The sequence below is a fragment of the Aquila chrysaetos genome, chromosome 5, assembly GCF_900496995.4.
Source record: "Aquila chrysaetos chrysaetos chromosome 5, bAquChr1.4, whole genome shotgun sequence".
NCBI lineage: Eukaryota > Metazoa > Chordata > Aves > Accipitriformes > Accipitridae > Aquila > Aquila chrysaetos.
In genome coordinates, this window is record NC_044008.1 from 59,747,330 (window position 1) to 59,869,225 (window position 121,896).

General features: G+C 42.7%; 1 protein-coding gene across 1 annotated transcript; it reads left to right on the forward strand.

The window, feature by feature from the left end:
• The first annotated feature begins 39,658 nt into the window (after positions 1–39,658).
• SMAD3 (SMAD family member 3) lies at positions 39,659–119,207 on the forward strand. The gene is made up of 9 exons (XM_030015347.2): positions 39,659–40,249; positions 96,412–96,605; positions 97,484–97,618; positions 98,328–98,402; positions 100,221–100,271; positions 106,649–106,861; positions 108,220–108,357; positions 110,700–110,844; positions 114,272–119,207. Exons 1-9 carry the CDS (start codon positions 40,044–40,046, stop codon positions 114,393–114,395), a joined length of 1,281 nt encoding a protein of 426 aa, XP_029871207.1. The 5' UTR covers positions 39,659–40,043; the 3' UTR covers positions 114,396–119,207.
• The last annotated feature ends 2,689 nt before the right edge of the window (positions 119,208–121,896 follow it).

Genomic DNA, 121,896 nt, shown 5'->3' on the forward strand with positions numbered 1-121,896 from the left:
TTCTTTTCATTGCCATTAATTGTTTTGCAGACAACCCAAAGAGATAATCATCACATGCTGACAATCACTTGCCATCAATTATCCACACGCCACTGCTGTCAATGAATCACAGCCCCTACCTGGTGGGAGAGTCACTGCTGGTGCCACTGAGGCATTTCACCAATAATGTATAACGGGGGAGGATATTAGACGCTATTTTCAGACAGGCTGAGAGATTGATATGCAAGCCAAAGGGAAATGCATTAAACTATTTAACTGCCTGGAAATCCAGCATAATGAACATCCAAAGGTATCTTATTACTAGTTCACTGTAGCTTGCCTTTATTTATTTGTTAGCATTTAAATTTTGTTCAAATTAGTTCTTCTGTTGGAAACACCCTTGCTGCTAGGGTAGGACCTGCTCTTGCTCTGCTGAAGGCCACGGCTGAAGTTTGTATTTGCTCAAGTCACTGCAACAGGGAGGGGAGAGGGAGGGGAAGGTAGGGTGGCAGACCCTGGGCACAGGCAGGTCGAGGATCATGACAGCACTTGCGTGGACCCGGCGTCATGGCATTTGGGCGGGCAGGGGTGCGGCATGTCCCTGCTTCTGAGCGTGGTTGCCCCGTGAAGTCACACTGCCCAAGATGCTGCACTTTGATGCTGGGCCAGCATCCGCAGCGCTGCGGCTCAGGGCTTACAGAGGAGACTCACCGTGATCCTAGTGCCCGGGTAATATTTCTTTTTGCTGCCTGGGGTTGGGGGGAGGAAAGCAAGTGTCCTGTTTCTCCGTCCCATCATATCCCCATCAAAGGCCTCGTGACCCAGGCTAGGGCTCGTCACCCCCTCCATTCCCCTTTCCCAAGTCAACACTGAATTTGTTTTGCTGATGCCGCCCACCGGCACCTCTGGCATCTTGCCTGTTAGATGTTTTAGAAAGAAAACCAAAAACTTCCTCCCACAGCCAGCCAGGGCTGCAAATCACCCCGGCCGGGCGAGGGGACGCTGGGGACGTGCGGTGGCTCCCTGCACTCCCTGAACCTCCCACAGCTGGGAAGAGCAAGGCACCCGGGGAGCAAAGTTTTTGTGAAACCGGACCAATGTGCTCAGCGATGTCTGAGCTTCTTAAACATGCCAGAAGGACATTAAATTGAATGTATTCAGTGCTAAGAATTATGGTATATCTTTAGAACCTAAAGTGTATAATTAAATTATAGCATCTGAGATTGGAATTGCTTTTTCACTTGTAGGGGAAAAAAATAAGACATTTTAATAACATGTCATAAGTTTTACAGTTATTGGATTTTCAAATTGTTTACAAAAGCAATATTGTTAAATTGCATAGTTGGTTTTTTTTCTTAAGTCTTTTGATAAAAAGAATAAACTAACAATAATGTTCCCAGGAGGTAAAACAAAATTGCATTTCACTTTTGTTATTTGTTTAATTATCCATTCAGCCAGTCAGTATATAAAACTCATTTTCAGCAGATTCGTTCTGAAAGTCTCCGGCTCCAGCTGTAACTGCAAAGAGCATTCAACTTTTATTTAACATTAATAAGCCAAGGAAAAGCCTGGCGGTTAAGGTACTGCCAGCACCTTGTCTGCAATTCCAGCAGCCTTTAAAAGGGACACGGATAGGAGGGGACATCAGGCTGGTAATTCCCAATGTTTAGGACTGGGGAGGGGGGAACTATGGATCATAGTGTCCCATTTGTTTTAAATAGGGAACCACTGGGGACCCCTTCCTAAAAATCAACAGTCTCCAACAGCCTAATATCAGCAGGGTTTTACAAACCATAACGTCAATTAAAGCCGGGTAAATCTTGAGGAGTTTGAGAGGGTTTGTGAACTCTTCAGCTATTGTTGTTTGTTGGGATTTTTTTCCTGGCTGTTTCTCCCCAGTTTTGGTAGGAGAAGGGAGCCTGGGCTTCAGGAGGTGGATTCCCTGTGCCATAACGTGGGCGAGGTTCACATCTGAAAGGTGACTTGGCTCAATATAAAGACAGGAGCTGTTCCCATGGTTGGTTTGGTTGGTTTTGTCTTGGTTTTGAGGAGATTTAATCAATGGATTTTATTGATAGATTTCTGCCTCCATCAAAATTCTGGTATTTCTATGCAGCCACCCCTAGTTAAGTGTGTATTTTTAGCAAACGTAGTTTCAATAGCCTTTAAAACCATGATTTGCTTGACTAGGAGAACTTTTGCATAGCTGGAAACCTACCAAAGCACTCAGTAATCGCTCTCTGTGTAGATGCTACAGGATTAGTACGCACGGCATGATACTTCCATAGATGGTTTCTCTCTTCTTTTAGCATCTTATTCCAGAGGCTGATTTCTGCCGTGCTTGAAGCAACAATGCTGATAGGCAGGATCATACCATACCAGAGAGCTGTTTTCAGGCAGCAGCAGGACCCTACGCATTCGTGGTAGCTTTGCAGGACACCCTGTTGAAATGAGCTTGCTCTTTTGGACTTAGTGCCACATCACCCCCCAAGAGCAGGACCTGAGGGGGGCAAAAAGCAGAAACAGGTTATAAAGAGGCATAAAACTGAGCCACCTTCTTTCACTGCCTGCAGCCAGTGGGATGAAATGAAAGAACAACATATTTCATCCTTCTGGATGACCAGCCTGCTCCTCCTGACAAAGTGTATCGGCTGTTAAATGCTTACCCAACAGTGGGAGGGAGGTTATTAAGAACAGTGAATTCCTTCAATAAGTTCTCAAGTCATAAAGATGTTTGATTCCTCATTTGCACGTTGCTCTTGGAATCAATCAAAGCAGAAAAGCTTGAGGATAAAAATCAATAAGGAAAAACAAGTCTGTGCAAGGCATGGGAAGACATATAGATACAGATGTGTAAGGTGCAGGGCAATCATTTAGTGTGCTAATAGATGGGAAGATGATAACTCAGAATTGATCAGATGCTGCCTAAGCTGATGCGATTCAGCGGCTCCAGAAGTCTTGGTCAAGAAGATGTCGCAAAGGGATGCTTGGATTAGCTGCACAGTTCCCAACCCACTCAGCTGCAGGTATTGGCAGCTATATTTATAGCACAGAGGAAAAGCAAAATGAGACTTGCTCTGGGTTAAATACCTAATAAAGCAGGACTTCACTAATAAGTGCTCTCACTACTCCAGTAGATATTCATTGCCCACTCCATCTTACATGGTATGGATTCAGAGGCTGTCACTGCACCCGCACGTGACCCACAGCCTGCTCCTCCTCTGAAAACTGCGCTACCAGCTTATAGCAAGCTTTGCCTCCCACCAAAGCATCACAGGACATTGGGGGATTAATTATTCCTCCTGACACCCTTGTGGGCTGGAACTGGCTCTGTCCAAAAGTCCCAGTGGGGAAACTGAGGCACAGCATCTCAGTCTCATTAAGAGGGTGGAGAAGACCTGGCTGCTCTTGAGACTCTCCATGGGAGGAGATCAGAAATGTTCACCATAGCTGTTCCCTGTAGGTTGCAGATTTTTTTGCAGGGTGGTGCCAGGCACAAGGCACTGCTGCTGTAGGAGGAGACAGGAGTCTTCCTGGCCAAGGCTGCCCTTGAGGGCACAGATTTGACATTCCCAATAAGTATTTCTGGATGAAACTTAGCTTGAACACAGGAGGGAAGTCTATGGACCCATTTTTTTGGAAGGCATGCGATAAGATAAACCAGATACATACCACCTGCGTGTACCCTCTGGGGGGAATTTCATGGCAGGGCTGTGGGCCAAACTGTGCTCTGATTCCCCTCTGGGTAACTCTGTTGTTGGATGGCACCATCCATGCAGTTCCTTGAAATAAATTATGCTTTGGGGATAATTTCTTGAAGATCTGCCCTTAACCCGAATGGGAAGAAGGTTTTAGCACCCAGAAGCCCATGGAAAACCCACCTCCACTGCTTGGCTCCAGCAGTGACCCCACAACCACAGCATTGGTACCAGCCGGCTTCCACTGCTGGAAATTTTGAAGACCAGGTCAAGAAAACATATCCAGGAGAGTTTCGATGGAGCTGAGCCCTGGGGCAAGGAGGTGGCAGGTGACCAGGCACGGTCCTCCTGCGCCTGTGACCCTTCCTCGGCTGCAGGGTGCTGCCCAGAAAGGGGCTTTGAAGGTGCCCAGGTACCTTGAGCTTTTTCTCTGCCCTGCAGCCAAAAAAAGGAAAGGAAAAACAAATGTCTTGGTAACAGCTGTGTTTCCTTGACAAACAAATGTTCCCTTAAAACATCCAGGATGACGAGTTGACAGTAATGAAGTAACATCTGTCCAATCAGTGCACTTTTTGGCAGCTCCGGAGCCTCCGAGTGAATGTTCCCTAATGTTCACCAGATACTTGCAGCACCTGCTCTTCACCCCCAGCCTCGTACCGTTGCCTCCAAATGCAGAACAGATGTGAGGGCTGAGATAAAAAGCTTCCCCAAACAATCTATCAGTTTAATAGCATTGATCAAACAAAACAATCTCAGAACATCACTTGTTTTGCTCAGGGCACCTTCCGCCTTGCTGGGGCATGAACCCTGCCATTAACCCTTGCAGGGATGTGAGGAGGGAGGACTGGGGCTCTCAGGGATGTAGCAGGGTGCTTGAATGGTGCCTATTATGGACTATTGCTAGTGCTGGGACTGCAGCACTTAGGGACGTGTAAGAGCTGCTGCTGGGAGTAATACTGGGACAGAAAGATCATCCATGTAGGCATCAGCTCCAAGGTGGCTCTGAGCCTGCCTGTGGCTGAGAAAATGCAAAGCAAGGACACATCAAGAGAGGTATTTTCCATGGAGGCAGGGGAATGTTGTCAGCATTGCACATGGCGCTGCGGAAAGCTGGCATATCCAGTGCAATTCTGGTTGCTCATGCCCAAGACCAATGAAACCAGCATGGAAGGGCAGCTTGGACACTTGGGCAGCTGCAAGCTGTGGAGTTCATCTCCTGAGAGGCACCTTGTCCTGTCTGGCCCACTGCGGGTAAGAGAAGTGGTGCAAGGCTGGGCTCTGCAGATCTGGAGGCGGGGGCTACTTACGGTGTACGACTGCTACCGTCTTGCTGTCTGCATCACCCCTGGCTTCCCAGTGCCGCACGAGGTGCTGTAAGGGCAGAGCAAAGCGATCTCCCTGGCTCCCTGTGTTAGGCTTCTTGGCTCACGCCTGCTCCACTTAACTCTGCAACAATGGTGTTTTGCACCCAGATTCAATCAGTGAGCATACACTGAGAGTGTACAAGCCGTGAAGCCGCAGCCTGGGGGGCTATCTTCCCCAACCCCATGTCTCCTGCTGTCCGGTCCCATTTTTCAGCACACAAGGCAGTGGAGGCTATTCTCCGTGAGGGCAGCCAGCCTGCCCAGGCAAGTGGCACTTCAGGACTGTTTATTTTCTATTTAATTAGCTCAGTCCCAGTCTGCAGCTCAGGGGTCAGCGGGTCCCAGCCCTGAAAGGTGCTGCCATTGCTGGTTTGTTGCTATTCATTTCTCGACAGCCTTTTTCATCCCCTTGGCTCGGCACACTAAACCCGCCTGAGTGGGCTCCCTCCAGGCTGTCCTCCTCTCTAATGGGGGCATGTTTATAGGCTGGCAGAGTGACAAAAAGAGCAGCTAGTCTCCTTGCTTCTTCCTCTGGTCTTGTCTTGAAAGGAAAGAGCAAACCTCTGCACTCCTTTTGAATGGGGGACATGTGAAAGAGCCTTGAGCGTGCTGCTGAGACGGTCCCAGGGACACCCCGTGGGACACCCCATACCTGGAATGGAGCTGCTCCGGCATGCCCAAACCCCACGGCATGGCACAGCACCACCAACGTGGAGCATCAGGGAGAAGGACTGAGCAGGGCATGGCCAGCGCTGGTATAAAAACATGTCCCACGCTGATTGCAGCGCAGGTTAAGTAAATGGAAGCCTTATTAGTCATAAAAGATGTGATATGGAAACACTTAAGGCGACCACTCAGATAGAAAGAGCCAATTTAGAAATCTATTAGGTGCAAAAAGCACAGCATATGTGGTGCAATAAGGGAGAGCAATGCAATCACCAAAGCATATGGACACCTTCCCGTGTCTAAACATATCTATTAGCTTGGCGTATCAGTTCCTGCGAGCACTGTCACTCAGGATTATTAATGTGCTGTCTGAGCACTTGCAGGGAACAGCCACCGGCTCTTCTCTGGGGCACAGCCACAGCTTGCATCTGTAATCAGCCTGTCCCCAAAATCCAGAGGGGTGGCTGAGGTCAGAGAGCTCTCGGGTGCTGCTTGCTGCTGGCTGGCACAGGGTGATTTTTCCTGCCACGTGTGCAGAGAGTGACCCAGCCACAAGTATATACTACATGGCATCTGCTTGCTTCAGGAGCCGTGCCCTAGGCAGCTGCAGGTGGGGAAGGCTGAGTTGCTCTGCATGGTTTTCCGGAGATTTGCCTGCAAAATAGTAACGGCAGCTGTAGACAGTAGGTCATTGTACCCACCAACCGGTCACACTGTGTTATTAGGCCTCTTTTATTTGCTGGCCTGTGAGAAGTAGAGATTGACATAGATACCTGGAGATACCCGCTCTGTTTGGCAATTAGATGTGATCCTTTCCTGCGGTCCCGGTGCCGGGAGGCAGCAGGACGGTGCTGTCTTTGGGGGGGCCATGTGTTCCAAGGTCTTTCCAATACCATAATCTCCTGCCCGCGGTCAGACTTGGCGCGCAGCAGAAGGCAAAACCACCCAAGAACATGAAAATAGCCGAGACTACAGCCGCAGCGCATCACGCCACAACATCATTTTGTGCAGTTAATGGCCCCGGCTGCCTAGAAGGGCGCTAATCTGGAAAGAAACCGCAGCTGCCCACTGCAGCAGACGCTGGGAAGTGCTGTAAGCAAGAATTCATCCACACTAGGGCCAGAAGCCCCACACCTCTACCCTGCCCGAGGGCTGCATCCGCAGCAGCATCTCAGCCTCTCTTGCTTGCGTGGCAAGTGGGGCTGTGCGTGCTGCCCGAGAGGTACCCAGCTGCAGGGGCCCCGCCATGGGTCAGCATTGCCCCTTGCCCACCCCTCCCCAGGCCACCAAGCAATGCTCCTGATCGTGCTGCCCCACGGCTCTGTGCGGGATCAGTGAACGGCATCAGCTGTGGGTTCTGGAGATGCACCCAACCTGATGCCCAGCCGGGAGGGACAGGAGCCCCCGTTGAAGGGGGGAGCAGGAACAGGCTGTCTTTCGTCTTACGGGCGCTCATGCCCAGGCAGCTGCATGGCAAAAGCAGCAAAACAGGAGGCACTGAAGCATGCACAGACCTGTCAGAGACCCCACATCATGGTCTTGGGGTCAGGGACACGCCCAGAAAGGCTGGGCACCATGTGCTGCTGGGCACCATGTGCTGCTGTGCGCTGTGCAAGCGCGCAGCGAGCACCGTGCGCTGCCTACAGACAGCCACAAGAGAGAGCCCGTACACCGAGAACGGTCCTGCAAGGGCAGAAACCATCCCGGCTGCTGCAGGCTCTGAAGCACTACCAGCTGCATTTACTGTGCTGGTTTTGTTGTGCTTTGGGGGCTCAGGAATTTTTTGGCTGTTACCATAAAGGCGATCTGAGTATATGGAGCGATGCGGTGACTTGAAAGCATTTGGGTGTGAGCTTGTGTTGTCATTTCACAAAGTTCATAGAGTTCCTGACTTCCCATTCTCTGGTGCAGAGGTTGGTTTTAGAGCAGAAGTTGTCCTGTTATGTTGGCTCCTCTCTAACTATCATCTTCCTGCTCACAGTTCCTTGTAATAAACATAACAAGTTATTTAAACCTGGGCCACCCGTAGAGGTGAAATACATGAATTAGTAAGAGGCCAGAGCATTAATGAATACAACTGTCCTTTAAAAGTTGTTGGAACCACACTGATATATTCCAGCTAAGGGTCTGGCTCAGAGCACATGTGTGGAGATACTACTGTATCTTTTGAGCTGGAAGGAAATTTAATATCAAAGTAAAATATCCTGCCAAAACCTTCTCAGCTTTTAGGGTAGAGATTGTCGTCCCGGGCTGACTGTAGAGCATGGCGGGGTGCTGTGCCTCTCCCATGCCTGCAATGATTAGTTCTATTCTGGGGACAGAAAGCTGAATTTGTTGTCCCATTAACACAAAGCAAAGATGAATTAGCAAAGGTGGAAGGTGAAAGGTCTGTCTGCAGGCTTGCCTGGAGTCAAACAGAGGGGTCTCAGCTCATTTTGCATGAAGTGCAGCAAACTAAAGCCTCAGCCTTGGGGCTTATGGCCATTGAGTTTATGTATATTGATTTCACACCTTCACTCATTTGCTTCAGCTTTCCATAGTGCTTTCATGCGGACAAATTTAAAGCCCAGCAGAGAAGGAACATCCTTAGCTGGAAAAATCAACTGTGGCAAATTCGCGATAAAAGTCAATCTTCCATGCACCTTTGTTTTACTATGTGTTGTAAGAGATTAGACATTTATTTTATCCAGCTGGATTTTCAGCCTGAGCACACTGAGCTTTCCTTGGTATGGATCAAACGGGAGGGAGGTTGGTTGCTGTGCTTTGCTCTCCTGAGAGCCCAGCCCAGCTGGCAGCAGCCTGAGAGCACTCCAGTTACCTGAAAATACAGACCCCTTATAACAAGATGCTGGGAAGGGGTGGTATTTCTTTTTAGGTAAATTCCAAGTAGCTCTGCTTTCCAATTTACTTTAATTTTAGGAAAATCTAATTAGCCATGTAGGCACATTTTGCTGAAGTGCGTGATATCGGCACAATGTTGCAGCAATGAGGGGCTCACCTCCCCCGCCCAGTTTCTGGTGCTGTTTCTGGAGCTGTGGCCCCTTTCCTTTCTGGTTCGGTTTGATCCGAGCGTCCCTGCAGCTCTCCGCTGCAAACACTGGCTTACAGCTAGTTCACTCTCTCTTCCTGCCTTATGCTGCAACCTGAAACAAGTCGTTGCTCTTAACACAGGACAAAATAAAGTCTGTATTGTTTCCTGCATCCTCTGCAGTCGCCATCCTCTTTCTCCACTCCAAAGCAGCTAAATCCAGCTTATAAATTTGGCAAATGCAACTTCAGGGCACTTCTAACCTCAAAACCAAGATGGTTTTATTGGCAGCAGTGCGATCCTGGGCATGTTTTGCAAGAAGCATCTTTCAGCGCTGAAAGCTGAGGGTCCAAAGGTGGGTACTGCTGGCGTGAACTGGGTCCTGTCCTTGGGGAAGAGCCTTACCTGCCCTTGCAGAGGGACCCTCTGCTTCCCTCTCCTTCTGCAGGAGAGCTATGGGCCACCCTTGGATTTGCTAAGTATTTATCCCACCAAATGAGTGCAGCTCCGGCTTGCAAGGCATGAAGCTCGAGCTGGCTAAGGCAACTCCATCTAGCGCTGCTTTGTTTGGATTAAGCAGCACAGCTCCCAGCTGCAGCGTGTTTGATCTTTCCCCAGGACTGAGGAGATAAGAGCAAGATCATCGTGGAGATAGGAAATCCTCCCTGCTCGCTGGAGCTGGGGGTGAGGTGAGGACTGCTTGCAGGGCTGTGACCCCCTGAAGGACTGGATGGCTTTCTTACAGTCCCATAAATCAGGACTACAGGCCACTCTGTCACCGGTGCAAAGCAGGGGAGGGTCAGCGGAGCAGGTTTTAATCCTGGATCTCCTCCGAGAACCATGAGTGTGCACCGGAGAGGCAGAGCTCAGTCCTTGTCTGGGGCTGTGTGTGCCAGCGTGGGAGCTGGGCTGCTCTGCTGTGCGCGTTCATTTATAATTGGCAATTAAGAACTGAGAAGGTCAAGGAAAAATGCCTACAAAGTCATCATGCCTTCATCCAGAAGAAATACAGCTGGATAGAAAGGGAGAAGAAAGAGGAGGAAGAGCTGACTAAGTAGGGGGAAGGAGGTCAGCTAATCTGGAGTAAGGAATGACCAGGTTGGCCCCACTGCGAGCCCCATAGGGGATGCACTGGAGCATCCTCCTCATTCACAAGCATCAGTGTTGGGGACAGCTATAGGAAAACAGTGACCAAAACTCCTTCTCCAGACATTACATGGGCTTTGTTATATGTCTCCCACAAAAATGTGCTTTAATCCTGGAGTAACAGGGGAGAAAGTCTGTGGTTTCATCCCTAGCATCTAAGCAAGGGAGAAAAAAAATCCCTATCTCTGCATACCCATAAATGGCTAATTTTATTAGGCAGGGCTGTGGGAACAGGGTGACCTGGTTAGGGGTGATTCATGCATGCTGGGGCAGTAGGCATTCCTTGTTAAAGGTGTCTTTCCTTCAATCTGCTTTGTCGCTGTGTGAATAACAGGGAACCTTGGCTCTTTGTTATTAATATGCCATTGGACCATATGTTCTCAGCTTCAGCCCATATGTATTTTTGAAAAGAACCACCTGTGAGTAATTCTGCCTCCTCAGAGTAGTGAGTAAAATGTGCTTCGGTGTGTGTGTGCTGTGCAGGGAAGGGGGGCTTCAGGCTTTTACAGAATTTGTTGGAATGCCACTGTCTTTTGGTTCTCTCTGTTGCGGCTCAGGGGTTACTTCGGTCCCCGTGCCATCAGCCGTGCTACCTCTACCACCTCACTTCTGCAGGAAACCAGCCCTGAACAAGAGGCTGTTGTTATTTTTCAGGCAATTGATGGGTCTGTTCATCTCAGGTTATTTTAACAGCTGTCATGAGCGGTTCAGTTAGGAGCTGGTATTTCAGCCAGTACTGAGGCACGGCCAGTGAGTCACCTCCGCTGCCAAGGACAAAACACAGACCTGCTCAGGGATGCCAAGGATGAAAGGCTGACCTGCCTGGGGATGCTGACGGTGCTCAGTTACCCCAAAGAGGCAGAGGTGTGTGCCTGACCCTGGCCATAGGCTGCCTTTTATTTTCCTCTATTTCATTTTAAAAGCAGCCTGGATGGCCCAAGACCCTTTCCAGAGCTCTCGGAGGCTCTCATCCGCTGCAGCCCTGGGATGCACTGCTGAAGGATGTCCCAAAGACAGCTGTGACTTTCCCATTTTCTGAGGGCATCAGGACAGAGGGTTAAATCTCAGCCCCTCCAAGCTGGTGGGGATAGCTGGGAAGCAGGCAAAAGGCTGAGCTGTTCAGAGGGGTGGCTGTCACTCAGAAAGAAACATCGCCTTTTTGGTTTCAGGGAGGCTAACACATTTAGCAGCAGTGATCATGGGCCAGTGAAAGTCTGGAAGTAGCTATTGTTTGCAGATGCAGGAGAAAATGTTTGCTAAACACGTTATGAATCAGTGTTTTAATGGATTGAAACCACATGCTTGTGTGGCTGATGTGTATATTTTTTCACGGTAAAATGTTAATGAAAAACTTTTGGGCAAGCCAGTTCCAGTAAGCCATATAGCCCATGTCTGTGCAATGCTGGGAATGCATGAGAAAGAGGGGCAGATCTACTGCTCCATCAGAGTCAAAAAAAAAAATGCTGTATAGGAAGGGGTGAATACAACAGAAGAGTTTTTTCGCATCCCCTCCGTGCCCTGCCCGTGCTATCCTCACTTGCCCGGCATACACGTGGTGAAGGGCAGCTCCCCACCTGGGATAATTCATGTTGCTTTCAGGGTATTGCGGAGGGAAGTCTGCATGTGGAAAGCCAGTACTTTGGATCACTCCCCTCCATCTCAGCAGGCTGGCTGGAACTCTCAGAGACTTTTTTCCCTTGCAGATGGAAAATATTCCTCAGTGGAGCCCCAGTATTTGACTGACAACATAACAATATTCCTTTCAAGCTTGTCAGGCAGCCAAGTAAACAGAGGCTTTGCTGGCATCACCAAGGATGCTCTGACACCAACTCCTGGCCCCGACTAAGGGCTTCGAAGCACAGCACAAAGTTTTCTAACACGAGGCTTTAGCAAGCAGGGTTGCACATGAAGATCTACACCTTGCCCAGACTGGAGGGGGTGAGCAGGACGACAGTGCCTTGCTGAAACTGCACTGCAGCCAGTGCCCAGGTACTTTTCCATCACAGTGTGCCTGGGAGGCAGCTAAAATGACCTGAACTTTGCACCCCAGCTTTTACCAGTGCTGGAAATTTGGGTCTAGGAAAAAAACCCATGCTCTTGGGCAAGTTGTTAGATTTCAACGCTCACTGCAGCTGGTCAATGGAGTCATTCAGAAATGCCTGCTGCAGCGCCCCATGCCTTGGGAGAGAGGGAGCCCAGATCTGCCCCTCTGCTCCAGGCAAGCAGTCCCGGTTTGATGGCAGAACGCGTTCCCAAGGAGGTCCCCCTCGGTGTATGGATGGATGGCACCATCACCAGCAGGCAGCGAGCTCCCAGGCACCCACCAAATGCCATTTTGGGTAGGAATAAGGCCAATTGCTGCTTCCTTGTGTCATCCAGGGCACTGACTCAGCAAAGTCCTTCAGCGTATGTTTAATGTCAAGCCCATTCAAGATTCAGTTAAGCACATTTACTTATTTTAGTGACTAGATGTGGCTCAGATACCAGATACATTTGCTGTATGTGCTTATTTCCTTTCCGGACTGCTTTCCTTTCTGTATCATTTGGGCAGCAAGTGCTTGCTCATCCCCATTCTGCTCCGACGGTGGAGTTTCACTCTTGCTTTTAAGAAAAATTAGGAAGTTGTAAATTCTGCAAATGGAGTGTGCATGTATGGTGCAAGAGGTTTGTTTGTTTAAAAGAAAGAAAGAAAAAGCAAAAGAGCCCAGTGCAACTCAGAAAACAGAAGATGCATTTCAGGCCCACTGGTGATACGTATTGTGTGCCAGGGTCTGGAAGGAGAATGGGTTTATCAGCTCCTTCACCTTTCTTTTATCTCCCTGCATTGCAGTGGCATGTGCTCACAAGGGAGCTCACTGCACCAGCTAGTAGCACCTTTTTCCACTCCTGGTATTATACTTCTGGTCTCAAACAAAGCTTCAAACTCACTGAGGTCTTGTCCTCACTAGCAGTGGCTCTCAGTGTGTAGTACCAGCAAACTGTCCTGTGATGGAAAGAGTTTGTACTGGTGAAATAAATGTTTCCTTATACGAGAATACCATAAGGTATGGCAGCAAAAGTCTTTCTTGGCCTGGTGGCAAGTGTACAGTGTGGGGCATTGACTGGTCCATAAACATGGTTAAAATCCGTACTCCTAAGCAGGGAAGCTGTGCAAGGGAAAGTTTCCAGAGCAGACCTGGCCTTTGTTTATGAATCATTTGAATCATCCATTTAATGTAATGCAGAAGGATTAACCCACTACAGATTTTTGAAAGGAAGCTTTAGGAAGATCACTCTTGTAGATTGTGGAGGGGGTTTAGAGCAATGCCTCAATTTAATCTTTCTGGAAGTTATTGTTTAAGCCTGTTAAATTCCATAGGATTTCTCATGGGATTGAGGATGAGCGAGAGGTAGACAGACAGCTGATGACCAATACTGACTATTCCAGCTGCTGTTTTGTGTTCAAGGACTCTCTTTAGTAGGGGTAATCTTAAATGTCATGCCTCGAACAAGAAACAGAGATATTTCAAGGTCCCCTTTCCTGGTGATCTCATGTCTACACCAGGGAAACCTTAATTATAAATCATAGTAACACCAACAGGGATGTATCATACCCATCCCTGCAGCCCCTCCTTGCAGCAGGAGCTCCACTCCCAGCTTATCCTCCCTATCTGCTCCCTCCTCAGACAGTGTTTACAGCAGCCTCCCAGCACTGGCGGTCGGAGCAAAGGGAGGAGCGGGGTTTTGGCTTTAGGGATTAGGACCAAAAATAAAACTCTCTGCTGAAAGCCACGCGGCACTGGGAATCTTGAGAAATGCTCCCGTCCAAACACACAGACGGGCTTCCTTGGCTGGAAAATTAGAGATGGGTATTGGAGCAGGCGTGGGCGGCAGGTCGCTTACATAGAATTTGCAGAAACCGATGCTGCCTTGACATAGACATGTCCAGCGCTAAAATAACCAGTGACTTACACTGGTGTAAGCAAGAGCAGATCCTGATGGGCTGTCCAAGCCCAGGTAGTTCAAGAGGAAGCTCTGAAGTCACCAGGGATAACCATGTGGGTGAGGAAGCTGGGCCAGTGCTGCTCAGTTTAAGATTCCCACCTGCATTTGATTTTCAAACTAAGTTAGCTCAGATGTCTTCAAAGCAAAAGCTTTGATTCTGCTCTTTCTTGAACTGGTCTAAGAAAAGGAGTCCCCTGAAGTTAATGATTAGCTCGTGCAAATCATGCCTCCTTGGTGGTCCTACCTGGTGCACTCACCATTTCCAAGATAAGCCCTGAGCCACGGCCCCCACCTCAGCAAAGGGCCAATTTTGTAAAAAGGTTTAAAATGCCAGATAGCTGCCAAGCACTGACCAGGCTGGTTAGTCACAACTTTGTCCTGGCACCATCACAACAAAGCGCGTGACACAACAGCCCTTCAGCAGTACCACTTCTTATCACCCCAGAGCACATGTGTTTAACAGGGCTGGTCTAAGTCAGAGGAGGTTCAGCTGATGGTAACTGGGGTTTGCTAAGAGCAAGACAGCAAGCAGTTCTGGGCAGTTATCTGTTTACTCTCTCTCACAGTGTGACTTAAAACATCCTGTCTTGATAGTTTTGCATAAAATGAATCCGATTTCATTCCATACTGCTGAATACATTGGATTAATTTTTAACCTTAATTATTAATCCTAGTTCATTGACCTGTTCCTATACAAAATGCAGCTGGAGTTTTAGAGGACTGAGTGGGAGATCAAGGAGCAAACTAGAGGTGTGTTTGTATAGATTAAGATTGAAACATAAGAAGGACATGGACCTGTTGGACCAAGTCCAGAGGAGGGCCACGAAGATGAGCAGAGGGGTGGAGCACCTCCCCTATGAGGACAGGCTGAGAGAGTCGGGGTTGTTCAGCCTGGAGAAGAGAAGGCTCTGGGGAGACCTTATTGCAGCCTTTCAGTACTTAAAGGGGGCCTACAGGAAAGCTGGAGAGGGACTTTTTACAAGGGCATGTAGTGATAGGACAAGGGGTAACAGCTTTAAATGGAAAGAGGGTAGATTTAGATGAGATGTGAGAAATAAGTTCTTTACGATGAGGGTGATGAGGCACTGGAACAGGTTGCCCGGAGAAGTTGTGGATGCCCCATCTCTAGCAGTGTTCAAGGCCAGGTGGGATGGGGCTTTGAGCAACCTGGTCTAGTGGAAGGTGTCCCTGTCCATTGCAGGGGGGTTGGAACTAGGTGATCTTTAAGGTCCCTTCCAACCCAAACCGTTCTATGATTCTATGAAACCATGGAAGAAAGGCCGTGCACGAGCAGCACAGCAATTCCCCTGATCGGGGCAGCTCCAGCACAGTTTCTGGTTTTTCCACCCCTGATTCGGTAACACAACTGCGACACAGGTGGGTGTACCATGCACTGAACTACTGTGTCTCTGGGCAGGTACTGACCCCACGGCCACCGCCACTGTGTTGGCCAATCTGCTTTTTAATATTTTGAGGTCTTTCCTAGAGACACTCTTCTGGCAGCTAGGAAGCCCCATGCTGCCTGCTGGACAAAACATCTCGCATAGCCTCAGGTAGGCACGTGCAGTGTGTAGTCTAAGTAGGGCCAAACTCTTTTCTTCAAAGATAGTTTTCACATTATTGATATTGACACATATTAGTTTGGCTTTGGCTTCTGGCCTGTGTCGCCTATGCTTGAAAATGTCTGGTGCTACAAGACCATTTTGTGTCACCAGTTGTAATAGGTAATGCCAGGCTCTGGAGTGTCTTTCTGTTCAGATGTGTCCTCAAGACTTTGCCCCTCCATCTGCCTCTTCTGATGCACCAAAACATACCTATGGCTTTTGAAAGCCCATAGAATCAATCTCCAAATTCATATTTGCAGAAAAACATTAATGTTTGCATGTGGTGTCAGAACAAGATAAGTGTCTATGCAATTAAGAAACAGCTGTTGCTGGCGGTCTGCCCCTACCAGTCTCAACAAGGAGCAAGACAGGTAGCCTGGTTTCATCAGACCCTGGAATCCCTTTCAAACCACCCCAGCATATTCACATCAAGAAAATAAAATAAGCATTTTTATTAGCCTGTAGGAATGGCACATTGGTTTGGGTCCAAAACACAAGATTAAGTTGTTCTAAGACATAATGCACTGTGGCGAGAACAGCATGTTTCCACAAACAACACCTGGCAGAAGGAATTAAAAACAATGCTGAAATCATGCCAATCTAAAGATTTTCTGAAGTTGATAGCGATGCGAAACGAGGACAGGTGTGGCCATATTTTCAAAATCGCCAAGAGCCAGTGTTTCAGGAACTTGGCAGCAACTGGCAGGGCCAGATTTTCTAAGGAGGTCAGCATCCAAGATGTGGAGCTTGCTTGAAAACCTGTCCCATCATATCTAGCAGAGAAATACATACCTTGAGGGTGTCGCAAATGTTTCCCCACTGCACCAAACGCGAGGAGACCTAAGACCCTTCTCCAGACCCCTGGACACAGCCTGGCAGTGCTAACTGCCTCTCCTACTGCTGGAGTTATCTGGCAACTTGTGGCTTGAAAGCAGCTACTGCCATTTCTCAAATAAAATCTGTGCAATTCCCTTCCTTTTGCTTTCTCTCCTTACCTCTTCTCTTTTCTTTCACTCTTAATTTTTTCTGTAGTTGGCTTGCATTTCCAAAGCATTATGATTTGCAATTGTGATTCATTAATTGTATTATAGTGGTGAGCGTTCCCAGCATGATGCTGGGAGCTGTACAGACACCTCTGTCTGTCCAGGGCTCAGGCAGGGTGGAAGCAAGACAGCTCCTCTGAGCCAGAGCAGGATGCTCACCCTGCCTGCCAGGGCTGATGCTCTATATGAAGAGGTGCCTCCAAACCATCTCTGTCCAGCTTTGGGAGAGGTGGGGTCAGATCTCAGCTTTTGGCATGCTTCATACTGGGCTGAACCAAACCCAGACAGGGACACCCATAAATTCTGGGAAAGTCTGGTTCTGAACTCTGTGGCTTGGACTCCTCTTTAATTACAGGTCACTAGTAAAGCTGGTTGGAAAATGTTATATATATTCTCTGCAAAAATGGTTGTTCAGTTAAAAATTTTTCACAGATTTCGTTCCTTGATTATTGTATCTTTTTACTGCAGCTTCAGATATATTTAGTTGTCCATTTTTTCACTTATCTTCCATTTTTCCAACAGAGGAGCAGATTAAGTGACAGAAAATCAAAACCCTCGTGTGCATTTTTGTCCAAAAACTTGGAAAATTCCAACCAAAACAAAGAAATACTTTAGCCAAGAGCCATTTTTGTCAATGAAGTGCTCTGTGAAAAACAAAATTGAAACCAGCCCTGGTCACAAAGCTAAACTGGCTGCCACCACATACACAAAGTGCTGTTGGAAGAAGTTACCCCAGCACTCGCCCACACACTGCTCCCTAGCCCTATACCCCAGGCTGTTGTCCTCTGCTGAGAAACCCCACTGCAGCTTGGAGGTAGTGCAGGCTCTGCCAACCTCCTGCCAGCTTGTGCCCCTGGGTGGTATCTCCATTTCCTTGTTTTTAGGGCTGGAGAAAGTCGTAGCCGCTGCAAATGCAGTGCCTGTGCACAGCATGCAAGTGGTGCCATGCTCGGGAGGGTGATCCAAGCAGGCAGATGTTCCTGGGGAGTGAAGGGTGTGGAAAGAGAATTTCTGCAGCACGTCAGTGGGAAAAAAAAAAAAGAAAAAATGAAGGCCAAGTGTCTTAAGCAATGGTGCTTCCTGCAGAGCCAAACAACAGTGAGGACAACCACCTTTGGGAATTGATGATGTAGAAGTGCTCTCCTGCCGGAGGAGGAAGCAAGAAAGTGGGAGGAAGCAAGTCAGCAAGAAAGGCCAACGCTTCTGAGCAGCTTGACCCACATCCCATTGAAGTCTGCATTTTATTATTAGAATCATTATTATTTGTATTGTGGTAGCATCAAGTGGTCCTGACTGGAAGAGAGCCTCATTGTACTAGGCACTAAACAAACACAGAATAAGAGACACTCCCTTCCCCACGGGATTTGCTGGCAGAGAAGACACACAGAGGGCTGCAGAGGACAGGAAATTATCATTTACTGGCATTCACTGTAAGTGTAACAGCACTTCTGTGCTAATGAGACTGTCTCCCACTACCCTTATTCCCATCTAGGGCCTGATCCAAAACCTGGTGGAGTCAGTGGAAACGTGGACTTGAGCACAGCACAAACCAACGCATTTATTAAGCTCCCTTCCTGCATGTCTGTCCACACAGCTCCTAAATATGCAAGAATTCTGGTTTCCAACCACCACTGGCTGAATAAAGATGCAGCCTGGAGACAGAGGAGAGATGGGGAGATACGCTCACACTCCTCCCAGAGCTCGTAAATCTAATTTTAGGTTTATCAGCCTTGATTAAGTCCTTTTAAAGACTGACCCAGGAGGGAAAAGCTAACTATGCAGCTGTGCAGAGGCCACGCACAAGGATCACAATTCTCTCTGATTCCCCCAGCCTTCAGCTTTATAAGCTGGAGATTACTACAGCAGCCTCAGAAGGGAAACTTGAGATAGATCCAAGGTTGACAGGTCTCCCTGGTTGAAGGTCACTTATTTCCACATTCAACATTTTGTGTCTAAGTGGCTGGGAGTCACTGCGTGCATCTTCAGGAAGGGAAAGTGGAGCATATTCTCCAGGGACCCGAACCCCAAAAGACAGCCTTTGCTGCCAGGTATGTGACAAATAATAGTTCCAATTTATGCAATTTTTCATCCTCCTGTTTTATTCAGCTGACTAGTACCAGAAGTCCAAGTCTGGCAGATGATGAGTACTTTGAAATCCACACGAAATTATGGGAGCTGCAGAAGAAACTTAGCATCACAGAGTTGCAGTGGATGGTGCTCTAAGGGAGGCATCACTCTGCTTCAAAGGCAAGGTCCAAAACCTTTTAGTGCATCATAGTAGGAGATCCCTTGCATACCCATAAGCAGTCTGCTCATGGACTGACATATAAGCCTGTATATTCCCAATGCTCCTGCTGAGCCTGACAAAAAGTCTCTGCACAACCCAGCTGAAAAAAAAGCTAGTGCTCCAGCACTGCTCCCTCTGCAACCTGTGGGAGTTTTGCCATTTGCCGTGGGCATGACCAAGGCTGTTGTTGATGGAGGTGAAACAGAGCAACTCAAATCTCAAGCAGAAAAAATCGAATGTGCTGCTAGTGAACTCCAACCTGTGCCGCTGCATTGCTGATCAAGAAGCCATGGGCCTTTTCTCTCACTCATATGTCTGGCATACGTCTGGTGGGCAGCGTTGTGCTACTTGGGGCTGGCTGGCATGGTAGAGTAAGGGCTCCAGCCTTACCCTGTGGTCAAAGGCAATCTTAGGGTTATGCTGAGTGCGGATGCACATTCGCACTGTCCTTGCAGGGCTGCTATTTGTCTCCAGCTTGTGAACCTTGTACCAGACACAACCAACACACCACCTGCTCTGCTCAGCATACAGGACCAGGGCACAGAAGAAAAATCCTACCACCACACTGCAAAGCCTGAACCACGGCTATGGGGTTTGTGATGGAAGAGATCAGTGAACAGTATTTAGCAGGTCGCTGGGAGAGCTGCATCATCTGGCAAATGCTCCACTAAGACTTTAGGGATGTTCTAGCGAGGGCTGAGATGGGGCAGCTCCCCGCAACCTTCCCTGGAGCACCACAGGGCTCTGCCTGCCGGTGTCCCAGGAAAGGTGACACGAGTGCAAGCAAACACAGCAGCTTCTGCCCAGATTTGTGGCAGCTCTGAGAACAGGAAACTCTCTAGACAATTGTTCAGAGAGGTGTGGGCAGGGAACTCTTTGTGGGCAGAGACCGAAAAGCAAGAAATCTTTTCCAGCCCAAAGTGACCCCTAACCCTTTTCATTGCCCACAAGGTATCTACCTTCTTGACTACCTACCTGACTTGAACGATGCTTCTTTTTCACAGAAAGACTTATTTTGGTACTCAAGTGTCAAAATCAAGCGCTCAAATGGTGACGAAGTCAAGTACTCAAAAGGTGGGAAGTGCCACTAAGAAAGAAGGATGCTCACTGAGTCTATTTGAACGTATATGTGCCCTTGCGTTACGATGTTATCTTCTACTATATGACTATGCACAATTTTCTTCTTAGGGCTCCTGTCCCTTTCCCTGTACCAACTTGCATAGTGAACCATTATTCAACCTCTTGTTCTTCCTTGTTGTGCAATGTGTGGCCCCATGCCTTATTTACTGCACACTATTCAAATCCTGCTATGAAGACAGAATTATTCATTTCCTTATGAGCTCTCTTAGGGCACTGATGACAAGCATTAGCGAATTTATTTTTCACCGTTCCCCTGTGAGCTGTGGGGGTGGTATTATGCTTGGTTTATAGATGACATTTGAGGCAAAGAGAAATCAAGTTCAAAAGTATTCACCAATTCTGGTTTTGGACATGATGCTTCTGCAATTGTAGTCCCATGCAGTGCTGCAGCTTCTCGAAGCCCGGCTGTCTTCAGATCTAGTTGGGAGTCAGAAACTCAGCGAATGAAGAATGTATATTTAGTGACCATCTGGGAATATTTTATTTAAGTGACTTGCCTAATTCTGCTCAACAATTCTGTGGCAGAGGCAAGGACTTTACAGACATTTTTTCCAGGTCAGTTTTCAGCTGCATTAACTGGTTCTCTTTCTGATTTCCTCCTTAATTCACTACATGCTTCCCACCTCCTGCAACAAATGGAGTAGGGGCCCATTGGATTGTAGCCTCCATCACCTTGCAGCCCTAATTCACCCCTTAATAGGGTCTTGCCTGTATGCTGGTAGAAACTGAAGGGAAAACAAGGACATAGTAATATAATTTGTAATAAATGGTTTTGTGGGGGCCACAGTAGGATGGCACAGACAGATCATCAGGTCCGTGTCTTCTCTGGTTCCTTCCACAACTCCTACTCATTTCCAGTTCTGCCTTTCTCCCCCCTCCCCTTCTGCACATATCTCCTCTTCCATCCTCTAACACTTAGCCAAGATTTCTGTCCTCTCTTCTCTCCTGCACTGGCATCCATTCCCAGTTTCATTGCCCAAACTTTATTCTGCAAGATTGCCACACCTTCCAGCTCCTCTCCATGTGTAGTAAATGAGGCTGTTGGATCCACAGTGCCTGCAGCACCTACGAGCTGTGGTGACAAAGCTAGCTCTGCTCAGCCTCCCCGGGCACTCAGCTAACACCTGCTCTGCTGTACCAGGCCAGCCATGGAGCATAAGTTCTTCATGGGTTTGTAACTTGGGCAAAGTTTAGTGGTTTTTTTTTTTCCAAAAATACTCCCCACTCCCCTTCCCTTGCCAAATTTCAGGTTTGTCTTCTGGAGAGTAAGGATGTTTCTCAGAGGAAAAGTCAACAGAGTTACTGTAAAAAAGGCAAAATAACCTATTTTACTCTGTCCTCATTTCAGAAATGGCTGAATGGTTTCACTTGATTTAATTTGAATCAAGAGAGCAAATAAAACTTCAAGGCAAACCAGACGATGTCAGGCCTTTGACACAAAATTTTCAACTCAAGTGATGAAAGTTTGGCAAAGATTTCAGCGAGCTTTAGCATCGAGGCAGAGCTATAGCATCAACTGTAATAGCTGCATTTTACCCAAGGAGACTGTAGTGACCTCATACTGTTTTGCAACTAAAGAAAGTGAGGCGAGACAGTGATATTAAAGGTATTAAATCATTAAAAATTGCAGAGGTGGTAATCTTTGGTTCAAAGAGTTTGCACGCTCTTGTGCTGCCAGGCAGAGATGGCTGAAGATAGGGCTGAGCACTGCATCCATCAGCAGGGACACCACCATGCCTGGAGCTCTGTCCTGTACAGTGGCTGTGCTGAGATTCACAGACAGAAAGCTAGACCAAGTCTTTGTAGCTCTTTCCTTTCATTTCTTATGGTGGATTTCTGGGTGTGGAAGTAGCTTATAACAAAAACTGAATCCCTCCATTGTATCTTTAAAAAAGAAACAGGCTTTAGAGGGGAATGCTCTTCTTTTGCAAAAGCAGGGCTGACTGGAGTCAGGGACCCATGTGATGTCATCACTGAAGTGAGGGGTTGGTTAGTAAAGGAAATGTAGGACAAGTTCTGCCTTGAAAAACACAATGGAAGTCAGGGAAGAGGTTACAAGATATCTGAAGTTCTAACCTGGTGGATGGAGCCATGGCAAGGGGAGCATTCCAATAATGTAGGATCTGCCTGGCTTATCCAGGAGACCCTTTCTGAAACGAGCCTCAGATGTCAGGAGGGGAGGGGTGCTTGCCTTCCTTAAAAATCTCATAGTGACCTACTTACTGTTTAACAGACGGCTGGCGATGCACTTTGGCTGTGCATAAACCAGAGATCAATTGGGACACAAAATTCAGATGTGATAAGCAGGCAAACGGTCTCTAGCTTCAGGATTTATCAGTGTGGGTCTAAATTCATTACCAAGGCCTAAAGCAACGGCTCTCTTTCTAGTGGCAGATACTAATCACAAAAGTCCTTGATCCTGCAGATTCAAAAAAAAAAAAAAATGGAACAAACCCTTCAAGGCTATTCTGTACTCTCCTCTTGATGTCAATACACGTTGCTTAGTTCAGCTTTGCATCAGCACAACTCTTCCCACATGCACGTGCTTTGGGACAGGTAGCATTAGTACCGAGCAGTTCTTTTTAATTGCTGTGCAGTTAAGGAAATTTTCACAAGCAGATATATATTGCTCATAAACTTTTCCTCTAAAAAGTCTTCTGTTTAGAGAACACAGTAACAACCATCCCCTAATACAATACATTTAAACATCATGATAAAAATCCTCTCTGAAGAATCTGACAACACACTATTCCACCAACATTATAATGGATGGTTTTCTTCTTTTAAATGCCTTGCCATTAAAGTTTAACGAGCAATACTTACTTTCGTTCTAAACTTATTTTTCTCCTTGACAGATTGGATACTTAGTTTGGATTTGTTAACATAGCTAGTCATAAAAATGTCTGCTTCAAAGAAACTGATAGATACTGTCTTTAGGAAATTGGGCTTTGATGCCTTATTTGATTTCCATGGCAAAATAAGTTCATATTTTCTTGTTTGGAAGAAATGAACATGAAGTGCTATACTGAGCAAGATAATAAGCTCATGCCCCTTTTTATTTGCCTGGAATTTAAGTTTATATCAAGCATAACAGATTGTGTAGCTCAGAAATGTCCTAACTCAGGACTGTAGTTTTTAACAACGGAGGGTTCATTTGTGGAATTTCTGATCTAGCTTCAGATGTTTGCAGGACTTTCCACCTTCTAATCCTTTACTTTAAAAATATGTAGTGGTACAAGGAGTAACCAGAAATGAAATTGCGACTAAGGCTCACATCTTTACATAGAGGTTATTTATGGCATCACACATCTTAACCAAGTGTCTGGCAAATGTCCTTTGTAGTGTTCCCAGTTCTCACGGTTTTACTTTGAACCTCACAATATTACTATTTCTCTTACTATTTTGGTTAAGTTTCCTTTTGGAAGTTTCCTTCCAAAAATGATTTCTATCCTTAAATTTGGAAAGGGAAGACTCAACTTGTGAATTCTCATGCTTCAAGACAAGTATACATTTATTTTGAGCCATAAAATAGCACAAGCTGCAAGGAAGGAGGGATGAGCCTGACTCATGATTTTTCTTACATTCAATTTGTCCTTCCTCTGATACACTCAGACTCTCTTAGAATAGTCTCTGTGATCTTGCCAAGCTTTGTGCTTCAAGAACAAACATTCAAGGAAAATATCCTTGACCCCCTTAGTGCTGTGGTGCCTAATGGGTTAGTATGTTGTTAAGAGTTACAGTACAGAAACAAAGCAAGCAATTCAAAGACTTGTGAGAAATATTCACAAGGGGAAAAAAAAAACCGCTGAGTGAGGACATTCAGAATTTCTTTAGCATCATTTCCTTACAACAGCTGCCGTCATTACCCTCTTCTCCAAAGCTGAGCTACAGCACCTACTGATGAGCCTTTTCCTAGCTCAGATGAGGGCAACAGGCAACTGCTTGGTATTTGAAGACACTAAGATCCCCTGGAAAAGGAAAAAGCAGACCACAAATAGACGGCAGAAACCCGTACAACATCGCAGCAAACATTTCCTAATTTACTGCAATGCCAGAAGATGATTCACCCCAGTGTTCCTGTTGCATAATCTTCCCCACAGCTCAGGAGAGTGAAACTAGAAAACCAAAGGTCTCACTGGGCTTTCAGTGACATTTATGTTTAGACTGAACTTTCAGTTAGGAAAGTGTGAGTTTTTCTCTGACAAAGGAGGGGGAACTGATATAGTAAGGTGTTGTTTCAGAAATGATAAACTACTGAGCATACCAGATTGTCACCTCCCTTGGCCCAGCGTAAACCCCAAGCCAGACCACAGGCTTCATTCGCCCTTCTTGACTTTCACACAGGTCTCTTTGCAATGACATTCTGGTCCATTCAGCCTGCTTGGTCACTGGGAGACCACAGCTGGACCCTGAGAGCTGTAAAGCCCCTCCAGATAAACCGCGCCAGGATCCCTCAAGGCTTGGTTATCGGAGTGGAAGGTATCCTGGGGGCTTCCCCCTGCCCCGACCTTTCAGCAGCAGCAGCAGGAGGTCTGGAAACTCCAGGCACATGTTTGCTCTGCCTGAGCATCGTGCACATGGTAGGTCCAACACTTTTCAAAAGCACCAGGCTTGCTGTGTGCCTGCAGCATCTCCCAGGCGTGCAGGCAGCCCTGGGCGTAAGCATAGCCGCCAAACTGCCTGTGTAGTGATTGGGGAAATTCCACCCTGGCAGCCACTTGCCAGAGAGAGCGGGGAGAAGGGAGTAAGAAAGCAGCAAGCAGCAAGGATCACTACTTCAGAGCCTCTGAGAGGTGTCATATATATATAGCTATGTGTTTTAGGGGCCCAATCTACTCTTTTATTCCTTAAAATCAAGTCGAGTGAACCAGTGAATGCTGCACATCTTCAAAAGAACATCAGGCTGAAGACTACATTCTTGTTAGGCTATGTTATCTTGGGTTATCTGGGTGCCAGGCATTTTTCTGTGCTGATTTGGTGAATCCTGTTTCAGAAGAGCCAGTGTGAGCAGCACACGAGTCCTTCACACCTCAGTAACTTTCTGCTCTGTGTTACACCAGAGTGAACCAGGTTAGTTCCTCCTTCAGGGCAGCATTACTGCAGGCAATGTAATTTCTTCCCCTCTCTGTTGAGAGTAGAAAAATTTCCTTTATTCAGAGAATTTTAAAAAAACCTAAGTATTCTGAGGGTGGCTTTGTTTTTCTCAGCATCTCTGTTTCTGTGGGATTTCCAGTGTTGCTGTATTTCACATCCCCTCCCTGCAGCTGATACACGGCATGGTCTAAATGAGCTGCTGCTTGCCAGTTTGTGGGGCAGGTAAGACATTTGCTGAGCACTTGTCTTGAACACATGCCCTTTTTGGTAGGGATGGGTGCTCTTCAGCACAGCTTTGGCTCTGCAGGTGCATGGCCCTGACTCACAAGGCAGAGCCGTCTCTTTCCTGCAGCAGGGAAATTCTCCTGCTGGCTCTCTGCCCCATGCTCTGCCCTCTCGCCAGGTCTGGACGCGCCGTCTGCATCTGAGGCTGGCTGTATCTAAAGCATCCATGGGCCTGGCCTTGAGGAGGAAAGTGGGTGATCCCCAGGTGATCAGCAACAGCTGCTGTCAAAAGCTATGGTGAATCCCGAAACTAAAGAGGCTTTAGGGTTTGAAAACAAAAGGACGGACTGAGGGCAACCTCAGTCAAATGGAGAACACTGTAAGCCTTGTGTTAAGGTTAGTGAAATGAAGGTTCCTCGCATTTTGCCAGCAGAGACCACAAACCCAACAGGCAGCTGCCTGTGGGTGAGAAAGGGCTGCCTGACTCACCACCTCTGAACACTTCTTCATGCCACCATGGGATGAGAACGCAGAGCTGAAGTAGAGCTTTATCCCTACAAGCTAGGGTGAAGCTGAAGTAGGAGCATATGCCAAAAAGGGAACCAAAACTCATCAACTCAACCACAGCTGTGGCTAGAGAAGGGAAGATGGGGTTTCACAGCCTCTCTCCTCTCACATCAGCACCGCATACCATAGGGAAGGAGGGGTAACCCACATTGTTCCCACCCAGGCATTACCATGGCTTGGAGAGGGAGTCCTGCAGCACGATTCCCCCATCCCGCTACAATCTCTGCCCTCAGCAGCAATGTAGCCAAACAGTTCTGTCATTTGGATGAGGATGGGGATGAAGAGGCCTGCCAGCAGGCAAGGACATCAAGGTGTAGGTGCCTCCTACATCCCTAAAACTGTTACATTAAATGGAAAGTCATCCACAAGTGGTAAGCAGAAAAAGAACAAACTGGGTGCATTAGTGGAAATATAGGTCTTAGCTGATAGTCTGAACAGAGAGACAAAAAGCCAGGCCTGTGTTGGTAAAGATGATGCTAAGAGAGCACACAGGGCTTACAGATCACTCTGAGGCCCTCAGTTGCACAACATAGCAAAAGGGAAAACACAAATATGGGTGTATTTAGAAGCTACCTGAGAGGCCATAATTCATACCATATATGATTTGTATGTCATGATCTGTACACTGAAGATTTCAACTGAAGAGTGCAGCTTTCCCTTGCATTGATGAGCAGGATGGTGTCACAGTTCATTCAGAGAGATGAAGTTGTTTTGAAATGATTGGAATACCTACCCAAAAGGAAACTTTATAAATCATAGATATTCTGCACTAAAATACTTGTGGAATATTCAAGACTTGGGAGGAGGGAAATGTCTTCAGAATTGCTGAAGGACTGATAATTTTCGATGCCAAGTCTCAGCTTGAAGCAAGTATTTATGGCCAAGTTATTAAATGGTGCCTATAATGTTTCTAATGGAAAAGCTGGCACCACCTTAACTCTGGCAGTGGCTGCCATGACTCTGATACTAACATCAGCTGTGGCTGCAGAAATAGGAAACAGCCTCTTGTTTGTTCCTCATTCTGAAGCAGGGAGGGCATATGTGCCTCCCGTGGAGAACCCCTTCTTCCTCTTGTATCCTCTAATTTGTAATCTTTAATATCTTGTTTTAACTGGAAGTTAAGATTTTAGCTTCATAATGCTGCCCACATACTAGGAGTATGAAACTGAAACATGGCATTGACTGCACATTAGGTTCAAAGTCCTGCAAAACAAATACATGTTTAAGTATTCACTAAAATCCATTCTAAATCAGGAAAAAAATATAAAAACGTTTCAGTGTTTTGATGAACAAAGGCAGATTTAAGTATACACTTAATTTATTTGCAAACTTTGGGCCCAGGGCCTGCTCCAGAAGTGTTAGGAGGTGTTCCCTTTTACAGAAGATCTTTTAGAGAATTCTCTTTCCAGAGAATATCTTAATTCGTTACAAGCTAGACTTTGCCATTTCCATTAGTGCAAAACCATCCCTTCACATTGAGCTGAAAATAGCTAAAAGTAAAAATCTAATTTAACTCTTAAAATGAAAAGAATGTTTGGAAGGATATGTTACCAGAGTGTAGGCTCTGCAGTGCTTGTTTTCTATTTTATCTGTGTTAACTGCTGTAGCATTCAGGCCTTTGACGTGCATTGTTCACTGGAAGTGAAATTGCACACTGTCATAACAGTCTATTAACAGCACTGAATTTCTGCAGAACTTTACCTCTTTTCTAGAAGATAACATCTCTCTTTCCTTCCAAGGATAAAATAGCTTCCTTTTTGCAGCAGTGCTATTGCTTGACAGGGATGTCAAGTTCCCTTGACTATTAAGGAGAAGGGAAATGTGTTTGTTACACATTTTTGTTCTCCTTTCATCCTCTTCAGAGAGGCCCCCAGCTCAATTTAAACAAAATAAAGCCAGGGTATCATTTAAAAACAAAACCATTTTGAAAACACTTTGATCTCCCTGACTTCCTGTTAAATATACAATCGACTGTTTCTCTACATCCTCGACCACTACAGATCTGATTTTCTCTACGGTTTATATTGTCTTTGGCACTACAGAAAATTAACATAGCATTTGCTATAAAATCTCTTAAAGGCAAAGAAATCCAACCCCTCCTCAGCTTCACCTTTGCCTTTCTGTGTCCTCTTCTTTTCAGCCCTGCCACCCACCTTTCTGTTTACGTACAAGGACCCCGAGGCTGGTCTGTCTGTTTTGTTGAACTCCTGTTTTCCAACACTTCTGTCAGTCCATCTTCCCCTTTCCCCAGTCCAGTGAAGATCCCGTATACACATTAGCCCTGCAAAAACCTCAAGGCCTCTTCACTCAGCATCTCTTTTCCTTTTGTATCTAGACACTGTTTTGGTGTTTTTTCCTGGAGAAGCTTCTCCTGCCCTGCTCCATCAGCACTGCTACCAGGTCACTCTGTTGACTTTGGTCATCTCCTCCAGCATGGTGACTTTCTCCTCCACTTCTGCCCGAGGCTTGCACCATCCTCTGGGTGGGGAAGAGCATCGTTTACCCCTCCCCGTGCCTCACCACCTGCCCTGTGTGGTCGGGCCCTGACTTCCCTTGTCCTTCCCTTTCTCCTCACATCTGACTCTTCCTGTAGCTCAGCACTCAGCTGCATCTCAGCCCTGACCTTATCCCTTTTCAGAATTTAAACTTTTCCAGTCTATTCATAATGCCATTTCTTCTCTTTCAAATTGCTTTATGCCTTCATCCTCACTCCATTGCAATCTAAACAATTGATTGCCTTTTTTTTCTTTTCTTTTTTTTTTTTTTTTTTTGAGGGGGTGAGAATGAGTAGATGGGAATGAGACAGTTTGCTGTCAACTTTCTACTCCTTAAGCTTATCTCTTAACTACCCAATGTTCATCAGTTCTGGTGCGTTAATGACTCAGGCAACATATATTAATTATTTAGGGTGAGAAGGGAGTTATATCTGATATAGATGAATAGATGGTAAGGTATTTAGGTCTTACTGTATTTGTGCAAAGCACTGCACATAATCTATTGAGCTATACAAGTAGCAACAGGAAGTCTAATCCTCTATACTGGCAAACTGTTGACTTGGTGTCTTCCAGATTTAATTACACTGAAGAAAAACAAAACATTGTAGCTTTAAGGACTAACTGCTCCATTAAGTGTAACATTTTAAGCAAGAGAAATGTTCACACACAATGGAAAGACACATAATGTTGCTTCATGCACAAATCAGATAAATTGTTCTCTAGCTTTAGTGACAGCAGAGACAAAAGGCTCTGTCTCCCACATTGCAGCAGCAACATCTGGGTGGCTGCCTTCAAATTTCTCCCCCTACTTGAGGCCTCTCTGTGTTCAAATAGCAGGAGAAAGAACATTGTTTCACATATCTCAGGTAGCACCAAAATGGGCCAAGGTCTGAAGCAGGCTGTGAGAGGGTGATGGGTGTAAGTTTTGACATGACAGTGCAAAAGTGGGAATTGAGTTTGCATGCATCATGGGGAGATTTGCTGTCAGAATAATAGATCTCATGGGGCTTTGAGTGGCTGATCAGAGAATTATTTTGCAACTTGCCTGGTTTCCCTTCTTGCCTCAGAGGTATTTTATAGAAAGAAGCCAATATTTCATAAAAGAAAGGGCCCAGAATATGAAAACGAATTGCTATGTAGCACAGTCACTCAGCTTACCAAGTACCAACCCAATGCAGAGCAAAGGCCAAATTCTCAGCTTACCTAAATCTATTCAAATCCTGCCTTGCACTGTAGCAGCTTTGTGTTCATCCTGTCTTACAGAGCTCTCATAACCCCAATAGCAATGGCACTTTTGGTGATTCTCCTCCCATAGAAGCACAAACCAATGATGAAGAAAAGACACTGATATTGGATCTTCTTCCCTGCTCACAGTACCCTTATAGCCTCCTTCCCCTTGCTCCCCAGGTCCCATTTTAATAGCCAGTGGGAACTATTGACAACTGGGCAGTGTGTAAAAGCCACCCTCCACAGGATTCCGGGTTCCAGGCCCAAGAGATCCTCAGTTTACAACTCAATAATGTTTGAGGAAAACTCACAACTCTCAGAATTGTCAGAAGAAATAAAAATTGAGCTGACTAATTTCAAATGTGCTTTAATCTCCACCTCAGCAAGCTTGGTTAAGTTTTTAAAAAACAAGCCAGAAAACACAAGCAAAACCAAAACCAGAAATCAGAGTTGCAAAAGACCATCTTTGTATCCTTTCACTGCAAATTTAGTTTCTAGCCTGGCTTCCTTTCTTTTAGGAATAGTGCATCTCTTTGGAAACAGTCAGTTCTGTGAACCTTTGTACCTCTGGTTTGTCATTACCACAACTGGTCAGAAAAAGTCATGGTACAGGAGACGAGTTAACCATTTCTCTTTTACTAAGTCAGCTTCACTAAAAGAAGGGTCAGCCAGGAGTTCATCCCCTATACACCAGAGCAGAGATATGGGCCCATTTACTAAATGTATGCTTTATCTAACAGCATGTTCAATATCCTGTAAGTATATACCATAGTGAACTTTCTGCCTAAAGTGAATGTTACTGACATTTTCTGTACCCTTTCGTTGTACAAATATTCTTACTTTCAGCAGTTTGTCTACATGACTAAAAGTCAGGTGTTCTGGGCTTAGGCCATAACAATTTATGCAATATTACAAGTGATACTGAAATGCATATGCATTTTTTTCATGTAAATGTATATCAGAAAGCAAGAAATCAATGGACATTTAATAGCTGAGTTATAGCATTCTGTCATTTTTAACCTAGGGGTCTTCAAACTCTTTACAAACCCTGATTTCTTGTCTGTAATGAGTTTTGGATCAGGCCCCCTAAAATAAAGGAGCCAGTTCTCTTTTACCCAGCTCCTTCTTTACACTGTAGGCGTAAATTACATTTTACTTTCTCTAAGTTGGGAGCTGCAAACAACTCTGGTACCTTTGGGGTAGGCGGGGAAAAGAAGTATGGCTGATTCTAAATAGAAGTTACTTGTCAGATCAACCTTGATAGCAGAGATAATGAGGGTGATCACATGGGAATATAGATTCAGGGTTTAGTTTAATCATCGTTCCGTATCAGCTGCACTGTTCCAGTTCTGTGTGACTAAGTCAAATAAATGTTAGGTAACTGAAATTATCTCTAGCCTCCATACTTTTCACTCCCCCCGCCAGTACCCACAGCATTGTTTCAGTGACTTTAAAATAGGTAAATCTATAAAGGACATCTGTAAGTGCTAAATAAGTAAACAGAGAAGAGTTTTCATGAAGAGGTATCTGAAGTTAAGCTATGAAAGAGATTTCTAAAGGCAAAAAATAATAGTAAGGTCATAAAAATCACATGTGCCTTTGAAAACCTCTATCAAGGCTGTACTCAGGTGCCTAAATTGGCTTCCATTAACTTTACAGGGATTCTCTGAGTGTTGAAGCATGTGATTTTCAATTCTTCTCCCAACTCCAGGGCAGGGGGGGCGGGAAGAACATCAATATTGAAAAAATTGCTCTTTGATATATTACAAAAAGCCTTATAACTAGTGATGTGGCATTATCATTAAAAAAATTCCCCAAACCTTATATCAAAACCAACAAGCAGCCTTACGTAGGCAGCTCTGAGCTTTGGTTTGGAATCTTGATACAGATCCAAATTTTGCTCGTTAGCTCATCCTAAAAGAAAGAATAAATAGTGTAGGATCTCAATGTATTACAATAAAGCAGTGTTTGAGGTTTCCTTAATTTGTTCAGTATCTGAGGTAAATTTATAATTAATTGCATTTTCTCCACAGCTCTGGTTTCTTTTGCACTGTTCCTACCTCTCACAAGTTTACTGCAAGCCTCACACAGGTGATGTTTCTTAAAGCCCTTAGCTCCTGGAAACATATAATTGCATCAGAACATCAGCCTTGATTTCATTTCATCTTCTATGTGGGCCAAGACAAGGTAGGAAATATGAAACTTTTGAGATTAAAGAAAAAAAAAGCAGGAAAAAAGAAACAATGTTATTATTTTAATTTAATTGCTACAATTTCAAGCCTATTTGATGATATGCTAGGGTCTTTACTCAGGAGTTTTGAATGCTTGAGTTGGTCATTCTGCCTTTAGCCTCCATACCAAGTACTACACTGTGTGCTTAAACTGAATTTGATTTGGGTTTAGTTTTAATTTAGGGCAGTCTGCCCAGATTGCTTTCCCCTCTCCTGACAGACTTGGCAATGCTTTAGCAGGGCCCGGAGAGCATTTCAGCCTCACTAGCAAAAAGCCCTCACATAAATCACTTTATTTCCCCCCCAGAACAAATAAACAAGGAGTAAACATCCCTCCTCTCACACATATGGAGTGGGAGCATTTGTGATTCTCTTCCTGTTCTGTGCCGTTCCTCTAGGTTAACTAGGACTTGAGCTTTATGAAAATTTTATGAAACAGCAAAGCTGTACTTCTGCAATAGTAAGGACCCAGAAGAAGACTTAAAGAAAAAAGTAAACCCAAATTTTTTGTATGTGTACATGCACAGCTTGTGGACTCTCTTCAGTTCAGCTGTGTTTGAGGACCCCCATATTAATGGGACTGTGCTATCTTCAAAGTGTAGCGAAATCCCCAGCAGAAAAGAAGAGCAGGGAAATTGTAGTGATTTGATTTTGCTTTTTTTATGCTGGTTTGTTGGGGTTTTTTTGATCCTGAAGAATGCACTTTCTTGGGTTACACATTAAACTGTCAGGAGGCAAAATCAACACTTGGGATTCTACATGGAGCTTGAAAAGTTGCTCCACAAAGCATGGCCACACAGAGCTTCTCCCTTAAATCTTCAAGTTGTTTTTCTTATCTAAGCAAGCTATGTATAAATATTAACATATTATTAATGGGCAAATATTTCCATGTCACTCCTTACTGCTGCTGAAAAGAGGATTCTTGATTCAGATGAGAATGACAGTCCCTTTGTGGGGCCTCAACTGCAATTCAGGTTAAAGGAATTAAAACAAAAAAGAGGGTAATGGCACTTCTTAATCAAGTAAACCTCAAAAATGAAGAATTAAGCAGCCTTTAACTGTTGGTTTTAATATAGAGGAGCCACCACATAAAAACTACTGGCTAAACTCTATAGTAATTGAAATTAGTAAACTCCCACTTGACTTTGGTGAGGCAGGGCTGAGATCCAAAGCATTTGTTCTCTGGTGTGTGTGTGTGCATGGATGTATGTTACAAGCAGCCTCAAGCTCTGCTCAGGTTCAGCACAAATGTTACAGCAAGCAGATGGTGTCAGAGACACACAGTTTGAATCTGGATCAGGATCTCCCTGTAGTGCTGGGGGGGGGGTCAGTTCCAGCACGTTGTCCAGGGTGGTTTCTGCTACCCAAGACTGCAGCACAATAGTGGGATTTCTCCCTGCAACACGGGTGGATTTTTTTCATTAAAATGTTCTTTGAGAATCTCCCTTGTGCGCAACAAGGAAAAGTGTATTCCTCCAGAAGTGTAATCTTCCTGCAGAGGGTTTCACATGCCAGCAGTTGTGGACAAGAGGCCATTGCAAGTGGAACATGTGAAAACAGGGGCCTATTCATAAAAATAATATATTTATATTTACTTGTTAAAAGCTTTTGCTCAGGATCTTTTTTAAAGTTCAGCTGGATATAAAATGCCCACTTCAAAAGCCAAAATGAAGACTTTAACAGATGTGCCCTGGCAAAGAAAAGGGTGTAGACACAGCAAGGAATTCAGAAGGGACAGACAGTCATATATGGACATAGGAAAAGAACCTCAAATAAAATGCTTGTGGCTGGGAGCTGGAGTTTTTGTGTTACCTGTAACGAGCCTCTGTGTTTGGGGCTTTGGGGCCTGGCCTATTCCTTTCTTTTTTCTGGCTGCAGCTTTTTTACTGGTGCTTTTTGTACCACAAGAGACTATCTGTGTAATTTTACATGGACCTCAGTCACTCTAGCAAGCAGAGGAGGGAAATGTCTTATAAGGAGAAACTTCCCTGTAACTGAGAATTTGGATCTTATTTGAACTGCATGGCATACTTTAAAAAATACAAAATTTCAGGTTGCAAGACTTGAAACAGGCAAGTGTTTGTATGTGTGTGTGCAAGCAGTTTCATTGAGTAACAGCCTGACAGCAGCTACTTGTATGCTAAGTCTCGGCAGTGCTGAGCATTTGCAGGTGCTGCCTCCTCGCAGACCCGGGTGTTGAAAATACTCCACTCCATGCCATCAGGATATCTGCACGGCCTAGTGGATGTCTATACTAGTAGACAGTTTTATCTCCAGGTTAATTGAAAGCATATTAATTTCAGGCTGTTAACACATTTGTAAAGATTAGATCAGGCCTTATCCCAGTGATTGTGGTTCAACCGAGGTCTCAGCCTCAGGAGGCTTTTGTTCCTTGCATGTACCTCTCCTGTCCTCTGAGAGCTGTGCAGGGGAAGATGCCATGGTGTCCCCAGCAAGACGCTTTATTGTCTCTCATGAAACAAAAAAAAAACAGACCAGAGAACTATCCTCCATACTATTGACTGCCATCTCCTGTCACTTACTGGACATACGTAAACCATGTTAAGAGTTTTCATATAAGGTATATGAAGATTTCAAAGCTAAGCCTTCAATGACTAGGGAAAACCAGAATTAGGATTGCCATATTCAAAACTCTGCTAGATGTGTGTTTTTAAGGAGGTCCTTTAGGACCCTGACCACCAGGATGTCCTGCTTTATTGAAGCAGATCTCTCAGCAGCTTCCCCTGCAGCTGTGTGTACCCTGCTGCAGACCTGACCCCAGGGGAGAAGCCAGACCTCCTGAGAGTGAGGTGCACACAATAAACAGGCACCGTTTTGGCTGAAGTTGCCTTGTATCACACAGGAGCATTGTGATAGAGAGGGGAAAGCTCCAGTTTCCCAGGGGAGCACTCACCTGCCCTAACCACAACACTGCCCTTTCTCTTTCTGTATGGTCACCAAGTACTGTCCAGTTTGTAAAATAAGTAATGACAGAATCTTACAGGCAATTTATTTTCATTGGACAACTTCAGTTCATCTTTAGAGTAGCTTTATTCTGTGTCCTGGATGGCACATGGGGGTCTAGTGGAGGCCACTTGTAAACCTAAGTCAGAAGCAGAGAGGTCTTGGAGTGTAGAAATGGCCTATCCATGGCTCTTCGGGGAGGCCAACTTCAGTTCAGGAGTGCCTAGACAAATAATTGCCAAAAATTGGGAGAGTATATTACAAGAAGGATCACTCTGGACATGCTGCTGCCTTGTATTTTTTCCTTAGGCAAGAGGTACTGCCACGGTCACAGACAGGATTCTGGCTTAACTAGATCTTTGGTCAGAGGTGGTTGTGTGATTTCCCCCCCCCACTATTGAGCCTCTTGGAACATGCAGGTGAATTAGCTTGTGTATATTAAGTATTATGAATTTTCAACAAAGCAACTTTTTATTGTGTATGTATAAGTTTTCTCATATGTAGAGAAAAATAATTGCTGTACCCTGAAAGGATTTGTCTGAGCTGTGTTTCAGTGTTGAAGTTAACTCTGAAGGCATTAACTTAGAATGACCTTGCTTTTTTCATGACTCACACCTAAAGTTATTTTCCTGTAGGTTTGTTCTGAGTGATTAAGATAGGTTTGCTTGCATATAAATGCTGTTTTACATATATATATATTACCTTAACCAAGGAAAGCTCCCACACTTTCCCTTGTTTATGCATATTATATGTGACATAGATTCAAAGTTAAATGTCATAGCCCTTATTTACAAGTTAACATATGAATATAACCCAATTTAAAACGTATCTCCTGATTTTCACTGCTGCCTATCTCACCCTTCAGTGTGCCTGCTATTTACGTAACATGGAGCAAACAAAGTTGAGGAGGTCACAGCCCTCTTAGCTGCTCTAGTAAATCCCTATTTGCTGTGAACTTCACAGGCTGTCCACCTGCTTCTCAACTGTCTTGGTCAGTGACATTGTAAAATTCCCTTCCACACACCAGTAATGAGCACGTAGGAAATTATACTTAATAATTCTGTCAGTAAGTGAAAGAGAGAGGGGGGCAGTACATCAGAAGCTGGTTCTCAACCACTCCCTGATTTTCAAACTAGCCACAATTGCATGTTAAGACAGCCTGGGAGCTGTTTCAGCAGGCACTGGGCTCCTCTAAGAACTGTCTGTTAGCTGAGTGTAGCCAGAGAATAGTGTGCTCTGGCCACGCTTCTTCCAGCCTGCCTGTTCCAGCATGCCCCTTCACAAGGGATGTTGGGGAGAGTGGCAGGAGCTCAGGGAACTGCCTTCACGTCTGCCCAAAAATCCCTTGCTCCCTTCTCACTCCTTGAAGGATATAAAGGGAACGTAGAGCGAAGCGCAGAAGATATTCTTCCATCTCTGAAGCTGTTAAAAATATTTCTAATAAAGGTACATATGAGCATGTGTGAACTTCAGAGGCCACCTTCTTGTTTCTCATGCTAATTTTATATTGTTACTGAATCGGAGCACAATTTTTCACTTTGTGAAAGTAAAGTTTAAATTCTGTTCCTATACATCAATTGATCCTACTAATAAACAAGGTATGTAGAGATTGTTTTTTAGTAATTGTTAAGGTGCTAGTGTATTAGTAAAAGGTTAAGAAATGCAAGATAGCTGTAAAGGGTATGGGTTTTTTCTTCAAGTATATGAACCAAGTATATGGTTTTCTCACATTATTGCAGACTATATATAAATCTTTATTTTTTTAGTAAGAGCAAACTGCAATAAGTGAAGTCCCTGAACCTGTACTATGCCACAAACAAGCAAAGATAATGACATTTAAAAAGCAAAGACAAAATTATATCTCAAATTATCCTGCCTAGAGGTGGCTTCCAAGACGTCAGACATTTTGTAAACCACCGAAAGGATCCAGACCATGCAAAATTGGGACGGTCCTGTCTCTTCCTGTCTGTTAATTTTTCCACTATGAGAGTGTCCAAAACTCTCTGAAATAAAGGATTACTGTCTAGGGGTTCAGAAAGTCATATTTTCATGGAACAGTTCATTCTGACAGGTAACCCTAGCAGGCACACAAGCTGTTCCATAAAATGTAATGTCCCTAATCTTAAAAATTTATTCTACATCCCAAAACCAAATGTTTATTTGTTTTTAGTAGTGTTCACAGTGCTGCTGTGGCCCAGAGTTTAGATCAGTGATTTAGCTGCTTACACCTCATTTATGAGACCCAGTTCGGTTTAGTGTTTAGCAAATTTCTATTCACCCTTTTGTCACTAAATCACTGTTCAAGTGTGAGCAAACCACTCAGCTCTCCCCTCCTTTCCCTTATTCAAATTTACCCAGCCGATCACTTGCGATTTGACTGTAACCAAGTGAAGATTAGCCCATGAATATGTACAGAAAATTCTGGAAGCCCTGCTGAACTGAGGTCACATCATGACTTCTAAGTGTAGAGATGAGATTTGAGTATTATTGCAAACTTTCTGGATGAAAAAAGTATGGAACTGTCCCCACAATCTTCTAGCCAGAACACCTAGAAAGAAACGGATACAGTCCCCAGCAGAAATCTGCACTGAGATCACCCTGCCATAGTATTGACTTGCCAGGTCTGAGACAGGTCCTTCAGGCTCAGTCTTCTTCTGGGCTGGTTTTAGTTGCAAAATGTGCTGGATGAAGAATTAGGGAAATAGAAAAAGATTACTTTAAACTTCACCACATTTAAAATTGTAATAAGTAGTTATTTCTACACTAAAAATGTATTTAACTTCACCCTCTGCATTTCACTTGGTTTAAGTATTCAGGTTATTCTCTGAAGTTCTGAAAAAAGATTTTTTTTATTTTTTTTTTTTTTAAATGAAAGTTCAGATTCTTAACTAATCACCAGCTATCAGGAACTAGGCCTTTTCAGGAAAACACAAATATGCAGCAAGTCAATGGCACTAGCAACAGTCAGTAATTTAGGCACCCTGCTTCTGGTGTAATTAGTGTCAAAAATTTTCTGCACTGTTTTAGAGGTATTGAGGAACTATTTCCTCAAATGAAGTTGGGATCATCTACAGGGGTTCCACATCTCTGTACTTCAGGCATCTCAACCGAGGCAGCCAAAAACTGGGTCAGGGCAATGTTCCAAAATTTTAGTGGTGAGCCTCCAAAATTCAAGACACTCAGGGAATGCATGTTGGGGAATAATATAAGAATGCTGGAGAAAAAAAAAAAAATAAAAAGAAGGGAGTATTTGATTTGTACCCAATATTGATATTTCAAAATTTAGTACTGTCAATTTGGACTAAAACACACCGTTTGTTTTAAACCCCTGTGAAAGCCAAGCCAGTTGCCTCTGAGCCTCAGACACTGTCTGAACCCATAGGTTCCTAACTTGCCACAAGGCAATCTGTATGGCTGGCTGCTTCAAATCCGCAGGCACGGGAAGTTTTTGGATGCCGGCTTTCGAGGAGTCTCCCCACTGGGTTGCACTGGAACCTGGAACATGAGAATGTGGGTTGGCAAGAACCTATGTGTCTGGGAGCTGCCAAGCAGCCCCAGAGGCTTCCCAAATTCGGGCTCACCATCATCCCTTCTGATAGGATGGAGAAAACTGGGAAGCATATCTCAGCTCGAAACCTCAGAATTTGGGAGCTGGGTCCCCTGAAACTTTTACCCTTGTTCCTGGGCAGGTGTTGCAAGGAGCCGTGAAGCAGCTGGAGTTCAGAAACACAAACTAGCCTCGGCAGAGGCACCCGGTGACTCTGCAGGTGGCCCCCAGCCTCCTTGCTGCTTGCCAGGCTGCTGTGCTTGCCACTTGGCACCATTTTGGGGTGGTTTATCAGAGAACTGGAGCCCTGAGGAGCTACGGTTTGTTTTTACCTGTTTTTTAGGGCCTGGGCTCCCTTTTGGCATGGAAGGGCCGATGCTAGAGACTGGGGAGTGTGACAGCCCAGCCTGTCCAGCGATGGAAAGTGAGAAACTGGAAATTTACCTGGATGCCACCCTGAGTCAGCCAAAACCGAAGTATCTCTACAAAACACCTAGATCTGAACAAACCGTTGTCCTCTGATAAAAATATTCCGTCTGAGAATTTCTGACCAGGTCTGGTAGTAAACATCTCCAGGGTGTCATTTGTGCCTGATACAGGGTAAAAATTATTCGGGTACCTGGTGCTCGGGGTAGAAAGATGAGGGAATGGAATAGTAAATTAAAGGGGTTGAAACAAAACCTGCTGATTGTCTGAGCACAACTGACCCAAGCTGTGTTCAGCTATCTGTGTGGAAACGCACCTTTCCACAGAGGAAACAGCCGTGGTGGGGGCTGCATCCATTCCACCCTGCCCGAGGACCCTCACCGAGGGGGACTTTGTCGCCATGTGTTTATTTTTGCTGCCTCCCCCTCCGTGGGCTTTCTCCCAGGCACGGCTCCGTAGCTGGCTTGCGGGCTTTTACGGCCGCCGCTGACCCTACCCGTGAGCCCGGCGGCCCCGAGAAAGACGAACCCGCACCGCGGGCCTCCCTCCGGGGCGCCGCCGCCTCGGTGGGTCCCCGCGCTGTGGGGAGGCCGAGGGGACGCGGCTCGGGAGGGCAGAGCCCCCCGCGGGTCTCCCGGCGCGGGCTGAGAACGCTCCTTCCCGCCGCGGCGGCCCTGAGGGGAGCTTCCCGCCTTGCCCTCTGAGGGGGCTCGCGGCGGGAAGGCCGCGGGTGCCCGACGCCACTGAGGGGACGCCGCGCTGGAGCGGGGCTGAGAGAGGGAGAGCCCCGTCCCGCCCGGGGAGCGGGGGCCTTTGCCGGGAGCGCGGGGGCTGCCGCCGGCGGCGGGGGCAGTGGGGGGGGGGGGGGAGCGGAGTTCCCGGCGGGCCGGCCGCCTCCCCGCCCTCCCTCGGCGGCGTGAGTGAGCGTGTTTGGGAGGGAAGGAGGGGGTGGAAGCCGGGCCGGGGCGGCCAGCAGGCAATTTGCATGAGAGACAGACTGGGAATGAGCTGGAGTGGGCGCCTCTCCGCGCACACAGAGCGGGGCAGGAGGGGGAGGAGGGAGCTGCCGCCGCCGCCGCCGCCGCCGGGGAGAGGCGGCGAACTCCGGGCAAAGTTTGGTGCCGCGGGCCCGAGGCGCTGAGGCATCGGCGGGGCGGGCGAGCGGAGCGGCGCGGCGCCGGGCCAAGGCAGGCCACCGCCGCCCGGGGCCCGGGCTTTGTGCTGCCCGCGGCGCGGCGGGGCCTGCGCGGAGCGGCGTGGCGCGGGGGGCGGCGGGGCGAGCGCGGAGCCAGCGGCGGGGCGCTGCCGGCCCTGCCGGGCGAGCCAGCATGTCCTCCATCCTGCCTTTCACTCCTCCCATCGTCAAGCGGCTCCTGGGCTGGAAGAAAGGGGAGCAGAACGGGCAGGAGGAGAAATGGTGCGAGAAGGCGGTGAAGAGCCTGGTGAAGAAGCTGAAGAAGACGGGGCAGCTGGACGAGCTGGAGAAGGCGATCACCACGCAGAACATCAACACCAAGTGCATCACCATCCCCAGGTAGAGGGGGTGCACGGCGGTGGTGGTGGGGAGCACACAAAACAAGGGGCACCCCGCTCGGTTACCCCGGCGGGGTGGGGGCAGCCGCGGGTCCCCCCCTCCGGGGCGGGCACGGGGGTGCTCGGAGGCCCCTTCGGTAGCAGCTTTCTCCCGAGGGACTCGGCACAGCCTGGTAGAGGGCTTGTTTTGCTTTCCAGCCCCGCTGCACTTCGGTGCGGTGTTAGTCCTCTCCTGCATGCTCTATCCTGGCTCTATAGAGAGTTAAAAAAAAAAAATAAATAGCTGGCTACAGAACTGGTTTACTGTCTAGTAACAAGAGGGGAATGTAGGGGAGGAAATATGTCTCCAACCGAGATTAAAAAAAAAAAAAAAAGTTGGAAGTGCTCTGGATTACAGTTATTGTGGGTACTCTCATTGTCAAAAGTTTCAGCGTGTTCTCTAGTACTGTTACATTAAGATTTTCTTTTGATTAATGTATCAGGAAAATGGTTTTGTTTGGGTTGCTTGGTTTCTTCCATATTAGCTAGACAGATATTACTCTGAAGAGGTGATTTAGAGCCCTGCTGTGCATATGTTTTCAAATTACTTTTTAAATCGGGAATGCAAATGGCATAGCTGAAGGGGATTGTTTGGAGTGCAAAAAAAGCATGTGAGGGTGAATAATTTTTTTTTCTTCCATTTTTTGAATTAACATAGATTGTATTTTTAGCCTCCATTCTGAGATTGATCCATACGACCATTATAAATCATAAAGGATGTGTATATAAGTATCCCATCTAAGAAAAAATTTCCAAGTAACTTGCAAATAGCTGGTCACAAGTGGTGTTTTATTGCTGAAGATTTGTTGATTTCTGTGAGCTCAGCCAGATGACTGCTGGTTCTGTTACTGATTGTTGTTTGAGGGTACTTTTTTTTTTTTTAAACAAAGGCCAAAGTTCATCCCAAATATTTGAATGCTGCATAATTGTATGCTTCTGCGTGAGAAGATATCTGTGTGTGTGTGTATTCATGCTTCTCTCTCGCGCAAACAAATGTATGCTTTCTTGGTTGTCAGAATGATTTAATATGCAGTAGCTAATACAAAGCAGCATCTGTTGCATGAAAAAGTGAAGCAAGTAGCTTAGAAATGTGGATATTTGGAACTCCTAAAATTTTCTCCCAACAACTGCAGTGTTTTTTTAAAGGAAAAGTAAAGTCTCCTTATCTTTTTGGTTGTGAATGACTGGCTAAGATTTTGGCCAGTAAAGCAAATAGACCTCTCAGCCTGTTAGAGTTACTCTGGTTCGCCTAGTTGAAGCAGAAATCAAAACCTGTAGAGCTACCACCCAATACAAATGCCTTAAAACATGTATTTTTAAATTCTTGGTAAGCAGTGTGCTTTCCGCATAGATAATACCCTATTTAAACCACTTCCCTGAAACACCGTTTCAAAAGAAGAAAATGACTTGAGCAGCCCTGCTGATGTGACCTGGATATTGTGTCTAGCTGATGCTGACCTGTTGGGGAGCAGAGCGTGAAGCCTCTTGGTGGTACTTTTACTAGTAACAAGGTGGTTTAGGTAAGGGAGGAAGGTTTTGATATTTTATGATTCAAAGGTAGCAAAGAGATGAGTTGGAGTACGATGCTTTAATTTAGAAAAATATTTTTAAAGCTTGAAAATCAGTAACAATACGAGCAGATATCACAAGTCATAAATATTATCACCTCCAGAGACTGTCCTGGCTGCTGCTACTGTGCAGAAGTGAATGTCTGTTTCTCCTAGACCTTGCTCTGTTAAAGGAAATCTCTACAGAAATTAAAACATTTCATGTTCACTTATGACACAGAGCCTGGATCCTGCATATCTTAAACCTTGGTATGGGGGAAGTGTCAGCATATTTCAATGGTAGCTCCTTATGCCTTGGCACTAGTTTTTAAAGATGACACTTCATATGTACTTGTATTATTGTTTAGTATGTATATTACAGAGATTCAAATGAGCACTGTTAGGTTAGTCTGTGCTGGACCCTCTGCACCAGCATACTGAGAGGTCAGTATCTATATATCAGAGATTGGGGGATGGTGTGGAGATCTGAAACAGCTTGTCTAGAAGTGAGTGTCAGAGCTGGAACTATAACCAGGCCTTGTGACTTTAAGAGCTGTGTCTTTTCTGGACTGTGCTGTTTGTCCTAATGTATCTGTGAATCTGATTATCGTGTCATTTGAAATTAGCGTTTGCAAGACAATTTTAGTATGGTTTTAGTTTGTTGTGTGGTTTGTTTTTTTTTTTTTTTTTTAGATAATTCCACATATGTCATTTTATTATTGAGTCAAATAAGTATGTTGGGGGGGAAAAAGGGGTGAAAAACCATCATTAAAGATTAGATCATGTTGTGCATTGTCTGTAATGCATCAGTAGACTGAATTACAGTGGAGCTATGCCAGTGATGACTCTGGCCCAGCAGGAGTAGGGTAAGTCCAAAATTAGCTATTGTATCCATGAGACGAAGCAAGTTTCAGATGTAAAAGTGCTTGAGCTTTGCAGAAACATTGCTCATGGGAATAAGGGCTACGCAGCAAATTCCTGTAGTGATCAGGTGGGATTGTTTTAAGAAAGAATAAGAAAAAAAAAAAATTTTTGTTGTAGGGCTAAGGAATTAGAATACCAAATCTATTCTTGCTGTCATTTTTATCTACTTGAAATTGGAAATACACATACTACATTCTGTCTCCTGATGGATTATTGAACAATGAATAGTTTATTTGCTTGTGTATTTGTTCAGCATGTATTACTTTACAAGTGCTCCATTTGTAAGATGATGTGACAGACACCTCAGGCCCCACATTTTCTGTTGGAAGGACCTGTGGCAGACAGCAAAGGCTGGAGAGACCTTCAAGGATTTCAGTGTAACGCTCTGCTGGCAGGATTTTTCCTTCTTGTTTTTTCTGCTGGAGCAGGACTTAGTTTCCAGCTGAAAAACCTACCAGTCTCAGACCATCCAATTGTTTCTTGTGCCGCCAGTTACTGATGCTCGCTGGAATGGCTCATTTAGAGGACCTTTGTCCCTCCTTTTTCTGGTGCTCTGCTGCCAAAGCCAGTCCTTCTCCAGAAGGGAACTGCCTTTAAACCTCTATGCACTAAGCTGGTGGGCTTTGGTGTCAGGAGCTGCCTAGTGAGTTGTCTGGGTCTGGGTCTGCATGGCAGTAAGACATTTTTTCATACTGTATCAGGTGATTAAGTTGAAAACACACATTCTTTTGTCTGTTAAAATATATCCTTTGTAGTAGTTGCATTGATCTTGAAAGCCCAGCTTTCAAGAGGGGGATTTTTATCACTTTTAAGACAAGCTTGAGGATAGTGTGCATTAGCACATACCTGAGCACAGCCAGGTGTTTGAGTTTGCAGCCTCTCTGCTTTGCCCAGTGAGCAAGCTTAGGTCTACTCCAGCTGCTGTCAGATTTTTTGAATTTTTGATGGCTCTGTTTGCTTCTGAGACCAAAGAATACAGTAAGCATGGAATCTGGAATCTGATGGCAGCAAAGTCTACAGCTGACATTACTACATGCCTGCAGAACCCCATAGACTTCATGCTTGGGAGAAGAGCAATGAGTTTCTAATACTATACCTGACCTGAAGAGAGACCATACTGTGCACCTGACAAACCGTCAGCATTTTGCCTCTGGAAATAAAGGGTGTTAGGCTGAACTGTGATGAGTGTTTAACTCTTAACCTATATAGAGGTCGGAACTGCAAAAGCCAGGAACATGTGATGAGCACTTAGTAATTTCTAAAAGCTGTGCAGTATATATATGTAGTCTTGCTGATATGGGACGAGATAGTAAATGCTTTGTTTCAAGAGCTTTAGTGGTATTACATATATTAAGACATAAATCTCATGACATTTTGTAATATATTTTCATATGCATATTTTTCTTTTGAACCTATTACTGTATTTGTTTGGGGTTTTTGTATCACTAGTGGTTTTAGGGGAGTCAGGATTCTTGTATGTAAGGAACACCTTCTTTTAAGTGGTGTTTTTTTTAATTTAGAAAATAGTTTTGAAGAGAGGTGGGTGTTATTTCTTGTGGAACTCATCTGATAAGGATAGAATGTACCAACTGAAATGGAAACATGGCACATTTGCTTTTTAAAAGCAGCTGAACAAGGTATTCCTTAAAAGATTTGCATTTCAGTGGGGAAAACCCAGGATAATACATAAGTGATTTTAGGAACGTCTTGGGTGTGAGCATGCCTTCTCCTGTGTTGGTAGTTGACCACACCATATTTACAAGAATTGACCATGTTCTTAGGATTGCCTTGATACCAGGAAAATATGAAAACTGTAAATACAGTAAGTGGCAGAGGCTGTCTGCAAGACCGTGAAGTATGTTCTTTTGAGATTGGTGCCCATCTGGTTTCAGTAATAAGCAAAGGGCCAGTCATAGTTTTGTGTGTCCACACACAAATTTGTATATTTTTTTAAATGCCAATTTTAAACTGCCTTGTTTTCAATTTGGCCTGTCCCTGTATGTGAGGAGCTTTAATATTGCATAGACTTGTTTAAGGGTGTCTGCACTTTAGATTGACGTAACGGTGGTGCACTGGAGATGATTACAGTACAGTCCCTGTGTGCAAACACAGTCTAGCTGCCATCATACTTGTTAGCTCCCTGTTGCCGGTAATTTTACTGCTACAAAACTCTGTCCACTAACCTATGTACTGACCTAGCTTTATGGGCAGGTTTTTACAGCCCTATCCTAACCTTTGTGCTGCCACAACTGTGCTGCTAGCAGTACCCACATGAGCTAGTTTAGCTGTGGCAGTGATAGCTGCAGGGTAGACGGCGCTTTACGAATCTGTTTGTAACTAGCTTTTGTGGCATTAGTGTGACTTCACACATCAGGTCTAAAGGTGAAAATACGGTAAGTGTACACAGGCCTTTAGTCAGGTGTACTTTCTGCACGTAGTCCCATTTGTCCATCAGTATCTTTCTCATCATCCTCCTTGTCATCTCCCCAGAGGTCACCCCCCTACTCCGGGCACAGAGGTTTCTGTTCCCTACAGCCCCTCCAACTTCTTTTCCCCACCCTTGCATCAGAGTTACTGCCTCTTATATTAGCTTGGATGATAGCGTGTGTAGTTGACTTCTAGTCCACACTATGCCATTTTAAAAAACAAAATGCTACTGTTAAGCTAAAGCAATAACGTTGATACAACCAGTTAGGGAGCGACTGTGCAAGGAGGGAGGTCAGGGGAGAAAGCTTTGTCCAGCATTGCAGCCCCTTCCCTCAAAGTAGTTGCTGCTGGAATAGCACATCAGACCCAGCCCTTAGTAAGATGTCTTCTCAAATTTGTAATCTCTCTGTCAGCAGCTAACACAATTAAAAACTTTTTGTCAATATATATTTATCTTTTTTTCTGAGATGTGCAGACCAGCTAACATTTTGCATTAAAACCAGTGGTAAAACTCCTCTTGACTTGAAAGGCAACACAGCAATGTTTATATAGAACATTGACGAGCTAAGGGGAAAAAATGTATTTTACCATTTGTTGAGATGTTTTCAAATAGTCATATCTCTGCCTTTTTGTCTTCTCCCTGTTTTGAAGAGACTGAAATATTTAAAATAGCTTCTGCAAGGACTTGTAAGATTCTCATTATATTGTGTATTAAGTGTTGAATCTTTGTGGAAAAAAAATGTTTAAAAAGGTTGCTTAACTTTTATAGTATTAGGAAAAGACCCTGAACATTGCAGTCATTTAAATATAATGAGAAATAAATGCAATAAATTGATGAAACCAAGAAATACACACTGTATAGGATTATCACATCAGGGATCCAATTAAAATGAGTTCTTCTAATAAATATTGGTTTAATAATGTAAACTTGTGATTGCTATATTATTGCAACAAAAATAAAATTAACAAGATTTAATGGACTGAGCAGCCATTAATTTTCACTTGTTAATTTATTAGGAGCTTCTAATGCTGTTAGATGCACAGTAATGCCATTATCCTGCATGAACTACTTTATGAAATAAATAGGGCCAAATAGTGCTTGAATTAAATTGAAATCAGATTTTACTCCCAAATTATCTTTTTCTGTTTTTTAATTTTTTTATTATTATTAATTTTTCTAGCTTTTCTCTATTGAGTGCAATTAAATTTTCAGGGATGGGATGCAGCACTCTCTTCCAGTAAGGCTTATGAATAGTCCTAATTAACTTTTGTCCTTGTCTGTCTTGATGTGCTGTGTAAAAAGCTTTTTCCAGTCCAAAGCTGATTGTGTTGATTGGCAGTGAAGAGAGCAGACAGGAGCGAGGGGAATAAAGACAGGGCAGAGGTTCTTGTCCAGACACTCCAGTTCTAGTACGCTGACTCTACCAAGCTTAGCAAATGTTTGCTAATTACATTTCCTTACATGCAACTTGAGTCCAAACATAAAGACAAGGAAGTTGTTAATAATTGGGCTCTTGTCACTGGTAGCACAACTTTCTGTGTAACTGAAGAGACAATAATGTGTCAATTGTTGCAGTTAATACTGCTTTTAAAGATGTTTTGAAGCCTTTTAGACCTGATCCTCATTTGCTCATGCATCTCTTTACCATCACTGTCAGAATGGTGGGACTTGCCCATAGGCAAGCAGGAAAGTTTGATTGCTACTGGTACTGTGGCTCTGTAGAAAGAGAATAAAAAGCCAGAGCTCGCTCTTTCTGTATTAAAGGCTTGATCCTTCAGAAGCGTAGGTCACAAATGTGAGCAGCAATAAACTACTTGTGCAAAGTAGTAAGAGCCCTATTAAAAAAAAAAAAAAAAAAAAAAAAAGGTAACCCTTATCTTCAAAAGAGCTCAGCCAGGTAAGAAATAACAACACCCTGCTTTTTAGAGTATCACCTAGGAATTGTGTGAGCTCCAGAGTACAAAATCTTTGTTGTCAACTAAGAAGCCTGTTAAACCTAAGCTGCTGTAGCTACACTGTTTCAGGTACCCAAATCTGATCATTTAGTGACAATGTAGATTTCTCTGCCCTACACGGCTGAGCGTGGTGCAGACAGACTTTAGGCTATTCAAAAGGAGTAGGTCAGAAAATCTGTGGGATTGTGTGCCCCAGCAATTGCTCCAGGTATTGAACCGTCATTCCTTTCTCTACAGTGGAGAATCTCCACGATTGCTGATACCGACCTTGCTTACCTCAAGACCGCACTTCTGAAGTAGCAGATGTCAGTGGATAGGAGCACGGGGAAAGGACACGGGAAGCATGGGGAGAAAATGGTAGCTGTTCCTTGTGAGTTTGATTCTTCAACTTGCTGGTATTCAGAATCATGCTATTCCACGAGGAGTCAAGTTGATTGCATTTTTAAAGTATTAGCTGCTGCTGTTGATGTGAAAGACATGATGAAATTATAAATCTTGTTGGTGAGCCTCATGAAAGAACGTGCTTAAAAATCCAGTAAAACCTACCTGTTAGAAATGTAACCTGTGTAAGTCTAGGAAAGGTGAATAGGTGGTCTTGATAAATTTTGTCACTAGAAATACCTTTACAGCTCACTTGCTGTTCAGCACTGAGGTTATCAGGGCAAAGAAGTTGCATGTTTCAGGTAGTCGTGTGACTGGGGTCTGTGTGTGCCTACCTTGTCCTAGGGCACCTGCATACTCATCACAGATGGGCTGTGTGCCCGACCCCATGAACAGGAGCATCTGCTTTTTGATCTCCAGGGAAATATGCATCAGTTTATGAAAAGTGAGGAGTGTGAATCCTAGAGAGAAGATTGCAGGGGACAAGGTGTCAGGAGAGTCAGTCTATCTGCCTGTAGCCCTTGCTTTCTCCAGGCTTCGGGGTCCTCAGGAAGGAAAGTCTCAGGGTCAAGGTATTAGGTGGGCCATCCTTAGCTCACTTTATAATTTCTAGTTATCTAATCTGAAAATTTCATTAAACTTTTGCTCACAAATTGTGTTATAGGAAAGGTCGGAGATTGTCTTTGAATTGGTGACGTTGATCATAACACAATCTTTTTAAAAAAGGAAGTCAAAACAGAAATTTCCTCCTTTGTGGTAAAGTTGCAGCCAGCAATGGTTGAATGATAGATGCGCATACTGACTCTCCTTTTTCACAACAAAAGAGGAATAACGTTGTCCTTCCTGTTCCCATTGCTTGAACGTGAAAAGAGAAATTCTCTTACTCTTCACAGATGTAGAACAGTTAAAGTTCACAAAAATATTGGGCTTAGTAGAAGGCATCTGTGGAACATGAGAATGCCTCTTTGTTTTTGTGTTGAATATGCAACTGTTGTTGCTTTATCTACTTAACAGCTAGAGAACACTTTTTCCCCCAAATTTCCTTTCCTTCCACAACTGGATTTTAAGTGTTGCTGTATGGGAAGACAAAGACCCAACTACAAGCACCTTTAATTTTGTTATACTATGAAAGACCAGATGTGGTTTTTTTCATAGGGATACAAAGTCTGTGGTTTCCATACATGTGGAACTGTACAGAAAGGTCCTTTTCTTCTTAATTGTTGAACAAATTGTTGTTCCCCTTAAGTCAGATGCATAGCTAATTTGTAGCACACATGTAACAGTATCTGAAAAATTATATCAGTGTTTAAAAAGCACACTTTGCCTAAAAGAAAGGCTGTTAAGGAGCTGGAGTCTGAGTCTTTTCCCACTCTTTTTGCATTTGTGTAATTACATGGATTTCAGTAAATTTACTTCTGATTTACATGCAAGTGAAAGGAGAGTCAGACCAGCACAAGAAAGCAGTGAACTGAAAACAGAGGATACGGGTGTTTGTAGGTTGAATATTATCCAGTTTTCTCTTTTAAATTCAGGGCTTTTGAGACTTCTGTGGGTTCTTCTTTGCACAACTTGAAGCCTGCCCAGCAGAGCCTGCAAGACCTGAGGGCTCCAGTCCTACGAAGACTGGACTTGTCAGCCCTGAGCTGGAAATCTGGCATGAAGTCAGGCAGGATTTAGCTGGAAGTTTGTTGAAAATGATACTTCTCTGCAAAGCATTTCATTTTTGGAGGAGTTCTTGGTCATGTTTCATTGAGGGTTTTCTGATGGGCACTAGTGTGGCTTGGCTCCAAATTTTGTAGCTGAGATACCACTGGCAGTGGGTTTGGCATTGACATAGCTCCTTATCCTGTGCCTGTGCAGAAGGTGGCATTTGGCTGTTCTCACTGTGGGATTTTTTTCTTTTTCTTTTTTTTTTTTTTTTTTTTTAACCATTTTTAACCAGCTTGCATACCAATGGTGAAGCCCTTATAATGTGCTTTTCCCCGAGTCCCCTTCCCATCTCCCCTGCTACACAGCTATACAAATACAGGAAGGAGTAGGGTTTCCTCTTGCATGGCTTAGATAAAGCCCACCCACAACTATAGGCCTTGAACTCAGAAGAGCACAAGGTCTGCTAATAACATCTATCCTTTCTTTCTTCCCCCACGTTCAGCAGCCTGTTGGAGGAAAGGTCTAGAATAGTTACTGATGTTGGCCTGGAACCTTCAAGAGAAACTCCAGTGAACTTTGGAGACCCCAGATTAATTACTTTCTAAGAGTTTCATAGGCTTGGAATGGTGAAACTTGGATATGATTTGGCTAATCTTTCTCCATATCTGCTTCTTGGGCCTAAATTTATCTGACTTACTGAATGTATGCTTCACCATAAGTCAAAGCTATGTTATTGGCCTGTTTAATGTTATTGTTTTCTCTCCAAAATTTTGTGGCCTTTTTTTTTTTTTTTTTTTTAATGGCCAGTGGAGGTTTTGCAGAAGATTACAGTTAGAATGGTGGAAAGTGGAAACCAGCTGATTTGAAACCACTGCATTAGAAACAAGCTTTACAAAATAACTAAATGTAAATTTTTAAAAAGATGTAGATAATCACTGTCTGATCATCAGAGCTAATACTCCTTTATAGCTGATTTCTGTCACCAGTAAAAGTCTGCTGGCAGTCTGCAAACTGTTTTGAGCTTTGCTCTGAATTAGATGCCATAAATAACTTCTGTGTTGGTAGACAGCTGATCATTGAAGCTTTTTCCCAAATCTGGTTTTGCTTGTTTGGTAGAGCTATAGGCTGAAAGTTCATGTATAGAGTTGCAGTTGCATATTTGTTTTTCCCAGTCATAACTGAATTAAGATAGGTTTTCAGTTGTGGATTACTGCATAATGAATGTACATTGTGGTTGGGGAAGACTGAAAACATAAGGTTTTGTTCCATACCACTATGTAACATTGAGCAAAATATTGAACCTGCTTGTACCTTGCTCTTAACTACCTGGCAAATACAGTACTTGCCTCACAAGGATGTCAGAGAATATAGTAACAGTTGTGAAAAGCTCTTAAAATCTCAAGAGGTAGACTCTGTTGCAAAACCCAATACCTTGACACTCTAAAGAGCTTTCTGTGGCTGTTCGTCTCATTCATACTAAGAAAGCAGTTTTAATTTTTGTTGGAAACTTTCTTTGAAACTATGTAGGTGTTATGTCAGTGAGAATGTTAGAATTCCATAAATGTTTAGTGGTAAACCTTAACTGGGTTTGCATAATATTTATCTATTCATCTCTATGCTGGTGCCTCCTGTACACATGGAATATTTTGACTGGTTGATACACATCATACCACAGTGTTCTGCTACTGAGCTTAAGTTTGAAGTCTGTTAGCACAAGTCCAGGGGAAACACTATACATGTAGCCTCATGTTTTCATTTAAGTAATATTATATAACCATATGTGAATTTAATGCCATCCAAATACAAAATGTTAAATGAAATAAATGAATGTCTGTCAAGCGATTGTGCTGTTGCTAGTGGGCTTTTACAACCATGACCCACAGCAACACAAGCTGGAAAAATGAAACATTTCTTTACCTATAGTTGTGTCTTTTATGGAACATTTTGGCAATCACATCTGTTTGCTTTAAAACTCCTTTGCATCTGAAGAATTCTGGTGAATTGTTCCAAAAGAGGTGACTGAAAACTAATAGCTGCCCATCTGTCTGGAAACAACATTTTTAATTAAGCTTTCCCTTTTAAATCATTTACAAGTTTGAAATAAATGCTCTTTTCAAAGGTATGGAAGCAAGTTGAATTTGAATTCTTGCTGTGGGAAACAGTGTATTTAGCATATCTCTTTGCTAAAATTAAGGATCAATAAATAATGCTTGATATCATGGTTACTTAGATTTCTTAAGAGCAAAACAACCTCTAGATTAGTCCTTGTGTGTTTTAAGTGGTTACTTTCTGTGAAGGACAACAATTAATCTCAGATGCTGTCAGCTACTCCCATTTAAAAATAAAGAAAATCTTTGCTATGCAATATTCATCGAGTCCTTTTAAAGACCTTTTCATTATGGTCATTCTACAACCTGTTGAAGGGGCCATGCCCTGTTGAAAGGGGAGCATTTGTGCCTTCTTATTTTATACTATAGATCTTAAAGTCCTTTATAGCAGTAGAATTTTTACCCCCTTTTGCTGATGGGGAGAGTGAAGTCCTGAGAACTTGGTTTAATTACTTGATGTTCATGGGGGGCAGAGGCAAAGCAACATTTAGGGTGCAGACATCCTAAGGCCTGCTACAGTGTTCCATATACAAGATAGAAGTGACATCACTCTTGAGAGTGCGTCTGCCCATGCTATGGATGGAAAACTGGAGTCAGTTTAAAAGCTGCTCTTTCTTCATTATACCAATAATTTATAACATATTTGTAATGTAGCATTGATAATTATATTAATAAAACTAGTTTTCAGTTAAATACAGGAAGGGGTCTAACATTTTAGAATCACAGAATCATGGAATGGTTTGGGTTGGGAGGGACCTTCTAAGATCATCTAGTCCAGCTGCCTGCCATGGTCAGGGACATCTTTCACTAGATCAGGTTACTCAAAGCTCCATCCAACCTGACTTTGAACACCCCTCCAATGATGGGGCATTCACAACTTCTCTGGGCGACCTACACACAAAGAAACTATGAAAGTGCTGAGGATACACCTCCTTGAATACTCCAGAGATGGTATTTCATTATGCATGCATATTTTCCAGACTTAAGATGGGTACAGCTCCCTATTGTCTGGATTTTTCAGTACCTTAAGTGTACCTAGCAATTCTTATTGATATGTTGGAGGGCCAGAAGAACAAGCTTTAATTAAAAGCTATCTGTAAGTATTGCAGGTCCTGATGATTGCACTTGGAGAATATGTGTCTTAGGATAGCTAAAGAACTGTATAGCCATTTAGGTACATGGAATGGTGTACAGTCATGAAGGGAGAACCCTTAAATAGTGTTCTGGGTTAAAAGAGTAGTTTCATGTAAACATCTCCTCAGTTTCCTCCCTTTAGTTCACCGTTTCTTGCTAATGGTGTCTGTGCTGTAAAATATTGGTGTGCCAGACACAAATGAACCCATATAAGCAAGTGAAGGCCTTGGAAATTATGGCTTGAAATTGAGTTTTGTAAGTCACTGCTTTGCATGCCAGGCTCTACTGGTTTGAAAGCCCCGTTGAGATAGCTGCTTCTAAACAGGAATAAATATAGACATTTGAGTGTTCTGATTTTAGAAAAAAAAAAAAAAAGGCATTTATTGGATTATGATTGGCTGATGACTTTGAAGCTGGAGACAGTTTTATATTACAGAGCTTCTCACTCTGCTTATTCTCTCAGTTCCCATTCTCCCCCTCTTTTTTTTTTTTTTGTTTTCTTGCTTTCTATTTTTAGGATGGTATTTCAGAGTTTCTGCTGTACTGGCAGGCCAGCTATTCCAGAAGAAAAAGAAAGAGGAAAGGTGGGAGGTAGAGCTAATGAGCACTAATAGTCTGTTATTAATTTGGCTTTTGAGTGGTTATGTTCAAAGTTTATATGTTTCCAATTTATCTGATAGTTGATTAAAATTCCACTTGTACTTGAAGCCATTGATTACATGCATCGGTAGAAAAGAGGAAAAGTAGGAAGTTTAGGACTGAGGAGAGGCCATTAGAAGTTTTAGGACAATTCTCTGTGCATTTTATATTTTTTTATATGTGTGTACATATATTATTTTTTAAATATGTGTATATAAATAAATAAAAACTTGTGTCCAGTACAATTAGGTTCAAGTAGAAACTGGTATTTTAATTAACCATTCTATGGAGGGGAAAAAAAAGAAAGTATTGTAACTTCATTTAAAAAAAAGTTAATGGTCTATTAACATTTGAACAAAATATGAATAGCCCTTGTTTAGTATGTACGTGTGCCTACATAAATGAAATAATGGGATAATGGTTTCCCAGTCAGCTCTAATGCCGATCAGAGATTTTAGCTGCTTCAAGGACCTAAAAGCAGGGAGAGGGAATTCCACAGGGATGGAGTAGTTAGTGCATATGGATGTGAAATTCCTCCATCCCTCCTGGTGAAGAAGCTGTGATGCTGTGTGGCCATGCTCAAACTGTTTCGTGAGATGCAGCTGACCACAGACTCTTTGCTAATTCGTGCCTTTGTGACTTGCATTCTCCTGTATGTGTGTGTTTTGCTTTGTTTGTTTCTTTAGGGGTTGGGGTGGGGGTTTTTTGTTTAAATATTATTTTTCTTCTTGTGCTGTGTCTGAGAACCTTAAACAGTGGGGAAAGATGCTTATTTGGAAGGCAAGAAAATGAACAAAAATGTTCTTTGTTATGAAAGCAAAAGGCATTACTTAGTATGACAACGTGTAAAACAATCCAGGCATAGGTGTTCTTGTTTTTGAAGCCTGAGTGGGCTTGATTTTTGTTATTTGTTCAGTAAGTCACATATTTTTTCACCTGTGCAACTTCAGGGCTGTCATTTTTGCACGTGCAGAGCAGCTCTGAATTTACATCACTGTGAGAGAGTAACTGCGGAAGCGTAAAAGACTTTGTCGCACTTTTGCTTTAGAATCACGTCTTGATTTTACAAATCATATCATATTTCATCCTTAATTTTGGTTTGCAGTCACTGTGCTACTTGGAGCTATGAAGAATATTTTTCTAGGTTCATTTGAGGGTTGAGTGTTGTCAAAAAGCTGGCCGAAAGTTGGTCTAGTGTGACAGCGTATATAATGTATTGCTATAAATTAAATCACTGAAGAATTATTTTTAGAAGACAAGGGTTATTTCAAAACACAGGGCCATAGCTTCTCTAACAGTGATTCAGTAACTTATTCCTGTCGGTTAAAAATTGCACCTCATGTTGAGTTAGATCCAATGCTAGCTTGCAGGGTTTTTTTTTTTTTGTTGTTTTTTTGTTTTTTTGGTTTTTTTTTTTACAGCAAGTGAGGTTGTAACTCAAAGGTACTTAGTCTCTTTAGAATAAACATGTCTCTAGAATAAACGGGAGACAAACATGTCTCTTGGTTCACAAAAACTGATACGCGTAGTTTGTTTTGTAGCTATCTTGGGGACTGAGGTCTGCTGCTTAATCTGAAGTTGGCAGTCCTTTGGGAATGCAGTGTACAGGCTTGCTCATAGGATAACCTTTCTCCAGTTTTGTTTTCTGGTGTTATCTCCTGGCATAAAAGACTGGAGGAGGAGTAAGTCAGTCAAGTGTTAAAAATTTGCATATGTTTATATCTGCTGCAGTAGTTTTCAGGGACTGAAGAAGAGGTGACTAAGGAAACTATGTTTGTGTGTGTTGTGCAGTGGTCTACATGGATGAGACTGCTCATGCAGTCTTTTGGGAAATTTTAAATAACTTTTCCACAGGCTGAAGAAGTTGAAAGCCACTGTGAATGCATGCTGTTGGCTGGCAGATGCATCCAAGCCAGCTTGTTGTAGCAAGTGGCATTATGTTGGTGGAAGTTGAGATAGCAATAGCCTCCACTTTTATTTGTCAATAATTTTTTGTCTTGTACTTTAACCCCAAATATTTTCTTAATATGCCAATAAATGGCAGAGTGGATTTGGACAGAGTAGACATCTCAGGCTGTGCTTCTGTGTGTCATTAACATTGTTTGGAAGCCAAGTTAATTTTAACAGAAATGATAACTCCAAATTATCTCATTTCCATGCACTTTTATGCTGTCGTATCTCTACATATTATGATAATGATACATCAGTAACATAATTTTATTTATGGTTTCCACTTCTACAAGCATAGTTCTTGTTACCTACAAACCACTGCAGGAATATTACTCACTGGGTGAACCGCTTGACTTTGAAGAATGTGACTATGATGAAGTGTTTTGTTTTCTCACATCCTACGCCAGTGACTGGTAGTTTCTTGTCACGATTGCTAACAGGGTCTGTTCAATACAAGTTTGTGGCTTTACTAGCAAATAGGTATGTCATGATTCCTCAGTGAACAAGCATCTAACCACATGCAAAACCATTATAGTTGGCCATTTGGTAACTGTCCTTACAAGGTGCCTCTGAAGTGACTAGCACTGAAGATGCAGACTCCCTTATGCCTTTTGATGTCCCCTTCAAAGAAAAGACTAAATGATGTCTCATTGTGTAAGGTAAGGAGCCTGTTAGTGGTCACGTCCTCTAATGAAGAGCTTGAGCTCTTGAGATATCCTTAGTTTAGCACTTTTCATGAGGGTTGAAAGCATTTTGCATGCTGGAGCAAGGTGTTACAACAAAGCAAAACGTGGGTGCAAAACTGTCTGGGCGTTGCTGAACTGTTCTTCGTGTGGAACGTGAGTAGCCGTGTGACCCTTGTGCAACAAGGAAATGAGCAGCCGTTGAAATACTCCTCCATCTTCTTAACCTAGTCTGGCACTCTGCAGTTTGAACGTTTGTTAGCACACAGATAAGCTAATTGTACAAGAGGCAACGTTACCTGGCAATTGCCTAATCTTCCCATGTGCAATAATCTGCTACCCAGATATCTCGGGTAATGCGTATGTGAAGTGTTATAACTTTATGGGACTCTTTTCTTAATTGAAAATTAGCTAGCTCACCACTGTGCATTTTGTCAGAGATGACAGTATTTTAGAACATGGACGTTTAAATGTCAATGACAGGAATTGTGCCTGGAGTGTAGTGGATGAAAAAATGCTTCTTAAAATCTTTTTCCTTTAAGTTACATCAGAAGAATCTTATATAATTTTAACATATTGTTACCATCAGATGGTGGTGTTCATATGCATCTCTAATCAGTGTAGCATTACTTTCCTCATCTTTTTGCTTTACTTGAAGCCCTTCATGTGATTATTTCTGCTAAAACCTCTCATTTTCTGGCATTTGGTCTCTTCCTCTGCAGTGCACTAGCAATACTTAAAGTGATGGATCAGCACCTAATAAAAGTGGGATTATCTCTAAGCTGAAAATAAGTAGAAAAAGCCTACTGTGGAAATTACAGGGTTTGCTTGTCATTACTGATTCATTTCATAATACTTGTAGTAACTTCCAGTGCAATAATCAGCAAGGTGAGGGTCTTCAGAGGACTCTGTCACCGTTTTTTACTACTTGCAGACTATTTAGACTTTGTCTGTTCAGACTGTTCAGATGATCTCTCCCCAGTCATGCAAATATCACAAGCTGTTCAACTTGTTCATTTATTCTGTTGGAAAGGAAGAGGGGAAAAACAGCCTTGACTTGCACCCTGGAGGGTCACTATGCAAAACCAGTCTAAGGTTTCTGGGGCGGGAGCTGTGGAGTTTTCTATTCTTTTGTTTATTATACTTTGCTTTCTGTCATCTCTTAGCATATAATGAATAACAGTAGTAGTATGCTGCGAGACATGAAATCTGGAAGTGTTTATTACAATATGTGTGTGAACCATAGTCATCACCAGAACTTATTTTCTCACGGGCTGGTCTAGTAACTGCCTGGGGGAAGAAGCTTATAGCTATCTTTGTAATAAGGTCTCAGGGACTCTAGTATTTCTGCTTCCCAGGTTCCCTGTGCATAGCAATTACTGTCCATTCTGCAATCAACACCTGTCTCTAATTTCCATTAGTAACAAAGGACTCTGCCTGCTGTATAAAATCCTTTGCTGTTTGTATATAGAGTACTTTGCTTTTACAGTCAAGAGCTAGGAAACACCACAAAAGCAGATAAAAGCAAAATAAAGCAGTTGCTGCAGTAGCCCTAAAACAGACATTAAAATTTGTGAGGTTTTTCCTTCCTTCCCTTCGTGGTTTATTTTTGTCTTTATTTTTTATACGGGGGAGGGGTGTAAGTGGAGAAGATTTATCTCTGAGTGTGAACACTGAAATTTTGTTTGGGTTTGTGCACACTGTTGTTTTTTTGTTTTTTAACCACCTTCCCCTCCTTTAAGAACTGCTTGCTTTAAATTAAGATTTCCATGATGTCAGTCCTGCAGTGAGCATCCCATGATCAGCCCTGTGTCCATGTGGAGCTTCACGAAGCCCTTTTGCCCCGTGAACATTTAGGATGAGTAATAGCAGTCCCACCAAATGCACATGCGCTTGAAGTCAGACACGTTCTGAAGAGTCTTGCCAGATTGAGTCTCATATAAGTCAGTGGAACTAATCGTACATCTAACTCTAACCATACAATGCCCTTCCTAAAAATCTGCAGCTGCTCGTGCATGGCAATGGTATTGCCTGAGGTGTTGTCAGATGCATGTGTTTCTGAGGGAGCTGCTTTGCCTGCAGTAATATTTCTTTAATTTTATTTTTTACTTTTCATAGGAGATCTGTTTAACGGTGGTGTTGCTGCTACTTTGGACTCCAAAAGCATTTTGGAGAGGATTGCTTGTAAAGTGATTTTTCAGCTTGCAGTGACTGCAGTCTGCTTACTAAATATATATTTAGTATTATTCTTTGGGTTTTTAAAGAAAATGGAACATCAGATAATTAGTTTAACTCCTTGTTTCTAGAAATCACATCTCTACTGGCAAGCAAATGTAAAACAAAAGGAAGCGTCCTGGGACTGAATAAGGATGCAGCTTCATGTTACACCTCTTATTTAGTCTAATAGTAGATTGCCATTAAAAGGCATAATCCCATTTCTGTCTGTCTCTGAGTGAGTCTGCTGCTTGCTTGTGCAGATTTTACTGTAGTTCTCAGAGTGTCTTTTTATCTTTATGGCAACAAGATTACCCAGTCTAATATCCTGTAAATTGTGCACTTTTAAATCAGGCTTGTGGGTAGAGTTTTGACCTGTGTATTGACATTAGTAACCTGTACAAGCGTGTCTTCTAGAAATGCATTCTGTCTTCATTTAAAGATACCGAGACAGAGATTCCACTATGTTCTCCGTTTTTTTCCAATGGCTAATAGTCTCCTCACATTAAAAAAAAAAAAAAAAAAAAAGTATTTCAGCTTCAGTTGGCCTGGTGTCAGCTCACAGCATTGCTTCATTGTACCTCTCTTGGCTAGACTGAAGAGTCGTTCAGTATTCACTTTTTCCCCTCCAATAAACATGCTCTTACACTGCTGTGTTTCAGTCGTCACTTGGTCATTGTCTTAATAAAAACAATGGATTGAAATTCTCGTGTTTTTTTTTTTTAAGACATTTTCTTTTGCCCTAAGTAGTTTTTGTGGGTATATTTTTACCAAGCTGTATGCAGCCAATTGCCTTACAAAAGTCTAAACATATTATGTCTAGAAAACTACCTTTTATCAACCAAATTTCTCCTCTTAATAATGGAACGAAACTATATTTGAGAAGACCTTAAAACTAAATTGCCCTGAGTTGTGGTGGTTTTTGATTCTGCTGTGGTCTTCTAATTTTTTTCACTGGAGATAAAATTTACCCTGTACCTGCCTCTAGAAGTCCCCCACCCCTCAGATGATGTTAAATTTTGTCCCATGATGGGTTTTTTTTATGTTTTGTTTTCTGTGCCCTTGTAGCTTGTTCAGTCCTTCAGAGGAGCTTTCTGAAGAGCAGTTGTCCCCAGAAGCACAGCTTTTGGGTCTGCTGGCTTCAAGAGGGTAAAGGCACTTAAGCAGCATACTATATTGCTGACTTAGTCTGCGTTGAAGTCTGTAGTTTGCCTCATGATTTGAGAGGGATGGAAGAGAGCATGTTGGAACATGGTTGTCCCCATGACCTGACACTTCTGATTCTGTGGAAACAAAACTTCAGAAATTCCTTTGTAGAGGCAGTGGGAGGGGAGGCAGCTTGCCACGGACCTGACATCTGACTCAAGAGGATTGATTCTTTCCACCTGGAGAAGTCCTGTGATTATTTTTAGTACTTCTGATTCTGCTTAGAAATAGTTTTGAATAGTATGGGCTATTGTGGGAAAGTGGGCAAATTGTCCAGGAAGGTGTCTGAAAAGGTTTCATTTAAAAAAAATAATAATCCAGTGTATACATCACCTGTGTTGGAGTAGAACAATGCCAGGTCATGAACAAACTCACATGCTCTGCTTACAAGCACCAATGAGCCAAGTCAAAGTTTAGATTTGAGTGTGATTTCCATAATCTTATGAAAAATGGAAATTTAGGATCTCCTATATTCTTTCCAATTTATATTTGTTTTTATTTAAGATGCTAGTACGATTTTTACAGTTTCAAGAGGGGTGTGGGAATATATTAACAATACTTCAAGTATTTCTTTTATGGGTAAACTCAGGACAAAACAGTATCTTGTTGTTTCAAGCTACACTTAGCATTTCTGCCCTGAGGAGAAGAATATGATTACACAGCATACAAGGCTTGCTTGGACAAGTTGTAATGAATGTTAAATAACTGTTTGGTAGCTGTGTGCGTGCTTTTAACTTAATAAATATACATTGTGGTAATGTTAGAGAAGACCTCAGGATTATAATTATTTGAAATATGCTTTACAAGTGCTTAGCAAAGCAAACTAGTTTGTAGTCTCAGTCAGGAGCACACGCTCTAAGGAGATGCAAGGAATATTCATTCACCCCATGTGGTTTAAACCAGCAGAAGACATCTGCCTCTCTTTTGGCAGTCAGCTACTTTGCAAGGGCTGTGTAGTGCTCATTGCAGTAAGACTGAAAGATGTATTTAAATACTTGCCCAAACTGGGACTTGTGATGGCAAACTGATCTTCAGGTGGCCTAGGAATCCAAAGTTGCTGAAGACCAGTTGAGCATTAAGTGACCAGAATGGTGCTGAATTGAGACTGGTGCCCAGAGCTTCCTGCACCTGAAAAAACTGCAATTCCAGGGAATAATCAGGAAGATGCATTTTGACTGATTGATAGGCTGATGGTCTTGCAAAGCTTAGAGACCCGGGGCGGGGGCGGCATGTTTGGCTGTGAGCAAAAAGGATGAGTAATTTAGCATTCACCTGAGCGGTTTTGAGGTCCAAAAGAAGCTTCCTGTGCCTGTTATTTCTTTAGCTTTTGCAATAGCTAAAGAGTCCCTCTCCAGTGTTATCAGTTTGGTTAGAGAAAAAGGGCTCTTACTACTGAGCTGTGTGATGAGAATGATTACCATTTTGTAGAATTTTTTTCTTTGCTTCATTCTTGGTTTTATTGTAGTGCAGAATGAACTTTGACACTTTTGGGGAATTAAAGTAGACAGGATTATAAACTCTCGTGGTGGAAATTGTCAAAAGGTGATTAATACTAGAATCTCTTTTTTTTTTCCTTTTTTTTTTTTTATTGTGTGGACAGTTTCCAGCGTAGAACTGCATTGTTAATTGTTGTGGTGCAAAGTCTGTAGGCAAAGCTTAAGACTGCTCTATTTCTGTTCAGGATTTCTTGGAGAGGAACATGTGTGCATCTGTAGTATTAGACACACAGAGTAAGTTTGCGGTTTTGGAAAGGTGTTAGACCCATTGTATTGGGCTGCCCGGATGGTCTCGCAGTGTGAATTGACTCTACAAAATGTGTGGTAGCTGAGATGCTTCTTCAAAGTGTCAGACTTGCTGTACAGGTTTGCAGTTTGTGCACGTGCAATGAACGTATCTGGACTTTCTGGACCTACCACAACCTGTAGCTTTGGCCAGGCTTCAGTAGGTCTAGAAAGCATGAAGAAATGTAAGAAAATCTTCAAGCTCTGCCTGAAAACTTTTTTTTTTTTTTTGTTTGGATGAAGAAAATGCTGATGGGCCTGGGGAAACCTGGAAACATGTTAGCTGGAGGAAAGCTGTTTAAAATGGCAACGTGATTAATTTCCACTTCATTTCTTCAGCTAGAGTCAATACTTGGACAAGAGTTGCACCCTGGGAACCAAGCATTCAAATGCAGACTGAGAAGAAAGGAGATTGCTTGCATACCTTTTGGCTTGTTTCTGCTCAAAATAGCCCATACAAATGGAAATTGATTCCCAACTTCTGCTAACTGGGCCCTAAGTAGGCCCTGTTTTTTCTCTCAGCGGTGGGGGTACTTTTAAGGCCCGTTCCTAGGTAAACCTGTGGCGGGATGTGCATTTAGTCATCTTTCATTTATCTGGGGAAATTTTGGGATTGTCTTGTTTCTGTTCAGGGTCCCTCAGACAGAAATGAGAGCACATCCAGGGTATATAATACATGGACAAACGCTCAAGTGTTTCCTGAAGCTCTGAATTTCCTGGGTGTGCGCATGCAGTAGCTTGTGATAGCTCCAGTGCTTTGTGGGAGCATATTCCTTACTATTAATTCTGTGTACAGCAGATGAGCCCGTTTCCTGTCGGCAGCCTGTTCCCCGCAGGGAAAAGATGTGGTTTAAAAGCAGCCTGCCATTGCATTCCAGGACAATATGCAGCCAGCTCCCAGCTGCCCTCTTTCCCAGACACTCTTCAGATCTAAGCAGGGGATAGGATGCAAACTGGATGAATTGCCTTTGTGGTAGCAATAGGCCATTTCCAGCCACCATCTTTCCTAGAGAAAGTTTGCCCTCCACCGCATGAAAGGGAAGGAGGGCGGTGAGGATCAAGCCAGTTGGCTCTTGGTTGAGCAGCCCAGGGTGGGCAGCACAATGTGTGTGTTAACCTCCTCCTCGAGAAAATGTCCAGACTCATCATGTTCTGTAGCAAAATTTATGGGATACTCAGATGTACAGGTTTTTTGGTTTTTGAAAGAAGGATCAGCTTGCAAAACATTAGATGTTGATGCCAGATGTATTTGGATGTGGTTTGCTTTGTTCTTAAACAATAGACAGTTTTAAAGAAAGAGGAATATTACTTGTGCCCATATGTCCCATTGTTTCCATCATGGGTATAATCCTGGCTACAGAGTTCAGCATTATCATGCTGATTCTGTTTGTAGCAGCTCATACAGTTGAACATTTGTCATCCAGTTTGTTGAGTTTTTGATCTCTTTGCTGCTTTTCTGATCAAATCTGGAATTTGCATCCTGTGCTGCAGTAACTGCATGGTTTTGTGAAGCAGTTCTGAAGGAGTAAATTCCATCACTGCACACCTACTAGGTGCTTGAACTGTTAGATAAAAGCATTTAGTTAGTTCTGCATATTTCTATCATAGTTTTTCATGGCCATGTGTTTTACCAGCAGTGATTTCAAAGGGAAATAATATGCAGATTTAAAAAAAAATTTCTAATAGCAGACCAGCAGCATACATTTAAAAATAATGTTCTGAATACTCTGTTAAAAAAGAATCAAGAAATCCTCCTGAGTGACACTCGCTTTTAATGTAGGCTAGGCATCTTTTTCTTCCGTAAGGCTTGATAAAATGTACATTGAAAATGACTGGGAGCATTCAGGAGATCATGCAGATGAGGATTATTTAGGGTTTTTTTTATTTGGAATTCTCAGGTCTTAATTAATTTACCTAAGATATCAATTAGTATCTTTCATTTCTCTCTGAAATGCAGGGCTGATAGCTGAATTTAGATAAACAGATACTGTAACACCATTTCTTGGCTGTGTGAACAAAACTTGAAAAACTAAGAGTGATGAAACCATAATGGGATTAGATGTATTCCCTTACACGTTGGGAATATGGATAAAATTTCTGTCTTTCAATAGTTTTGTTTTGACCATGCTAGTTAAAGATCCTAGGCTCATGGCTTGTGTTACAATGGGTTGAATAGCAGATGGCAACTATGGAAGTGTAAATTAGCTAGCAGCTGACATTACTTGGAGAGCTATTGATTGTGTTGATACCATTATATGAGGATAAGTGCTAGATACTAAGTCAATCAATAAAGGGAGAACAGAACTCACTTGGAATCATTTCATTAAGGTAACCCATCAAGAGTTTTTACTGCTGTCCCGTTACACAATGAAACTTTTTTCTGCTTGTTTGTTTTTCCCCCCCCAGAATAGCTTGTTGCTTTGAAACCTGGCCTCTAATTCTTTATGGGCAAAAATTCCTAGGCTTTACAGTAGCAAATATTTTTATTTTTAAATTTTTAAATATTTGTCCTTATTTCCTGGACTGTTCACATTCAGGCACACAAAGGTGAGGGGAGGTAGGAGAGTAGGCCAAACATTCCCATCGGAAGATCCTGGGGGAATCTTTGTTTCTCTCGAGCAATTTCTCGTTGACTTGGGAGTGGTGGTGACGACAGGTTTTGCAGAAAGTAACATCCGGTTTCCTTGGCCAACAGAGTACTGAATGTGATTCAAGGTTTTTCAGGGAAACAATGGTTTTAGCAATACAGGATTATCATATTGGCTCACCAACTTGGGTACCTGCCTTGGATCATAGCTGGTGTGTGATGCATCATAGGAGTTTCCAGTCCTTCCCGTAAAGATCCTGGCAAAGCTAGCAGCAAAAGAAAATAAAGTCTCTGTGCCTTGATACAGCACATGGTATAGGATGATTGACTCCCTTCTACAACAAAAAAAATTACTCATTTCTTACTCAGTTTTACTCAATTACTCAAAATGACAATCTCATTTTTAAATCTGTCTTTAGTATTTGATTTGTTGGCTTTTTTTTTTTGCCTCAAAGAATTACAAAAATCCAATCAAGGTAAGGCATAACGTGAGTGAAGTGAGTAGAGCAGCAAACCCAAAGCATTGGACTCTTTCCCTAGCCTAATAAATAAATAGACATGCAGCTTGTGGTACAGCAGTGTTTGGATGGTGATGCTTTACTCCATGACTGTTCCATAGCATGGAAATGTTACGTTAACGCTGAAAAAAAGGAAAATACAGGACTTAAGTTCAAGAGAGGTATCTGGCTTCCTGTTAAAGATCTTCAAATCCAGCTGTTGCCAGATAGGTGACCAATCTGGGAATTACTGTTGTGTGGTGCAGAACTTCTCTACCAGGTGCTCCCTCTTCAACCCTGGGAAGTGTGAAGGGTAAGCATTGTGCAGAATATTAATATTTAGAGACACCGAGGTGAGGCTTTTGTTACCATCCCTGTTCCATGTCACTGGTTCAACTGTTGCTTAGCTGGCTTGCAGCTCAATGGAGCAAATGGAAGTTGAGAACTGACTCTGAGCTTCATGTTAGGTAAAGAAGTGGTTTTAAACTAAAGCAATTTATCTGCATATTGTTGAGAATTTACTTGTGGCCTGATTTCATCGCTTGGAAATATTTCAGGTTTTACTCTGAGGGGACTGGTTCCTGGGGGGGCCTTTGCTTTCTGTGGTTCCACTGTCCAGAACTGCTTCTGCAGCTGCTGGAGGCTGTGTGAGCCTTCCATGCTCTCCAGCCAGAGACAGCTATTCCTTCCTCAGGATATTTCTCCAGTTCTAGCCCAGAGCAGCTGCATGTGCTGCCCCCATTCCCTAGAGCCATATTATATCCAGCAGCACAAGGAGGCCTCACTGGGGTAGATGGGCAAAGCAGTGAGAAATGGGATCAGTACTGCAAGAAAACCTGCTGTGGACCTGGAGGGCAGGTCCTGTTCCCTCCTGCACAAGCTGGGGACCCAAGCCTGGCACAGCAGACTGAGGTTTCTCCTGGTATGGCAGCCCAAAGCCAGCCTGTCCTAGGGTTTGCACACCCTCTAGAATAACAGGCCTTTTTCCTCCTGAGTGAAGAAATGAGTTCCGGGTAGGTCTATCGCTCTTTGACTGGTTTCACGTTTGGTTTTCATGCCTGTATCAGTGAGGATGCGTGTGGCATCATCTTAGCATCATTTTGGAACAGAATCACCCAGGAGTTGCATCTCAGACCTCTTCTTACTTTTCAGTGATTCTGAGACAGAGCTAGGACACAGCTGAGGGACTTGTTCTTTTATACCTCATTTCTTCTTTTTTTTTTTTTTTTAAACTGACACTGTTTTTTTCTTTTTTTTTTTTTTAAGTAAGAAAAAGAAGTCAGTAAGAAAAAGAAGCATCTTGTTTTTAAGCTACACTTAAAAAGGAGTTAAACTGAATATGTGAGGTGTGACACAAGCTGCCATTCCAGTATTGATTCTGCAATAGAGGAAGGTCTCTCTTAAGGCTTTGAGGAGCAGTAAGAAAGCGCAGCATGGACTCAAAGAGACTCCTGTTATTCAGCGCTCAGGAATGCAGAGGCATGCTCCAGCCGGGGTGTGGGCGGCTGTTTGGTTTGCGGTTCTTGCTAGGGGGTGGGTGATTTTTAAAAGCACTTGCTGAATTCGCATTTGGTTGAATAATGGCTACTTTATATACAAATGATAAATGTTAGTCACAGCGGAGCAAAAGAAGTTTCTTGTGTTGGTCATGGATTTGGCATATCAAAAAAAGGAGGGGGGGGGGAGAGAGCAAGCCTAGGGTTTCACTGCTTCAGAAATTGCAAAGTTAAACAGAGCTGCATTTATGTTATGTGACATCTTTAAGCCTTTGGCTCTCTCAACTTAATGCCAGATATCTAATTTGGAAATATTTATTGTAACTGGCATATCTTTTAGAAGCCTGTCATCGCGGAAAAACTGTCATCAAACCGTCCTTGCTAACTTGTTTCTGTTAAGTGACTTTTTTTCAGTGCTTCAGAGTTAGATGAATCATTTCTGCTTTCCTATGGCAAGTAGTGGCTGTTACAGAAAAGCTTATAGGGTCTAAACTGGATTTATGTGGTGGTTGGTTAGTTTTTTTTTTTTTCATTCAAGAATCAAATATTCTGCAAAATTAGATGCCTGAAGCTGTATTCCTAGATTTTTAAAAGTATCTCTGGCTGAGCACCTTGATATTTATTTATTTTTTTCCCAAGTGCTGGAGGCTCAGCAGCCCCTCTTTGAGTCACGCTTTGCTGACCTGATTTTTTCAGGTTACTTTAGTGCATTAATGTGGAATGAGGATGGAGTTCTACATGAAAAAAGAACAGGTTAGGCATAGAACTTGTTTGAGAATGGAATTTTATTTTCCAGCTGACTTTGGTTTTTCAACACTTTATTCACTTATTGCTTATTTGCTATTATTGCTTATTTTGAAAAAGCAAAGCTCAGTGCTCCACATTTGGCCGAGGTTAATCTCAGTGCCGGGACTGCTGTGATACTTCCTGGGAAATGGCCTTCTGGATCCCATTTTGCACTCCTCTATATTTGCCCTGTTCTCAGCCAGGTGCCCAGAATTTCCAGCTGTAGTGTCTGTCTTAACTTGGTGTCAGATCCGCAAAAGAAGTACCACACGGCAGATCCTAGGATGTAGAATCCAGTAATGGACCTTGCCTTTAGGAAAAAAATAGGCTCCAAACAAACTACATCATGATAGCAACTCCCAGAAGGCTATGAAGTGGTTTAGGTGGGTAGAGATGATGTTGATTTAAAGCAAAATGTTGCAAAGCTTTCCTAGTCTGGTTTGTCACTGCTCTGCTCCTGGGGTTAACATTGAGACTTGTTTAAAACTCTTTGCTTATTTTAAATTACTGCGTGTCAAGCACTGAGACTCAGACCCAAAAGGAACCAATTCAAAACACTCTTGGTGAGGCTGAATGCTGGCTTCTTGCTCTGCTAAACTGCAAAGCCCTTCCTGGGAAGAGTGGATTATAGAAATCCTGGTTCCACTGAAGGAAAAAGGATTTCTCCTTTTGACTTCTGTGCAGCAAAGGCCTTGTGCAGCAACTAAAGAGGGTTGCTGAGGCAAGTTTTTAATTAATGGAGGGGGAAGGAATCCACAAATAATTCCATGCTTTCTGAAAGATGAAAAGGGGACTGCATATCACTTTTAACGTCAATAATGTTAATAATACAAAGCCACAAAAAGGAAATTAAACTTTAAAAACCATGTTAAAATAACACTGAAGATTTGACTATTGCCCACAGAGGCAAGAAAGTTCAAAGGGAAGACTGAACTTTATCTGACCCTGATGTGCCTAGGAATTGCAACACAGTTTCTCTGTAATATTATCCAATTTTTAGAGTCTTTACCAGAGCAGGAAGAGGAAGGTCAGTGGCACCCTATTTAAACTTGAAGTTGTTCCCTGTGTAGTTAGTAGGACACTAAAAAGAAACTCTTTAAAATTGCAATTTAATACATCCAAGCTATCAAATGATTATATACGTGTGTCTATTTACATGATACCTAGCAGAAAAGTAGAAATCTCCTTAAACACACTAGTTTTCTGTTTTGCTTTTTCCCAGAGAAGGTATGTGACCAAAATGTCTTCCCCTTGGGATTAATACTCTGTTGTTCCTCTAAACTTTTAGACTTTTAAGTTGTAAATCACTTCCCTTGATACATGCTTCTTATTAAAAACCATTAAACTTTGCTGCTATATCTCCCTGGTTGGTGTAGTTTTTGGTTTGTTTGTTTGTTTGTTTTCCTTGTTGTGCTACAAATATCTTGGGTTTGGTATGCATATGTGTGGGGAGCCTTTTTTAGTGGGTTTTTTTTTTTTGCTAGTTTGGAGTTTTGTTACAGATGTTGGTATTTTTTGGCCCTGCACTTGAAATACTGTCAAGAAATGTAACACTTAACAAGCTGGGAAATTCTTGAGTTAACTAGTGCTGCCTTTCTTACAGGTGTTACAGCTTTCACTTTTGGCTTCAAGAGGAGTTTTTAATCAGAGTTTTGAGTGTTTGCTTGTGTGGTGGCAACCTACAGAAGAGATGTATGCCAGCTAACTTCTTCACAACATGCTAGTGTAAACTGTTATTGCAAACGAGAGATTAACTTTATGCTGTAACTTCAGTTTTATACCAGTCTAATGAGATGAGGCTGTTTGAACTAATGATAGGAGCTTGCTCTCTGTTCTTTGTTGTATTCACCCTTGAGCCCTGAGCTGAGATAGTGTATCCCCACCAGAACCCATTCTCTGTGCCAGCAGCTCGACACAGGAGGGGGGCTCGATATATCCTTTGTTCTGCCCATCAGGCCAAAAGCCTCATGTTGCCTTCCCTCCTTCCCTACTGTAATGGTTTCCACTCCATCTACCTCTGGAGCTCCCTGCAATTCTCTGTCACCACTTTTCCATTTCCCCTGGATGCTCATGTCCATCATTTTTCTCTCTTGGCTAGATTGGTCCCTCACCAGTGAGTCCACCTCTGATGTCCGTTTCTTGCTGCAGTGTGCCAGACACTTAGTGTGGCATTCCCCCTTGCCCATGACAGAGGCAGTCTGTCTGTTTGCATTTCGCTCTATCTCATTATCTTATGCTTTTTCTTTTCCACTTCACTTTGAGGGTACTGTGTATTGGACCCATAGACAGAGTCAACATGTGTAGATGTTTCACTGTAATGTGGTGGCATGCTGTTAGCTTACAGTGTGGTCTGCAGGTTGTTACAGATCTCCTTTAAGCCGTTGGCAAGATGCCTTCTGCCTTTGCTGTCTCCTGTCACAGTGGGTATTCTGGTTTTCACCAGAACTGATGGGGGGTTTCTTGCTAATGCTCTTAAACGTTACTGTATTACAGCCAAGCGCTTCTTAGAGAAAGGTCAGCAAGTTGCGCATACGGCCTTGTGTGCTTGGCTGACCAAAAAAACCCAAAAACCAGAGTAGCCGAAAAGATGTAGAGGTGTTTGTGGCCTAGGTTGGAATTTGCAAATGAGTAATATGGTGTGCAAAAGTAGCATGAAGCTGCTCTTATGGACCCCTGATGTCATGGTTGGGTAGTTTAAAGTAACTGAATCTGAGAGGAGGGAAGTCCCCAGAAGATCCCCACTTTCACTGTGGAAGCCATGGTGAGAGAAAGCGCAGCACAGAGCCTCACTGTCTGCCAGCTGGTGCCTGCTGTGGGTGCATTCGAAGACTTTGTGCAAGGGACTCTGCTCAGGTGGGGTGAAAAGGTTGGTGAGTAGAGGTTTTTCCCTAGTCTGTCTGTTTTAATGCTGGCTGTGCAGATCTATGAACTCCTCAGTTTCAGTAATGCCATTTGGAGCAGGTTGTCAAACCCCTGTGGTTTTACTGTGTGTGTACTTGACATGTGTATTTTATTGATTCCTTAGAGGGTAAACTTTGCTGTTTGTCAGTGTGAGGGGGAGGGGTTTTGGTGAAGTGTGAAGTCTGCAATGTGGGTACTTGAATTTGGTTTTGTATTTACTTTTCTGGAGAAGCTCCAGTGAAGCTCTTCTCCTCTGAGTAACTCCAGAGGCCTCCTGCACAGACTGAGCGAATGGAATTCCCACAAGAGACACTCCAAAAATTTTTTTTAAAAATAACAGCCAATTAATAAAAGACTGCTGCTGTATATACTCACTCCATACTCATTCAAAATGTATTTGATTATACCAAACCACATAGTACAGATGGGAGAAAGGCATTAATATTTGCAAGGGAGGGGCCAGTATTTAATTTTTACATTGACCTGTGAGAGACCCAGAGAGGGTGACTGGTAAAGGGCAATCCACAGAATTCACTGCTGAAGCAACGTGGGAATGACATGTAAGCCCTGGACTGTGAGAAAAGTTATACTAACCAAATATACACACAGACATGACTGGCCTGATCCAAATCCTGAGCTTTGGATTAAGTCCTAAGTCTCCGAAGAAGAACAAGGGAGTTGCTTATTGGGATTGCATGCATCTGGGCTCTGCCTGATACAGCAGGGGTGACTGTTCTGTAAAGAAGAAGATAGCAAGGAGGGTGTGCATGATAGCAAGGAGGATAGAACAATTGCTTCCCCCCACTATACACACACACTTTTAGAAGTTTTTAGGCAGGAGGACTGTAACAAGTAGGGAAGCTATTAGAAATGTCTATATTATAATAGCATATATGTAGTAAATGTTACTCTTTACTGTTATAAATTATTATGAAGAATTTCCTGTCTTGCCACTGTGAGATAGAAGATAATAAAGATTATTATTTCTTGTTGCATTTACTTTCTGCAAAGAACTTCTACACACATACATGGTATGGAAACAGCATTACACATTAGGCACAACCAACAGGGAGCTGGTAGACTTGCACTTTTGTTCTTGTCATAACTTCATATCTGTTAGTCTCCCTTTGCCTCAGCTTCCTTTCTTTGAAATGGAGCAAATAATTCTTTTGGGCACTGACACAAGTATGCAAAAGTGTATCAGACACTTGGATGCTAAGCTAATGGTGACCATATAATTGCATAATTACATATAAAATGCAGTTTTCAGGTTATTGTAAACACTTTGTTGCATAATGATGTAAGGAGGGAAAACTTAATGCTCTTGAAAACATCATGTAGAATTTCAGTATCATAAGCAATGTTTCTACTTGGGGATAGAGTACGGTGTAAAGGCTGCATTGCAGCATCCTTTTATTAATGAGTAAAGATAATCAGTGCAGCCCTCAGGTTTTGCTCCAGCGCTGCAAGGGAAGACAGATGCTGTGGTAGCAAGCAAGCAACAAAGTGTGACTCTTTGTAACCCTTGCCCGCTATGCGACCACAACCAGGAAGGGAAATGAAGTTGCCTACCAACACTGCCGTGCGTGCAATGTGGCTGACATAGTGTTCAAATATATCCTTTCTGGGGACTTCTGAGCTCTGCAGGGCCGTAGGCACAGTCATCTTCTTTGCTTACCCTTTCTCATAGCTTTGATTTTTTTAGGGTAAGAGAAGACATAGTCATGGGAAGGCCTAACTTCTTATTCAACAGTAGTTCTTGAACTGGATTTCTATGACGATGTAAGGCACTCTTAAAAGTTGCCTTATATATCCCCCCTCTCCTTTCCTGCCTCATTTTGGGGAATAACAAAATGGATCCTTGCCTCAGGCATGACAGGGAGTGGACTAGATAGTTCATTGAGAAAGCTGACATAAAACCTAAACTTGTTCATAAAGTGGCTAGGTTGTTCTGGTGCAAAGTGGTTCCTGATGCCATAAGGAGTTGTAATGGGTCAGCATGTGCCAGGAGGGCTGCTAGCAGTCAGAAAAGCATTAGATACCTTGCAGGTCACATGAGGACGATGGAGCAGGATTTTCAGCTTGAACTTCTAAATTACTTAGATTTTTTTTTTTTTTTTTTTTTAAAAAGAAACTAACCCAAATTTTCGGGAGAAATGGTATCAAAACTTGACTTGCCAAGAGTCGTAAGCAGATTAGTAGGAGGAAAAGAGCAGTAAGTAAACATGTTCATTGGTTAAGGTATTTTTAAGGCAAATAAGTATAGCCAATGAGCTATATTTTGGAATCGTGAATATTTTTTAAATTTTATTGGTGAAACATTTGGTCTCTCAGTGACTTCACTTGGGTAATTTTAGTCAATTATTTTGTATAACTCTGTCTCATGGGAGGGTGCCCTCACAGTACAGAGGATCTTGTATCAGTATGTATCCTGATTTGCCACTAAATTTTCTGAGAGTTTCAACAGAGGCATGTGCAGCAAAGATGTTTTGACTGTCCGTCTCCTGCTAGTGAAGATCTGGCATTTCAGATGGCTTTTTGTCTTGCACATATGGCTAGGACCACATTGTGACAGCAAAAGGCAATGGAATATGGTAGAGCTTAAAAAGGAGGACCCTGCTAAATTTGAGCATTTTGCAGCCCCTCCTGGAGTGTGTTCTTCCTCGAGTTGACAGCGACTGTGATGGAGACTCACAACATCTCTGCCAGCCGCTTACAACTAAGACCATATGCAGCCATACTCAGTGCTGGGCTGATGAAGAAACCAGGGAGAGTGTTCACTCCTTGCAAGCTAGAGGCTCCAGCAGAAGCCTTGCTCTTGATGCCTTTTCCCTGTATCAGAAAGGTGAGTGAGAGAGGAAGGATCCTTAGGGGAGAGCTGACAGGAGAGGAGAGGCTCTTGCTCAGCAACCTGGGAGAAGGAAGCTGGGTATCTGGTCTTGATTGCATTGCTGTTAGCTCTAGGTCTAAGTCCCTACTCAAAAGGAGATTAATGGAAGCAAGGATGTTCCCTACAAAGCTGGCACTTATGTCCTGTATGACTCTTGCTTCTGGGCAACAGCAATCCAACCTGCTTTAAGAATTTAACCAAGGCTGGAAATTTCACAAAAAAAGCTAAGTTTTACTGCAGAGAATTGTGCCTTAGTAATATTCTTGAAGGTAACTAAACGGTCTGTCAGTATAATTTTCTATCAGTTATAAACATTAAATAATTTATAATGGTAAAAAAGACATCTCTTACTGATACTGCTGCATCAACATTAGGGCTTTTGGTGAAAAAATGATTACAAGGATCACACTTTAATTCACATTGCTATGCCAATGAAGATTTCAGGCCTGGCTTGGTGAAAACAGAAGATAAAGGAGCTGAGGTTTCCCCTTCTGAGTTTTCATCCAAGAGTTAGATCTGTGCAAAACCAGGCTGGAGCAAAACAGAACTGCAGAATGATGAGATGTTCTACCACATGCAAGGCTGAAATGTGTCTCTGTGTGTGTGCCTTGTCAGCAGAAATACCTTGCTGGGGGAAAAGGAGAGTCACAAAGTTCTGTATGGGATTACTGCCAATTTGAAATACGGTCTTGTGCTTGCTTGCCTACCAGCATATAACATGAAGCCCATATGTCAGTTAGAGCTGTAGTTAGATCATGGTTAAGAGTGAAAGAACTTGATTGCATAAACAGAAATAAAACGTGGGTAACAACTGGTGGTAGAAGGAATGAGGAGAATAAAAAATGTCTTCTAAATTGTTGTAATTAGTAACACCTCACATGAAGGAGGGCTTGTTCTTTGGGAATGCAGCCCACAAATTTGACAAGGTCAAACCATCAATTTTTAGCAAGGCTTATTCTTTTTTTGCTGTTTTGGGGGCTTGGGGTTTTTTGTTTTTTTGGCAATGCAAGTTGCTTTTACTTTGTGAACTTTGGGCATCATTACTGAGAAGTGTGCATTTTTCATCAATGAAGAACATACACTTTGATATTTTTGGTATTGTGCCACCTATTAGTACCAGTTCAGCTAATGGTGGTACTGACTTTCATTTACAACCCTTCATACTCAATCATTAAGATTTCATTGTCTGGTAATCTATCATGAAATGCCATTAAAAAAGCATTTCATAATGTAAATGAAACAAAGCCCAGCAATAGTTATTTAAAAGTGTGCTATCTTTTTGCATAGTGTATGGAAGATCTTTCCATGAAAGAATGTTAGACATTACCTGGAAAAATAAAGACAAGTATTAAAGAGAACCTACAGACAGAAAATAGGGAGTGGGATGACAGCAGAGTCGAGTGGGACCCAGCTGCCTCCTGCATTTGCAGGCTGATCCTTTCACACATAGTCAGTGCCAAGGTAGGTTTCCCTGTGCCTAACACGTGGCTATCACTGGTAGCTGTACCTTCTCTGGTTAGTCTCTCTCTAGTTAATGGAGCTATTTGTGGATACACTGTTATAAAGTCAGAATTTAGCCTGTGAGTTTTAATTCTGCTTTTCTTTTAAGTGAGTGAAAAATTTGTCATGACCCCACAGTTGTGTAGTTAATTGCATGCTTAGTGACAGAATTGATAATGTATTTAGAAGCCTGAAGAGGAAGGAAGGAAGAGCTTATATATAATGCCAACACAGATTCTCTATAGCATACCCATTAGTGCTTTTGGATTTGTGCTGCAGTTGTTCATACCATAGTAGATGGGTATGTGCCGCAGCAAACCAGCTTTTCATTAAGGGGACTATGTCTGCGAGAGCCCTGGATCAGGGAGAGTGTCTGTTTGCTGTAGAAATAAAGAATATGAAGTATTAAGGTATCTCCTGAAGTGGCACATCCAGATGGAGGCTGATTTCCCATTAGGCACTTTGGTCACTGTGCTGAGAAGGCTCTGTTCTGCTGCCTCAGTTTTCTGAAGCCCACATCCACTACGTTACTAAGGCACCTACATAAAGTTGAGAGTCAATACTCGTAATACAGGCCTATGCAGTAGCTTCCAATTGTTTATTAGTGGCTTGAAAAGTACCTCACTAAACATGGCTTAGAGTTTTTGTTTTAAGGATTAATTATTCAAAAAAAGTTGAGGTTCAAGCTATAACTAACACAAGTGAGGAGGGTGCCAAGCAGTGGTTCGGAGATAAAATTTATTTCCCACACAGCCTGTGTACCCACACAATGCCAGCAGCAACGTAGCTGAGCCCTCCTTCCCATTGCACAGCCAGAGGTGAGCAGCCAGGCCAGCACTCTTTGCTGGGCAGCTTGCTCTCAAGGTAACTCTGATTTAATCATCTCTAAAACTTATGTCTTCACTAGAACCTGCTTCCCTGGCGCTGATGGATGGGTTCATTCCTTCTCACTCCTTTTGTGCTGGTACAAGTGCTTTATCTCCGCCTTTAAAAAGAGCCCTTTAAAAAGAGCCCATTGTGCCTCTCGCCTTCCTGTCTCCGTTTCTTTGTGCCTTTTTCCGTTTCTAGATTTCATATTAGAGGGCTTGTTTGGTTCATTTCAGGGAACTGCATACTCCCTTGGGGTTTAGTTTCTTTTTCTGGGGACAAATTGTGACATGTGGCCATTTTTAATTAAGCTGCTGCCACCAATGACATAGGAAAGCTGTGGCCTCCCTCCCTCCAATGCCTCTGGGGTGCCCTGTGCTGCTGCACCCTTGCTCTCTCCTGGTTGCCCACACAGTTCCTCAGTATCGATTAGTCTCACCTGTTAATGCTCTGTATTGAAAAAGAGGAGCATACTAGAGATGGGAATCTGTGGCTGGACAACAGAGTATTTGGGGTTTTAACTTTGCCTGTGCCATATCATGTCAGTCTTGGCCTAATTAATCTACTAAGAGACAAAAATTGTCATTATCAGCTTCTTGAGAAATATTTCATTCTTTGTAAGTGGAGACTTCCAGGTCTGATCAGAACCTGTTACCTTTTGTGCTCTTGATAGAAACCAAAACACTGATTCAATGGGAATTTTTTTCAGTATAGCAGTGAACATAGCTATTTGATTTATGAGGCCTGATTATTGCTGTATACTGGAAGGTGGATTCTGGACAACCATACAGCTAAAATAAACACACTGCCGAAGGAAATCAGCTTGTGGTTAATTAGCAGCAGAGAGAATGAATATGTATTGGTGTTCAGATGTTTGAATTGGAAGCTCGTTATATGACTTTATAGGCTTGAATGTACTAGCGTTTTTTCAAATGCTAAAGAGCTACCAAAAATGTATTTTTAAAAGCTTCTTTGAAGACAGCTTTCTGTATTAAACTGATTGAACTGAGGGCTGGTGATGTCATTTCCATCAAACTCGCTGCAAAACTCTCCTATAAAAGCATAACATTAGGAAAACCACAGCGAAATGAGAGAAGCAAAGGCATGTGCCCAAGGAATAATGCCATCAAAGGCGGAGTAATAGCACCACTCTTGCACCACCGACTGGAAAGAGCCCAGGCAGCATTTCACTAAGGAGATGTTTGAAAATCTCCCTTCCTTCTTGAAGCCCATTTGTGCAGTGCTGACACTTTTCAGGAAGGGCATCTTGAGGATTCCTGTGATCCTGACAAGAAGAAAACAGCCTTGTTGTAAAACAGTCTTTTAAAACAAAATGTTCCATTGAGAGCAAGTTGGCAGCACCATTGAGTGCTTTCTTTGAAATGTGTACTGACTTAAAGGAAGGCACTTCTGATTTGCATTGTTTGTGAGCTCCTTCAGTATATTCTTTTTCGAGGCTTCCCTTGGTGGTGTTTTCAGGTGTGCCTTCTCCTCAAATAGGACTTGAAGCAATGCAGGGAGCTTAATGCCGTCATCACTCAGATGCATTAAGACCTGCTAGGAATGCCATTCTTAAACAGCACTGCATATGGAAAATCCTGGCATTTTTACTGTGGAAGGAACCTTATGTATAGAGTAACTCAGACTCTGTGTGTGTGTGAAAGTAATCAAGTTTAAAAAATATATATTGCTAAATTTGCCCACTATCCTGTAAACATTCTGTGTAAAATGTAAATGAAAGTGGTTTAATATTGTGACAAATATGAAGTAGAACAAAATAATCTTAAAGAAGAAATGTAATGAATCCTTCAATGTAGCAGTCTCAGTTCTTCTGTTCCCTCCCCAAAATATCAGGCAGACCATTTTTAGAATGATATGATAGAAATAACCTTGCACATTTCCTGCAGTCTGCTATGCTGAATTTTGGGCAGAGTACGCTTTGGGAATTCACTAGTCAAGCTGAAGCATGAATCCAGATGGGTTTGGGAAGCTTGGGCCAGGATTGCTTAAATAAGTGTACAATCAAATTAAGCCTGTTGAAGCATGAGAATAAGTGGCCTGATGGGGGTTTGTTGAGCACCCAGCAACTCCCACAGAGCACAACAAGCCTCATTTTCTCTTATCATAGACCTTTTGTAACGATTTCCACTACCAAGGCAGAAATCTGCATTCACTCAGCAGCAGTGTTTCGTACCCACTCTTGCACTCACTGGCCCAGATCCTCAGGTGTGGAGGAAACAGCAAGAAGCCGTAGTCCTCAGAGCAGTGCTGCAATCCCCACATGGCTGGAGCTCACTGCTGAGAGCTTTCCAGAGCTGCTCCAACCTGGTGACAAGCCTCTTCTAGCTGCCCATGTGCTCAGGTGTGTCCCTTGGGCTGTGGGGAGGGAACTGTCGTAGGGCTGGCTGCCCTTCCTTGGGAAATGCCAGGTGGAGGAATCGTAAAGCAAGTTTAGGAAGGTATAGCTAACATCTTCTGTTGGCTGAGCTGTTCAAAAGCGCAGGATGGGGCTGAGCGTCTCATCTGCTTCATGTGGTGGCTGCCCATGGTGCTGGGCAGTACAAAGCCAAGTGAGCTCTCACTGACTTAAGGTTGTTGGATTTGGCCCCCCAAAAATGAGCCCTTTGGACGAAGGAAAAAGCAGGAGACCTACTGGCTAAGAAATCCTTTATAGAGCACAGTAGACTGGAGTGATGTTAACCCTGTATCACTACAACTAACAGAACTGGTCCTTCGCATAGGCTGGTGTAACTTCATCGCTTAATTTTAGGGGAAAGACTTTTGAAGTTACCTTTTCCATGCAGTGAAGTTTGGCTTTAAGTTTTTTCAACTGTTCCAAGAAAGAAGATGAAATGTTGACTTTAAGCACCTCAGTTAAATACTCCCAAGCTGTGAAAGTGCATATTTCATAGGGGAAAGTTCTGTTTTTAATGCAGTAGTTTGCATTTATAGGAAAGATAAACCTAGTCTGAAGTAACATTTCTCTAAGCCTTTTTTGGTAGAATTTCATCAGTGGTTTAAGCAACTGTAACAGATTCCAGGAACACTTCAAAGCAGGCACTTCTCATTGGCCATTTGCAAAATCACCTTCAGAGACTGAGGCTCTGGAAATGCATTTATTCATAGAATATGTCTTGCATTAGTCCTCAGTTGGCCAACAAAATTATCTAAGGCATGTCTGAGGCAGCTACTAAAAAGAAACTTAAAAGGCATTACTGTTCTAGTGAAGATGATGCAATACACTTGTACTATATTATCAGTCTCAAAGTAAAGTTAAATACATTCAAATTAACTTGTTCTGAAGGGATTTGATTAATATAGAGCTTTAAAGAAAAGTTGCTTTGAGTGAAGGCCCACCCTTCTTAATTTATTGTGCATGAAAGCTTAGGTAAAAGGCAAGCGCCTTTACCTGCCCCCATTGCTTATCCCAGGTTTGCATGTGATGAAAAGGAAGTGACACATGATATTCCATGTTGTTTTTCCTCATCTCACAGGCAAGGCCTGCAATTGTCGAATCTCTACAGCAGGAAACAAAATGCTAAATATGTTGGCTTGTATTCAGATAGGAGTTTAGAACAGAGTGGGGCTGAATATTCTCTTTAAGTAAGCATTCATAGTTGTTGCCTTGAGATACATTAGACAGTATTGCCTGCTGGGGTTGAAATAATAGGTGCTCGCAAAAGAAAATACTGAAGGCCTTTATTTTTATTTTTAAAAAACACTTCATTATCTAAGAGAACAGCAGTGCTTTAAGATTTCAAAGTCTCTTTCATCCTAACTGAGCAAAGCATTTAAGTGCTTCCTCAGTCCATCTCCTTTATGCAGGGGCCTCTAAGTATACGCTTAGATTTAAGCAGTTAATGGAGCTGATGCGCAAAGTCTAGCAAATGCTTAAACATAACATCGACGGGGCATTTCTGGAGTGCCAACTTGGGTAATGAGGAATTGTTCGCTGGGGACCACACTTAGAGCTTTCTAAACACATCAGCAGGTGAGAATGGCAGAGACACAGATGGGAAGCAGGTGGTTGGTTTGCTCTATGCCCCCTCGTGACAAATGGCACACTGTCTTCCAAATATCTGGCTTCACAGCCCTCTGGAGAATGTGTCATGGCTGTCAGAAAACAATTAAGAAGCCATTATGAGGGAATGCTTTTGCCAATGCAGCACCTGATACAGCCACCGGATGCACCTTAGCTTATGAGTCAGGAATGCACCAGCCACAGCCTTGGTCATGTAAAGATTCCCCTGCTGCTGGTATGCACCCTGGCCCTTCTCCAGCCAGGAGATTTTGTATTTGATTATTTTTTTTTTTTAACATCTGAAGGATTTGGCTCAAGAAAATCCAATGCCACTTTTTTTCACGGTTTCCATATTGTTGCTGTTTTTTGAGAAATAAATGCCTTAAAAGTATACGATTACTCATGCATAAACTGTGCTTATTTGCAGTGCCGCTGAGTCTCAGGTGCTGGTCCTGCCCACACAGCCACATGCAGCGCTCCTACTCTTCCCACCTGTGGCAAAGTTACAGAGGTTTTGTATAAGCAAATGTGTGCTGTGTGGTATGCAGGCATACCACTCAGCCCTCAGCGGCTTCTGGGGGCAGGTAATTTGTAAGTTATGTTTTTTGTCTTCTCTGCAGTGTGCATCTGGAAACGTTACAGGGTCTTAGCACCTTGTTGTAGGAGAAAACCTTATCTTGCTTTAAAATAGGAGTAATAATAAAAAACGTTTTAAAAATCTTTAAGAGAGTCATGATTGATAATTTATCAAGAGTGATCTGCGGGGGAAAGCGAACAGGATTGGTGCTCTTTGCTTTACTGATGTACATTATTTCCCCACAGCCTTCCTGATGCCACTCTGTGATTTTCAGAAAAACGTGTATTTTTAGTTTTGTGCATGTCTTTTCCCCTCTTTCCTTCTCCTGCATGTAAAAAGAAGCAAAATCCTTTCCAGATTTGCCCACCTGGACTTTAGCACACATGTTTTGGAAGTAAAATCTGATTCATTGCTGGAAGAAGAATGTGATGTTTTTAATTTCTTTTCCCTGTGAAGCCACTTCACACTTCTGGTATATAACAACTGCTCCTGTGATAACTGCTCCTTCCTGTTTGTCCATTTGTCCTTTTGTAAATGGAAATCACACTCTCTTTGGGTCAGGGGCTTTCTCTTTTATGCTGGTTGTGTATTAGCCTTTATGTTTGATTGGGGTTTACTGGGGATTAGTGGGCACTACCATAAAACAATTAGCATCCTCAAAAGTCAGTGATCTAGAGGTCTGGAATGGAATTCACTGAATTCATTGCATGTGCAAATGAGCGCACACAGTTCACCTGGAGGGCTCTGCTCATTCCCTTCCTGGAAGGTAACTAACCTTTCAGGTTTCGGGAACCTGTTTTTGTTTACCTTTCTGAATACCCTTTTACGCCTTAGAACTTTACATAGCTCTGGGCACATTGGAGGTTCTGAGAAAAGATTAGACTGTCTGAATGATCATGTGTATTGTTATACTCAAGGATTGCTTATGGCTTTTTGTTGTAGGGACTGTTACACATAACTGCATTGAATGCTTTTAAAGTTTGACATCCATTCTTGTGGTATTGAAACTCAGAAGTGTTTCCGGTGTCCTTACATACTTCCACAAGAGGGACCTATCACATGTATTTTATAGAAAAGCATTGAGACCAATGGGAACAATATTGATAAGAATAATAGGCCTAAAAGGAATCCGAAGGTTTTGAGAACTTCGGTCTAATTCACCCAAATCTAGCTAAGCTACACCTACTAGAACAAGAAACGAATCTTACTTTCCTCTGGTGGAGAACTGTGCCCCCAGTGCCTCACTTCTTTTCAATCTGGGATGGCTTTTCACATTCTCTAATTTATGCTAAACAAAGTATTTTCTGCCTCAAGCCCAAATTTTGCGAATGGGAACAAGGAATGCAGCATATAATGTCTTCTAGTTACCCGGAGCACTTTGGTTTTTCTTTTGATTTCTGGGTAGAGAAAGGAGATAGCAACGGCCCTTCACTTGCAGGGAAGAGAAGGAGTGTTTTCAGAAGACCTGAAAAGCACTGCCAACTGCAAGGAACCACGCTGCAGTGAGTCAGCACATTTCAAGGCTGGGTTTCCTGCTGCAGGCAGGACACAGTGCTCCTACAGGTGCTGGCCTTACCAGAAAATGGATGGTAACACCATTTCCTCCTTCCACACCTTCTCCCTGTGCCCTCAGCAGACCTGTGCCCCTGGGCTGTCAGAGGGATGGGCAGCCTGCCCTTGCCGGAGGCTGAGGCAGCCCAGCCATGCTCCCACCAGGTTCCTTGTTCTTCCAATATAGAGCAAGAGATCTGGGATGAGGAGCATAAGGGCTCTGGGATGAAGGCTGCAGTTTATTACAAACTACTGTCTTACTTTTTGTATGGGTGGCCTGATTTGTACAATAGTGCCAATTCACATTGTCGTGTTTACAGAGTAAAGACAGGATGTGCGCTGGCCTGTCTCAGTGCATTATCTGCTTGTGTTATATTTTTAGGCTCTTGCTTCTATGACAAAATATTCAGTGACAGTATATTTGCCTACAAGCCTTTGAAGGTCTGTTTTTGCCTCATGTAAGAGTTCCCATTGTTTGGGATTCAGCCAGCATTTAAGCAGTAATGCTACATTTTACATGTCATCTCCATAACGTTTCTAGAAACAAACTTTGTATTGCTTTCAATAAAGCCACGGGTCCCGCCACAAAAAGGTTGAGTTTGTGGCAAGCTGACTGCTGATCAGTTCTTCATGCCAAACAAATTGTGGCGAGTGTTATGAAAGCAATAGGTTGTATGTGTGGTGCTGTTAATTATAATAAACATAACAGCCTGTGGAGTAGCTGCTCTCAGGGGCTGCTCCTCAAGCTTGTCTTACAAGCAAGCCCATATTCATAGCAGGGGGAAGACCTACCCAGCGATCCTCAGTTCATTCAGCAAAACAGGAGTGAGGATTGTTGTTGCAAGTATTGGAGCTGAAATGTGAGAAGGTAGTGCTTGGAGGAGGAGGATAGATACTTCTGGTGTGAAGAGCTAGGCTAGAACTGTGGAACTTTCCACCAACAGAGAGCTAATTCTCCAAGCTCAGCATATTTAAACCCTGAATGCAAAACTCATATTTTCCTTGAGTATTTTTTTTTTTTCTCACAAGCTCACAATGGATAAAAATAAAATCTTAAGAACTAATCCAGTTAAGCTTTTTCTTGCCGGCTAAGAGAGACAGAAAGAACAATAAACATTTTGTTTCTCTTTTGCAATATCTGGTCAGTGGTCAGATACAACAGAGGTAAAGAGGTCACGTAAACACAGATAATTAGGAGCTGGGTATGCTGCATTACAGGTCTGGGTGGGAGACTGAAATTTTGGCGGGGACGGAACCAGGACAAAGGTGTGTGGGCAAGATGACTTAGATGACTGAAGAAGTCAAATCCTCTCTTTTGGACTCATCTATAAATCAATTACCATTTGTTCCTTATTAATAATTTAGCTGCCAAGAATGTGCTTATTGCTTTAGAAGGGGAGGGGAAATACAGACTGTCCCTGTACTGAATAGCTGGCAGTCTAAAAGATGCAAGACAGTACTCATGGGAATAAGCAGAGAAAACTGTAACTGTGGGCTATATTAATTACTTTAATATTTTTGCACCATCTCCTCCCTGTAAACCTTTTTGTCTGCTTGCATCATGCTGGTAGTGCATGGCACACTCAGTTTAACTGGCCTTTCCAAAGAAATGAGACAGTGAAGGATCATCCTTCCATTTCATCAGGGCTAAAAGGTTTTTCTATGCCCCAGTGTAATGCTGAAAGCTGCACAAGGCGGGGAGAGGGGCCGAGGTGGGGAGGGAAGGTGAAGCCAAGGGGAAGCATGTGGTGGATGTCCAGTCTGGGCAAGGAATTCGGGAGGAGGGGGGAGAAGCTGCAGTTGAGATGAGCTCTCAAATGTGATATAAAGAGGGCTGGATTGCCTTGAGGACAAGGCTCCAGGCTGTTTGAACTTAATACCTCATAGAAGATATGGGACAGATTAAGAGAGGAGTGTGACTGATGGGTCAGAATGATAATTTTAGCAGCTGTGTTTTTTGATGGGTTGGAGGAACAAGATATTTATCTGATGTGCCAGAGAGGAGGAAGAGATTAGCTGGGATGACATAAGGACAGGCAAGTTGTTCATGTTGCTAAAAGGAAAAAGAAGGGGTAGATCTTCATTTGCTTTGGGGGTTTGTTTTTTGTTTGTTTGTTTTTTCTTAAATTTTGTGCAGGAAAATGAATCAAGGTACAAGTAGTGAACAAAATAGAAAATGGCTGAAAAGGCTACTAGAGGTGGTGTGGAGCAGTGGTTCCAAGATGGTGGGTAGATTCCTAGAGTAAGGTTTAATATCATTGTTATGTAGCAGGTCTGTGCCAGGATGGGGATGAAATCTGGGTTTTCTGCCTCCAGTTGCAGGCAGTGTCCTTGCCATTACACCAGCAGTGCTTACCCAGCACAGCAGCAGAGCGTTAAAGGTAAGGCATGGCATAAAGCCTAAGGTAATAAGGTCAGCGGGATGTTGGGAGGCAGAGGCAAGGAGTGCTGCCAGCGCTCTCCCTTACCGAAAGGCAGGAACCTCTGTGGCACAGCTCACTGCTCTCGCTTCCTTGCCATACTTTCAAGTGCCAGTTTGGGATCAATTCTGGTCTCTGGCACACTGGGCACTGCAGTGTCCTTTCCCTGAAAGCAGCTAGGAGTGATTTCAGAAAGTTTATCTGGGCGATGTCTGCAGACTCAGAGGTTTGGGAATGGGATAAGGAAAATAGAGAGGAGTTGGACTTGCTAGTGTTTAATGTCTCATTGAGAGAGGGAGTTGGATCCTGTTACATACAAAGCAGACAGTTGGTGCAGACTCTTAGTAAATAGACTTAGTGCTGTGAGGAGGAGGTGCGATTGGTCATTGCCTGTGTGTATTTTAGAGCAATCAAATTTGTTTCTTGGAGTTGTTTTTTGAGGATGGAGTGGGTGTGTGGACCAAAGGCTTAGTCACGAGGGGAGGGGAAAGAAAACTCTCTTGACTTGTGAAATCAAATATTTGTGACTTATCCCATTGTTTCCCTACCTTCATGTAGCTTGTGCCCATATTCACTTGCTGTAGGAGTGAGCAGTGCTGCTAGATCTGTGTCTGCTTGTATTCCCTTTTGTAGCATTCAGGTATTCAGAGAGGATTGCCTGCTCTTTTGCACCTTTGGTGGCGTGCTTTCTCTCTCACTCTCACTCATGCCTTGGACAGCCCAGTAAGTATTTAGGGAAGGTGTAGGTAGGGAGACATCTCCCAATCAACAAAACCCAGAGGGTGCTTAAAAATGTGTGGATGATTCACTGGACGGCCCTCTGTTCTCTGAGTCACTGCTGACACAGGGACCTAGCAAGTGTATTATGCTGCTAAAGAGGAGACATAAAAAGAAGGCCATAATTGACTGTTACCTCTATATGCCTCATCATGTTGTTTTAGAGAAGCTGGGTGGTGTTCCTGGGTCTCCTGTCTGCATTTCATCTTGAGTAGTTATTGTGGTTTGCTTCTAAAGTTTTCCTCAAGCTTTGATTTGGAGTGAGTGGTGGTGGTCTTCACGTTGACCATGAAAGTGCTGTAGTGTTGCTGTGAGCTGTTAAGCAGCATTTTAGTGTTACTCTCATCTTGGCTATACCACAAAGATGGACAGATCTGTTTGTACACTTGTATGGTTTTGAAATCATTTTAAAATTTGAAGAACTGAAAATTGTTTCGTCTTCTGTGGATTCCCCTTTCAGGTCACAGCAGAGGGATGCTGGTCTACTGCTGCAGGCCAGGTGGAATCTCTCTTGTGGCTTTAAAGAGCTTCCAGTCTTCATCTAGCATTATTGCTCAGGCCAGTACTCATGAAGGTTGCCAGATGGCAAGGTGATAGGAGGCCTGGGAAAGAGAGGCCTGTGTGGTTACAGGATGGGAGCAAAGAGGAGGAGAGTTGTGCTTCCAAACAGCATTCCTTGCCCCTTTTGTGAGTGCCAAAACCACACACGACAGTCCAGCCAGACTCCTCTGTGGCTGGCATTAAAGGCACCAGCCAAGAGGGGCCAAAAAGAAAATGAGGAAGAAAAACATCCCTTGTTTCTGGAATTCTGCTGATAGCTTTCCATAATTTGGCTGATAATGGCTGGCAGTGTCACTGTCACCCTGGACCAGCTGCCAAAGACACCAGCCACTCGTTCCCGCTGCGTCACCCTGCCCTACCAACGTTTGACAGAGGACGATGTGCAGTTGGCATGAAAATCAAAAGCAGCTTTAAAATGTGCTCTGGCTTTTTCAAGTACAAACTAATATTTACCTGTGAGTCTGCTTCCCTCCTTGTTCCCCTCTCCTTGGCAAGCCCTAGGTTTGCTTCTAGTTTCAGCTTAGTGTTTAAGCATTTATCCAGTGAGGTTCCCAGGATGTGAATATTAAATATTCTTTTTAGTTTGGAGAGAGGGAAGGGGGAGATGACAACAGGAAAGCTACCTGAAATGGCTGTCTGTTACTTAAATGTGAGTTTTGATGCAGTTGATATTTTCAGCTGTTCGTTAAGGACACCTCATGGAAAACTTTTGAAAAACATCTCATTTGGGAACAGTTCTGTCTCCTGTGGTGGTTGAAGGGTGACCTGTTACGTGTTGTTTTTTTCTGGACTCTTCTTTAATCACTTCTTGCCTAAGTTTTTATTACTACTGACATTTACATGAAAATAAGGTATTTGTGTTGATTTCAGCTACGTGCTTTTTCCTGCTGCCTTTTATGTCATATCAGCTGGATTTCCATGCAAGCAATAGTAATGATAAAACCTTTACAGGAAAGGTACTGTGCACGCACATGCTTGAGATCCTGTTTGGATGATAAGAATGACTTAGCGTGATACTGATACGTGCTTTATAGAGCTGTTATTCATGCTGCTGTGCTGCTCTCCCACACATCCTGCATTAGTCAGAGTTAAGCATTGAAATGATACATCCTTGCTCCCAGCCATATCACCGGTGCAGAGCTGGTGCAGTTTAGGGCAGGGGAGAGTGAAGGATAGAGGGAAAACATCTGTGCTTGTGTTAGTGCTGCTTTCCTTCAAATAGATAGTGAGTGCTGCAGATCTTGATGGGAAAACGGTGCATCCTGATAGAGCGAGCAACATGTACAAGTGTGATTTTTGGTGAACGAGGGAATTCCTCATGTCTTGCAGCATGGGGAAAATACTCTCCTGCCCTCATTTTCTCCAAGTTTTCTAGTGCGTTTTTTTTTTTTAAACATAATATGTAATTTAGGAAAGCAGAATTGGGCTTCCATGAATAAGATAATTATCTTGACTGGAGGGGATGGTGGAGGGAGTGACTTTCTCTTGCTGCATGGCACGTCTGCTGTGCTATTAGGCTGCGAGAGGTAGCCTGAAAAACAATCTTTCAACTGATCTGTAGATTTACTAGAAGAAAGGAAGCTTTCAGGTAGGCCACATACACGGCTTCCTTTTTTGCTGTTAAGAGTTTTTGGTGGGGGAAAAAAAGATTTCAGCTGAAGCATTTTCCACCTCTCTGGTACAAATAACTCTCTTGTCTTATTGTATAGAAACAGTCCCCCAAATAACAAACCAAAAGCCCTTAACACCACCTCCTCTTTTCCCTCACCCTCCTCAGATGTGTTGTAAAACCTGATTATGACACAGAGAAGTTTACAAAGTTGTTCCTCCAAATACACACAAACTCTTGCAGAGTCTTGAGTCTCTGATTTCACTAGTAATTACAGACATAAGAGACTGTAAAATATTAACTTCTGTGGGCTTTTAATGAGGCATTTCATCTTAAATCTGCAGCATTCCCCTAAGACATCACACTCTTTTAGGTTTACTTTTTAAGCTGGATTTCTCCTGCCTTGCTGGTGACTCATAATTAAGGAAGTCAGAGTTGTAAAATTAACACAGCCTTCTTCCACTACCCTTTTCACCTCTCTCACGCAGCACACACCTTCTCTTAACTCCTTGTGGAAACTTCAAGGCTTGTTTTGGTAGGGGAGGTAGTTCTTTGTCATCAGGTCCAAGGAGGAGAGTCTGTGAGAATCTGCTCTGTGATGAAATACGCAGTCTACACATGGGAAATGATTCATGCAGAACTGATTCATTAACAACTTGCAGGATGCCAGAGTGGGTCGGAGGCTGGGAAACCTCGATTGGAAAAGAGAGGTGGTTAATTGTTTGGGAGAATGGGAGAGACTGAAGGCTAAGGAACCCAGACTAAAGTTTTTGTAAGCAAGCTGCATTTTGTTTAAAGTTGATCAGCCTTAATGAAGAACAGGTCCTCATCACGGAGCCATCTGAGCACATGTGTAGCTCTGCTGTTGAATGGATCCCAAAGGACATCCCTGCAGAGGGGCTCGCGGTGGGGGAGGTTGTTGGATGGAAGTGTGAGCATTTGTGGGATTGGGTCCTCTTGTTTGTGGTATGCTGTTAATTAGTACTGGTTGTGCAAATAATTATATATCGGAGTTGCTGTTAAAGCAACTTGAAAAGCAACATAATGTAGAGCCAGTGGAATTAATGGAAGACTTAAAAGGCCTATGTAATTCAAGGAAAGTATCAATCTATGTCTTTAAGTACCTGAGTTGCTTTTGAAAATGGGAGATGGGCACTCTGGAAAATTTCACCCTGGATCTTGTTATCCATGCGGGGGAGGTACAAACCCAGATGTCAAATCTTGAAATAGCTGCTTTTCAAATTACAGGAAAAGCAGAAGCATTTTCACTATATAATAAAGAAAATAACAGCAACGAACCTCGAGTAGCCTCAAACTATTCCAAAAAAGATAATTGGAGGCTGTAGCACAGTGTATTTTTAGTTATATCTGCTATAAAGTAAACATGTTCTTTGCCCAGGACCACCAAAAATGTTTCCATAAGAAATGTTGGCTTTGTCCCAACTTGATAGAATGCACAAACATTTGTCTGAGAAGTCAGTTCGACTCCTGGTATTTATATGAAGTTTCTGTTGAAGGCACTGGCGATTGTATATATTGTGAAGGAGAGTCCAAGGTCTTAAAACTGTCATTTTTCAACACTCACTATGATAATCACTTTTGCTTTTGTTAGCAGACATATATATTTGGGGCAACAGTTCTTGGTGTGAGACTTCTATCTAAACATTGTGCAGTATATTAGTTTCTTTTCTCTTTCAGCAATTAAGAAGCATCTTCTTTTCTTGGTTCTTTTGCTCTGGTTTTATTTGGGCTATATCAACAGCCAATGCTAATTTGCAAAGCTCTCCTGACTTCAGTGAAAATAGGGCGATTTTTTCCCTACAGTATCAAGAAGGTGCATGTTGAAGCTAGATATTAGATATAAATCAGTGTAAGTACCATGGAAGCTAACAGAATAACTGAGTTTTACAGCAGCTTTGCTTTTCTTCTTCTTTTTTTTTTTTTTTTTTTTTTTGATTGCTAGCAGGACCATGTGCTCCAGTTATTCAGTCTATCTTGAAATACTTTTGTTTTGAATGCACTCTGTGTGGTGGAAGATAATCAGAATCTCTTTGGCATTTCCATCCGTCCATTTTCTCCTTATGAAACTCCTCTGAACATACAAATACACAGACCTATCAGTATGCCTGGAATCTCCTCAGAGAGAGGAAGTTGCTGGTTCGGTTGGATGAAAGTGTGTTGGGTTTTGGATTTCATGATTGGAGTTGAACACAGTATTCTGGGAAGAAATGACAAACTCATGTGATAAATGACTTTTCAAAAATGCACGCTCCTTTTGAGAGGCTGAGCTTCTTACTGTGTCCGTTTCCTCCACCCCCAGTCCCCTTAAGGCTCAAGCACAAATAAATTTAGATGAGTCTGACACAGATTTGGGCAAATAAACTTTGCTGAAATAAATAAAAGGACTAGGACTGCTTAGAAAAACTGTATCTCAAATTTAGAGGAGTTGCAAAAATAATGTAAAAAGTTACATTTGCTCCAGAAAAGGTAACTGGGAAAGGGCTTGTATGCAATACCTTCAGAAACACTTGTGGCCTCAGATTCCACTTACATCCCTTATTCTCTACTAATTTCTATTCATGCTAAATTAGTAGTTGTGAATTACCACTTTCTTACCAAAATAAAGCTTGTCTGATCTGCCTCTTGCAATGAAAGCAACGATAGTTAAGGGTTTTTTACCTTGCTTTGCTGATAGCTGTGGGCTTCCCGAGGGTAGAGGGGTACCATCAGAGACATTTTAACTGCATAATTTCTGCTGCAGTTATTAGAAATGGTGTGTCTTCAGTTTTGTGCCTTGCTGTTGAATTCATTGCTTTCCTTTGAAATGTCAGTAGTAGAAGAGTGTACCTTTTCTGAGAACTGCCATCCACCTTGCAGGTCCAAGTGCAATTGGACAACTGTAGGTGGCAGAAATATTGGGATGTATATTAGGAAGTTTAGAACTGGGTTTATGATTAAGCCTTAATTAAGCATTAGGATATATTATGTCCTTTCTGGGGTAGGAGGGTGAAGGACATGCATGGTTGGGCCTCTGAAGTATCTATCTTCTGTGCTACTGGCTGTCAGAAAAAGGAGGTAGAAGAGATGTAGGGGCATATAATTACAAAACGGCTAAAAATAGAGGAAAAGGAGCTGGGTTTGATAGCCAATAGCCAATATCCTGTAACTGTGGCATAAGCAGAAGTGGTGTAAATAACGGAGATTAGTAAAAAGTACAGAGGAAAAAAATAGTTAGATTGTGATACTACCTGACAGAACAAGATCTATCTGTAGCTTTAAAGAAATCTACATTAAACTAAGTTGTTATTTGCATGCCAGTAGGGAGTAGAAGTGGACACAGAAGAGAGCTGTGGAGTACAGGACAAGCAGAAGGTGGCTTTAGAGAAGCAACAATGGACAGACAGTTTATGGTAAACCAATAAAACGTACTTATGTCTGAATCTGAAATTAGACTCTGAAAAATATGGTCTCAAGGCACCTGCTAAAGAGCTTAGCATTACTGGAATCTTAGTAAGTGACTCATGCTGTCATAATCTGATCCTGACATCAACTCTCCGTGCTGTATTTCTTCAGCTTTTGAGTGTGGGGGAAGGGGAAGTCTGCAAAGCCTTAGTAAAGACTGAGAGATGTAAATAGGCAGTTAGAAGCCCACACAAAGTATATTGGTAATTTCTGTATTGTCAGCTACTTTTCAAACCGAGAACAAACGAGACTTGAGTAGAAGAATTATGCAGCATCAGAAGAAATGGGAATTGCTCTTCACCTTTAAAATCTTTACCTGATACTGCAGGCTGTAGATTCTAGCAGCCTCTGTTCAAGACTTCATGGCCAGCAGATGCGTGGAGCTGTGCCACCCACTGGCTGTGATCCTGTGCTTACCTGTAAGTACACACACAAGGGACTGCCCAAAGGGTGTGATAACCTTTGCATGGGTTCCCAAGCTTTGCCCGTTGCTGCTTCTTTGTGCCTTTGCCGCAGTGCTTATGCTCCTGTTAGCAACTCATTGCAAAGGTCAGAAGCATCTGAAGTCAGCTACCATCTGCAAACATAGAGGAGATGTGTTTTTCTTCTAAATTCAAAGGAGGAATTTAGTGGGAAGAATAAGCAGTGCAGATGAGAGAGTTACCAGCACAAAATAGCGGTGATCTTTGATAGCATTGAGGAGGTGATGAACTCCTTATTCCTGGTGTTGGCTCTGACACAAACTTTTCTTTTGCTTTGGGAGGATCATTTAACTTCATTGCTTTGGGGGCAGTAAAAACTTACCCTCTGCATAGAGATGTGTTGCAAATTAGATGTTTGTTAATTCTTTTAATCTTCTATAAATTTAAGTGCTAAGTAGAAGTATTACTTATTAGCTTCCTCTATGGCAGTGTGATAATGTGCATTGCAAACCTCGGTTTGATGCAGTTACGTCTATTTCTAGAATTTGAATGGCAGTACTGTTAAAACTCCACCAGAAATTGGAAAATTCAGTGATGCTGAGCAAATTGAGGGGAAAGGGATGGCAAGCGATCAGCTTTTGAATTACAAATGTGCTGCATGGGTCATTTTTTTTATTCAGTGTTGTTCATTTGGCCAGTATTCAGGGAAAGTTGAGATTTTATCCAACTTTTCAGTGAAGCCCTGTGGATATTGCAGTACTCTACACACAAAAGTAGATTCTGCTACAAGAATAAATGCTTATTTTCCTGGTGCACCAGACCAGATGCAGGGCCAGTAAGGAACTACTTATGTTTTGTGCTTAAGAGAAAATCACAGCCTGTGGCCATAGTCCTTGGTGCATTTTAAAGCATACTGGCAACTTATTTGTCATGGTTTTAAAAATCAGCTTCTACTCGTGGTTTTTAATAAGAATGCCTTAGAAATGCATAACTTAAACTTTTTCTTCCTGATTGTTTTTCTCTTTTCCTTACCCCTTTTTGCACATGCTGGTGTTACTGGATACTTGAGCTTTCAGGCATTTTGCTCTCTTGGAAGATTAATGACAGGGATATAAAACTGATGGGTTTTGCAAACAGGAGTGTATGTGTGTGAATGGTAAGGGGAGGGAGTGGATCTCTGATGGGGTAAATCTGAAACTTGACAAACCCCCCTTTGTAATATCTTATTGCTTATATCACTGTGCTTAATTTGCACTACTGCATTCCACTGATTTTAACTTCACTTTTAAAGAAGGAGAGTGGGTTCAAGGAAGAGTTTCATTACCCATCTAGAGGAAAGATAGCTGTAAAATGCTCAAAGGGAAAAATAAGAAAAATAAGAAATAACAAGTACATCTTTTAAAGTGTGGGGTTTGTTTTTTTTCTTTCCTGATTTAAGATCTTACAAATTAAATCAGGCTTCAAAACAAAACCAAAAAACCCACACACAATAACAGCAACAAAAACAACAAAAACCCCAACCCCAAACAACAACAACAAAAAACCCCAATCATGCCTGGAAATCAAATTCCTGTTATGCAGTGTAATGTTCTCCTATTTACTCCTCAATCTTTTCAGACAGTTAGAGAAGATTGTTTAAAAAAAAAAAAAAGCTTCAGTGTTTCTGTCATTCTTTTTTCCTCCCTTCTCTGTTTTTGCTATTAAAAGTCACTGTTGCCCTTTGTTCTTTGAGCAACAGTTGTCTGGACAGTTTGGAGTAGTAGTTTCATGTGTTAAACTTTGCTAGCAAATGGCTTGTAACAACATGTAACAATGGATCCTGAGGGGTTTTTTGTTCGTTTCTTATGGACACTGCAATGGTGTCCTGACCATGCCTTATGCTGTTGTGCAAGAAATTAAACTACCTGACTGCATTCCTGGAGTCTTGGTCTCTCTTTCTTCATTCAGTATTTTTTAATCTCTGGTTGTAACTGCCCTAGGTGTGGAGTAACCTCTCCACTGGATACCTCTTGATCATGTTTGAATGCACCATATTGTAACCCTCAAGCTTTTGGCAGACTTCTTGGGCATCTTTTACCAAGCACTGAGTCTTCTGAGCTGTATCCTACCTGCGGGATATGGGTGCACAGTCATTATCTTTATTGCTAACACCCACAACATGGGCTGGGACGAACATGCTGTGAGGCACCAGTCTGCTCTCCTGCCCCAGCACAGCCATCCATCAGGTCTGCTGGCCACACAGTCATCATTCAGGTGGGGAAGTGCTGGTGTCTGCTGTTCTTCTCAATGGGCTGATCCTTGACATCACTGAGCCGCTGTCTTCCTCCTCTCTGCTTCTTCTTTGTCTTGTCTTATCAGGACTTTATTTTTCTGGATCATTGTTGAGTTCATTTCTTTATTATAAACCACTGCTAACTGGTATCAGCTCAGCAATCTTGCTGGGTTCTGGCTTTGTTTTTACTTTATCTTGCAGCCTCTCATAGCCTACATGCTCTCACACTCTCAGGCGGTGATAACTACAGCTCATCATATTTGCCTTGGTAAAACAGGCTTGTGCATCACAATATTTTCTTGTTCTTATCTTGCAAGTTCAGGATACATACTAGTTGTGGAAGATGCCCTAGAACACCCTCTGGCAGTGAGAGTCTGCATCACCCGCTCGGTCTGAACATAGACACTGTGAAAAGATCTCTTTACAACTTTTGCTATTTAATCCCACCATGCAGTATAGAGGCACTTTGAAGGTATGGTGTCCCACCAAAATAAATGGTGATGCTTTTGGAGAGAACCATCTAATACTGAATTTTTGGCCAAAGAAGCTTTGGTATTTTTAAAAGAAATCCTGTTAGGTGGTATGGAATCATAAATGTATCAAGTCAGTTGTACAGGGGCATCCTCAACACAGGCTGGTTAAAAGAAAGGTAAGAGGGAGGAGCAATTCAGTAACCCAATGGAAATTTTCGTGCTTAGATTCTGCTAATTTTAATGAAGCCTGGATGTGCTGAGCTCTCAGGTGGTTTAGGGATACTTCAGCCTGGAAGATCAGACTGTTCTTCAGAACAGGACCAAGAAAGGGTAGCAGTTGTGTGCGGTATGGAGTTTATTATCAGATTACTCTGCACATGGATGTGAGACACACCCCTGCCTGGGTCATCCCTGAGGGCTGTGGACTCCAGAGATGGCGAGCCAGTCAAATACATCCTCAGCTGTGGTGCGTGCTAACAAAAGTATATACTAACTCATCTTGCACCAGCTTTTGGCTTTCATCAGGTTCCTCTGAGAAATGTTATAGCCTGCTAACCCATGAAAAAGGGGATAGTCTTCTGCCGAGTTAGAGAGCTGAGCCAGCTTGTGGTACAATGCTGAGGGGACAGGAGCCAATGAAGGAAGGGAGGAGTTGAGATAGGGCAGAACTGTGGGAATGGGAATGTGTTGGACAGAAGGAAGACCATCTCACCAAGGCAGTGCTAGTCCTGTAGCTTGGTGCAGCTGCCCTTAAGAATGCAGCCTAGATAATTTATAAGTGAGATGACGGGGTGCTCAAGACAGTTCTCGTGCTTGATCAAGTGTTTGCATCTACAAATGAGCATTCAGTTAGCTAATAAAGACGTGGCAATTCACTGTGGCAATGGGAGGGCTGTATCTACACAAAAAGCTGCCTTTAGAGCACGGTGTTTGCTCATCTAACCTTGTGTCCCATCTCAGCCATACCAGTTATTTGTTGCTTTGGAGAAAATACTCCTTGAGGATTGAGGCAGGACAGCAGAAAGAAATAAAGCTGCCCTGTTACTTAGCCACATTCTTCCCAAGAACATGCAGACAATGTTGTTTCGTCTCAAGTCCCTTCGCAGAGAGCCTGAGGAGAGATTTCACAACCATAAAAATGTAATTAGCCCTCAGGGCTTTGGGGAAATATAATTTCTTTTACCTTATCTCCTTATTGGGGGGAGAGGGGAGAAGGGAGGTTATTATATCTGAAAATAAAACATATGGCTCTGTCATTTATAAAAGTCTTTTTAGATAAGATTGTAGAGAAGTCCATCTCTTCTGCCTTATAGACAGCATTCATGCCATGAGAAATGGTAGATAGCAAGCACAACACGTTTTCCACAGCGTGCAGTCTCTGCTAACAAAAACGAGTAGCTGTGATACTAGTGGTTGAGAGCTATGTTATGCTTTTAGGCTTTTTGTTTTAGATAACCACTGAAGCTGTTTAGGATTTGGGGACTGTTCAGACAACAGTGACTTGGTGCCTCTCTCCACTGTCTCCTGCGAGAGCTTTGTCAGCAGAAGGGCTCCATTAACCTGGGAGGCCAGGGCTGCTGCATCCAGAGAGTGAGTCAGGCATGTGGATGTACTGGCTCATCTTTTGTTAAGACTTCATAGCTTTTACCAAGAACCCTGGGGTGATGGGAAGAAGTGCACTTTACCTTCCAGCTGTCTGGGAAGTCTGTTGTAGGTATAAAAAATTTCTTCTATCCTGGGAAATGTAGGGAGAGACCCATCCTTGCAAGTAATCCCAAACTCATACACACTTTGTGTTAGTCCCCCCCCATCTCAGCTGCTAGCCCCAACCCAAATCTGTCCATCCTGCTGTGATGTCCGTCTGCTGAGGGTGACTGGGAACAGTAAGAACACTTGCCACAGTTGTATCTTCTGCGGCTACTTGGAATAATCCCTCTGAGTCTTCTTTTTTCTCCTTTACCCTCACTTAGATGCAAGATATCCTTCCGAGCGGGCAAAGATGTTTGAAAGAGGAACAGAAAAGCAGTCCTGTTTTGTTCCTTATATCAGCCTACTCTCTTTTTATTAAATTTAGTATTTTCACACTTTTGGTATACATTTTTTTTTAATTTTTCCAAATTGACAAGTTTTGGGGTCACGTAAGTCAAGTCTTGGCCCCATTGAATTAAATACCAAGATTTCCACTTTTCACAGGAGATCCGTTCTAGACACTGGCGCCCTCCTTGTGAGTCTTCCACCTGGGAAGACCGATTTCTGCTTTTCTGTCCTCAGAAGGAGCTTGGCATAAGAACACAGTTGGAAAATGTGCGAGATACTCAGCTGGTCGGTCACCCCATCACAGAGCAGTCTAAAGAGTGAAGTCTGAAGAGAATGTGTGACCCATAAATAACAGGCACAAAATGAAGAAATACATACTATAAATACATACTATAAATAATAACTGTGGGCGTTGTGCATTTTTCAGGGCTGCAATATACTTGCAGGTTTTAGATGTTTTGTAACATGTACCAGCAAGTCCCTCAGTGCTGGCTTAGACTCCTTATATACTTCATACGTAACAGTTATATGACATGTTTTCCTGCTCCCGTAAATCAAGTGCTTGTCAGTAATAGCTTGAATTGGTTGTGTTTTGCCTTCCTCGTTGTTGTAGCAGTGTTTACAAGAGGTGTGCATGTTACCAAGCTCTGCCAGAGAAGCTTTTGGGAAAACTCTCTTAGGGCAGCCAAGACTAGCGCAACCACTGTTTGAATAATTGTTTGTGTGTTTTGGTTTGGTTTTGTTTTGTTTTTCTAGATTGGCTGCCAACACAAAGAACCAAGGGAAATAATTCCGAGTAAAATTTCAATTTTCTTTTTTTTTTTCTTTCCTTGACAAATTAAAAATAGAAATATTTCATTTCACCAAACCTCTGAAGTGTTTCGTTTTGGTCATTAAGAAAACCAAGGGAAATGAAGGGTTAGACTTCAAAGAAAGTGCCTGGGGGCAGTTCCCATTCAGTGGCTCAGGGAGTGGAGCCCTCATTCAGGATGGAGGAGACCCTGCTCCAATTCTTTCCTCTGCTGGAGAGGATTTGAACATGCTTGTCTTGCTTCCCAGGAAGGTTTGCTAGGAACAGGCTATTCTGAGGTGAGGATAGGATTAGGAGAAAAATGAGTTGGAGGAGACACGGGCTAGATGTAAAAACAAAAGTAAGCAATCCTGAAAAAAACTATTTTTTGCTTTCAAGCTGCAATTTGGAAAATGAAACTGGAAACCTTGCTTGTTTGTAATGTTCGTGAACACTGTTTAAAGAAAAGGCATCTATATCAATTTTGGATGGTTTTGTCACAATGGAAATTCATGTGTCTCTGTATTTTAAAAGTCCAGTTTTATTAGCACATATTGTAAGATGTAATCCCTTTACGTGCACAGCATAAATTGTTGAGAGCTGTGCAAATGGCCTGTTCATTAGGACACACATAAATGCTTCAGAATTTCCACTAAATTGATGTATTGTTACTTGCTGTAGCTCTTGTCTCTGCCTCCAAATCAACCTCTTTTCAGAAAATGAATAAATCCAGAGCAGGGCTGTTCTATAAAACAAACATTTTGCAGTTCTCGGAGATAACTTCTTGGCCTGAAGACTGGGAGCGGAATGCCTCCCTGCAGCACTGTCTCAGCGGGTTTTGGTGACTAGCACCTTTTGGATTGCGTCAGAATACTGCATTTGCTGGGCAGCCTATGCTTTGAGCCTGCTGCTGAACTCTGCAGTCTTCACATTAGGTTCCCCTGTGTAGTGTTTGATGGGATGTGGTCAGTACTACACATGTATTAATGCCAGTCTAAATTGCTGTCATCTTTATATTCTGACTGCAGATCATTAGATGGCCGGCTGCAAGTGTCTCACCGGAAAGGTCTTCCCCATGTGATCTACTGCCGGCTGTGGCGATGGCCAGACCTTCATAGCCACCATGAGCTGCGTGCCATGGAGATGTGCGAGTATGCCTTTAACATGAAGAAGGATGAAGTCTGTGTGAATCCTTATCATTACCAAAGAGTGGAAACCCCAGGTACTGCTGGCCCTCTGTCCAGATACCTCAGCTTCTTGGTACCAGCGTAAGGGATTTATAAGTGCATTTCAAAATTGAATAAAGCAGCAGGCGTAGGGTTTTAAAACCAAAGTGTATCTATTATTGATGGTAATCTCTTACTGTATGCAGTAGAATAATTTATGAATCTGCACTTGGGGGGAAATTTCATTTTAAATCGATAAAATCCAAGTTGAGCAGGTTGCATTGTTGCCAGGTTCCTAATGTGGCATTGTATGCCTGTAAACAACACACACATGTAGTAGATACAAGTATGAACTACAGCAGTGTTCTGTGTATCCCCAATTGTTGGTATTAAATTAAGGATAAACTTAGTGTTAAGTTGAAGTGGGTCTAAGAATAGCTCCCAACACAACTGAACTTCCTGTTCTGAAGTCTCCTCCTGCCTCTGAAAGAGACTTTCATCTGGAACTGCAGATAGTTCTGCTGCATGTCAGTACAAATCTGCAGAACCAGTCTGGATGTTTATGCTAATCCTACTTTGCTGTTTCATTTTATGTGAAATTTATTCCTTTTGAATTATGTGGTATAACTTCTCTTAAATAATTTTTCAAGAAGACCTGTTTCTTTGCCTTCGAAGGGGGAGACAGACTAGGTGTGTTCAGATAAGCATGTATCCCATCCCCAGCTGAGATACGTTAAGAATAGCATCTTTAACTGCTGCTGTTATTTCAGAAGCAAGTATCAAATTGTGTCCCTTAATTAGCAACTTTGGTGTTGCATGTATTTAAGGGTGTTACTCCAAACTGGTTTCTCTTCATTTTCTAGCGTTTCAGTAATTTTATTTTAAAGCTGTTAACGTTGCTGTTCTATTTTTTTTTTTGTTTCCATTTGTGCAGTGTTACCTCCAGTGCTGGTGCCTCGGCACACAGAGATCCCAGCTGAGTTTCCGCCGTTAGACGATTATAGTCATTCTATTCCAGAGAACACTAACTTCCCAGCAGGTATCGAGCCACAGAGCAACTACATTCCAGGTACTGTATATCGTCCATACAGCAAGCGGAGGGAAAAGAGTCATATTGCACAGTGAATCGTGTCTATGTATGCAAAGCTGGATGACTGGAAAGTCTTTCTTTCCATTGTTACTATGAAGCTAAGGAGTGGGAACCTATACAAAAATAGATGAAAGCTGTAAATGTAGACACACAACAGTGCTGTTTATAGTTTTGTTTTGTTTTCTTTTCTTTAAACTCACCTCTTCCTTTCAGTAGTACATACTCAGTTTATTGTGGAATCTAAAGCTGAATGTTCCTTTAACAAGTTTAGATTTGAATGAAATTCAGCCATTTTAATTTGAGTAAAACTCTCTAGATTTCTGATGGAATTGAGCTCTTCTATTTATGTATCTCTTTTACAAGCAATTTACACCTTATTTGCATGGACAAGCTATGCAGCTGCACACCAGGAAAGGAAAAATACGTGGACAGAAAACTGTCTACATGGCTTAAAGTTTTATGGGACTGAAAATTTGGATTTTTTTGTTTCCCCCTCTCCTTTGTTACTCACAAATATGCTATGGCTATCATCCTGGTTGTGCCAGCTCCTCCTTTCAGCAGTCTGATGAAGAAAAGTAATAAAAAAGAAATTTAGCTCCTTGTGAACAACAAAGTAAATGGTTTTGGTGTCTGAAATCCAGACTTTGCATCCAGTTGCAATGACAGTATGATCATTTTATGCTTCTAGAGACACCTCCTCCAGGCTATTTGAGTGAGGATGGAGAAACTAGTGACCACCAGATGAACCCCAGCATGGATGCAGGTAAGTCATCTTTTGCCATTTGCTGCAGCTTTCTAGGTCATATCAGAGACTCTTTTAAAGTTTTTTCTTTGGGGCACTGAAGATCGGATGGTGGTTTGAGGTATTTTGTCCCTGTAGGAGTGCAAAATGTAGCCTGACATCTCATGTAAAGCACAGGGCTGTATGTTTTAGAGCTGCTGGTGAAAGGTACAGCATGTTCTTGTTCTCCCCAACATCCATCATTAGATACTACTAAGCAGGAGCCTGAAACAGTGGAGACTCATCTAAGGATGATAGTTTGTGTTGTATTTGCATCTGGGCATCTGTATGCACATGAAAATTTTGCACGTAGCTGGCACTTTTCTGCAGGGCATTTTTCTGATCGCTTAGTTGTTTACATACTTAAATGTCCAGTTTAACTGTATTTGAAATGATCACTAGCAGATTTGTTTTTAAATGGGTTTATAATTTAGTGCATTTGTCATTTAGTCTGTGTTCTCGCTCATTGCCAAGAAAACAAGTAACCAAGTTTAGAATGAACAGCCTTCCTGTTTGTGCTAACCTGTATCAACACTTTAAAATTAAACATGCAGGTCTCATCTTTCTGGGAGAAACTGTTTAAGGTATCTTGTTGATCTTACACTCACACTGCTTGTGAGTAAGAACCACTGAATCAGACTCTGAATTCATAGAACTTTTGCTTGAAAAGCAAAAACACATCCTTGGTTAGAAGGGCTGATGCTTTACAAGAAGGATATGCAAATACATGGCACTTTCATAAAGATAGACATGCAGAACCTAATTAATGCAAATACTGCACACAAATATCTTGGTTACTGTGCATGTCTTCAGCCGTAGAACATACGTGGGATTCTAAAAGAGGGATGACTGATTTGCAGTCTTTCACCGCAGTTGTACAGATGGAGGAAGGCAGTGTGGGTTGGTTTGTCTACATGAAACACAAGCCTATTGACATAATCCATTTCAGTGCATACAATTATTGGTAGTGTTGTTGACATGTGGAATGTATGTATGACTTTTTGAAAGTGGACTGGAATAGGATGGGCCTGGAAGATGCTATAAATACCCAATTTATGTTCAAATGCTATATCCCTTCCTTCACATGTCATGGACTTCCCTCTTTACAGAAAAACAAATTTTAAAGAAACCAGCCAAACTCACTGTGAGAGGAAAAGAAAAAATGGGCTGTACCACCTGTCTGCATCCATGTGGCATCCAGAGACTGTGGAAATTGCCCTGGACATCCAAGTGCAGATATTTGAAATATATGCACAGAATTTGTGGACCAAATTGAAATGATTGGGGATAAAATTCTGACAGTTGTTTGGTCAGATCTGTATAGCTTGATACAATACTCCATTGTCCCAAAACCAGTAAGATTTGTTGATACCAAGTGGTATGTTTTCTACTGTTGTGAGTACGTTTTGTGCCTGGCAATGTAAAATTAAGCTCTTAAATGCCCAGCTAACTGGGTTTGGCTGTAGCTGTCATGATGGTACCTGGACCTTTGATAACTGCAAGTGAATGTAAAACTGACAACTGCATGCTCAGTTTTGAAAATTAATGGGTTAAGCTTAAGTGAATGCATTATGAAGATGCTTAGCAGTATTGCAGATGTAGCAAGTTGATATAAATAATAGCATTTGGAAGCTCATGTAAAGAGTAATCAACATCAGAGAAGCTGCTGGTGTCACAAAATGAGACTTAACTGAGAAGTGGGTTATCCCTCCAGCAAGCCTGGGCAGCACTGAAGATTTTCTGCAAGTGTTTTTCCTTGTGTAGATGCCATTCTAATACTTACAATGTCTTGATTTTCAGGTTCTCCAAACTTATCACCAAACCCTATGTCTCCAGCACACAATAATCTGGGTAAGCATGTGATTTTGAGAAGTGTGTGTAATTACAGTCAAGGTACTGACATTTTAATGATGATGTTATTTCTTGAGGTTGTGCACTTTTGATGAGGTTGTGAGCACCGTTGATGTGCCTTTCTGCTAATCCTCTTTACTGTGATAACAGTGGTTCATAGTAACTCTATATGAAAGAAAGAAATCTGAACTTACATCAGAGTTAAATAAAGAAACAAGAAATGTTGGCAGACAAATACCAGAAAGAATGAGTGAAGGGCTGCTGCAAAAATACACTTATTTGATTACATGAATTTGCAAGGAATATATCCATCTGTTTTGCTGATGGGTTTGTGTCCTTATATTTTTAAAGGCTGCAGCTTGAGGTTAAATTTTGTCTCCTGGAAAGTTACTTTGTAAATTTGTAGTGCTTACTGGTCTCTTTTACAATACACCAGAGCATCTTGCAATTTTTTTTTTTATTATTAATTTGGTGTTACATTCATTATAGGGCAAATGCTGTTATCCACATATTGTGGACAGGGGGCTGAGGTTCAGAGCTACAGATTTGCCTGCACTGCTTTGTCAGCTCAGGCAATCATCTGCTTGACTGAAGGGCAGCAAATGCATTACATCCTCATGTAAACCCAGCTCAGGAGCAAACCCATGTCCCCTGCAGAGCAAGTGTGCAGTTACACATCACAGATAGGCATGGCCTTGAGGGTTTGGGTGGCAGTGGCTGGGGACTCCTAACAAAACTATGAGTGCTAGGATGGTGTCAGATCATAAGGTAAGTCTACCCGAGGGGCATCCCTGGACTGCATAGGGATAAAGCAGCCCAGAGCCCTCATGTCCCAGTGCCCTAAACCAGTGGAACAACTGATGGCCCAGGTGTATAAGTTGTTATAGTACGAAGCTCAGCATGGACTGAGCAGAGCAAAGTGGAGAAGGCTCAAAGTTGGTTGGTGCTGAAATGGAACACAGTCCAGTCCTAATAGGCCACTGCTGTCACTGATTCACTCCATAAACTGTAGAAAGTAAATAGGAGGAAAGCTGAAGAAGAAGGAATAGCAGTTGAAAAGGGCCTTTATCTTTGAGATACCATTAGAGGTTTTGTGGCTATCTCTGAACCTCTGTTGTCTTCTCAAATGGCTCTGCCCTTTATTTTCTTACCTACAGACATAAAAGGTCTGATCTTCATCAGTTTGAGCTCTTACCCTGTTTGAAATTGCTCTCAACGGTCTGTCATAAAAAGCACTCACAGCCCTGGCTAGCTGCAGGATCAGTTTCTCTAAATGCTCATTAAGCCAGCAGACAGAGGCCACTTGAGATTACTCTTGAATAACCATAGCCATAAAGTTTACATATGCTTTTAATCCTGGCACAGAGTACTTTGACACTGCTCCAAAATTTGTCAGTCATTGGCTGACTTGTAGGTATCTTGGGGCTGTTGAAGAGGGGATTTCTTCTCTCTTCTTCCCCCCCCCCTTTTTTTTTTTTTTTTTTTTTTTTAAAGCGTAGGATATATTGCCACGGTGCCACTAAATTTTTATTTGCTTTAACTGTTAAAGCCTAAGAAGAGAATATATGGCTAACTTATTTTTATTTCCTTTTTTCTTTTTTTGTTTGAATCCATTATGCTTCAGTGTGCTGCCTAGGAGTTGATGAGAATTTCTAGCAATTTTTTTCAACGTAAAAATAAAAAGCCAATTACATGTAACAAAACCAACCTGGCAAGCTGACTGTGGCATCTGCCTTACATAAGGAAAAAAGGAGTTTCTAGGAAAGAGGCCCCAGTGCATATCCTTTCTAACAAGGATACTAGTTATTAACACATGCTGCTCAGCTGATGGGCCTGTCAGATGTCTAATGTGCTGTCTGGTGACAAAAACTAAGTAGGAGCAGGTGTAGCTGGTTAACCACAAGGAATCTCTTTGTAGTCTAAGGAGCAGACATCAGAAAAGCATTTTAACTTACCAACATTAAAAGATAACTTTAAGTTTTGCAAGCCAAATATTTATTGCTCTTAGGCAAGACCTTCCACAAATTAAGAACTTCTTGTCTCTTTTAAAAATTTTATTGTAAATTTTTGCATGTGAGGAAGCTACAAAATAATAAATGAAATTGCACATAGCTAAGCAACTGTTAATGACTGTCAAATGACAAAGTTGTCTGCATCTGTACCTTGTAGATGGCATATCTAAAGGAGCTGCCTATAGCAGTGTAGGTGAAAACACCAGCAGCCCATCAGACCTTCAGCCTGATGGTCTCTGCAGCCCAGAAAGGAGTTACGTAGACTGTAACAGCAGAACTACTCAGCTTTGCAGGTTCTCTCTCCTATTAGAAGTTACTTGGTGGCTGGTGACCTGCAGTGTTCCTGCTTTTGCTGTGCTATATAATTCTGTGGATAAGCAGAATACTCCAGTGTCTAGGGCTGTACTTTCATCTGCAGAAGTTTAATCAGGCTTTCTCTGTATGTTTGTTAAGAAAATTGAATAGAAATTTAAAAAACACAACAGTGTGCAATGAGGAAAATTACCAGCAAGCTCTCAGCAGCAGAGTGCAGTGGGCTTTTGCGGTTTTGCCATTAGGAAAATAAAGTCACAGTATTGATGTCTGTTTATTTGACCAGAACTACCTGAAGCTTTTAAGACAGTTTACTTTGTGTAAGCTGAACTTTGGACTTAAATCCCATCCAGAGAATTACAAAGGCAATAAACTAGCATGAAGCAAACCAACTAGGACAATAGAAGCAAGGTTTGTTTGAGGTGCAATGTGTGTATTTCAGCATAAAGCTGTAAGACTGTAATATGGGGTTGAAGGAACTTAGGGAGTTTCATCTCCCCATTCACAGGCAGAAAAGTGTTGCAAGGTAACGTACTGGGTTTTTTTTTTAACTCCTTTCAGCTTGTGCATTTGATTTGGAAGCATTTTAGTTTTGGTCCAGAATTTCAGTTGTAAATTTTCAGTTGTCAAACATAAGCTTTAAGTGGAAGTTATAGATATCCAATGATCTCTTCTGTATTACTGAAATACAAACTGGAGAAAATACAGAAAGTAACCAAAATGAAAGGAGAGTTGCCAGCATTATGTGGACATTTGGAATGAAGTCAGGGAGTTTATGCTGGCCAAGGGCCAGGCCTGAGGTTGCATGCATATTGTTATTTGGAGTGAGGCAGTCCCTTGGTGTACAGGAAATCCATTGTCAGTGTTTGCTCCACAGAAGACTTGACGCAAAAGCTGTAGATGAAGTAAGCACATACCCTATGGTCAAATCCATCAGTAACATAAGCCTCTGTTACTCTCTGTGTTGAAACACTATTTCCCAAAGCAGTGAAAAGACAGCCCTTCCCAAAGTACAGAGGGGAAGGGAGTATGTACACCTATTTATCTTTTTGTTTCTGAGGAGGGAGTTAGAATTACTGGGGCTGCAACTAAGACAGTTAGATAACATATATCAGTAACTTCTGATATACATTGTGTATCAAATGCATTAACTGAAACTAGGATAACAACCGCTCTGATGCTCAGAGCACACATTGTAGAGAGTGCAAAGCAGCCAGCAGATTTTTTTCCTCTGCAGCTGAACAGATAGTACTTCCATCTTGTAGGGAAGATGCAGTATGGGTAGCATCCCAATATTCAGTGGACAATTGTGAAAGCAGAGCTGTAGTGAGTCAAGGTTGAAATTGTATGGAGACAATTCAGGCAGGATTTGCTTGGTTTTAGTGTATCGTGTTAGTTAATTGTGTACCTCCTCAGGATTCTTTGGTTTTAGCAGATCTACGTTCTTTTACTTTTCCCCAAACAGTAAATCCATAAATTGAAAATGAATGTTCAGGACAGCTCTAATGTAAGAGGAAACTTGCCCATCCCATGACAGCTTAAGCTGAAGCCTAAGACCACAAATCACAGGAGAAAGCAGCATTATTAAAAGGTTGGTTGCATTTTTTTAGAGACAAGTTTTTCTTCAAAATAGGATTTGTTGGTTTGTGTCTTTCCTCAAATTGCAAATAAGCCGGAAATAAAATTTCTGTGCATCCTTCAGTGGGGAATCCACAGTTCCCTTGAGTCGTAACCAAGCGGAGGTGGTTTTTGAAGGAAAGGACCACAAAACCATAGAGAGTAATACAGGCTTCGGTGTTTTTATAACTTGAACAGTACCAATCTGAGGACATTACTTAAGGATCAACAGAAGTTGATTTGATTTTTCTGGAGCTGAGCAGCCTTTCAATTAAAAAGGCACTTGCTGTGGAATAAGAGCACAGTTATGTGGAACACAATCTGTTTTCCTAAGTGGGTGGGCACACTTAAGAGACTCTGATTAGTGCTGGTATTTGCTGTACCTCTATACAAATTGCACTGGAGCCATGTGAAGCCCAGAGTCAGTTACAATGTGTACAGATTACTGCTGCAGGCCACAACTGCTAATTGATGAAATGAGGCTGGTATTGGAGAAATAAGCCTGATGTGGCAGTTTCCAGTGGGACAACCAAATATGTTGTACAAGAGAAAAAGGCAGAGAACAGTAAACTTGTGTGACTCCTGGGTGTGTTCAATATCATCTGCACGTATCAGGAGAGGGGCTTGCTTTAAGCTATGAAATTGTTTAAAATGTGACAAAATGGCAGGTATGCTTACCAGATCTCTTAAATTGATGTAGCAACCACTGTTCTGTTGAGCTGCCTTCTGTTAGCTTTTGCTTTGAGCATTATGTCCTTTTCTGGAAGAGGAAGATAGGCTTTTGCTTTTGTGGGTGTAAGGTGTGGCGGAGAGCAGGAACATCGGGCTTTGCTTGTGATAGAGCATTTTTCTTTTGGATGATATAATTGAGGAAGGAGAGACTGTGAAAGAAGCTGGGAATGGGTATAAGCTCCAAGATTCACGGACTTTGAAGATCTGCTAAGGATTACAGAGTTCCCCAGATGCGCTTTTATTCAATTCCTTATTTGCTGTCAGCAAAGCTTGTAACAAAGCAGAAACCAAAGTTTTTTTCTGATTATTGGCTACTTTGGGAACTGGTACACCACAGTAATGGAGAGGAAACCAGCATGTCTTTTGTCTGAAGCCAGGCTGCTTCAACCTGTTTCTAAAGGTTACAGAGTAACAGCAGGTACCAGATGAGAAATTACCCTCAAACCTCTGTAGAGACACCCTCTTCATGATGAGAGGAGGCTGGGATGGTAAAAACCTGTCTTTGATTTTTTGGAGCTGATCTCTTAAGCCCCAGATTCGCCTAAGCCTTGCAGGAGCAACAGATGGGAAAGCCTATGGAAAAAGCTGGGTTTTGCTGCTGCTTGTTAACTCTTTGGCCAGATGGGAAGCTGTTGTGTTCTGCTTTTAAGCACCATTTGAACGGGGATGAAGTGATAAATTGAGGGGAGGACTGGAGGGAATTCTTCTCTTGCTTTTATTTCTTGCATTGAATTTGGGGAATAAAGCACTTATCATTTAGCTTAGTCTGCTTTCCACTTCCTCTGCTCAGCAGATTCTTGGCTTGCAGCAGGACTGGGCACCATCTAGTGCAGTATTTCCAAGAATCTTTGACTTAAGCCTTCCTCTGCTGAAATCTTATTGGCTTCAGTGGGAGCAGTTAAATAATTCAAAGCCATTTGAATGTCCCACCTTTCATGCATATCAAGTATTGTCTTCCTGAGACTGCCTCAGGCTCAGTTTGCTCATGAACTTTGGTCCTTTCGCTTCAGTCCACAGGCTGTGTCAAACCATAACCCCAATAAAAGAGATGTGCCATCATCTATTGGAGAATTGGATTTTCTTTTCATAATTTGAGATTAAATGCACTGGAAGAGAGCTTCTCATTTTTAAATCACTTTGATGCCAGTGTTATGTACAATTTGGTGCACATTGCAGACAACTCTACTGGTTTCATCAGTGCTAGAGAGATCATAACAGAGTCAGTAAGAATAAAAGTTGGATTTGCTGGGTGCTTGGTGTAAGTGCACAGCATTAGGGTTCTGGAGACCTGTGCTGTTGAAAGCAGGTTTGTGGTCTGCTCTTTCTAGAGTTTTCTGTTTCTTCCTTTTCTGTCCTTTTCTTTTCTCTTTTTAGGGTACTGGCTACCTAAAAGTGATCCCACATTTCATAGTAAAGCTAACTTTATTTCTTAAATTTTCTCCAAGTATGAAGATAGTTAACTGACACCCCTGTTGCTAAGTGACTAATTTCTTTGACTGTTTGTGATTGTTCCATGTGCCAAAAGCTTCAGAGGTGATGCAGCTTTCTAGCTGTGGTCCGTTAAAATCTGTCAAATAATTAAAGTTTGCTGGTTAAAGTGAGCCCAAGGAATGAAGCAGAACAATATTTCAAAACAGTTGCTTTTTTTCATCCCCCTTACCCTCCTGAGGGCCTGTGATTCATTTTGCTTTTTATTTTGTGCAGATCTGCAGCCTGTTACCTACTGCGAGCCAGCTTTCTGGTGCTCGATATCCTACTATGAACTCAACCAGCGAGTGGGAGAGACTTTCCACGCCTCTCAGCCCTCTATGACTGTGGATGGTTTCACTGACCCATCTAATTCTGAACGATTCTGCCTTGGTTTACTGTCTAACGTGAACAGAAATGCGGCAGTGGAACTCACAAGACGACACATTGGTAATTTCTAATTCCTTGGTTTAGTCAGTGTCTTTCAAGGTGGAGTGTGGAGACCTGCATGTAAAGCTTTTTATTTAGCTAATTGGCATGCACCTCGGTCAGTTTTAGAACACTGCGATGTTTGAATATCCATGCAGGCTGTTTATGGAACACTAATTATATTTTTTCATAAAAGTATAATGAAAAAGTGCACTGAGGAACACTTAAAATTGCTGCATGTAATAGAGATAGAATTTAAACTTTTACATGCACTCTTTTGTATTCGGATGGATGTTAGTGATAATCTTGTGTATTCCTTTTCCCTCCTGCACTATTTTATTTTCCAACTGACTGTTCTTTTATAAATGGAAACTTAGTTCCTTGTTTTTCATCTCAATTTCCACTTTTCCTGCTTATGCTGCAAAGTAACATGCAATTTTGTTTTCAGTTAAACTTGCGCTAAATAGAATATCCTAGATTTATGCAATTTTACTAAAAGGCAAAATTGCTTATGTTTTGCTGTGTTTTCTGCTGACTTCTATCAGAAATGAACCTCCTGCTTTTTGTCCTGATTTTGCTCCCCTTTATACCCTTTCCTGAGCAGTAAACTTTGATACAGGAGGATCTTTCCTTACTTATTTCTAATATCAAAAAAACCCTAACCCCAAGAAACCCACCAAGATTTAGAAATCAGTCTTTATATTCAGCAGGCTCCTTATGCTCTATGGAAGAATGAAAGCAAGGTATTCAGATAGGAATGTAAGACTACAACAAATGTTTATTTGAGCAACAAAGATGTATTCTGGAAATTTGTTTCTTTATTAACTGAGATTTTAATAATTTGTGTAAACTCCTATGGGAAATGTATGTTTGTCTTTGTATACAATGTAATCTCAAGCAAAAGGCAATGATTTTAAAACATTGTATAATTTAATTCCAAATCACTAAGTAAATAAACAGTTGTATCCAGCTACAATGACTTTCAGAAAAGGTTGAAAACCATATGCTAACTGGTAGAACATTCATATGGAAAATATCAGAGACATGTATGTTTGGAGTATGCAGGCTGTGAGGTGGTAAATTTATGCAGTCCAGGCTGTGATTGACAGTGGGGCCGGAGAGTGCAATTCTGACTTTATAAATTTGTCCTCCTGCTTTCCTCAGCTCAGCTTAACTCACTCGCAGAGCAAATTTATTGCTCCCTAATGGGAGTACCCAGTGGGCCAAAAGAGGTGGTTTTCATTTTCCATCACTCATAGTTTAGCTGCTTTTTGAGAGCTGCCTCATGCAGAGGTTGTCTACGTCTATACCAACTCTTCTTGCACGTTTTGCAGATGATTGTTCTAAGCTAAACGAAAACTGTGCCATGTGTTTCCTAGGAAGAGGAGTAAGACTCTACTATATTGGCGGCGAGGTATTTGCCGAGTGCCTTAGTGACAGTGCCATTTTTGTCCAGTCTCCCAACTGCAACCAACGCTATGGCTGGCACCCAGCAACAGTTTGCAAGATTCCACCAGGTAAGGACGTATGCCCTAGCTGTGATCCTACACAGGCTTCACCTTTTGCAAACAGGGTCCTGCTATGAAAAGCAAGCTCTTTGTCAAGGTAGGTATGGATTTGTTGAGCTCTGTTCTTGACAATAATCAGAAACTTGAATCCTATTATAAGCAACTTGACAACTCAAGCAGGGCATTTTTTATAGCATATAGGGTGAAGGTACCGATAAAGGAAGCTACTATGTATGCTCCAGCAATTGTTTGTACTAGTTTCATATAAGTAGGAAGAAATAGTACTGCAGGATCTAAGCAGAACTAAGAGCAGGATCTGCCACTTGTTCCCTGCAGTGTTTTATCAGTCCATTATTGTATTGTAATGTTTATAGTCATGTTTATAATTTTGTTTGTACCTTTCAGTAAAAGAATATAATGTAAGAAATTTCTCTTAATTTAGAGTCACCCACAATAGATTTAAATTGTTACTTTGTTCTGTAGTAAAACTTTCGCCCCCCTTTGTGAATTAGTTTTATTCTAGGGAAATTGCACTTGCAGGCACCTTGTTCTGGTTACAGCAAATGTATGTCTAAAGTATGCTGAAAGATAATAAGACATTTTATTGCATCTATCTAGGAAGAAAATACTTTTTTGTTAGATACATGCAAAAGAGCTAGTATGAGAGGATGCTGCTGTTCGAAAGGGAATTTAGCTATTTAGCTAGGCTTACAAAAGCTGATTTTTTTACAGTTAGAAGTATGTATATATTTGAAAAACAAACTTTTTTGTTTAGAAATATTTGAATGAAGATTGTCTTTCTTTTGAGAAGAGATCCATACACTGCAAGCTCCAGCCCATCTTAACGGGTTTCCTTTCTCAGATGCTTAGGAAGCAGCTGTCAGTGTTGCAAACATGACTTAATTCTCCAGCCACATCACAAGAGTCCACCCCGGCTGGAGTCAACATCTGAAGACATAAACAACCCACATTTCCGCTGTAGATTCATCTAAGGCACATTTTTTGGACTCCAGCTCTCCCCATTTTTGCCACAGTCTTTGGCCGCCTTCTCAGGCTGATCTTCAAATCTTTGCTGGGTTTGAAGCAGTTTCTTCATTCCCGTGTTGACAGGTACCCGCTGCTCCCAGGCACAGTCGTGGAGAGACCTGTTCCCATCCAGTCCTGAAGTCTGAACAGCTTGGCAGTCTGATCCTGATCCAGTTTTTTGCTTTCCTTGCCATAGCTCTTTCTCTGTGCTCAACCTGGCTCTGATGCTCTCACCCTTCTTATTTCCCCCCTTATTTTCCATGCAACATGCATGACACAGCTTCCCTTCAAACTCTCTGCAAGATACATGGCTCTTGGGCTGTGCTCTTTTATGGTCACAAAAATGGGTAGTTGTTTCTGCAGCTGCTGAGCTGTTGCATGCGGTTATGCTTTGCTACATGCAGTTCGACCCAAAACAGATGACAGTATGAGTCCAGCCCAAGAGAGTAGGCTCAGAAGTGATTTTAGAAAAATACAATTCATCACAGTCCAAATGGTTGTTTTTCAGACTTGGCCCATATGTAATCCCAAATGAGCATTAGTTGTGTGCCAAGTTTCAGAGTTTAACTTGTTTCTGGTTATCTGGGAGAAAGCAAGCATGGCAACACTTTTTTAATAGTTGTGTATTTATTTATTTAAACTGTGAAGAACGTTATTATATTTCACCTTTATCACATAAAACAGTTGAATAAGTTGGTTTTAGTCTTTTAGCTGTGACTGAACATAGGGGGAAAACTCCCGTTTTAAAGGAAAATTCTTTGGTGCGTGATAGTTACTTTTAAGAGAGGATTATAGCAGAAACAGCTCTGCTACCAGCCTTTTTAACCCCGAGAACTGGTTTCTGGCTTGCCAGAGCGGTTTCACTTCAGAACTTCTGCATTACTTCTGCTGACGGACACCGTGTAAATTTTTAGTCTGTGCATCCCTTTCTTTCAGGCCCCATAGTGATTGCCATTAAGTGTTGTGATCATAGTTAGGCTTTTAAATTACAGTATGAGGGAAATGATTGTAAAGGAGATAGAAGGAGGTTCCACACGAGGATCCCAAGTATGGTTTCATTGATAGCAATCTGCTGTGTGGGCACTAGCATTAATCATTCCCTGTCCTGTAACATGGTTTTCTTCCTTTTCAGCATATGAGCTGTGGAAATGTGGCAACCTTAATTCCTTTTTCTGAAATGCTGTGTTTAAACAATCTGTGTATAGTACCACATGGTCTGAGGATATGGGAAAGCAGCATTGAGTTTCTTTCCATCCCCAGAAAGAAATGGATTTCTTAATCTAGTTAAGCTAATGCCTTGTTCTTGTCATTTTCTTTTTTCACAGGATGTAACTTGAAGATTTTTAACAACCAGGAATTTGCCGCTCTCCTGGCTCAGTCTGTAAATCAGGGCTTCGAAGCTGTGTATCAGCTGACCAGAATGTGCACAATTCGAATGAGCTTTGTCAAGGGATGGGGAGCAGAATACAGGTCAGGCCTTTTGAATTAAACTTTGCGGTATGCCTGTGCTTGCCATTGCCACTCCTGTATTTCACAGCCTAGGACAGTGTTCTGCAAAGCTTCTTTACTCAGCTTTTAAGGTGCGGGGAATTAGCACAGTGTCTCTTCAGTAATGCAGATAGGTTGTAGCTGTTGAGAATGTGTTGATCTCCTCTCTTTTCCCATCCTATTTGTCTAAAACATACATCACGTGATACACCTGGAAGACCATGTGTATTTGGTCGGTGTTGTATGAACCAAGAGTTTTACCTGAAGCACAGTAGATAAATCCAGATGGCCTGTGTCGGAACTATTACTTTTTTTTTTTCTTGAAATTAGATGTGTATTTATAGTTTGAGTGTCTTATGACTACACTGTTATCTGGAAAGGATCAGTGTGAGTGCTTCCTAAAAGATATGGGTTGGGTTTGATGCTTCTTTTATCAGGGACTAATGGAATTAAAATAAAAGCAGATTGGCTTGAAAATTTATATTTGGAAGAACTGTTAGAGTTGCTGCAAAATTATAGTTAAATCTCCTTATCCTTTCCTTAGTGCTTGTCATAGGGCAATTGCTTAAATGTGACTGGAGGCAGTGGGAGAAACAGTGTGACTATTTTTCCCAGTGAATATTGAAGATAAAAAAGGAGATGCAGTAGGGTCTGGTATTTTGGGATCAATGATGTGGTTATCCTGACAACACAGGGACAGTGGAGACTGTGAGGGACAGAGTACTCCATAGCTTGTGTTGCTGTTGCTCCACTGCATTAGGAAGCAAACATCCCAAAGTAGCAAAGGGAGTGAAATCAGTGTTTAATAGTACAAGTAGGAGAGACGAAATTCGTTGGAAAATGAATGTCGTTTTATGAGAGAGAAGGCTGGCAAGGATTTAAGCCAAATGTGATTTTGAAATACTTACTTGACTGTGTACCCTCTAATTCTGTGGCCTTATTTGAAAATCTGGGGGCAGTCCTTGTCTCCCAGAGCAGCAAGGCTCTCTGCTGATGCTCCCCTTGCACAGCTGCCTGCAGCAGACGGGGGAGATGCCATAGTATCAGCTGGAGCCGGGACCCTGCACGTTACTCTCCCACTTTCTTCATTTCTCCAGATGTTTGGAGTCCATTTTGTTTTGAAATTGTCCTGCACCCGGGCCAGAGCATTTCAGCCCTGGCTCGCAGCCACGGCTCGTAATGAAATCCAGATGAGCATGACTTACGGAAAGTCAACTATCTCATTAGAGTACTGTAGTCAGTGAAACCCTACGCTCACACTGACCGCGCCGAAGCTGCTCTCTCGCTCCTTCATTTCCTTGCCACAAAATACTACGTCTGATTACCTTTGTCAGAGCACGTTTAGTTGTTGAACTGATTCATATATGAAAAAGTTACTGTGGGAGCTGCATCCAGCGCAGTGTTCCAGTGATTTCTGGTTCAGCTGCTTAGCCTTTTGAGCAGTCCAGTTGGTGGGGTGTTTAGTGCTCTTGTGTGCCAGGGATTTATTTGGTGGAGGGAAGGGAGGAGAAGCCAATTGCATAAGCAGCCTGTGGTACAGAGGTTCTCCTCTGTCCAGCAAGAGCCTGGTGGAGCAAGCGGAAGGCATGGAGAACTTTTGAGGGTTTGCCTTTCTGAAAGGCTGGAGCCGATGTGTTGGTCATCCAGGCGGGAAGGCAGAATGAAGTCTGCCGTGATAGGTTTGCAGAGGGCAGAAGCGCGGCAGCCCCACGGGTAGTGGGTTTCTGTACAGTGTTGCTGGGACAGTCGTTGGACTGCTTAGTGTTAGGCTAGTTTCAGGCAGCAATGGGAGACTAGTTTTTCCTGGCACCTGGGAGGTTTGCCTGCTTCGCTGAAGCTGACAGAGCGAGAGGTGCTCTGCTCTCACTGTCCTGCAGTCTTCCTGCCCAAACAGCTCACAAGACACCCCTTAATGCAAAACCCTTACCATTAAATCGCTGTATAGGACAAGCCCTGCCCATACGCCCACTCTTGGGGCATCGCCTGGCTGGCCAGCTCTAGTCAGCCGCGCCTGAGCTGGGAATGGGTGGGGTGCCTTCAGGGAGCTGCTTCCATTTTCAGTTCAGAGGATGAGCGGTACAGATTCATCAACAGAATGGCTTACAGCCCTTGGCCAAAGCCTTGCAGAGCCGTACCTTGGAGCCCCACTCCTCTGCCCTGCTGTGAAGGGGCAAGGATGGCGGTGGGAGCGCAGGGCAGCCCCACCAAGCAGAGGGTCCCCTTTTCAGCAACGTTTTCTCCCTGGGTCCTGCAGACTTTGGCTTTTGCCTCCCACAAACAGATTCCAAGGTCAGCTTCTGTGGGAAATGAGGGTGTAAAACAAGGCTGTTTCCAGGCTATTTCTCTCTCTTTGTAATCTTCCTCCTCCACAGCAGCTGTCCCTGCCACTCTGCCTGGAATAAGACTTAGGCCATCCCTCTGCAGAGGAGGGAGAGTCCCTTGCCCTGTGCCTTGGCCTCCCTTCCCTTCCCATCTCTTCCTGCTTTACCATCTGGAGACACTCCATGGGCTCTGGCCTCAGGGAGAATAAGAGAGGCAGATAGGAGAGGGGGAAGGTGCTTTGTGGCAGGGAAAAGTAAAAGCATGGTGTGTGCTGACCCAGCAAGGCATATCCCCTTCTACTCTTCAGCCGCAGCCGCCAACTCTTGAGGGATTTTAAAACACATGGTTTAATACTACGTTTCTGCTTTTCTGATAGGTTTTGCAACTTTTCACACTCTGCAGCATTTCTGCTTCTTTTGAGGCAGCTGATCACATGCAAATCTGTTGGAGTGCCCCATACACAGCACATGTAGCGTAGGGTTCAAACCTCCAGCGCATCCTCCCAAGCTGTGCAAAAAGGATGCTCAGCGGCAACTCTGGCTGCACAACAGAGGGCTCCATGGGGCTGCAGAAGGGAGACTGTATGGCTGAGTGGTGATCTCTCTCCATCACTTCCACATTCTGCTAAAACCTAAAGATACAGTAAAAAATATCCTTGTCTTACACATAGAGAAATTTAATTGCTTACGTTGCTGTCTAATTAGGAGAGGCAAGGTCTGCAAAATAAAACTGAAGAATTTTGCTTAGATAAACACCTTTTCTCTTCAGTGAATCCGATGCTGCTGCCTATTTTCAGGAATCTGAGTAGTAAATAGGTTATGTGGTGAGTTGCTCCTTTGGGATCATAAGAAATGTAAAGAGAAAAGGTAGGGTTTTTAAATAGAAGTTGGCAGCATAGGCCAGAAGCGTGTTATGGAGGAGAGAGACATTCCTTTGGCCCCACATGCAAGACTATTGTCTAAGCAGGAAAGAATGCTTCAGTAGCTGTAAAACCTTTTCACATTTGTAAAGTTTTGTAGGTCACATTTATGTTCTTTTTTTTGATTCTCCCCCCCCCCCCCCCCCCCCAACCCCTTCTTTCTTCCAGGCGGCAGACTGTGACCAGTACTCCCTGCTGGATTGAACTGCATCTTAATGGTCCTTTGCAGTGGCTAGACAAGGTCCTTACACAAATGGGCTCCCCGAGTATTCGTTGTTCCAGTGTCTCCTAAGGAAACATCTCGGGGCGGGGGGGGGGGGGGGGGGGGGTGGACGGGACAAAGACTCTGGAAAACGGAATTGGCTTAACCCTTAGGAAAATGCATAGTGCATAGTAAACAAATTCCCAGTTATTGAAGTGATGAGAAAAAAAATCTGCTAAAAAAAAAAGGTGGATTTTCTTTGTTTTGTTTTGTTTTTTTAAACGAAATACTCATTTAAGCCACTTCCACTGAAACTGTTAGCACTTTGGTTACAATGCTATGGGCCATTGCAGTTAGAATTTGAAGCTGAAGTTTATCACAACAGAAAACTGGACTTTGTTCCAGTGGAGAGAAGCCAGTGCTCTGCCTCCAGCCGCGTCGTGCCTGTCTGGCTGCTTCCTCCGTGCTGTTGTGAGCACGCAGAAGCCACTGATGGCTGGGAGGAAGCTTTCCATTTGCCTCACACAACTCCAGGCTTGTGTCATGCAGCACCTCTGAAAAGCCAGATACCGTGGGACTTTGGGATGACTCTTGCTCATGCATTCCTGTCACCATCTACCTGATCCACACATGTCCTCCCTGGGATTGCAGCAGTAGCGGGAAAAGGAAGCATTTAAGGCACACACAAGAACTAATTTGCCCAGTAATGTTCCCGAAAGGAATGTATTTCCCACGCTGGACTACTAATGAGGAGGCAGAGTCTTGCTTCATGCCTGAGGGACGCAGCTGATACCCTGATGGTCTCAGACTGGATTGACGTGAAACAAAAGGCCAAACTTAGGCTCCTGATATTGCTGCAGTGACTTTTGACTTGAGCTGCTCATGGACGGACGTTTGTTACTTGGGGAGCTCTGGCTGGCTAAGTTAAGCCTTTGTTATTGTGCAGTCTATTTGCATTAACTACAGAAAGTTTGTATTCTATTTTCTCAGTATGTTGAATGATATCTGCCACTTCTGAAGTCTTAGGGGCTTAGTGGATTCAGTGTCCAGGTCAGCTCTAGTGATGGAAGTGAACAGGCCCTTGCTGCCATTTTCAGAATATGCAATTTAACAGGTTATCCCATGCCGTCACATCTGACTGTGCATGAACCAGGACATCTCAGACACAAAACCCCTCTGTTTAAAACTTATTTCAGCTGATTAAAATGCTCTGAGATGTAGTTTTGCCTGGAGAAATTGGGAGAGTGTGTATTTACTTGTATTATAAAATGTTCATTTTAAACATACATGCTCCAGACTGTTTAATATTTTTTCCCTGCAGCAACTGTCGTGGCAAACAACTTCCACAACTGGAAAAAAACCCTTAGCACTTGTTTTTATGGTTCAAATTTGCCAAATAAGTCTCATAACTTTGTCAGTGCTATCCAATTATCTGTTTCTTTATATCTGCATTGAATATCATATGCATTTGTGCCAAAATATTAGAAGGGGGAGGGGAGAAAGTGATAATCAGTTTCCTATGGAAATTTTTTTTTTTTTTTTTTTTTTTTTTTTTTCATATACGAAGGACACACACACAAGCTAGGTCTGTGTCTGGGAAGGACAGACTCAGATGGACTTTACAATGGTTTGTGTTAAGGCTTTAGTCCTGCAAACTTTTGTGCTCCCAAAGGCGAACGCGAGTGGCCCCACTGAGTTCAGTGGAAGTTTTCCTGCATGCCGGGTTGAGGTTTGCAGCTTCAGAGCGCCCTGGTCCCATAATGGGGTACAGACTGGTAATAGCATTTCAAACGCTTATCAGGAATTTCCACGTACCAGCCTATCTGTGAGAGAGGCTTTTCCCATGTGCTTGTTGCTTTGAGACCACTCTGTTTATCAACCCCACCACCTGGTTTGCAAAAAAACCCAACACTTTTGGACCTGAGGCATTGGGAAGACAGGGTACGAGGTGCCCCTTGTTTGGTGGACACAGGAAGAGATGATCCGAGAGGCTCGTTGCTAGTCTTTGTTTTACCAGGCAAATGAAGGGATGTTTTAGAGAGTTTTCTTCCAGAAACAAGAAATTATATTTTGTATATGAAACTTAAATTCTGAGGAAGACTTTTGGTGGTGGATGTGCTCCTGAATAATGCAGGCACTTTTGAATATCCTCTTGCAGAATTTTGACTGGAGCCTTTCACTGTGCAACATGGCTTGTATCATAGCGCTGGAGGTTTTCTAGGATTTAAAATTTTTTTTTTTTTAGTTTTTGCAATGTGTCTGATTTTAGATAAATCTCTGATTGCATGGACTTGTGCAATAAGAGCAGCTGTATAAAATAGTATTTTCTAGCCACTTAAAAAGTAGGTCTGTCTGTCATTGTGGATTGATTTGGCATATACTTTCAGATACAGGTTTCTAACATGGTCGCAGACAAAAATTTGTCCGGACTTCTGTGGAAGTATTTGTCTTGCTGTTTTAGTGAGAGAGGGAAAAAAATCTGCTATGTAAAATGGACCCAGGTTTCCTCCCTGAGTGTCTTTAAGTCATATTTGCTTATTTTAGTGAACAAACTGTTTCCGTTGTCCACATAATCGTGGAGGAAGTTGGGCTCTGTGGTGCCTTGTGCATCAGCAACAAAAATGACATCTTAAATTCCAGTGTCAGAGAGTTCATTATATGTGATGGTGTGTGCAGGAACCCAGCCTGACCCAGAGGCTACAAGCTGGAATAAACCCTAACTTTAATACGAAGTTTGCACACAGAATTGCCTCCTCAGCCAAACTAAAAATTGGACCTGGATTTCCACTAGGAACCAGATTTATATCTTCTACTTGATAGAGGATAATTAATTGCTAACCGCTTTTAATAGAAGCCTTTTGAAAAACAAGATTCAGATGATGCATAAAAACTTTGGTTAATCTCACCTCATCATCCCTTAAGTCAAATGACTTCAAATGGAAAAAGTAAGCTGGTCTAGCAGTACAGTTAGATAAAATTGAGATTATCTCCACTAAAGTATTAATTTCCTCTCCTCCCCTTTGTTTACCTTCTCACTAATTCATAAAAGCTTCATGGTTTCTAAAGTTACCTTATAAAGTCAAATGGAAAGTCCTGTACCATGCAACAAATGAAAAGATGAAGGTTGGGAAAGGGGTGTGATTCAAGGGACATTACGGCTGAGTTTCTTTTTATGTTGCACAGTTGAAGTGGACTGTACAGATGAAAGCTAATTCCCCTGCCAGATCTGAAACGTGCTTAATCATGCCATTCATGTGGACACTAACGAAAGGGAAGAGGTAGCATTCGGCTGTAGATCATTGTAGGCAGCGGTGCCCCAGAGGTGCACGTGGCTGCTTCTTGGTTTTACTTTTTTCTAAAACTTTAATAAAGTAGCTTTGATATGTAGCACAAATGTATGCAATCAACCATGCCCTAGCTTAGATTACATATCTGTACTGGAATATCTTCTCATTTAATGGTAGTCTTGGCTAGTTTTACCAGGATTTCATACATTTTTGTTACTAGTAGAGAGTCACTAGCAGGAACTTTGACTCTTTTTAATTGGTGTAGCCATACACAAGGGCCTGGCTGCTGGCAGATGATATTGATGGCCTTGTGGTTTTAAATGACTGTGGTGATTTTTTTTTTTTTTTTAATTATTATTAATGTATTGAACTGAATTGCAGTTTGTATTTTGTGTTAAGCTTGTCTTAGAAGTAATCCAGTGCTGTCCGTTTGATTTAATCACCAGGAATCAGCATGCGTATGTACAAAGATGGAGAAATCTAATCGTAACAAATTTCCCCAAATCTCTGGCTACCCGTATATGCCATGAAAAGAATGGGGGGTAACCTTTGAGAAAGAGTTAAACAAATGAGTTTCCTCTCCCCTTAAGGATCAGCGCAGTTTGAACCATGCAGGGGACTCCTTTGCAGGGTGAAGAATATTCAGGACTCCATCTCAAGCAGCAAGTATTGACATCTGTGTCTTGTGCTACTTACTAACTGGAAAAGCACAAGGAGCAAGAAGAACACAGCTCAGTGAAGGACTTCAGCCATATCACAAAACATCTGTGAGCTTTCCTAGTTCTCCAAGGTACTGGATAGGTAGGAGGAATGGAATTTCACAAATAAGCTGGTAAGCTAGAATGAGAAATAATTAGTCACTATATAGTAGTTGATTGAGCGGTATGGTTAAGAAATTCAGTATATGTTTTTTATTATGTACATGCTTTTGTATTTATGTTGTCTTTCTTGAATATTCAGATGAATCAAATATTTAATTTTTAACAGAAAGGGCAATTAAGGATTCAGAGTATTAAATCTTTCATATGTTCCTTTCTGGTGATTGCCAGAAATTAGGCAGTCACTGATGTCAGAATGAGAGACCTCAGAACTGAGCAACAAACCCTGGCGAATAGAACAGAACAAGGACTTCTCCAGCAGAAGCCTTTGCCCAAGTTGCCGTTTTATCCTTTAGCAATAAGTCAGGTTCCCAGATGGGAATTGTGCTCTTCAGATTTATGAGGCTTTAAAAAGAAAATAACATATTACTCCATAAATGTTTTGGTTCATCTTACGTTTCCTCCAGTACGTGGATACCAGAGGAGTCTGCACCAGCCTCTGCTGCTGAGATGCATCTTGTTCACTCTCCCAATGGAGGCAGCCTACTTTCTCCACTCTAGATTGAACCATTCCCCCTTTGATAGATATGTATGAGCATGTTGGCATTAGTGTTTAGATTTTCTTAACCTGAGATTGTATGTTAATGACCGGTGATGTCACCTACCTGCTTTAGCTTGTTAAGCATTATTCACCTATTTTGTTACTAAAGGCCTGTACTATGTATGCCCTCTTATTTCATATGTGAAACTGTAAGTTCTATTTTTGACATTTTAATAAACTTTGATTTGAAAACTGAGGCTCATGAGAAAATAAGGATCTTGTAAAAACATATTTAAGGACACAAACTGAAAGCATTTGGAGTTTTGAAACCACAGATAATTCAGAGACGGCAGCATCTTCAGGCATGTATAATGAAGGTTGTTCCCAGTAATTCGCATGAGATCTCAGTTACAGGTAAGATCTTCATTGTTTCTACAGTTTGGACAGTTTTGGTAAAGAATTTAAAGCCAGATATAAAAAACAATAAAAAAATTGCAACTAGTTCTTTTAACTAACAGGATTCAAAGGTGAGTAGAAGTGGAGCACTGTGGCTCAGAGGGTTTATTGTCAAATTGCTGGAAAAGTCAGACATAGCTAAATATTCATTCTTTGGCCATTGTAATAACCTGTAGCTGTACTTTCACATTACGGCTATGAATTAGGAATCTCCATTATCAGAAGCGTAGGAGCTGCAGTGGAGAATTTAATGCTTTGTCCTTTGGTGTCTTGTCATGAGGCAGACCCTAAAATACCTCTGGTGTCTCTGTGTTGAGGAATTGGAAGTCCCGTGCTGAAGACACGTGTTAAGCCTCTCAGTTGTTCACTCATGCAGAACAGAGGAAGGCAGGTGGATGGGCATAAATGTGGTCTCTGGTCCATACTGCATCGGTGATAAGGTGTTAATGCTCTTGGGACGGCACATGTTCTGGTCCGGCTCAGTGGCATTCATACAGTCAATGTGCTACCTTACTGAAAAGCATGACTTCTCTCAGACCTGGTTTCAAAGTGGCCCACTGTTTCGTCAAATCAGAGAACTGATGGTTGGAAGATACTACTGGAGGTCTCTAGTCCAACCTCATGCTTGATCCAAGACCGTTGCCAACACTGGATCAGGTCAGCTGGGCTTTTGTCCAGATAAATCCTGAAGAAAAATCTTGAAGACCAGAGGTCCTACCACCTTCCTCCCCAGATAAGCTGTTCCATGGCTGCATTATGTTCCTGCCTTAATCTCCCAGGCTGTATTTTTGGCTGTTACTCCTTGTTATAATGGGTTTCTGGAGTCTGTGGTCTCTCTTTGCAGCAACGACACTGCTCCTCCCTGCCACTCAAGGACAGCATTGTTAGCAATCACTATAGTCAGAAATGAAACAGTGGCCAAGCTTGAGCAGTGGCGGCTGCAGGGTGGTGGTGGAGTCCTTTGCACCCACCCACCTGGTCGGCTCTAGAGAACTGGATGCCAGGGATGTGTCCCTGCTGCTGTTGTCACTACTGGGACTGCACCTAGAGGTGACTGGGCCATGAAATGTCCAGCCAAGCAGCTGTTTCAGTAGAAAGCAGGCAGGCAGGGCAGGTGCTATACTGGGGGGAAAAAAAAACCCATATATGCTGGCATTCAGCTGGCCTCAGAGAGGGCATTCTCCAAATAGCATTACTAACTAAGCCAAGGCACACTATGATCTAATTCTGTGAACTCCTAACGTTCCTCCTAGGGTTTCACTGAAATGCAGATTTTTTTTTTTTGTTTTTCCTGACACAGGATTTACGAGAATACTTTTTCCACTCAGTTTTCCAACAATGTGGTAATAAAAGGGTCTCGGCCAGGTTTTGTACTGGGATTGCCAAAATTCAAGTGTGATGTAGTAAATCAGCTCTGAGCTGCAAGTTCTGCTAGTTGTCACCTGAATATATAATGGATTTCAGTATCACAGTCTTCTCATCTGCACTGGAAATGGGAAGCTGAAGCAAAATACAGGTTTGGTAATAAAAGAAAAAGCTCAAAGCCATAGCCAAAAAAAAAGAGTGAATTGACATTGCATGGAGGTTCCGGTTCAGGCAAAAGTTGGGTAATAAGCAGTTGGTTTGTACTGACAGGAAAGTCCTCTTGTGAGTGTCATCCTAGAGCTTCACCAGGACTGCAGCCTGGCTCACACAGCAATGCCTGCTTTCCAGACCTGAATCCCGGGAATGCCCTACCAGCAGCTGGTTATTCTGAAACTCAGGGAGTGGTGGGGGGAGCTCTGGTTTTACCCTTGAGATGGGTGGTTCTGTACCGAGGCTTCATCCCTGTCTCTACGCTTTCTCTGGGCTCAAGGGAGGTGCTTCTCCTCCCCGGGTTCTGCAGGAAGCTTCCCTGCACCAGGCAGCTGCATTAGGCCGGCTGCAGGGGAAGGAGGGGAAAAAGGTGAAAGCAGCGATAGCGAGCCCCACCACGGCTGGGAACCAGAGTCTACCACCACAGCACCCACCTTACAAAGGATATAAACCTTTTCTTTTTTTCTTTTTCTATAATATACTAATTGTGGGTATTTAGGACAAGGTTTCCATGAGTCCAAAACACTATTGGAGTAATCCATTTTTGTTTGAGATAAACATTACTGTTCTTGTATGCAAGTAATATTTTCTCCTTTTCATAATTAATTGAACACAACATTTCTGTAGCCTTTAGTCAGAGTTGGAAGTTCACTAGGAAACAGTGGCATACTTGGAGTCTGTCAGTTTAATTCTATACTCAATTTACTTAAAATGACCTAGAAACTAATCACAAAAAGAAATGCAAACTGCACTGGCTACAGAGAAAGACAGGACTTGGCCTCAGAAGCTGTACGGACTGTTTCACATAGGTAACAAAATCAATACCAGACAGCGTAACAAAAGTGTCTTTTCTCAGGTCAGAAGAGCAGCAGTACTGCTATGAAAAGCCTTTTAAGCCCAGGAAAACTATAGCA

Bases quoted from the DNA above. Each gene is read 5' to 3' on its own strand.
- SMAD3 (XM_030015347.2), top strand. From the start codon at position 40,044: ATGTCCTCCATCCTGCCTTTCACTCCTCCCATCGTCAAGCGGCTCCTG. The intron at 106,862-108,219 runs GTAATTTCTAAT...TGTGTTTCCTAG, and splicing joins ACTCACAAGACGACACATTG to GAAGAGGAGTAAGACTCTAC. The intron at 110,845-114,271 runs GTCAGGCCTTTT...TCTTTCTTCCAG, and splicing joins GGATGGGGAGCAGAATACAG to GCGGCAGACTGTGACCAGTA.